We start from the raw sequence: 139,526 nt of genomic DNA, 5'->3' as shown, positions 1-139,526 counted from the left end.
ACAATATGATAATATTTTGTAAAATTATCATTATTGATAAAATTAATTAACTTTTAATCACCACACAATTCATGCAGAATTTTGTGATAATTGATACAAATTGACATAATTATAATAAATATATGATGCTTTATTTGAGCATAAAGATCATAATTAAAAATCATTACAATTATTATTGTTCGTACCCGTAATAAGAGCATTATAATGGTTTTAGTGAATGTAAACTAATAGCTGAGTGCTTGTCGAATGTTCTTCGATAGATTAACAGATATAATAAATATTATAAATATACTTTTTAAAGATGAATGGACTGTATAAGTATATAAATGGTTACTCGTGCGGAGCGCGTGTTTATTAAATAGAATATGAATAATTATTTTAACAAAAATTTATTTTTTACATTTTTTACATCTTTCTTCTGCTTTACAAAAAAATAAAATTTTTCTGGTTACTCAAAAAATTTTTCTATTATTAATATTTTTTTATCTAACTTACTTTAGTCAATTAAATAATTAAAACTCTCTTAAATCCATACTTTTCAATTTTAACGTTACATACCTCTATTATCCAGAATTCTCTATTATTCCGGCTTTAATATTGAATCATCTCTTCATAACTACTAAAATTACATCAACTGGTAAGCTTTTAGCTTATAAAATTCATCAAATCATTCCGTTAGGGTTCTTTAATATAATTCCGTCGATGAATTTTATACACATTTAATAAACCCGTTTAAATCCATCGTTAATCGCTATTCCCATTCAGTTCCTCGATCAGATTGTCAGAGTAATTTCGAGGCGTTCCATTCTCATTTAGCCGAATCGAAGATAAACGGGGGTTGGACTTCCTGTGGAAACCCTCCAGTCGGTTCTTCTTCCTTCCATCATTATTCCATGTCCTGGCGGCGTCGTGCTTCCTACTCTTGTAATTTTTCATTCACCACGAATACATTCACGAATATCCAATGGTGCTTTGCTAAAGCAGGAGAAAGAGAAGTTGGAAAGAGCGGTCGTTTCTTGAGTGTGAAAGCTAGACACTCGAAATACAACCCAAAGATAAGTTTCTCATGTGAACCACCGTTCGATATTTTTCTTCCGTTTTTTTATTTTTCTTTTTATTCAATTTTTATATTTTTTTTCTTTCTTTTTTTATTTTATTCAAATCTTCTCTTTCTATTGTATTGATAAATCAATAGTTAAAACTTGCGTATGTTTCGCGCGATATACTATTTTCTCTTATTTCTTTTCCATTACTTTGAAACAGATTCGCAATCTGCATGTTAGAAACAGTTGTGCTTCTGTCGATCGAAGTTTAAGTAAAGAGAATCTCTATGTGAGAATCGACGTGCCGATACTTTGTGAGATGGGTTTTTTTTTGAGGGAGTATGAATTTTTTTAGGTCTTTTTAGGAAAGTTTATTTTTAAATCTTGGGAGCAATTTAAAATTTTTTAGAGGTAATAAAGATATTACTAAAAAAATTCACAAAAAAAGAATAATATGATTTCAAAAGAATAATTTTTTAAAAGATGAAAAAAAAATAATTGAAAAATTAGAGGAAGAGAGAAACAAATCGTTTTTTTGCCATTTTTGAATTATAAGATGTAAATATACGTAAAAGAAAATATATAATATTCTACAATAATTGTAGATTTTAAATCTATTCCTATTATTGTTTTATATAATTCGATATAAAATATATATTCTATAATTATATAAAATAATATTATTATTAATTTTTGATTTCTAGACAAAATATTAATATATTATTCTCATTTTGATTAATAAAATAACAATACATTATGTTCATTGTTCATTATTAAAACAGAATTATCATTTTTTTGATATTTTGTAAACCAGAAATAATTTCATATTTTTAAAATTCGTTAAAAATTAAAATGAAATTATTATTTATTTTATGGAAAAAAATATTTAATCAATATTTCTTTTTAAAACAATTTTATAAATTTATCTTAATTTCCTTAAAATTGATAAAAACTGAATTATCTTTTATTGATAAAATTCTTAATTTTAATTCATTAAATACAATTAAATAATAATCAAAAAATTCGTATTATCTTGTTCTTTTTTTAATTTTTGATTTCTTTTTATTCATAATTATATTATTCATAAACATATTTTATACATTTTAGTATATAATTTCTTATAAATATATAAAAATGTAAAAGTAATTTATAAATAATTTAATTATGCACATATTTTTACAAGTTTCGTTTTTTGTAAATTTACCTTATTATACTTTCAAAAGATTAGCATAATGAAATATTAAATATGTATAAAAATATTTATGAAATGTTCTTTCTGATTTTCAATAATGATGTTTTTTAACATTTGAAGATTTTTCTATTAAGTTCCTTTTAAATTATATCTCTTGTTACTTAAAATATTTTTCGTTTCATATAAATTAAATGTTCACGTAATTATTGCAAAAATTGTATTCATTTTGCATTCTTAAAGTTCTTTTATTATATTACTTAAACAACGACTTAATTTAATAAAAATCTTTATTTGTTGGAATAAATATCTAATTTTAATATTAATTTAACTATGAAATAGAGAATTATAAATATTGATTTAAAAATTAATGAAATAAATAGAATAAAAATGTTTTCTTCAAAAAAATTTTTTAATATTTCATTAAATTATGTTAATATTTTTGTATAAAAGAAACATGTATTTGATATAACTATGTAACTATGATTATTAAATCTTGTACGACAGATAATCCAAATGTCATTTTGATAATTTAGAATTGGAAGTTCAAACAGCATTTACAGCAATCGAGAAGCCTTATCATCTTGATCGATCATTCGACATAACGAGATTGTCTTCTATGCTTCGAATGGAAAAGCTCTATTTTTCACCAATCTTCTTAACCATAAGTACGTATCCATCATACGGACTTCTTCTACGACTTGAATATCGGTGCTCAATTTTTATGTAATATCCATTAGTTTCAATATTTTTAAAATATGACATCATTTTTCTTTCTTATTTTCATTATTTCTTTTCGAAAGAAATATCTGTTTATTATTAAAAATAAATAAAAAATATTCCTTCTTTTATTTAAAAAAATATATGTATGTAATTCTTAATAATATGTCATTAAGAATAGATCAAAATTATTTCTTTTTTAAAAAACATGTTTCACACCATTAAAAAGATATTAAAAATATTTTATTATTTTTCTTTTAAAATTAATTTTAATAAAGAAGAAAGAAGTTGTATCATTAAAAATGAATTAAAAATATAATTTTTTACATTGCCACACTAAGATTCAATAAAAAAAATAATTTAATAATTAGTTATAGTTTTTTATATAATTTAGAAATTATATAATTATATATAATTTTATATAATTTAGAAAGAGAAATTTTTTTTGTTTAAAATATATTTTAACATTGTATATTTTAATAATATATTTTAACACGTCTTAATATTTTTTATTAGATCTATATTTTTGATTGAGAACCACGGTAATAGACTTTCTTGATCCTGCGGTTATTCCTTTCTGACCCTTCGTGAAAAGCGGAATTAGAGCTTCAAATTAGGCTGTCACATAAAATTTATTTGTTCTTCTACTTTTAAAATTCTGGAATTCAGAGATTTAAATCAGTAATTATATGTAGCTATTAAAAAAATACGTTCCATGCTTTTTATTATAATTTTATTACAATTATTTTTATTTACAATTATTTACAATTTATTTATTTACAATTTTTACCTAATTATTATTTGAATTTGTTCATTATTTAAGGTATAAAAAAAATTATAAAATAAATCAATATATAAACTTCTATTGAATTCTTTTCACTACATAAAAATTTTAATCAAAAATTAAAATATAAAATTAAAATTACTTTTAAACCAAGTATTAAAGATAAATTACGATAATTAAGACAAAAATGATTGTATCAGTTAATTATTAATTTTAGAAAATTTTACAGTTAAAACTTAAAATTGAAAATTAAGATATTAATTAAACAACTAAAAATTAAGTTAGTTAGTTATGATTCGTTTTCAGTAAAAAATATTCTAAGTTTCAAACCAAAACGTAAAAATTTTAAATTTTTTCTTAAAAATTTTTTTGAATTTTATTGAAAATCTCTTCATATTTGATATACATCAAAATTGGAAAGTTTGTGTATAAAAAATTAAAATAATAAACTTTAAAAACTTGAAAATCTTGAAATTTAGCTAATAAAAATATTTTTGAATATTAATTGCTAGGATGCAATTATTAATCTAAAATAATTAAACTATAGCTAAAGCTTAGCATCATTAAAAAGATGTGTTTAAATTTTACTAGTTTCGGAAGAATGAGAATGAATAAAGTTGTTAGATTGTCGTCAGGTCAGGATTGAGAGATGAAATAGCTTTACGAATTAAATTTGTAATTGCAACTACAATCGGTCGTCACTTTTATTTACACTCATTAAATGATAGAATTCAATGGATTCATAAATAATTAAAATTAATTAATTTGTTACAATTGCTACAAGATTTAATGTTCTATTTTATTAATTAAGTATACAATAATTAGGATGTCAAATATTTTTTCCATTCAATGTTAAGTTCAAGTTTTTATATACGTTTTTATATATTACTTATTAATTATATATATATATATATATACATATAAATTATTTTAAATATGTCAAAAATCTTTATTATGATATAAAGAAGAAAATTAATAAAATTTTCCTATTTTATTTTTTAACATATCTTAGAATATCCGAATTTCGATTATTCAAATGATTAATATTATTGTATATTAAAGTATTTAAGGTCTTTAAAATAATATTTAAAAACAATTAATTTAAATTTATAATTTCTATTACTATAGAAATTATAGTATTTCTATTACTATAAAATATGCATTTCTTTACGATATAAATTTATTTTATATATAAATATTCATATTTTGAAAATTGTATAATTTGCAATTATTTTATGATAAATTTATAATGATTTTAATCGATTATGCCAAAGTGTTTATCCAAAATTATTTTCCATTTTTTTTTAATTAATTCGCATAATTTCTGCTCTATGAGAATATTATATGTCGAAAAAATTTTATTTATTTAGCATTCTAATTAATAAAAAATTCAATCTTAAATATATTAAATATACAATATCTAGCTATACAATATATAATTATAAACTGATAGATTATATATATATATTTCAATATATCTTTTATAATATTTAATGAAAAGTTGTCGTTTACAAATTTTTTGATATATTGAAATTATTATTGAGATTTATTGGAATGTAAAATCTTATTAGAAAAAATTATTTTTGATTAAAAATTATTTTGGAAAATATGTTCAATTTTTCTATACAGTCAGTTATAAAAAACTTTTTATACATACTTTATGCCAACTCAATAATAACTTGTCAAAATTAATAAAAATTCTGTTTTTAATTTTATGAATATGTAAAATATAATCAATTATATGAAAATTAATTTCTTTTTAATAAAATATCATTTTGAAGGATAAAATTAGCATTTAAAGTTTCTCGTTTATTTTTTAAATATAATTTTGTAATGATGTAAAATAGAACAAAACATTATATATAATATGTTCAAATTTAGTTGAAATATGCTAAAATTATAAAAAATGGTGTAATTTTGATTTTATCTTCTCAAAGAAATTCCATTTTTATTAAAATTTTTCAAATTAGACAATTGTTTTTTTAAGTATATAAAGTCTTTTGTTACTAGTTGCATTTATTCTAAAAAAAATTCATCTCAAAATGATAAGATTAAATTTAGTACGTAATAAAAATAAAAACAGCTTTAAAGGCTTAACAGAGTTTTGATCGATCCGTAAAAAACTAACAGGAAACAATTTACTAAGTCGAACGAACGTTAAACTTTATACCCCTAAAGGGTAGAATCGAGCTCGTATAGCACACGACTGAGGAGGAAGCTTTCGATCATGCGAGAGACAGACATACGCGCGAGACTCTGGTAAACTCGACACGCTCAATTTGGCGTATCGATCGTTCGTTCTCCTCATAAAACGGAGGAACGCAACTATCGGCCAATAGTTTCGGTCCAAGCGAAACGAATGTTTGTAAGTTATGGCAATGAGAGCGAAGTGCGAGCGACAATATTCTCGTTTCCGAAACGTCGTGCTTTGGTTGTCGTTACGAATCGTAGAATCGCATCTCGCGGGAAATGGAGAGAATCCTATATCCAATAACATCGATTTTCTAATATTACGAGTCTTTTCGAGTACTAGTTGAGTCTTTGTTGAGTCTCGAGAAAACATTTCGTTGTTTAAATTTTATCAATTAATTTATATATAAAACTGTATACGGGCTGTTTTTAAATAGCCATAAATATGAATTTATGATTTCAAATCAAGAAAATTAGTCCTATAAATGTACTTGTAAATGGTTCGTTCAGGAGATAATGATATTTTTAAAATTATAAGATTATTATTTCATTATGATGAATTATAGATGATTCATGATCTATAATTATGATGAAGATATAATTATTAAATATTTTATCCAAAATGATGACATCCAGTCTAAAAATAAGCATTATAATTATTGCTAAGAATGACAATTAATATTATAATTATTTTTATATGGATTACTTTGAAACAAGAATATATTAAATATTCATTAATAATTAAAGTATAAAAATAATATAAAGTACGAAGAAATTGTAGATAATTTGCTCTATTATTGATAAGTCTAAATTTATTTTTAAACTGGAATCTATTTTAATTTTAATTTTAATCAATATAAATATAGTATAATAGATATAATAATATAAAATTGATTAATAAACATCAATAAATTATTTAATTTTAGACATCTCAGGCAAATAATTAAGCAGATAATTTTAATTTTTAATTTATTGATTTTATAAGAAGATAATAAATATTAATTATATTTATAATTTGAGTAAAATTTGAATATCGATAAATTGATTTGAAAGTTCAGATAATTATGATTATATACAATATAAATAATAGCTATTATTGATTTTTATTATTTTCAAATTACATATTAATATAATATAATTCACAATAATATAAATTATTGTGAAAAAATAAATTGTTTAAATATAAATAAATATCGAGTAATAAATTATTTCAATTATTTTTCAATTATTTATATATTAAAAATCATTAATTTAGATATTTATCTAAATAATATAATATTTAATAATAATCTAAATCTAAATAATATAAATTTATATAATTATTTATATAAATAATCTTTTTTTGTGTTTATAATATTAGTGTATACTTACTTGAACAATAATAATAATTTTAATATTCTTAAATTTATCTTTAAATTTAAAATGGAATATGAATACACGAACTTGTGCATTTTTGAAATAGTTAAAATTAATTTTAGAATAACATTACTGATTTAATTATAAATCAATTTAATTAAAAATCAACTAGAAAAAATTTCCATATGAAAATATAAAGGAACAAATAGATTAAGACAACAGATATCGATTAATTCTTGTTTCAGATTTTCCATGCCGGAGAAGATTTTATCTCCAAATATTTATCAGAGCAGAAAAACATATCCCAGGCTAAATTTATTAACGCTCCATTTCGTCGATGGCATCGATTACCATGATAGCCAGAAAAATACTTGGTACATGCACGTATTCTCACGAAAACATAAAATCTATATCCATATTCCTATATCGCACATTCTCCTAAAACTATTGTAACAAGAATAAAAGTTGTCGAATAATTTACGAATGGGTTTTCTCAATTACAATGAAAAAAACTGATAAAAAAAAATTGAATTCAAAACGAAACTAAAAATATAGATTCAATTACTTTTTTTTTTTCATTTCTCGCCGAATTGAAATGAAAAAAATTGTATTCAGATTATTGAAATGACAGCAGAACAAATATTCGTAAAGCATCTATCAAAATGTCTGTAAACATAGACAAACAAATGGTAGACAACAAATCGAATGAAAACCATTTGCAAAATGTTTCACAGTCGAAAATAGGGAACATAGCAGCTTCGCACTTAATGCAGAGTAGAAACAGAATTTGTGTACATGGTGCTCAAGAAGTTCGAGTGTTTGCCGTTGGTCAAGTCAAGTACAAAATGTTCGGTTAACATGGGACCATAAATCAGTTCTGTCAGTACGAAAATCGATTCACGTGTGCTGGTAATGTAGATAAAACGAAATTGTTATAGAGTTCGTAAAAGTAGAAATAGTAGAATTAAAATAAAAGAATTAATTAATTGATTCTTCCTGATAATATAGTAGTGAATCCTTGGATTATTTTTTATTTTTTCTGAAATATGCAATTGAATGATTACAAATCTTATTATGGATACATTATGGATATAAGGTTAAGAAACAAATTAATCATTGATGAATTTCTTTATATTTCTCAAATCAATTATTTTTCAAAATCAATAAATTAATATAATCAGTACAAAATAACTTATAAAATAATATAGAGAAATAACAATTCATATATTAATTTTTTCGAATTTTTTCAAATATGCTTGCAATATAATTAAAATTGCAATATAATTAATATGAAGATACTAATAAAGATGCGTGATGTTCTTTCTTGTCTTTATTATTATATGTATACTTTAAAGTCTACTATAAATATACATGTATGATATATGTATTATATGAGGATTAATAGTATTACTTAATTCGCGATATGATATCGTGAATTGATGAAATACATGATTTTAATATTATACACAGAATGCATTTATGCCAATGTTAACGCCTCTGACTATATTTAAAGAACTATATTCTAAGAACTAATTTATTTCCCCTCTATTATTTCCTTATACTTTATAGTTGTTACTGTGTAATTTGTTTCCTATTTTCTAATATATTATATCGAATTTTTTTGTTGTATGCGTTTCTGGCAAAATCATATTTTTGCTTAAAAATAATATTGAATAGAAGAAACGAAACAAAATCTGTGAAATAGAAATTAAGAAACATATTTTAGTCAAATTATTAGAAATTTTATTTTAACAAAAAACAAAATATGAAAATATCTGCAATTTTCATGATATTTCAGTAAGATATTGGATAACTTTTATATATAATGATTTCATAATACCTACATTGATTCTATTAAAATATCAAATTTTCGTAAAAATTCTATGAAATACAATAAAAATGTATTTTTATGTTTTTTTAATCCTGTTATAATTGTGTAAGTAAAAGTAATTCTGATTTTTCAATTGACAAATGTTCATTTGTGATTAATTTATGATTAATTTGTTTCTTAACTTTTTTTATTATTTAAGTAGTTCTTCATAATAATCTTTCAAACTAATTTTTAATAATATACATTATTCATTTAATGCACATAGTGATATAACTTAAAAATTTAATGACTTTAAAAAAAAGATTTTATATGTTTCAAATTGTTATAAAATTATATTATTGTATAAAACTGTATTGTTATAAAAATCTCATATTCAAATATAAAATTGGAAATGAACAATATGCTTAAAATATGCTTACACATTTTTGTTATCAAGAAATGGTTTTTTCAGTACAAAATAAGTTATAAAATGCATTTAATATAATTTTGAATTGTATTGCAATTTTGTGTTGCAAAAAATGAGTATGAAATCAATAATAAAAATTTTCATACATCATCTTATAAGTAAATCTAAAAATTCTGATTTTAATAAAAATTTATTTATATAAATTTTATCTTTTTGAATGAAATTAAATTATAAAATTTCTACATTTTTTTTATAAATTGTTATACAATTCATAAAATATTTTTTATAACAGAATAATTTTTGTTATTAAAATTTAAAATTTTAATCATTAAAATTTCAAGACTTTATATATTTAAAATGTTATTTTATTATAAAGTTATTTAAAAAATCAATTTATAAAAAGGAATTTATTAATTATTTTAAAGTTAATTTCATTCCAGTCCAGAAAATGATATTTTCTTAACAAAGGAATTATTTATTATATATGTAATTTATTATTACTTACATATTCAAAAAATTATGTTAAAAATATATAATAAATATATAATAAAAAATAAATATATAATATAATCATTTTGATGACATAACCATTAATTAAGTTCGCATTCATAGTTTCATAATTTTACTTTTAGTAATAATAATCATATAATTTTTTTTTATTAAAGAAATGATATCTTTCAGGTTTAACGCCTTTTTTTAATAATTATATTATTTAAAAAATTCTATCAAATAATTTTATCGATATATTTTCAAATATTTTTTACGTTATAATATTAAATATAAATATAATTTTTAAAATTTAAACATAATTAATAACTTTAAATTATTATTATTTATAACTTAATTAAATTATAACTAATATTAGTATACTAACTAAACTAATAATAATTGATATTATATACTTAACTAAATTAATATTAATTAATATTATATAAGATGAAACATTATATATAAGTTTTGTATTTGTAAAAATTTTAGAATATAATAATTAAAATAAATATTAAGACAAAAAAAGATCTCAATAATGTACCACATCAAAAATACTCTAGACATTTTTAAGCAGTTTATTTAATAATTTATAAAATTCTCATTTTACATTATTAAAAATATATATATTTATATCGTAACAATGTAATCTTCGTAGTCTATTTATATCACAATTATAATAATGTATCCCATAAAATTTTATATCGAATTCATTAATCCATTAATTGAAGCCCGAAAGAAATGTTTCAAACAATCAATTTTTATGTAAAAGCTTATTATTTTTTCTTAAAGATATTAAATTATATAACAAAATATGACTTACAATATCAATTCTTATTTTTATCTTTATTATAAATATATTGTATTTTATTTTTAATTCATTTTTAATTTTATTTAGATATTTTATAACATATTTTATTCTATGCATTATCTTTTAAAAAGTTAATTTTTTATAATTTTTAAATATATATTATAGTTTTTTGTAATCATTAATAAAGTTTACCATTAGGTAGATATGATCCGAAATAAATAAATAACAAATAAATAAAATTCGTGTTCGAAAAATTCTTCTATATTTTAAAATTCAATATTTAGAACCATATTAACCAAGTAAACAAAACCACATCACGATCATATCGTAGAATTTCGTTTGTACGACTAATCGATCTTCCGATTCTAGACACAAAGGAAAGCAAAGTTATTCAATTCTCCTGAATAAGGAAACGTCACGTAACGTTGGGCAAAGGCATACCAAGACTTTCGAACGCTTTTCAACAAATCTCGTCTACACTTACGGGAAATAATCGCGTCTTTTGTGAGTCGTCCGCTGAAAAATAGCTGGTCCATGGATTCCGTTTCTCTTCGTGGATAAAATTTTTTCAGGACACGTCGGTTTACGAAACGTCACGCGAGACACAACCGCCCAACTATTGAGAAATCCAATTCTCAGGAAACATAAAAGGTAACGCATTGTTTTGACAATCCTTTCCCCAAGACTTATCAATCCTGTCAGGTAGGGAAGATGAATTAAGTTTTTTTTTTATTCAAGTGTCCTAGTATTTCTAATTTTTCAATTTTTTTTTCTTTTCATATTGAACTTACTTTGATAAATAACAAAAAATATAATTATAGTGATATTTTATTTTTTATATTATATATTGTATATATACTATAAATAATAATATAGTTGATTAATGATTAATACTGATTTAATTATAAAAAAAATAACAATAATTTTGATTAAAGTTCAATTAGTTTACTCAAAACTATAATTCTTCATATAACTGAAGTTATTAAATAATTTTATTGAAAAATTTATGGAACTAAAATTCATAATTTGTATTAAATACTGATTTGATTGAAAATAAAAGATCTAAAATTTTTGAGTAGTCATATATGTATGATATATGTATAGCATTCTGTTAGCAATTTGAAAATTTAGATGAACAGAGAATTCGATTTCTCTAGGTTTTAAAATGAAAATATAGCTATTACTTCACATTCGAGTGCTATAAAATATTTTTCATTCGAAAAATTAAAATCTCTTCGATTTTTATGTTTTTTTAAGTCTTAACGCTTTATGTGAATTAAAATAAATTGATATTAATATTCTATTTGAAAAATTTTTCATGATATTAAAAACATGATATTAAAAATTTTATATTATTTATATTTTTATTCTTTTTTTTATATTGAACTTGATAAATATTATATCTAATAAATTTATTGAAAATTATTGAAAAAAAGATAAGAAAGAAGATAATTAAACATATTTAATACATATAAAATGTATAAAATATAAAAATAAAATAAAAAATTAAAAAAATAAAAAAATAATTGAAAAGAAATTGATCGAAATCCTATAATATCTCGTAGAATAATAAAACAATTTTATAGTTTACTCCTGTGAATAATAATTTTCGTGAAATTACTTATAGTTGCTTATATTATTATATTATACTTATATTTGCAAGAAAATAATAAAATCGTATGACTATAGCGATTTTGATTTTATAGAGAAACGAGCAATATTATATAAAAATAATATCTATGCGAAAAGTCAATTCTGAAACAATAAAAGATACGAGAAGGAAAAGCTAATATTAAATTTCATGAGAAAATTCATACATTTACTTTCTTTTCAATATGATCATAAAATATTTTTCATGTTTCTTAAAAATTTTTATTCAAAATTTTTTTTATTTTCTTTATTCTTATTTTTCATTTTTAATCTTTCATTTTTCATATTGCTACCTCTATCATTGAATTGCTTATTTTTTTTTTTTTATGTCTTTCAAAATATTTTAGTTAGGAAATTTTAGAAAGAAAAATTGATTAATTATTAGTCTGTATTAAACTACTTGTATTAAAGCAGAAGCACGAAGTTAATTATTCACTGAAATTCATATTCATTGCGTAAAATAAAATGTCATTTTCGTAGTTGAAAATTTCGTTCGAAAGTTTGATTACTTAAAATTCGATTTACTAGAACAAATTTCTTACTTCTTCTTCATCTCTAAGCCGTTTCAATTCATTAGCTATTCTTTTCTGTTCTCTATTTTTTTTTCTTCATAATCTCCATTTTTTTCAACAAAAAAAGTTTTTGAAAAATTCTATATTTTTATTATAATTTTTATATAACTTTATTAAATTGTTAAAAAATATTTTTACAAAAAGTATAACTTTCTCATTATTAAAAAATTATTTATTTTATTTATTTATTTTAAATATCTTTTTATAAACATATATATATTTTTTATGTTTCATTTTTTTGGTTTATAATTCGATTTATATAACATATATAATATGTACATATATATAATAGGTATATATAATATACAATTATGTTTAAGAAATTAATTAAAAAATTAAATTAAGAAATTTTATATTATATTATAAGAATTAATAATTAAGAATTAAGAATATATATTCTATATTATAAGAAATTCTATATCTAATATTCAAATTCAAGCTAAAAATGGTGTATACACTTCTTATATGTTATTAAAATAAATACATTATATTAATAAATACTTAACTACTTGGCTTAAAAATTTTCAATCATGTTGAGATGCAATAAGAAAAAAATTAGTGGATTATTTCACAAAAAAATTTACTTATTTTAAAAATTCTGATTTCAATAAAAATTTGTATGTTTGAAGAATATAATGGATTATACATGAGATAATTTATTTTTTAGTGGAATATTACTTTAAATGTGAGATTAAAGTTTCAGCAGTTTTTCATATTTTAAATACAATTTAGCTTGAGAATATTTTTTATAATAGGATAATGGATAATTTAAAGTTAATCGCAGAAATAAATTTATATTTGAAAAGATTAAAGAAAATATTAAAATTATAAGAATTTTATCTTCTTATGATATAAAATGATTAAGTTGAAAAAAAATTATTCTATGTATAAAATATTCATGTTTACCAGCATTTTTTATATAAACAATAAATAATATAAATTTTATATAAATATAAATAATAAATACTTAGGTATAAAAAAAACATATGAAAAAAAAATTTATCTTTCTCAATCAATGTATTATGACATATTCATTTTTTTTGCAATATTTGAAAAAAAAGAGGTAATCTTTTTACATCATAAGAAAATGTATATTAAAATAATTGTATTTATTTGTATACTACATAATTTGATTAGTTTAAGATTTTACAAAATCAAAAATAAAAAAAATATTTTGAATATTTATATCAATGTTTTCATAAATATTCTTTTTGATGGTTTAATTGATTCGATATGACTGATTTTATTTCATTTATTATGAGACATTTTAATTTCACTTTATAAACTGTTTAATTTTTTCGAACAAATATAAAAATGCAAATAAGAGATGCAATAAATTAAATACAAGAAGAACATTTAAATACACTAAAATCAAATATTAGAATCATAAGTAAACATATATAGAATCATAAGTAAATATATATAATAATAATTAATATTAATAAAATATAAATCATATTGTTTTTGTGAATTTACTAATATGTTAAGAAAAATTGTAAGTAAATTGATATAAAATATTCAAAATATTTATGATCTTATAGATTATTATGTAATAACATATGCATGAAATCATTTTAATTCATCAATCTAATTTCGTCTTGCTTTCATATGAAATAAAAAAATATACAAAATTTATAACCTAAATATATAATAATATAAATATATATAATAAGATAAATTTTTTCAATAAAAAAGCCATTAATTAGAAGTTGAGATACATAATATATAATGACGAATATATATCAAAGTTTTCCATTTCACATCTAAAATAAAATTAAAGTTTTTGTGCTATTCTGCGAACGTTTCTGCATTTATGAATATAAACAAAAATGAAATGCACAGAAGCGATATGCGTTGCATAGCATAACGATAAAAACTAATCAAATGGACATTTTGGTAATCGATCCGTTTAATCTTTTCCAAATGATACTTTAATTATTTTATACTTAATGTAGATAAAAGGTGTAATATTTAAGTTCGAAATGAAATTTTGTTATAGTTTATAAATTGTATTGTATAACTGAAATAAAAATAACAATTCTCTAGTATTAAAACAAATAAAACATTAAATCCATTTATAATTCAGAAAATACAATGAATTTTTAAAATGAAAAAAACGCAATATTTTATTTGTCTTATTTAATATAATTATTTTATTATATGATTAATTTATACATTATATAAAAATTAAAATTATTCAATATATAATTAATACAAATTTATATATATATATATATATAACTATAATTACATATATATATAACATATTAATTATACATACATATATTTTATAAGTATATAACTTATCTGTTTATTAAGGATTTTATTTTAAATTATATTAAATTGCTTCAGTAGTAAAAATTTTATAAATAGAAATAATTTTTAAACTAGTATATTATAAAGTAACAATAAATTATTGTACAAATTATTGTATAATAACTTATTATATATATAAAAATATAATATAAAGAAGAAGATAATATAGAACAAAGTAGTGTTTCTCAATGTAGGAAATATGCTCTTCAACGAGATAATTTGAATACTTTGAGCAATTAGAAAATAATATTATATTTATTAATTCATTAATTTTTTAAGTATTTTTTAAGTAATTTTTTAAGTCAGAGGCAACATGAAAATTCAAACATTGAAATAAAGTATAATATATAAAAAACACTGATATAGAATATTATTTTATAATATACTGAACAATATTAATACATTCAAGAGTCATAAGATGGTTCAATTTTTATATCCATCATGTGATCATCTTTAGATCCATTATTAATTATACATACAACAGAGTATTTATAACGAATGAGTGCTCTAATGAACAGTTTTTTTCATTAAATTATAATGCAAAACGAACGAATATGAACAATTTTTTAAATAAATTTATACAATATCATAATAAACTAAATTTATTATAACAAACTAAAATAATATTATATTTAAATATTCTTATTTTATGTTTAAAAATGTATATATTAAATATGTTTGAGAATAAATTAATTTGTTATAGGATATCTTCATGTATATATTTTACCAAATGTATCATTTAAAAAGGAAAATTAAGAATTATGTGCAATTCTAGTATTATACAATTTATTTTATTAATTCTAGTATTATACAATTTATTTTATTAATTCTAGTATTATACAATTTATATACATTATACAATTTATCAACTGAAGTCTATTACTTATTATCTAATACATATTATAAATTTAACAAATTTAAAAATATGAGAATATAAATTCAATTACATAGTGTAACAAAATTCATCAGATTATCAAAGAATAGTGAAACCAACTTTATCACTTGGGAATCGTTAGATCTATATAGCATTTTTAGAATCCAGAACACCATTACATGGAATTATGGGATTCACTACAAATTACCTAAGAGACATGGGACTTCAAACTTTATTACTTTTGGGTTGTAAAATATGTCCCAAATCATCCGGAAACCTAATCTAAAATCTTAAACTCTATTATTCAAAAATGTGCAACTTGATACATAAAAGAACATCATACTTTGTGATATACTGTAATATATTTAAAAGCATATACTCTAAATTGCAGATTTTAAATTTTGAAATCACAAAATGTATATCAAATATATATTTAATTTAATTATATCTCAATATTAAAATTTCATCATGAATATTTACAAAAATATTAATTTCTTTTATTAAAGTATTTTCGTGAATAGAATGACGAAATCTAATTAAATAATTTATATATAGAATCATATATAGTGCAAAATTGTATATTAAGAATTTAATAAATATAAATAGATTCAAATGGACAGATATAACTTTAATCAATTGTATATAATTATAAGGATTTTTATTTTTTTCATCAGTTTTTATTCATAAATTTTGTATTTTAAATTCAGAATTAAAATCTGGATTTTAAATCCAGAATATTAAATCTTTAATATTCTTTAATATGCGATTTTTGTATCTATATTTCAAAATTTAAATTAAATAAATTATAAATTTGAATTTCAAACTCATTATCAAATATCTGATTTCAAAACATTTCAAATCGCAGATAAATTAATTTGTTTTTAAAACATATTTTAAAATTGTTAATATTTAACAATTAGTTAACAGAATATTCTAGCATTATAATTGATAATTTTAAAAAGTAATATTCACATTTATGAAATAACTATCACAATGGGTACGTTTCAATATTCTGTATTGCTTTATTATTTCTAATTATAAACATCGAAAGAGTAACATTTAGATTTATATTCTGGTTAAAATCAGAACAACGACATCGAAACAAATATTCATTTTTCGTTCTTAACATAAGATATGTGAGATATTCGCTAGAAAAATATCCTATTTGTAATAATTAATAACTTTTTAAAAATTTCTAAAATTTTTTAGAGATCATTATATTTTTATTATACTTTTTTATTTATTGTGTTATTTAATACCTGGATTAGTGCACATAACAGATTAATATTATTTCTTTTCCTTTATAATAGGGATATTATAATCTTTCAATCTTGTATTATATCTCCCTTCAATATTTTCTAATCATTATTACTAAAGAATATTTAATTACTTATAACGAGAAACTATACATATATCTTTTTGAGAAAAATTATTCTGCAAAAAAAATATCCATAATTTTTTCACATAAATATTTTTTCTCTTTTTGACATTTTCTCTCAGTAAAAAATTTTAATCAATATCTATGCCTCATTTTAAAAATTCTATTTTTTAAAGAATAAACTATATTTTTTTTATCTCTTTTTCTGTTTCATATCAATATTTTCTTTGGAACACATTTTTTCTCTCTCTCATTTTCTTTTCAGAGTAATAATCTATATTTCTCTTAACTATATCTTAGCCTCTATATCTTAGCCTACATTTCACATATTATATCGCAGTAACCCTGACAAAATGGAATATTATAAAACACAATTTTCAGTGCATATTCATTAAGCCGCTGGACATCGTTTCATCCCCAAAGCTCTGTCTCATTTTTGAAAGTTTCGCTGCGCAACCGACCGCTGTGCAAATCACAGAGAAAAAGAGGGTTGTGCAAAGTGGGAGAGGGTGGAGGACCTCGGTTAAGAGAAAGAAATCAGCGAGCGGGCACGCGAAACCGGCAGAGGAGACGACTCCCTAATCAAGGCGACATTGTCACAGGACGAACAATATCCAACGTCGACGTGCTCGCGGAATCACCCTCCACTCCGCAACTCTCCATATATTCGCGAGCCGCGGGGACACATACATGAAGTCAAAGTATATAGGGTGTCGCCCAACTGGTGATGCATCTAGGAAAGAAAAAGTAATACTGGATGAAGAGATAAATGGAAAGGAGGGAGTAACATTCACTCGTGTGAAACTTTGGTTTTGCGCAAAGAGATTGAAAATTCCTCCAATATGTATAAGTATAATATTCTGAAAGTAATCAAGAAAATATCATATTCAATTACATTTATTTATGTTTATACGAAATATGATATTAATATTGATTATATATTTTCTAAATTACATATACAAAATGTTTTCGAAATTTTTAAAGAGATAAAATTGAAAATGTAGATTAAAATTTGTTCATATCAAATTTTATTTTTTACAAAATCAAGTTTTAAAAGTTCATTAGGTATATTTTCAAGGAAATGTATATTTATTATTAATCATTGATGAAATTTTATTACAATATAATTTTAATAAAAATATTTCATGTCTATTTTTTTTGTCATTTTGCATATTAAAAGCACCAAAATAACTTTTAAGGTAGAAATTTATTTCTATGACATAAATGAATTGCATAAATCAATAAATATTGTATTTTATTTAAAAAGTAAGTTATATTGATTATAAACAAATTTAAAATTAAATATTGAAAGTTGAATATTTTCATTACTTTTTCTGGCAAAATATTAATTTTTTTTTTATTTGTATATAAAATTTATGTAGGATGTTAATATATTCATGAAATTCCTTGAAAGTTTAATAAGTAACTGGAAAAAATTTAAACAAAGAAATTACATTAATCTGTGAATATCATTATATAAACTCAAAGATGTTAGAAATATTTGATTCTATTCAGTACTAATATATTGTATCTAATATTATTCTTAATTTTCATTCAAATTTTTTTATGAAAAAAAAATAATAAGATTAATTTTAATTTATTTAAAAATTCTTTTAAATAAAAATTATTTTAATTTTTCATATTTATTCAAATTCTTTATGCAGAAATATCTTTAAAATATCTATGAACTTTCATTGTCATTCATTGATGACATATGGATATACATGTATAGATATGCACTTCTACACAATAATACGTATGCAATTAAATGCACATACGTAAAAGGGTAAACGAGAACTAGAATAAAAGTATATAAGCACACAACTCGCAAATGGAGTTGTATTAGTGATGGCAGGGAAAATATGCGTGTTCCTCCAAGTGAAACACGAATACAAAAGTTCTAGCCTCAGCAAAGTTATTTCCTTTTTTCTGCTCTTCTTCCATCGTGTTCTATCTCTTTTTTTCTCTCTTTACCCTTCCCTTCGGAGTTTCAATCCCTTTTACGATCCTTCTTGCTTCGTCTAACCCTTGCCTCTTCGTCTTAGCTGGCTTTTCCGCGCTTGCGTGAGTTCCGAGACTTCAAGGAGGGTCTCGTTAACGCATAAAGGGATGCGTTACTTGTACTTTTAATGGGAATGAACTAAAGAAGGAACCACAGACACAATTTTTATCTTTTTACACTTCGTTCATCTTTCTGTGATTCTCGCGCTTATCTACCACGATTTGTTTTTATCTTTATCTTTGTTTGTGTAATATTATATATTATTTGTTGATATTTTAAAAATATTTTTGAAATATAACGATGTTGATTGCTTGATAAGGAATAAATTATGGGAATTTTTTAATTTAATAATACAATCTTTATTTAAATGAGGGATAAAGATAAATTTCCATTATTTAAAAATTTAGCATTGATTCGAGAGATTTAATGTTGTTAAAAAAATTAGAAATTAAACTATTTAAAAAAGCTATATCTATAAAATTTTTTTTAATAAACAATTTTTAAAGACTGTTTTTGTAAAACTAATCAATTTTTATAAAAATATGATAGAAAAGGATCAAGAGGAATAAAAGGATTTTATTTTATGTTGGATCTGTTATTGAATTTTTTAATAAAATAATTTAAACTCATCAAGTATCATCCAATATCTATGTTGCTTAAATGATAGAGATCAAGCTAGAAGATAATATAATAATATTTATAACAAAGGATAATTAGATAAATATTTGCGAAAATTATATATTCAATATAATATTTTTTTAATTATTTATAATTCAAAAATTAAGTTATTCAAAAATGTTTAAATCAATGTATTAAAGTATTTTAGACTATTTTGATAAAATATTTTAATTTTGAAATTGTATATAAAAAAATAATTTTATAAATTTTATAATAAATTTTATTTTTAATAATAATATATTTTAAATAATATCCATACATAGATAACATTATTTATATCATAAAATTAAATTGAAAAAAATCAAAGTAAAGAAGAGAATTTAATTTTAAAAAATTTAATATTGTTTACGAAATTGCATTTTTTACATTATTTAAATTATTAATTATATATATAATCTAATTATTTTAAAAAAATTTATATATTATAACTATATAAAATTATTATATAAAAAAATTCTTTAAAAGTCTATCAATAATATAAGTACACATATTAAAACGATAAATATATATTAATGAATCATATACTTAATTAGATATTAGATATTAGTAAAATTTAGTAATATTATCTAAATATTGTTGCTATATTTAATAATTTGTACAAATTGTTGAAGATAGAGCTTATGAAGTGATCAGGAAACTTGGCTTATGTTTTCAAGTTCGCGTATCGTTAATAATCTGACAATAATTTATGAGCGAGCAACGTTTCCCAGATCTTTTTAAACGAAATAGCATCATAGCAATGGCCATTTCACGAACCATATTTGCACGCCATGATGGATCACTTGGGAGCGAGCACGAAGGTTCTGACCTCTATGTGCTGCAACGCGACCCCGCGAGGGCCCATCCTTTGAGGCCGCGACCATCGGTCTCTTTAATCCCCTCTTTATGTATTTTTGCTGAAAAGCAAGGATTGGAGGAAAAACCAAGAGTAGCGACAATTTTGTAATAGAGTTGATATAGAAATGGAAACGAGAATAGATAGAATTCGACGACGATATAGTGTACATCAAAATACAATTAAAATCAGACAATATAGTTAAAATCTTAGCCGCAAAGACTCAAAGTATCATCATTCGTTCATTTAGAGCTCATAATATAAAGAATATACAATCCTACAATAGTAGGTAATCCTTCGAGCAGTAACATCAGTTTAGCTACTTTATTTGTGCAATATTCGAAATTGTTCATTATTTTTTGACTTTAACACAAGTAATACAATTTTAATTACTGATTTATTAATTTCATGAAAATAAATATTCTTATTTAAATAATCATTTATTTCTACATTCTAAAATTTATATAACATTATTATAAATTAATTAAAATATTTCGAATGATAATATATTTATATGACAATCATATTCATATTTGAAAATAATTATTTTTAAACAATATATACTTATTTATATCATATCATGATCATATGATGTGAATATTATTTCAGGAAGTAAATTTATTTTCAAATGGAATGAAAAAATCAGAATTATTTTCTGACAATGAAAAAAATTGCTTTTAATATTTCAAATATTGTGTGTAAAAGACAGTTTTTGTAAAATTAATTTTTGATATTTAATAAATAATATTTTTTATCTACGAAGATTTTAAAGTTTCAATTCTTAATTATTTTAAACATATTTTTGAATATATTCTTTGAATATATGTTCTTTTTTAATCTTCATTTTTATTATATTTTCAATTATAATATTTTTTTTTTTTTATCATAAATTTATTGATATTTTAAGATGAATATGTAAAATGATATTCACAATATAAGTAAGCAAATTAAGAATATTTACAAAATTATTATTTTCTTTTATTTATTTAATTAATATTTTTTTATCCAAAATTATTTTTACACGATAAAAAATTTTTTTTTTAAAAATAAAATATATAAATAAAATTTAATAGACAAAAATATATAAAATCAATGAAAATAATCATTTTAAACAATATGCAATATTTTAAAAAATTTATTAACTAAATAAATAATAATTTTATAATAATAACAACAATAAATTCTTCCTTTTTTTCGTTTAATGAATTTACATTTAAGAATTATTTCATATATATAATAAGATGTTACAAAATTCTATTAATGTTCTTTCAATTTATATTTCAATTAAATAAATTTAATTACATTTAAATAGATTATATGAAATAATTTTAAATTAGAATTTAAAATTTAAAATTTTATTATATACTCAAATTATACACTTACATTTGTAATATTGATATCTTTTGTAATATCGAGTACAATTCATTTTAAAGTTATTTACTCGATACATATATCAGTGGATCCTCTTCTTCTATTTGTCGAATAGTTCGATATCAAATCGGAAATTTAAAACTTTCCTTAATAAATTTTCAATATCGGACGAGGTGGATACAGTCAATTCTCGACATCGATACTATTCATAAAACGTTTTCTCCGGACAGTTTCCGGTCTCTAATTATGTCAGAAAAAATTGTCTGGGATGAAGAAGGAAAACGAAAAAGTTGCTAACGAGTTGAAGTGTCATTCGAAAAAGCGGCCACGTAATCATGCAACTTTCGGGATTATAATTAGTTTCCCATCGTATCGCTTAAAGCTAGTAAATACCAGTTTTAATACCAGTATATAGTTGCAATTGACCGATGTATATAATTGGCAGATGTTGATTAACTTAATTCAATTCTCTGAACAAATGTAATATGCTTTCTAAAAGACTCATTTAATTCACTTAAGTTATTGGAATTCAAGTCTCTCCAACGAATTAATTTTATTTTGAACTTGAATTTGATTTTTAACTTGATTCGAAATACTTTTCAAACGAAGTTGATTTTCTTTCAATTATTTTCAATTTACTCCAAATATTTATTTAAATTAGTTTATTTAAATTATATTGTTATATTGTAGTTTGATATATAATTAAATTTCTCGAGCGTTATGAGGTTTATCTTTGAAAGTGCATATATATAGTGGCACGATTTTGTTATATTATATTATTATTATATTCAAAAATTATTAGGCTTTATATTAAAATTATTATTATTAATCTTTCGTATTAATTATATTAAACTAATATTAATTAATAATACTAATTGTATTATACTAAACTAATCTAATATTTACATTCTAATATTTACATGAAATAATGTATAAAAATTTTCATAATGCATATATTTAGTATATAAGGAGATTGATTATGATTTATTATATATATTATAGATACGATCTAAAAATCAAATATAGATACAAATAAAAATAGATATAATCAAAAAATGGGTAAAAATGATAAGTAAAACATGCGAATAATAATAATAATATAAGAATATAATATAGAATATAATATAACTAGAATACAATATAAAACATAAGTTTATACTTAAGTTATAATTAATATTCAATTTAAATTAATTTTAAGAATTAATATTTAGAATTATTGCAATATTATTTTATAAAAATCATTATTTTATTAAATTTTGTGAAATGAAATGATAATTAATATTAATAGTAGAATTAAGTGAATGAAATAATTAAATTATAAAATCATAATATTGCATAATGTTACGTATTTTGTTGATCTTGCATTTTCTCTACATACATATATTTTCTTCATATTTCATTTTGAAAATTTGTTTATAATTTGTTATCAAGTCCATCAGATATCAAAATTATGATGATGCAATTGTGTGAAATCATGTAATCACATGAAAATGTAAAATTTTATAAAAAATTTGACTTTTCGGAAAATAAAAATTGTTACATGAATATTCAAAAATGAAGAAAAAAATTTGAAAGTCAAATTAAAAAATTTGAGATATCGCATTTATGCAAATGACAATCACCGAAGAAACGCTATTTATTCTTAAATCAAAATCAAAGTTAACTTACCCAAACTGCAGATTTACCAAATAAAGAAAGACAATCAACCCTTTCATACATTAAATGAATAGATGAGTTCATGAATGTAAAAATTTTCGAAAATGAAAATAAACAAAAAAAATTGTTCGAATTTTCTTTGGATCAGAAATTAATACATTTCTAAATTAATACACGAAATAATAGTATTTCCAACAAAAGCAAAAAAATTAAAAAATACATACATAAAAAATCTAAAAAATAAAAAAATAAAAAATTAAATATAATTATTATTAAAGGTTTTATACAATGAATGTTAAATGTTGTAAATATTGATTTGTGAATTCAATATGAAATAATTCGCACAAATGATAAAAAGTTTTTTTCTTGTTATAAAAAAATTCAAGTAACAAAATTCAAAAATTCAAAAAAGATTGTTATTCAATCAAACAAGCATTTCATATAAGTATTATTGCTGAGATAAAATTACAAGATTTATTAAATCATATTACAACCGGATTATTTTCAGATGGAGTAAAAAAAAAGTTGACATGAAAATGAATATACTTTATTAAAAATGATAATAAAATGGGGATAAACAAAAAGAATATAAGCAAAAATTTGATAATGAAATTCCGATTCACAAGTCATCCAAAATTTGATTGTTTCTTGATGGTTTTGCGACTGATTTCTGATAATAACAATAATATTACAATAATATTATAATAATTATAATATTAATATATGTTTTTTATTTTTTAAAAATTTTTATTTTTTTTTGTAACAAACTTCTTTTTTAAATATTTTTGTAACTTTTAAACAAAATAATTATATGGCAAAATCCGTTATTGTCCTCGACTCACTACTTTCGAATTCCATCCGATTTCGAAAAAGAAATCAACAAAAATTATTCAAGAAGTAATTAATTGCATTCAAAAACAAATTAATAATTTGCAAAGTACTAAAATTGGAGATAATAAAAACAGTTTAAATATCTCCTAAATTAAATTTGTGTTTAATAAATTAATGTTTATAAAATAAAATTTCACTTTTCTTAAATTGAAGAATTTGAAATAAAATATATAATGATATGGCTAATGATATAATGGATACATGTTTGTAATGCTATGAACAATACAATGTCAAAAATGAAATGTTATATTTACAAGACTTTAAAAAATTCAATATTTTATCAGAAAAAAAAATTAACTCCAATGCTATAAAATTTTATTAATATTATTTAAATTTAAATATTAATAAATTTAAATTTTATTAATATAATTTCTTACATAGAGAATAAAAATTTTTGAAAAGGTTGCATTTGTTGCACTTAATGTATAAATTACCTGTTTAAAAATAGTAAATAAAAACAAAAACTGATAAAAATATAATAAATGCAAAAAAAAGAAAAAGAAATTCAGAACAAATTCAAAAAAAGAATAGGCTAGTTACGTATTAAAGAATATGATAATACTTCAGAAATATATTATTTATACTAAGTATATAAAAATATATTTTACATTAAAATAATTTTATAAAACATGATTTAAAATATAATTTTTAGAGGATATAAGCAATAGCAATACAAATCGAAGTTTTTTCACGAATCATGAATTGTCGGCTGAGATAACAATGTTGATTTATGTTTAATAATAAAATAAATTAAATTAGTTAAAATTTTTTGAAAAGTTTGTTTTCAATTGTTTACTAATTTTGTAATTAAAAAAATATTATTCTTATTTTATCTTTTTAAAATAATTTTTTTAATTAAAAGTTTAAAGTTACTTTGAAAGCAATATTAAGCAATCACAACATTGATAAAAATAAATTTAAAGTTCGTGCCATAGAAACACCAAACTTGTATATTGATTGTATCTGTGACATTCATTTCAACATTACTTCAATGACTTCAACATTACATAAAATATTGATTTATGGTTATTAATTATGGTTATTGTAAAATGCATTGATACCAATTAAGCAATAATTCAAAGAAGTAGCAGGAACAACGAATGCTCCTGCATTCGTTTGAATTATGCAAAAAAATTTTTCACAAAAGAATTCTGCAGCAATGATTTGTGTAAGATTAGATATCGATATCTCAACTTCTTATTTGATTTTAAAATTAATTCAAATAATCAATTATTACTTATTATAAAAAACTTATTACTCACATTACCTACTCATTTTTAATACATGAAAGGTAAGTAAATAGTAATTTTTACAGAAAGCAATGAAATTATTTTTTCTAGTGTATACTTTTGAAAATGAAGGAAAGATGAAAACGAGAACACAGATATATTGAATGAAAAATACTGGAGCAATTAAACAAAAAGTTAACAAATTAATAAATAAATTGAATTAATTAGAGTATAAAATCAGTTATTCAATATTTTTCCAAACCTAATATGTTTTAATTTTTATTTTTATTTTTTTCGTAATCATTAAGAAATAATCATATAAAAATATATCATATTATTATTTCTTTTTTCGATATTATAGAGGAGAATCGTACAGTATTGACCAGCTTATAATAAAATATATTTATAATCAACATTAATTTTTAGTTCTCTCATTAAATATTAAAATTTTTTTTAATAAAAAATAAATACAATATATTATATAATACTATATTAAATAATATTATATAATGTTATATTGAAAAGAAATTAATATTGATTAAATATATATCTGATATATATGGAACGATTTTCCCTTAATATTTTTTAGAAATATTTATAATAGAAAATAATAAACAAGAAAAAACAATAAATAAAAAAGAATTCAACGAAGTATGAGTAAAAGAATAAATTGTAGAATAATAATATAAAATAATAAATTATAAATTATAAAAAGTTATAAAATAAAATTGATTTTTAAATTTTAAATTTTTAAATTGTTAAAATATATGTTAGTAAAATTATGTTTGTTAAAATTAATGTTTGTTAAAAAAATTTAATGAAATAATATTTTTAAATTATTATCATAAAATATATTTATAATTATTAAGTAATTATATAATTATATTAAATTTTACGATTTTAGAAAAGCATTTTTTATTATTTCTTTTAATAATATATTTTTTATTATAAATGATATTATAGATGATAATTTATTTATAAATGATCTTAAAATAAAAAGTAAATTTTATTAATTATTCTGTATCCATAAACATAAAAAAAATATTCACAAATAGTACAAAAAAAAGTTCTGAATAAATATATGATTTTAAAAAATAGAATCAAAAATTAGTTTTCATTGCATTTGAAAAAAAATGAGTCGTGTCATAGAAGAGTGATAAAAAATTCAACTTTAATAGTCAAATATTTAAACGTATTTTTGCAAGATGACAACTTATCTTGTTTTCGCACGTCATGACGTCATTGGTGTCAGATGATTTAAAATTCTTCGTGTTACACGTTAAACCACAAACTCTGTTTCCTTATACCATATTTAAGTTCTTATTTAGTTTACTAGCAAGTTAGAAACTCTGCTCACTACTTAAGGGCAGTAGCGCCTATATGCATAGCTATGCTTGTATTCGCAGTGGCATAAAGTTGCAACTTTATGCGCGCAACCAGAAACCAGTAGCTACTTTCGCCGAATTAGGAGTATTTCTCACCCCTGATATTACTGAAGCTCCTTCAGGGGAATTCTATTCAGATAATGCTACTTCAATTCAAGTATTTGTTGAATAGTGCTTGAAATTACGAATAAGGCGTGGATTCGATATTGTATTAATATAATATTTTTCAATATTATAAAAATAATCTTTGTATAAAGAAATAGATAATTACCTAATAACATATTTTAATTTTGATGTTGTTTTATTATTTTCTTTAAAATTTTCGCTATAATAAGATTCCAACACATTCAAAAATTAAAAAAAAAATATTCATTTTTATAATATTTAATATAAAATAAATAAATTTTATTTTTCATATATTCAATATATTTTTTCAAGTTTTCCCGATTGAAATCTTGTCTTAATAATATGTAAAATAAAATTTAATATAGAAAAGAAATGAAATGATTATCAAAATTGAAAGAAATTAAATTAAGTATTTAAGAAAAGAGAGAAATATTTAAATATATTAAATATATTGAATTTTTTAAATTAATTATTAGAATCTTGGAAATCTATGTAAAGATCTAAAAAAGTACAAATTACGTTTCTGAAATTTAATAATTTAATAATTATATATATTCAAAGTATTTAAAATTACATTAAAATCAATTTGATAAAAAATTATTATATATACAATTAAAAATATATAATTATATATAACAATTAAAAATATTGAAAAGCAATTAATATTGCCATTTTGTTTAAAAAAAATATTTTTACAAAATGTTACGTTATACGAATTCATCTCACTTGGAATTTTTAAAAGAATTAGAAATGAGGAAAAAGAAATTTACAAAAGATTCTAAAGTAGAAATTATAAATATTTCTCATTTTCACGAAATTTAACAAAAAATTTTTTAAAAATTATTAAATCACAACTTATTTAATTATTATTTAATTATTATTTAATTATTAAATCACAAATTATCAAATATCATAATTGTTAAATCAATTCGAAATAAGAAAAACATAGACTTTCCAATTTCAAATGATATTTACACATATATTTATAATCTGAATATAATTATAGTCTTGTATTAAAGAAAATCAAAATTTAAATTTTAATTGTAAAAAATAAATATTAAACCATCAATATTAGGGATATATTGACGAATATGTTATTCCAATATTAAAAAGTTCAATTATCATTAGAAAATATTTGTATCTATCAAAAAGAAAAAATATATACATACATATATATATATATTTTTTTTCTTATCTATATATATATATATATTTGTACTACTTTCCTATTTGCAGTATATTTCAATCGACAGAATAATCAGACAAAATGGAGTTATCGAAAACGATTTCGAACAATTTCCCAATATATCGGTCGATCGACACGCGCCAATGCATCAGGAAAGGGAAACGTTCGAGCATCATTCGAATACTCTCTTCAGCAGAAATTTCGCAGACCTATGAAATTTTACGTGGACGGGATGCGGGCGTTATTCCGGGAATCCTGAGTTGGATAAGCCTGAATGCATTCATCTCTTTTACGGTGGTAACAGCTTTACCGGTCTTGTGTATGCTTCCGTTTGATTATTATATGATTACTTTATACGATCATCTCGGCATAACCATGATTCCACCATGCTAATAATTGAGACGATAACCATCTGGGAAATGTTCTTGTGGAACTATGGAATAATTTTTTCAATTGACACTTTTATATAATTACATAAAATTGTTAATCATTTTTATAATGGCAAATTACTGAAATTTTTCGTTTGATATCAATTATAATTTGGATTTAAGTGAAATAATTTTTGGTAATTAAGTGAAAGATTATTCATCTTAATTTTTCATTTCAATATCAATTGTATTGTAGAAATCGTATTAAGAAAATTGAAGATTTTGTACGACTATAAAAAGATTCAATTTTGATCATTTTTGATAGATGTAATATATGTAAAAAGATATTCTGTATTGTTTGGTGAAAGTTTTATGTAAAATTAAATAAAATTTTATGTAAATATTTACTTATTGCAGATTTTGAATTTGTTACTATTATTGTTTTGTGTAATATAAATGGAGAATGAATTATAACTCAATAACAATCTATAACTATTTAGTTTCGTTGAACATTTGTAAAAAAAAGGAATTATATTTATATTATGATTTGATTTATGTCGATAATAATTTTTTTTATATAAATATACAACGATGCACGGAAAAAATATAACTTATATAAATATAACATTTTTTTTTAAATTGAAATCATAATTTAAATCGTATATATATGTATATATTTTTTTTGCATGAGATTTTTTCTATTAATTAAAAAAAAAATTTTAAATATAGATATCTGCAAAAAATGTACAAAATAATTAAAGTTTTGTTAGCAATTGAAGTACATAGTTTATTTAAGAAGATTTTCGCAGTTGAAAATTTAGAAAAATGAATTACTTGTTCCAATTTAACGTATACTATTATATTTTAATGATGAATTAATTTTAATTAATTATTTAATTGAAATTAATTATTAAATTGAATTTAATTGAAATTAATTGAAATTAATTTAATAAATAATTCTTTACAATTGAAACGAAACTTCTAAAACTACATTATTTATTGAATGATCTGATATAATCTTTAAAAATTGAATCTAAAATTTCCAAAACAATTTTTTCAGTTTTTTATTTTGTACGTCTTTTTTCTTCAAATTGCTCAATATATTTGTCTAATTTTTGCCTAGACGTTCTTTTTAGTTTCTAAATGCCACAAAGGAAAAGAAAATAGAATTCAAATAAAATACATTCCAATTTTGCAAAATTCTTTCTTATGTTAGAAAACTTAGAACTAATGTGACCTATCCTAGATTCTGACGATCCGACAAAACAGATGGACAAATTTTCGCAGAAGTTAAAGTAACGGATGTTCGCCACCCTAATTATTAGCTCGTTTATGCTCAAAACTTTTTACAGAATTTCAGAATAGGAATTCAACTGCGCACTAAATAAATTGAACTTTAGTGACAGCTTAATTATTAGATTTAAACTGAACGATAATAATACTTTAAAATTAAAATACGATTATGCAGAAACTATTACACTAACAACAAAAATTTTTATATGAAAATGTTATTTATTTATACTATATTTTTGAATTAATATCATAATAGTTTCACTTTATATCAAGTAATATCTACATTATTGATAAAAAATGAGAAATGGAGGTAATAATCGTTTCTCGTTATGGGTTGATTATATAATTATAGTATAATTTTAATGTTAAAAAATTAAAATATTTATTATAATAAATTATAATAATGAAATTAAATAAAAATAAATAATATAAATAAATAAAAATAAATGTTATTTATATATATAAATATTTATATATAAAAACTATAAGTAATTAAATATTACAACATTTTTTGCTAAATTAAGAATTATTTTATACAACATTTATGATAAATATAAATTATTTTGTAATATATTTACAATTTAATACAATACAATTTTGTAATATATTTTTTATATGTTTAAACTTGTAATGTAATGTCAAAACATTACATCAATTTTTCATTCAATAATAGACAAATATTTTTAAACAGATTATGACAAAATAAAATAAAATAAGATAAAATAATAAAAAAAATAAATAATAAAAAAAGATAAAATAATTAATAAAAATATTCTTATCGAATTTTTTTTATTAATTATAATGTTATCTTGATCTTGACAATTGATGTTTCATTGCTCTCGATAGTTTTGAACTTAAAATTTAGCTAATAAAATGCATAAAATTGCTAAGTACCGATCAATAAGTTAAATTAAAGATTATAAAATAAAAAAAGCATTTATTTGCAAAAAAAAATATTTATATAAATATTAAATTTTAAATTAATAGAAAAAATTTTAAATTATCGGAAAATTATTTATTTATTATTATATATATCTATTATATATATCTATTATATATATCTGATACAGATATAGATATAAATATATTTTAAACAATTATTTTTCAAAATGTATTAATTATATGTTTTGAAACATTTATCCTTTTATAATTATCACTATTTAATTCATTCGATGTTAGATTATATTGGATATGTATTGTTATTATTCGCTATCATAATCTAAGGATTTAAATAAGAATCTATATATAAATATATCAAAATATCTAATACGAATAATCGATAATTAATGAATGAATATGAGATTTTTCTAATATATACATCTCATGTTACAGATTTTATACAAGATGTTTTATTTAAAATTGGAAATTGAAATAAATTCAATTATGTTACTATATCGAGAAATGTTTCAGAGAAAAGTATTTGAATATTTTTAAAAAGAATATATATAATTTGATACAACTTTTTTGTGAATGAACATATAGAAAAAATATGAAAATAAAAATTTTTTTCAATTATATTTCATATTTTTAATAAATCGGTTCAATTTAATACTTCTTAAAAAAAATTATTAAACTATTTATAACAATTATTATGTATTTTAAGATGTTTTTATGATTTGAATTTGTTTGTTAAAAATTATTGCATAAAACAGGAAACACAAAATAACATTTATTTCTTTATTATTTCCTTATTTTTAATATATCAAGAATTACAGAATTTAAAATTAATTTAATGATTTTTTCATATGAATTTTACTTTTTTATAGAAAATAATTGAATTGGAATATTAGTTACATATATGTGATTAATAATACATTAAATTTTGAAAAAAATTTAATCTTAATATATTTCTTACAAATCCATTTATAAAAAAATGAATTAAATGAAATCATGAAACAATACAATTTTTGTCTGAAACATTTCAATTTTGTTATGAAACATATAATAATAAATTTTAGAATAATTATAGTTTTTTCTTAATAAATATAAACTAGTTTATATAATATTATAGAATAATAAATATAAAATAGTTAATATAATATTATAAAATAAATAAATTTTTTTCTAAAAAATACTTTAAAATCATTATATTAGATAAGAATTACTAATCTAGTATAATAAATTTTATATTAAAGATCTATGAAATTTAAAAATATATTTATAGAAAAAAAAGTACATATTTTTATTAAAAATAAGTCTTTTCTCTACATATTTAATTACTTTAAAATTTAACGTAAATATTATGTTACTTTTATTAATTATATTGTTAATTGACATAATATAATATTATGTTAAATTATAAATTATTTCAAAATATTTCAAATATTTAAAAATAAATATTTTATTCGACAATATAAATATAATATATATATATATATATATATATATATATATATATTTATTTATCAAAAAATTTACTAAGTTAATACTAATTGTTCTAATTAAAAGAACAATGCAAAGAAATCATATTTTTAGAATTTGCAACAATAAGCTAATTTTAATTTAAATTATAATATATATTTAAATGATTGATAAAAAAGAATCATAAATTAATGGAGTTATGTATGGTTCAATTATATTATAAGTCAACAAATCAATTCGATCATGAAGAAACATTACATTGGAGAAAGAAATGATTTTTTTATATCAAATATTTTTGTTTTCCATAAATCAAAGCTATAAATCTTTTTCAAAAAGTGATTTCGAAGAAGTCATATTTTTGATTTTAAAAATGCGGAGCTTTTCGACTTTTCCTGATCATATTTATTTAAAATCCTTCCTTGAATTTTAAAAGTATCTATCATGGTATCTACAAAAAGAAGAGATTGAGACAGTATAATTTGAAATTCACTCTTTGTGAAATTTAGAATATTTTAAATAATATTTTATAATTCATAAGTATATAATATCTTTTTTTCTGTATGAATAATTTTCTGGATATCATATAATTTTGTTCACTGTCATAATTTGAATCAAAAAATAAATCTCAAAAATAAGTTTTAAAGATAAAAAATTGCATTTGAATATAATGAAAAATATTATAATTTTAAAAATATATAATTTGAATATAATAAAAAATATACCATAAATAAATATGATTCATATAGATATATGAATAAAAATATATTAAAATAAGAGAAAGAAAAAAAGAAAGAAAGTAATGAATTATAACATAAAAATTATAAAATTATATAATTATATAATTAATATATAATTAAATTACTACATATCTAATTTATTAAAAAATGATAAAAATTTTTTTCTTTAAGCTTCTTTTATAAACATAAAATAAAATTACATTGAATGAAAGAGATAAAAAAGTAAATCTTTATAATAAAATTTATATTATTATTTATATTATCTTTTTAATGCAAATATGAACTATCTAATAACTAAATTCATTATAGACAAATTAAAATTTATAAAAAAATCTTTTTAATAATAATTCAGAGAAAAATTTGATTTTTTTCGATAATGAATAAAATTAAATGAAGAATTTTCGAAAAAGAAAAACTTTAAAATTATTTTAAAGATTAACATCAGGATACTAATACAACAAATGAATGAAAGTATTTGCACGCGATAGAATACCCGATGCACTTTCCGTTAACAGCTTATAGGCAATAATGTATCGCAAAGGGAATGGGAAACGCGGGAAAATTCATTTTCACAGAAATATCATGAAAGACTGCCCGCGGCGAGCGTAGGATGATGAAGGGCCAATAATAGCGTCGATACGACGCAGATTAACGCGCTTTCGTTGCTGTATTTTTGCAGACAAAGCTTCGAAGGTAATAACGACGTCGGGATCCTAGGATTTCCTCTCATCCTTTGCTCTGTCTGTTGCGTTCATTAAAATTTAAACGAACAATACCGCGATCAGTTTATTCGACGCAATTTACGCGGCGCGTCAGTTTAATGATACTGCTACGTTTTTACATCTGTGAATAAATTTAGCAAATTTACTGAGATACTAATGGTGGAGATCGATCTCCATTTAGAACAACAGAATCACGTTTTATCTGCTTTAACAAGTGATGTTAACCATGAACAATTCGTGGAAATATAAAATATGTTGTAATATAGATATCTATTAAATCATTACATAATATTAATATAAATAGATTTATATTTTTTCAATAAAATTAATCAAATTGTTGTATTTCTTTAATTGTAACTTTGTAAATTTTTAAAAACAAAGATAAATTAATTTAAAGCAGTACTTTTGAAACGCAAAATATTCTTCTGCAAAAAGAAAAAAACCTGAAAAATATTATAAAATAAAAATAACTATAAAAATATAATAAGGAAATATTATATAGAAAATTTAGAAAATATTAGAAAATAAGAATAATTATAAATATTATTATTAATTTTTTATTAAAATTATTTACTAAAATTATTATTTAATTTTTTTATTTAATTTTTTATTTGTAACATTATTTATGCCATGATTTAATATTTTACATATAATTTTATATATAATTATATAATTATATATATAATTCTACATGTTTAATTACACTTATATAAAAGTAAAAGTTTATTAAAAGAATTACTTATATAATTAATAAATTTTCTTTCTATAAATTTATAATTTTATATTTCGAATTAGAAAATTTGTGATTTCAATCATTTAATTAATTTGATTTGAAACCATATACATTTATTCAAGGAAATTTTTATGACTTTATTTTACAAAAAAATATTTAAATTCTGATTTTAATGAAAATTTATGTGTGTGTGTGTGTGTGTGTGTGTGTGTGTGTGTGTGTGTGTGTAATATAATGGTTATATACGGAGTTGAAAATTTATTTGAGTGAATGAAATTAATTTCCAAAGTTTTCAGTATTTTTGAATTTCTTCTGAAAATTCTTTAAAAAAATAATAGAGCATTAAAATCAAAATTTTTGTAATTTTATTTTGTAAAATTTTGTAATTTTAAAACATTTTATTCTATCTTGCACTATTATAGAATTATGTTTAAGAAAGGAAGATTGTTTTTTTCTGATCTCTAATAAACAATGTTTGAATATCTAATAAACGTAATAAATATTTTATGAATCGAAATAACTGTAAATTCTATCACTTTCTTCTTTAAAAAATTCAGAAAAAAATAAATGAATAATAAACAATGTATAGAAAAAGCAGAGATTTTTTTTTGCGAAAACGTTTTTTCTCGAAAAACCAATATTCGAAATGCAATTGCAAATGATTTCCCAGCAACAGCAAAATTTTTCTATTCCTGCCATATGAATAGTTATTTTTGGATGTTAATAATATTATTACATCTACGAAAATAAAACTAATATTAGAATAAGTATATCTACTTTATTGAAATTTAAAATAAAATAATATTATAAAATATTTTTCTTTTTTGTAAACTTCTATTTTATTATACAAAAAAATGAAAATCATTTTAAATGAAAAAATTAAACTAAAATCTGATCGAAAAATCATAAAAAAAATGTACTTATATAGTATAGAAACTTTTGGGATACAAATTTAATTTTATTTTTGGATAAATTCCAAAATCATCATTTGGATATCCGAACATTATAAACTTCCAGAATCTTGAACAAATTTCCTAAAATCAAATACTCACATATTCCAAAAATTATATTAGTTTTTAATTAATAATAATATTAATTATGTACATTAATTATAATATTGATTAATTATTTTCATTTACTCTACACAATTATTTAATTATTATTCTAAAAAAATGTTTTAAATAAAAATTATTTTGTTTCGAAGAGGATTTAATATTATAAATTTTAGATAAATATGTTTTCTAGATTCCAAAGTAATTTTCATTTCTTTTAATAGAATCGTTTGTTTTTATTGAGATAGATGTCCAATAATGAATTCTAAGTTGTATCTAAAAAGCAACATTAATTCTATCTTGTCTCGCGTATATTTAGTAAAAATAAAAAATCTGATTAATTTAATAATTCTACTATTTCAATTATAAAAATTATCTAAAAGTCCTTTATAAATTAATTTATTATATTATAATATTGTGACAATTCGCTACAACTGAAATTTATATTCACTAAAAAATTAAATTTAAAACATTATTCGTTCTTTCAAATATATATAGATTTAATAAATTTCATTGCCAATGTGAATTTAAACTTTAAACAAATATTCCATATATGTCATTGTTTACGATATTATATTAATTATATTGCAATATGTTACATTATTACATATTATTAAACAAGCTTTGACGATCTATTATATTAATAGATTGCAAATTTTGACAAATATTTATGGATTAAATAGAAAATGATTAACCATGTAATCGATCAATTAAATAATTATTGATCGATTTATTATTATTATAATTATTATAATTATTATTATTATTATTATTATTATTATTATTATAATTATTATTATTATTATTATAATTATTATTATATTATTATATTTATTATTATTATTATAATTATTATTCAATTAAATAATCAAATTGTATTCACAATTTGAAATTTATAAAAAAAATGTCCAAAAAAGTTTATAACAATTTTATTGAACTATGATATTAAATTTATATAATTATTTTTATAAAATTAGATATAGATTATATTCAATAGATTATATTGAAATCGCGAGATGAGTAAAACGGAAATATAGAAAAGCGGAGATTTAAAAAAGATTGAAGATGAGCTGAACAAGAGACACGTCTATTATAAGTATACCCTGAGGAGGGAATATTTCTTTACACGAGAGAAACTTATGAATCTCGTGGAAAAGTGTTCAAGAACCGGTAACTACATTACCGTCTCTCGCTGAGGAAGTTGATTTTGTCCAACAATTGGACCGCGTGCTTGAAACGCTTAAGATATTCGGAATAGTTTCTTAACTTTTTGCAATTAGTTTGCTTGGAACGAGAAATAATCAGAGGTATTCGTTGCACGAAATCAATCTTAACATTGCTTTGATTCTAGTTATTTAAGTATATTTTGTTTGATCTAAAAATTATAATATTTAGAAGCAACATAATATTAAAAATGAAAATGAAATAAAAGATAAACAGTTTAAATAAAAAAATGAAAAATTTTTTAAATTATTAAAAAGATAAAATATAAATATATATATATATATATTGAAGAGACAAATTGATATAGATGCAGGGAGATATAATTTCAATACTGTATAGAGAAAATTGTAGAATAAATTGATACAATTTTTAATTTTTTTTTTTATTTTTTAATTAGAATAATAAGTTTGATTAATTAATGATTATTTTATTTTAACTTAATTTTAACTATTTAAGTTTAACTATTATTTAAAAAAGAACATAAAAAAATATATAATTTTATTATGGACATTTTTTGTCATATTTGCAAAAAATTTGGTTGAATTTTGAAAAGTGTATGCAGAAATTCATACGATTTATACATAAACATAAATTATAATTATATTACATTTTAAAAGATATATTAAATGGATGCAATTTGATTTTTTTATGATGAAATTCATATCAATGTATTTTTATATCTCTAAAATTATTATCAATGGAAAGACGAATTCATGAATCGATAATATGATGATTTTTAAGCTAATCCTCAAAATTAAAAAAAATCTCAAAGGAATGAAAATCAGCGAAATTTTGAGTATGTTCGGTATGTTTTTGCTGCATTTCTCTCGAAATAGTGGTTAATAAGGAAATAATCCATCACATAAACATTCATTTTAACTCGTGTTCTTGAAATTCTTGTTTACAAATATTCATTCTCAAGTTGTAATATTAAATTGATTTAAAATTATAATAATATTACTTTAGTATTTTTGAGTTAGTCATACAATAAACAGTGAATATGAAAAATGATATAAAAAAAAAAATGGAAAAAATATGCAAGCAAATCATATACACAAGTATAATACTTCGAACATACAAAGATAAGTGAAACAAAGTTTTCTTATAATTATAAAAATTATAGAGATAAGATATAAAGATTTTTGATTGATTATATATCTTAAAATGATTTATCTATTATATAATTATCTACTATAAAAACATAATTAAATTTTCTAATATATTATGTAAATTCCAATTTCAACTTAATATTAAAATAATTTTTTTTAAATTCTTGTTCTGAATAAAAATGTATCTATAGTGTATATATGATTATTGTAAACAAAAATTTTTCTTTATTTACTTTTCTAAACATTAATATTTCATACTATCAATAAATTAAATAACATTGTTTATTCATATTATTGTTTTATCATGACATTTATCGTTTATGATACGAAGAAAATCAATCATTAAAAAGTTGCGTAAAAAATGCAATTGTAAAAATACGAATCAAACTATTCGTATTTCGTAGTTTTAATTGTGAGATAGGTGACTTGGCCTCTATGTAATAGTCGCGAGATCGTTGTTAATCCCTCGAGATAGATAGTCATTCACGGACAGACAGGCTAAGCGGATCGCGGCGGATTTTAATTAGAGAGACGACCGCTTCCCGATTTCATCGTCTAGTGCTCCGTTCCTTGAATTCAGCCGACATTTAGGAAAGTTCATGGCATTTTTTATTCCTTTGATCGTTCGCGATAAATATAACGAAAAGTTCTTTTATCGAATAAATAAATTTAAAATAATCAAATTTAATATTTTAATATTATTTAGAATTGTTGGAATTGAAATTATCAAGTATAAAGATAAAATAGATAAGATAATTCTGTAATATATTGCAATTGTGTAATACAGTACACGAAAATATACGAAATAAACATATGATATATATAAAACATAAAATATCCAATATTACAATATTTAAAAAAATAAAATAAATTCTTATGAAAATAATAATACTAAAGATTCTTTTTCATTTTTTTAGTTGTGTTTAATTTTTATAAATATTCTCATTATTTATAATAATTAATCAGAAATTAAGATTATCAATGTGATTTAATTTTTCTAACAAGAACTTATAATATTAAATAAAATTAATTTAAATTAACAATAAATCTCCAGAAAATAATAGTTTATAACTAATAAATTAGGAAATTATTATCGATATATAGAAATTTCCATCGAAGTTTAAGATATTTAATTTTAATTGATCTAAATCATTCATAACATCATATAACATCGTCTCTATTGCTAGCAACAAAGTTCCGTCTATCAACCTTAGAACTTTGAATCTATATAATTCATCCTAGCTATATATTTTGGTAACAATTCATTACGATAATGCAACCCGTACAACAGCAGCTCCCGAGAAGTCGCTAAATCGACTCGACGAATTTCGGACGCCAACTATCTACTATCGCGGCTAAGTGCTGAGAGTGCACTTTTCGGGTGGATATATGTGTACACCGGATCATTTAGCGCGAGTAAGATAAGTATCAGCTTCAGTTACCAGGTGACTAAGTCAGTCTTACCGCGGATTTCCGTGTTCGAAATAAAGATCAACCATCGATGAATAAATAGTTTAATAAAACACAAAACTACCTTCTAAGTAGAGAGCTTATCAGTTTTAGCAACCTCAGTGAATCTTAATGTTGGACTATTCGTTCGGTATCTACTTGCCAGAAAAAATCTGCATTCAAGAGGATGAATCCTTTTATCGCTTTATATAAATTTTATAACATTATGTAAGTTTTAAAAATTCATATTTTTTCTTATTTTCGGAATGCAAAATATTATTTTGCATCAATCAATTTATATTTCATTTTTTTTTTACATATTTACATAATTTTTTTTTTATTTTAATCAAATTATGCCAGGCACTATTCACAACCATTATTAAATTTGAAGAATTTCATTATACGTTATAATATATTATATTTTGTTAATTGCATTATATTATATTTATTTAATATATTTTAGCATATATTTGAAGAATTTTAATATAACTATATATACATAGATCGTTACATTTTTGTAGATCACGAATAATTTTATTAACTAATCGGAAAAACTTGTATTTTAAAACATTTATAATTTAGTCAAGATTTGTTAAAGCAAAACAAAATTTTATTTTTGACAGATTTAATATGATTATTTGGAATATATATTGAAAGAAAAATATCGCAATATAGTTTCAAAAAAATACAAGTCTTTTTTTTAATCTAGTGATCTTTTTTAATAGTGAACTAAAAGAAGCGATATATAACACAAAAATTTCTAGCAGAAATGAGTAAAATTTTAATAATTAAAATTTTAAATAAAATTGTTTTAAATAATTATTTTATTTAAAATGTTTAAATAACGTTCATATAATATTGACCATTTAATATTACAGTTATCTGCAATTATTATATTAGTTTATTCTCTTAAATATTTCAAAAATATTTAATATATGTGATATAATGTCTTTTTTTACGAAAAATTGTAGATTTATTTTTGAATTTAACAACTTATTTCTCATTTTAAATATGTCATATTGATATATACATTTTTTCTAGCCATCAAATAATATCAAAATCAGGAGAGAAATTATATAGTATAAATATATCATATAATATGCAATAAATTTATATTTTCAAAGAAATTCCTTGATTTTTTATGATTTCTTTTTTAATAATTTTCTTCTATTTTATTATCTTCCTACCTATCAGTTAACAAATATGAAGATATAGTAGTAAGCTAAAAAAAATGATAATAATATTAATAAAAATAAATACTTATAGAATTATATTTAAAAAAAAAGATATATGTTTAAATATTCAACTAAATATTAACTAAAAGATTTTTTAAAATTATAAATTGTATAAAGAAAGATTATATAAAATAAAATCTACCATAAAAAAATTTTAATTAGTTCGTTCACAACGAAAATATGATTGATTAATGTAGTCCAGTTTTTATACTTTTTTTATTCGTATATATTTTTTTCGTTTCTTTCAAATTTTTAAATTTTGGCCACGGTCTGTATAAAATTAATTATATTTTGCATAAAAATTTATAATTATATAATCTTCTATTAAAGAAATATTAATATTATTAAAGAAACGTATCCAAATTTCATATTGAAAGCGATTACAACGAACCAAGAAATATCTAATCAAACTATTGAACTATTATCCGCATACTATACATTTTTTTTTTTTTTTTTTGATATACATTGACCCAGTTTCTTCGAATACTTGATCCCATCGATTAAAACTTCCGCCGGTCTAGCTAACAGCCCTTCTCGAAACGAGAACCCTGTTGCCGAACGAACGATTAATTCTCGCGTCAGAAATATTATTTTCCTCCAACTTTATACTCTTCCTCATCCGCAGAATTCTCTCAAGGAAACGAACATGTTTCGGTTCGAGGAGCTTGGATACATATTTTCCCCGTGCTTTAGACCAAGAAAAAATTGAAGGTAGCGAGAAAGAAAAAAAAATATATATATATATATATAAACAGATAAAAAAGTGGAAAGAGAAATAGTAAAGAGTGAAAGAAATAGAATCGAAAAAAAGTAAGAAGCGACGAGGCTCGTTGTCGATGCAAAGGGGCGGTCGAGTCAAGGGGATGAAAATTTTGAAATAAAACGATAACGAGGGTGGCGTACGATATGCCGAGCTCGCTGCTAGAAACTGTCTGCTGCTTATTACATCACACTGAACGTAGTTACTAATTAGTTACATTCAAAGCACCGCGGCGCGCACCGACGTCGTTAAGAGGGGTTGAACGAATGCTATCACTGATGTTACTGCTATTGCTGTTCGTGGCTATATAGTTGTCATCATTGAAAATGGTGATGCTCGAAATAATGATGAATATTCGTGGGTTACTAATTGTCGATGATAGTAATAGAAAATAATAAACATGATCTCTACGATGATAGCGAGAAATGATGGCGTCATATAATGGTCTAAAGCAATAGTAGTAGTATTAATGATGATAGTGATGATGAAATATCTGGAGAATCATCATCCTCCGAACTAAAACTTGTTTTCCTACCGCGAATAAAACAATAAGAAAAAGAAAGAAATGAAAAATAGAGAAATAAAGAAAGAAAGTTGAAAAAAAAGAAGCAAATAGGAGAAAAAATGGAAGAGAGAGGAATACACACAGGAAGAGAGTAACCGAATCGCATCCTTTCCCCCGTAGGCAGCCGAATAGTTGAAAACCAGGCACAACGCGTCTGCGTCTCTTTCCTCTTTTCTATCTTATTTTTTCTTATTCGCTCGCGCGTTTTCTCTCTGTCTTTTTCAAATTCTCTTTCGGATCCCACCTCTCTCGCGCAACTCTTTTATTTCGCTATCTTGTTTCCGCGACGGCGTTCTTTTTTTTCTAACCTGTTCGTCTTTCTCTGTACACCAGTTAGCTTATCTCTGTTCCTTCTCGTTTCTTTTTCTTTCAACCCTTGCCTGGGTTATCTTCGTCTTTTCGACATTGTACTTTGTCACTCTTGCAAATGCTTTGACTCTCTTCAACTTTCTTTCTCGTTTTATCTATTTGTCCATCTATCTCTTTCTCTCTCGTTCCCGCTTTTTTATTTCCATTTTTTTCCTGGTTCGAGCATCTCTTTCTCTCCATGTTCCGGACTCCGACTCCGCTCAACGCGTATCCACGGCGAAATCGATCGACCGAAACGTTCCAAAGAGAATGAATGAAAGTAGCAAGAGAGGAAGGAATACTCTGAGCAGATTACCGGTGGAATACAGGATGACAGAGAATGAGAATTTTAAGAAAGGTTTAAGGTGGCAAGAAGAATGAAACATTGGCACTTGATTCGAAACTGGTCGAGAAGAGCTGCAAATTTCTATCATGGCTTTTATGCTTCATTGATTTATTATTTTTCTCTTGAATATCTAGATCCACAGAATTTTTTTTTCTATTTAGACATGCCTTGTTTTTGCTTACGCACGTCCCTTATTTGTTTCTTCTCCGAGAGTTTGAATTCTTGAGATCTGTGCTTTAGAATCTATATTTCCATATATAATATACTTCTATTATTATAAAATTATATATAAAAAATTCCCATTTACAGAAGTTATATTTGATATTATATTCGAGATATTATATATCATCTTCACAATTTTTGATATTTATGATGCAAACGAAAACGTTTTTCGAGAATTTAAATATCTACTTTAGTTTGAATACATATTACAAGGATATTACAAGAATATTACAAGGAAAACATAAAAAAATTTAATATTATTTTCAATCGATATTTTTTTGTTTAATAACCATAGATATATCGTAACTTTATTTATACAAGATTAAGGATAGTATGTGATTTTAAGAATATTCTTGAGATTTGTGCTTTAGAATTTAAATAGAAGATCTCTAAGAAGATCTTTATAGAAATTATTGAAATTTTATGTTATGTTATGAGTTATGTTCACAATTTTTTACATTTATGATATAAATGAAAACATTTATTATTTTCGAGGTTATTTATATAAAAAATATTTATTTATTTATATAAATATATATATATATTTATATAAAAAATAATTAATTTTAATAAAAATGTAAAATTTTGTTTATTAATATAATTTATAATAATGTATATTATTATTTATTATTTACTAAAATATATTTTAGAAAAATAAAAAATAATTTATAAAAAATATTTATATCTGTTACTAAAAAAATTAATAGATAAATAATATGTACAATTATATTTGATTAATATAAATATTGTAATTTGAATATAAAAAAAACAAAAATTTATTTAAAATTTTGCATGTTGTTATAAAAAATGCATGGCATCATTTATAATTATTATAAATATATTATAATTTATAATGTTATCGAATAATGTCTAAAATATTATGGAACGTAATTTTCTTGTCGTTTGTTCATTAATTAAAATAATTGAAAAATAATTGTAATAACATTTATCAAAGAAATTAAAAATAATTTTAATATTAAAAAATTCATTTTATTTCTTTTAGATCAATTGTATTATAGTAAAATCTACAAAAAAAATTGTACAGTATAAGATTAATAAGATTAAAAAAGAAATTGTAATTTATAAAAAATTTATGAAGTATTTAATTTATAAAGAATAAATATTTATAAACAAAATAAAATTTTGAAATATTATTATAATGTAATAATAAAGTATGTATAATGTAATGATATTTCTCAAATTTATTTTTTTTCAAATGAATTATGAAATCTTGTCAAATTCTGAGACATTTGCCATTTTTTTTATAAATGGAAAAAAAAACAAAGTAAATCAAGCATGGCGAGCTTTCATTAGAATTTCAATTTTATTCAGTTTCAAAGTCAATTAGAATTAGTCAATTCAATACATTACAGTTTGTAAATTTGTCTAAATGAATTCATTCAGAAATACATAGTAAATCAGTACCATATCTTTATTATCTATCGAAAAATACATGATGAATTAACACTATATTTTTAGTGACTTTTCAAGTTTATTCTTAAGAACTGTTCAAGTTCAAAAAATCAACAATATGTCCTTAACAACTATCTAAGCTATAGTAAATCAGTACTGTAGTCTTAGCAATCATTCAAATGCATAGTGAATTAATATTATATCTTTAGCAATTACTCAAGCATACAAATAAATAAATAAATAAATAAATAAAACATCATGATTTTAATCATTCAAGCGTATAGTAAATCAATAGCGTTTTCTTAACAACCATCCAAATGCATTGTAAATGAGCTCTATATCTTTAGTAACCAGTCAAAATCACGCTGAATCAGCATCCTCAACAATCATCCAAATTTCTGATTCAGTATTGAAAGAAATCAGGAACCAATCAATGTCAATTTTTTCGACATATTAGTGGATCATTTCTTTATTTGATAATATTCAAAAGCATAAAATGAGTTATCATTGTCATTTTAACAATAATAAAGAAAAGTTTCTTATATCTATATTAATCGAAAGATAAATGATGGAATAAGAGAATTTTTGGATAATGGAACAATTACTTTTTTTTTATATTAAATTTAATTTAGTTAACTGATATTTAATAAAATTAACATTTTGTTTCAATATTTAAAAATTCTATATTTTTTTATTTAGTTAAAAAAATTACATGTTTTTTACTATATAATTATATACAATTTTTTTCCTAAAATCATCCTGAAAATCTCTTTCAAAAACTTCAAATAGTGTGATAAATTACATCCTTATTATTTTTTTTTATTATTTTGTATTATTAATTTATATAAAATTTATGTTCATAATATCTTCTTCAGAAATATCGTTTTTATTGTACTAAAGCTATTCAAATCATTATATCATTGTTGTAATCATCACATCCTGATATTTTACATTTTATTGTAAATTTCAATATTCTTTTTCAATATTCTTTTTATTATTCTTTCTTTTTCTTTATTTTTTAATTTACTACTACAATTTACTACTAATTTACTACAAAAATATTCTTAAATTATTCGGAAAAAATTTTATTCTATTATATTCTAGCATTTAGTCTAGCATTTATCTGATTTTTATAATTATATTCATATTGATATGTTTAAAATAGATTTTTTAATTTTAATGATTAAAATTGATGATATCTGGTACATTTCATGCAAATAAGTACAACAATGTAACTATATTATTATATTTTATAATGAAATCTAATCTATCATTTACGATGAAAAACTTTATGTGATAATCTCTTTTAAATTAAATTTAACTCGGCATTGTGTATATTTATTAATATATATCCTTTATTATTATTATTACTTAATTTTATTACTTAAAAATTTATTAAAATTCGTTTTGAAGTTTCTGTAACATTATTATCATTATTCTCATACTATCATGCATTATCTATTAAATGCTGCGTAAATATCAAATCAATATGCTTTGAATTTAGTTATTCAGATGTTATTAACTTCAAAATTTGAATCTCTCTTCTATATTATTGAAATCTTTTTTTTTTTACATATATATGTTTATATATATATATATATATATATATATATATATATATCTACTATAGATTTATATATAAATATATATTTATCTTTTTGTTATCGAAATCATTGGAATATAATATCATTTTATATTTTTATATTCTTTTTGATAAGCTTTTTTTTTATTAATATTTACTAATAATATTTGAAGAATTATATAGATATAATAAATAAGAAAAAAGACATGCAAAATTTATTATATACGTATAAATAATAATCCATATAATATTTTTGGTTTTTATCTATGATTGTAGATATAATAACAATAATAACATCATATGATATCATATATTGTTGTTAATTTTGTTGTATTTTCAATATTTTCTTTTTAATTATTTTATATTTTTTAATAATTAGAATTAAATTTTTGATTAGTTTCTATTTAATATCATATTAGAATAAATGCTTTAAATTACATTAAATTAGATTAAATCACATTAAATTATTATGATTAAATTCGTTTAACAAAATACAAGAAAATGTACAAAAAATATTAATTTCTATAATATTAATTTCTGTTAATATTAGTTAATAATTGTTAAAAATTTTCATCATGTTCTCTTGAATCAATCTTTTTCTTTAATATTCAATATATTATAAAAAAATTTATTCACGATATCGAATGTTCATCAAAAATAAAAATGGATTTTATATCGAAAGAATTGATTGCAGGATTTTTATTAATTGGATATTTTTTACTCCTCTTGGTGAGAACTATAAGCTTTTAAAATTTTGGATCCTTTTTTTTGGATTTTATATAAATATTGCTATGAAATATATATATATAATCTTAATAATTCATGTAATTCATTGAAATCTGAATATATTCATTGAAGAAAAATTTGTGCAATCTAACTAATATTTATTATATTTATTATATTATAATATTAAAGTAATTTAAAAATATTTTAATAACTGAAATAATTTTATATTTTTTTTATTTCAATTTTTTATTTCAATTATTTTATTCATATGTATCTAATATATATCTAAAAAATTAAAAAAGTACAAAATAACATTTTATTTATATCTATTTTTAGAACTTTTTGCGACAAATTTTGGCTATTTTTCAGATTTAAAATTTTTCAAATAATTTTCATTAGTTTTTTTGAAGTAAATTTGTCCTTGTTTTCTTATCAATATCTTTTCTTATCAAATCGTCAAATTCATATATTTCATTGATCATAATGGCATTGGATAATGGTGTTTAAAAGTGTTCGTTTGTTTAATAAAACAAATACATGACAATTTGTTTAGAACATTTATAATTAAACTATATTATTTTGTTTAAGTATGATGTAATAAAATATAAAAACTTTATAACTCTATTATAAATATGTAAGGTATACATATAAGACAAATTCTTTACATAAATCGATTTTAAATATGTATGAAAAACAAAAGCAATTTTAAAAGTCTATATTTACAAATTTAAGTACACAAATACGATCTACAAAGATCGACAAAAATTTTATTCAAATTTTAAATTTGCTATTTTACTACTAGACCAATTATAAAAAAAGATGCAAGAACGAAAACATAAACTTTTATTGGAAAAATGGATTTCTTTCTTACAAATTTATTAAATAACTTTTGTTTCCAATAAAAAAACTGCATAGAATTGAAGATTAAAATGAAATTCAATTAAAATTTGCACATAATCATAGTTATCATACAATCCTCTAATTATTATTTTATATACAGAAAAATTATTTAAATATTTCTTATGATATAAAAATAATAAAAAAAATAATACAAATATAAATCATTTATTATTATTTGAAAATATACAAAAGATTTTGTAGCATCAATGATTTTTATTTATTTTTAAGAGAATATTAATCTCATATCTTATTATCTCAAATAATTATAAAAAAATTTAATTAATTACAAAATATCTCAAATAATTAATTATAAAAAAATTTAAGTTATATATCTTTATTTGAAAATTATATTTAAATGTTTTGACATATTCAAAATAATTTTTCTTTTAAATTTGTTATATAAGAATTATTATTATAAAAAATTTTTGTTTTGTTATATATATTAATTCGTATTTTTCCAAAATAATAATTTTAAATCATTTTTTTATATACGTAAAAATCTTGATATATTTGTATTCAGATCTAAATAATTGAGAATATAAAGATTTTTAATAAAAAAAATACCACAAATTTCATTTTGTTTTATTTTAAATATTTTTAATATTTGATAATATTACATATAATATTACGTTGATTTTGACATTTGATAGGAAAAATAAAAGATCGATAAAAATTAATATTGAAAAGTTAAATAGAAATATTACAAATATGTAATATATGAAAAAAATATAAAGAATATAAAATATATATGAGAAATATATGAAAAAAGATAAAAAATATAAAAAATAATTATAAAATTCATAAATTAGAATAAATTTGAATACTTATATGTGATTAATTTAAATGAAACATTCTGTATTTATATTTAAGTATATAGTTTATATTTAAGTATATATATAACAAATTATATTAAATTTTATACCAATTAAATACCAAAATAACAATATCATCTATCAATATCAAGTAAGTATCGATTAAATACCAAAATAACAATATCATCAATTAATATAAAAATTAAAGTTCGATAATAAGTTGTTTCAATTAGCTTAAAAATTTAAATAGTAAAATACAAATTTGAATCAAATATAACGAAGTAATTAGAATTCTGTTAAAATTTTACACAAAATTGCGTAAAATATGAAATTTTTTTATATGTATTTGTATATATATTTTCTATATTAACGTTCTATCAAACATTCATCGTTATATCACATGCACGATAATTCTTTCATAATCAGCTTTTCTTTCTCCTTATCTCGCAAACCACCTAAATCGATTTATATGTTGTATTTTAAGAACATTTTCTATAAAATATTGAAGCTATAATCTATGAAAAATCAGAGATTTTAATTGATAGTGCTTCAAATGGAAAATGAATAAAAATATTCAGTTTGATATTTATTTTGATTTTTATTGATGATGATTCATAATAATTTATTTAAATTATTCTGTTTAAATTTTGTTTATGATATAAATGGTATATATAATTATATATACAGTTATATTATATATACAATTATATATACAGTTATATTACATAATAGCATAAGATTCATATGAAATAAGATTTTAATCATCTGTACTTGTTGAAAGATTGTTTAGAAATATCATATCATAACATTATTATTTGGACGTTTATAAATTTTATTCTTACTTTCCAAACATTTTTTATACTTTATTATCTATTATCATTTTTTTATAATATTATTAACTATCATTCTTTTTACAGATTCACATTTATTATACAGTTATCTAAATTTTTAATAATTTCAAATAATATATAATTTTTTTCAAATATTATGTACATTTTAAATAATTATGCATGTAATTCTTCATAATGATAATTTCATTTAATAATGACAAAAATAAGAGATAATAATTTATGATTATAGAGATTAATTTGCATTTATCAAAATAATAAATATAATAAATTTTTAAACTATAAATAGTAATACAATCAATTTATTAATTATCATAAGCAGTAGTACCTAACAAAAATTGTTAATTTGTTTTTATTGAAGACATAATGACAAAAAAATGATATAAAAAGATTTTTAATGCTTTATCGTACTAATAATACATATGTGCAGTTACAAAGTGTAATTTTTTTAAATAAAGTTCCATGAATTAATATTACAAATTATTATTATTTCTTTTTTTTTTTGCGTCTTTTTGAATATAAAAGGTATAAAATAGTATAAAGTCTAAAAATAGTATAATAGTATAAAATAGTATAGTAAAAAGTATAAAGTCATTGAAAAATGAATACTTTTCAAGATATCTCATTTTATTTTAAATATCTAATAAATATCTAATAAATAGCTAAATATTTGATTTTAATTCCATTTCAAACTTTATACTACTTCCTTAAAATTATAATTTTACTTTGATAGAAAATCTTATCCCGTGCAAGTTACAAAGAGATACATCGACGTAACACGATTTCTGATAGTCCTATTGAATTATGGCAAATCGATTGGCCATTTAATCACAACTGTCATGCGGCAGACATAATTACCACAGAAAGATATTCAATGGCAATCAGTCTGCTGTCGAAATTCCATCTGGTTTACCGATTATTCCAACCAATGTGTTTCCGGTATTTCTTTCTCTTCCTTCTATTTCGTGATCTCGTTACCGTAAATCTTCTATGTGTATTCCATGAATTCAGTAAATCGATAGAATCGAATTATTCGTCCTTCCCCCAGCGAACCACATCGAACGAAGAATACAGATGAAGTTAGTATGAAGTGTTCCTTCAAAGCGATAAATCTTTCCAATAGTATACCACTACTAGTCTATTTCCTCTATCTTTATCTGTGAGTCTAAACTATCGCTTTCCTCGAACAATGAAATCATTTCCGCGGCCTGATTGTACGTTATTAACTTACGCATTTTTGCAATCGAGCAAACTGGATTAAATCTCGATATCATCATCTAAACTCTTTTGCACAATTATAGAGTAAAATTATAAAATTATAGTTATACATATTATATACTGTATAATAATGTTATAATAAATTTATATAAAGTTTATAAAAAATTTTTTTAAGTCACAAGTTGCAAATAAAAGATTAAAAATTATTGAATATTAGTTGTTATATAAATAAATATTTAAATATAATTATTATTTTATTCTTCATTTATTATTATTTTATCATAAAATAAATATTAACTAATATTATTTGAATAATAAAGTATTTATTAAAATGAACGAATAATATAAATAATAATTCTATATTCTATGAATTTTCTATTTCTCAAAAACTATTTCTTTTCTTTTATTTAAGATAAAAGTATATTTCTTTCATACTTTTTGTTTTATACATCTGTATGTATTATGTATGTATTATTATTATTAAAAATTTTATAATTTATCTTTTATTTTTTGCTATTTGAAATAATTTAATATTTGATAAATAAATGATTTGAAAATAATTTATTTTTCAAAATAATAATAAAATTTTAACAATAAGATTTTAGAATATATTTTATTAACATTTTAAATTAATTATGAATAAATTTATTTTTTATGTTATGAGAAATAATTATTTGTTTATTTTATTTCTTTTAGTTTTTTAACTTTACATCAATCATTTGTATAAATTATTAACCAAAAAAGATAAAATTTCCAATTTATTAAAGTTTACAATATGTTCTAGGTAAAAGTAGATTGGAGACCGACTCTTTGTCTTTTAAATTGTTTCTCAAGATTTTTTATGTTGAATTGTTTTCTATTTATAATATATCTTTTATAATAAAGAATAATGTTTCATTGTCAGATATTGATACTTTGCATAATTGATTATGTGTTCTTTTTTATTAAAGAGATAGAATTTTGTGATTTTTGAAATTATTTGATTCTATTTTAGTGATAATGAAAAGCAATGGTTTCTTTTGTCATTTATATTATTGCTAATCATTTAAAAGTTTCTTGTAATTGTAAATAACTGAATAGTATAAATTTTTCTTTTTGTATATCAAAGTTAAATTATAAGCGAATAATAAAGGATTTGTTATGATATTGTATTATCATTTATAGCGATTAAGAATAATAATATTAAGAATATAGAGATTCAAGACTTTGTAGTACATTATTGTTTAAAAACTTTTGTCTCAGAGGAAAGAGTATTATTGAATTCTAACTTAAATGACTCTAATAGATAAAAAAAAATTAAATTGAAAATATTATCTTTAAAGAGATAATATAGAAAAATCTTTTTCTGAAGAATTTCTAAGATTTTTTGCAAATTAATTATGCAAGTTATGTAATAAATTTTTCTATATCTAAATATGCAATAGTTAAATATTCGTTAGCGAAGGCTTTATATATATTTGTTTTCAAGTTTATTAATTAGTCTCATTATTAAGTGATTGTATAAATGAAATAAAATTGTTAAATATCATTTTGGTACTTAAATTAAATATCTTTTTTCTAAAAATTGCCAGAGTTTTGAGTTAATAACTGTTTCATTAATTTGTATATTCTATTTATCAAAACAATCAACAATAATATTGTTGGAATAAAGTTTCACTTGATTTTAGAATGAGGATAATATTGAGGTAATTATAATTTCTTTTCATCTAATTGAAAAAATATTGTATATCGAAATACAATTAAATAATAAATAATAGTATTTTATAGAAAACTGGAAATAGTGTCTTATAAATAGAAAATTGAGCACAATCTATAGTATATTAAACAATGTTCACAAATTATAAAAAATAATATATATAATTAATTTAATATATAAAAAAAATGTATAAAATAAATAAAAATATATAAAAACACTAAAAAATAATAAAAGACAAAGTAGTATATATCTCATTTGAATTTATATATCCTCAATAATTTAATTAAAAATATGCTTAGAAGTCTATTAAATTCTAAATTGATATTCATGGATAGGTTTATCTATACTAAGGGCAGATTAAATTCTATTTTCTATCTGTATTGAATAATTTGTCCTTTTTTATTTGAGATAAGTATTATGAATTCTATATATATTTGAATATTTTTATTTTTTTTTATTTTAAATTCAAAGATGAGATATATTTTATTCTACTTTAGCTTTTGTTATTTTTTAATCGTTTTATATTTTTTCTATATAAATTAAATGAAATTTATTTATAATTTTTTATAGTTTATAAACTATTTAATATATTATGAATTTTGAAATTTTTAATATTTTTTATTTTAGAATAGTTGTATTAATTGCAATTATGATGATTAAGAAATATTGCAATATTATGTTTAGAATATCAAAATTTATTGGATTTAGTTCTATAAATTAGGAGGAAAACTTGGATATTAATTCACGAAACATTTTCCAATTAACTTTTTGGAATTTTCATCTTAAATTCGCAATTTTAATTCAGATTTCACATCTTTACTAAAAAGTAATCGTATAGATCACTTAGTATATTTATTATTATGATGTTTTGAATAATCGATGGATCGTACAAAAATAAAAATATTACATTAAAAATAAAAATACCACAAATAAAAATATTACAATAGAAATAATCGGATGTGGCATAGTTTCATCTATTTTTAGAGTATTAAAATTTATATTATATATGTATATTATTGCAACTAAAAAAAACACCATTTGTAATGACATATGTTTATTTATAAAAATTTTTCATAAAAACAAATAAAAATATTGTCCGAAATATTTGACAACGAAGAAAACAATAATAGCAACAAGATGTGATTGCATTTCATTATTTTTTTTATCTCTTCCAAAAGTAAAATCGGAGCAGATACGGAAAATCTGTATTAATAAAATATTCTCATTATAAAACTATGAGAAATCATGATTTTTCTAATATATTTATGCATTAATTTTCCAATATAGATTGCTCATCTTAACAGAATATAATATAAATACATTATATAAAAATAAAATATAAATTAAATAATAATTGCTTATTGTTATTATTTTTTGTTATTTTAAATATATATATATATATATATATTGTATAATATTAAAAAATGATGTTGTTTAATTGAATTTATGATATTTATTTGAAAAAAAAGATCAATAATTACATATATAAGAGATATAAATATATTTAAGATACTTATATTAAAAAAAAAAAATAATTAAAAAAAAATATATTTAAAGAAATATTAGAAATATAATGAATTGTGTACATCTAAAAGAAAAAAAATGTTTAAATATTTTATGTAAAAGACATTAATATAAAAGATACAAAAATTAAATTCTCAAAAGCGAAAGTAAATAAGATCAAAATAATTCACATATAAAAAATAAAAAATTTAATCTGGAATCTGGAAATTTATTCTTCTAAAATACTTATAATAAATATTCTTAAATATATTGAAGATGATGTTAAATAAAAATATAATGAAAATAGAGATTATTCTATATATTGATGATAGAAAATAACTGATAGTTCGATAATAAAATAATGATGACAATGGAAAAATTATTGTAATGTATTAAAAATAGCGGTGATGTTTGGATTCATAAAAATATTGATGATTTTAAAAATTTCAAAATTTTTTTTTATCCTATAAAATATTTGTTGATTAAGTAACATTTAGTAACATTGACCATAACATTTCTTGTACTAATTTGATGTATTTGATCGCTATATTTTCTGAATTTCATAAGTATATGTTCTTCAAAGATTAAATATTTATTTCATACAATTCGTAGCAATATTTTCTTTTAAAATTGGATGTACTTCAATTCTTAATTTTTTCAATTTTCTCTTCTTACATTGGTGATAGAGATATAAAGATGTAAATAAGTGGTTTGCAATAGCATGCATATCGCGATATATAAACAGGTTTATATAAATTAACACGAGATCTAACTCTGAGCAGTAACCGGTAACTAGATGTAAATAAGTTTGTATGCATCAAAACAAATGCTGGTACTACTCGCATATGGCATGTTGAGACTCGAATCTACACAATATATACAATTCATCTATCATACACAATATAAAATATCATTATAATATATTATAATTTTATCATTTCACTAAAAAATCTATTTATACACTATTGTAAACATCATAATCGAAATATAATCACAATTGAATTGTCATGTTCATAAAAAAAAAAATTAACGATTCTATTTCTCTGTATCAGTAATGTTAACATATAGCCAAGAATATATGTGTAAGATTATCATTCATATAATATGTATTAAAATGTCTTGAAAATAATAGAACATTCATATTGAACATTTTTTGTAAAATAATAAAAATTAAAATTAAAATTAAAAAACATTTAATTTATTAATTTCTTTCAAATTATGAATTTTTTATTTAAAATCATTTCAAGATAAATATATTTAAAATTTTCTTGCACTTTTCATTAACTATAATATGATGATAAAAATATATCTACATTATTAAAAAAAAATGTTAATGATTTTGAAAATTAAAAAAAATGAATCACAATATTCATGATAAATCAAAGAACTCATACATTTTTTTATATCTACTAAAACAGCGAAAATATTAAACAAAATATTCTATACATAACATTTTTTATTTTATTATATTATTTTTATTATATTATTATTTTTATATTATTATATTATTATTATATTATTATATTATTTTTATTTTATTATATTTCAATTTACATTTTATTATTACAATCAATTTTTAATCAATTTAATTAATATATATATTTAATTATTCAATTACTTAGTTTAAAGATATTATATTTAAAATTTTTTTATATATTTCTATTTCTATTTTTATTTTTATTTTATATGTCTTATTAAGTATAATTATTCGACAAATATTATTTTTATTTCAATACAATCATTTTTATTGAAAGAATAAGAAGATTTATAATAGTATTTTGAGATAATTAATATTAAATTTTCATTAATTTTTACAATCAAGAAATTTTATTATCATATGAAAATAATTAAAAAATTTTAATTATTTTTTCTCACAAATCGATAAAAATAAAAGTAAATGCTATTATGGAAAATCTGTATTAATAAAATATTCTCAATACATCTTAATAGAATATATAAATAATAAATAAATATATAAATAAATAATAAATAATATATAAAATAATAAATCATACATAAAAATTTTTTTTAATAATACTGATGTTAGATTGCATGTATGGCTAAATTGTAATAGAATAAATATGAAAATGCATACAAAATATACTAGCAAATTAAACCGTTCGTATAAATTACGATGTTTCAAAAAATTAGACAATTTCCGTAAACGGAAATTATGTATATACCATTGCAAATTACTCGTTTGTACTGAGCTTAAAATCTTTTTCATGAGAAGTTAATAATTGAGTTTAATTTTCTTCTCTACGAATGTAAGTGAATGTTTATGTAGTTATTTTCACTTACAAAATTTTATGGTAAGAACGATGTGTAACAAAAAATCATGAAAGGCAAAATTATAAAGTTGCTTCCGCATTCAACTAGCATTCAATTTCTTAGTTGTATTCTTTTATATTTTATATGTATATCTATCCATAAAAGTAAAGAGCATAAACATAACATTTAAACGAAAAGTGGAATTTCCTTAATTGTATTATCAATGATAATTATTATAGAAGCAATTAAAAGAGGCAATATAATGTCTTTAACTATAAGTCTAATTTTAATCAATATTTTTAATATATAACTGACTATAATTGATATTGATTATATTATATTTTATTTTTGATTTTGATTGCTAGAATATAAGATGATGGATTATTTAAAAATATAGCATTTAATCTTCAAAGTAACGATTAAAAAATTTCATTTAATATTCGTGCGTTTTCAGTAACATTAAAACAGGAGATTGAACAATGTGAAGTTATATTTTTAGTAATAAAAAAGTTTTTTATAATTTTAAAGCTATATAAACATAAAGCTATATAAACGTTGAATTACAATGCTGGACAATTAAATTTTTCCCAGCTATTCTATTAATACAATTCTAAATTTTTTTTGATTAATTTTTAATAATTAGTACTTTTCATTTGACCATTAAACTTGATTTCCGTTATTCCGTTAGATTCTTTTATTATTAAAAATATATCAATTTGAAATTGGTTACATAGTTTTTGGATTATAATATTAAGAAAATATATGCAAAAAATTTAACAAAAAAAATATAAATATAAAGATAGCAAATAATATAATAATCAAGAAGTTAAAAAAAAAGATTTTGTGTGTAAAGGGAAATTTAAATTAAATTTGAATTTATATAAAATAATTATATAAAAATCTGTTAAATTGAATAATCAAAATAATACAAAATAAACAAGAAATACTAAAAAAGATTTGATAATTTAGTCATATACATTTGTTTTACTTTGTTATCCAAATAGAATTGTATTTATTTTTATTTGACTTGAAAATTTATTGTAATATTATATTTTTATTTTATAGATATTATAAGTAAATAATTTTTATTTATGTGTAACATTATTTAAGATAAGTATAATATTAATTCTTTATCTCAATTACATAATAATTTTCAAGATATTTTATAATTATATGTAGTGTAGTCATATCATAGCTCGATAATTATAATTTAATTTTTGCTCTTTTCTTTATTTTCTATTTTGATAAGGTTTTTGTATTATTTTAGTTGTAAGATAATATCTATTGTTTGTTCTGTTTTACTTTGGTGATAATTAGTTATTTTGTCATGCATTAGGTTTACGACTGTTGATTATATTAAAATTATATGATTTTATATATATGGGAAAAACTAAATCTTATAATTTGATATCTGTTTGAAATTTTTTAATATAATTGTGGGAAAATATAATATAATTTTATTCTTTGTGATGCATTGAGTAATGATCTGATTGCAGCATTTGTATTAATAATCATTATTGTAATAGGAATGTTATTATGAATTTTTATATTACAGTTTTTATTATCAAGTTATTTATAAGATTTCAGAAAAAAAATCTTATATAAGTAAATTAATTAAAATAAATAATTTTTAAAAATATACAATTCATAATTTCAATTACAATATATGAATTTATATATAAATTCAATTTTAATTAATAAATTTGTAATAATTTATTTAAATTGAACAAATTGAATTTTGTGTAATGAAAGTATTGAATCTTATCATTCTTAAACAATATAATAATAATAATAATAGTAGTAATAATACTACTTCATCATATTTATATAATAATATGATTTATATTGATCGTATATATAATATATAAATTCAATATATATATATAAAATATATATAATATATATATAATATATATTATATATATTATATATATATATAATATATATAATATATAATATATATAATATATATAAAATATATATACTATATAAAATCTTATACACAATCGTTATTTCATCATATAGTTAATCGTTAATTTTATTGAATTTTTCTACAAGATGTTAATATATTTATGGATCATGTCGAAAAATTCAATTTTAGAATCAATTAAGGTTTATAATTAATATTTATTAAATCAAATAAGACGGGGATAAAGTGAAATAATTTTTCATAATGGTTATTCTATTTTCGTCTTTGCTCTAATATAAACTTAAATTGCTTAAAACTCAATAAAATATCGATTAAAATTTTTATATATTAATTGTTTTCACATAATAATATAATTTTCGAAATGGTAATGATAAATAGTTTTGAAATTGTTTATGGATATAAATTAATTATTTATTAATATCTTACATATGATATATATAAATATCTTCTATTATAAATTTTAAACAATATATTATTATTATAAAATATTTATAACTATTATACAAACTAATACTAGAACCTACTAATATTATTATTATAATATATATTATAATAATAATATTATTATATTAAATTATTTTTCAATTAATTATTTAAACAACTTTTAAATGATTATATGCATTTTTATTATAAATTTTAATTAATAATAATTGATACTCTCATTTTCAAATTAATTATGATAAATAAAATAATATTAGTTGATAAATTATTATTGCAAATTAAATCTGAAGACAAGTTTTCAACGCTTGATTTCTTCAATTTCAGATGCAAATTCTAATCTCCTGTTTTAATTATAGATATAATAAAACTTTAACAATGAAAGATTATATCATCCAAATATTATAATATCTAAACATTTCACTATTTGTATATTTTATTATTCCAACATTAATATATTAAAACATTAATATATACAGAATATAAATTATATTTATTTTTCAAGTTTATCGATCAAGTCTACCAATAATTTGACAAAAAAAATTTTGAAAAACATTACTACAAAAATTTTGGATTTTAATCTAAATAATTAACAAATCAGTTTATAAAATTAACGAAGATCGCTTTATTTTTCTCGAATATTACAAATGTTACTTTTAAGATGATTTTAAGATGTTATTTTAAAGATGAATGTATTGCGAATTATATAAAAATAAAAAAAATGCCGAATAAAGAAATACTTTCTAACAATAAGTGAATCAAAATTATTTTTCTAATAAAAACTATTTATAATATTATATATTTTTCTAATAAAAATATTAAATGTTACATAATTATAAAGAAAAAGTATATTATAAACAATGTTTTGTTATATTTTATATGTGATAATTTCAATAAAAAAGATCCATTATAAAAATTTTATTTTTTCCTATTTAATCTCTTTCTTCTTATTAAGTCTCATCTCTAATGCAATTAATGGATTAATGAGTTATTAAAACTGTAAAAATAATTCATTTAGAAAATTTCTATTTTACTTTAAAAAAAAGACGAAAATATAATAAAATTAAATAAAAAATTAGATCTGAACAACTCTTATATAATAATATACTCTTATATAATGAGAACTGTATGATCTAACATTACAAATTTTATTTAAAAAAAAATATGAAAAAAGTTTCATATCACAAGATATAACTATATTGCTATATTGCTTAAGGTATTTGAGTAACAGAAATGGGGTAATAAAGATATTGATCTGATTAAAATATTTCAGATTTATTTTTCAAAGATATTAACAATATTTTAAATTCTCATATTAAAAAATTATAAGAAGAATGAATATATGAAAAATGAAATATAGAAGAATGAAAATCTTTTCTTACTAGAAAAATTTACGCATTTGATAGTTTTTTCTTTCCAACCATTCTATATCAAAATAAACTTATTTTATAACATTAAGTTATAACACTAAAATTAGAAAACCAATATTTAAATTGAATTGACTTTGTTATTGTATCGTAAATGTATTGTAAAGAATGTATTGTATATGTAAAGAGATATCCCAATTGAATATTATTTCTCGAATATTGTGACTATTATTATGAAACTGTATTAATTTCAAGTGAAAACTTAATGATGATTTCTAACTGACTTTTCTAATTAATTGAATTCTATTTGAATTCTAATTTTCTATCTTTTCTTTTTCTAAGAAAACTATCATAGATTTTATATTAATTACTTTTAACGAAAATGCAATTAAACGGAGCCGAAAGAAAAAAAAAGATAATGGCCATAAATAGTTTCTAAAAATATACTCTTACGGAATTATATCACAATGCGTAATGATTGAAATTATCTTTTCTGGTAGTCATTCGCATACTTGTGCAAATGTGAGTTATTTAAGCACATATGTCTTAAGTTTCTCAAATAAATGCTATTGACTTTTTAGAACAATGTAAAGAAATTGTATCTTCACTTAAATTCTTAAGAAATTGCACACTGAAAATTATTGAGAGTATTGAAGCTATTGAAAGTGAAATTTGATTTATTGTGACCGCTTCATAAATCAATCCTGCTCCTATTTTAATACAATAATAGATAGTTTTTTATTGATATTTTATTATATATTATGATATTTTATATATATTTTATATGAATAAAATATATTGATATTATAAATAAATATCCATTTTACAATTTTAATATTTATTTCGCTATACTGTTTTGATAAATATATTATTTTTAATTATTAATATAACTATTTAAACAGTAATGAGTAATGATTAAAATCTCTTGAAAGATTATTCAGGATAGTGTTTTTCATGAATGCATATCAAAATTAAAAATATTGTTGGAGCTGATTCCCTTATATATTCAGATTGTTAATATTTTCATAGTGTATTTTAGAATGTCAATTCTAGAGACCAAAACAAACATATGTTATATGTTATATAATTTTATATAATGTTGATATAAAAATATTAGTTCGCATTAAATGAAACGAAACAAAAACAGAATATAACAATAATATACCGGAAACGAAACAATTTCACTTTATTAAAAATTAAGTTCTAAGTTAAATTGTAAATAATTCAATAAGTCTTAAAATTTTTGTATTTTCAATACGTCTTATTTTTTTTTTTTTTTTTGGTTGTTAAAATTAATCCAAAGATGTATTACGAATATATTAACATTCTATATCAAAATATGTATTATATATAAAATTATGAAGCATATTGACTATTCTTAATTATATTTTACAAAATATATTTAATATTTGTTCATTATGAATTCGCATCATAACAAGCCAAACTATCAATGTAAGTTTCCAAATGTTTTCAGCATTACGTATAACATACTAATTTTTATTGCAATTAAACTAAAATTAAGATGATTCAATAAATAATGAGTATGAATATATCCGAGGGATGAATATAATAAGTGAATTTTGAATACATTAATATATACGTTGATTGTGATTTGAGTTAAATTGAGAAAAAATATTATTCGAGATATTATTTATTAGAAGTTTGTTAAGATTCTGATTTTGGAATTTTCTATTTTATTTGAGGAACTTGAATTCGGATAATTATGAAACTCTTCGATTGTTCTGGATATGGAAATATTTAAAGGTTAGAAATAGAAACAATTAAAAAAAAACTCTAATTGGTTAAATGAAGGAGATACTTCCTATTCGATGTTCTCAAAATAGAAATATAAAATCATGAATGAAAAATGAAAGTAGAAAATTGAATCGACGAAATATTGAAGAAAGTTAAAGACATTAAATTTTGAAATGATAGCCTCACGAATATATTTGTATTAAGAGATTCATAATTTGCCGATGAATAAAACATATAATTTTAGAAATCCGAATCGATTTATGATTCGATATATAAAAAAAATATTATAAATTAGTAAATACATAAAGAAATTAATAACACATTCTTCATTGAATTAAGCAGAAATTGAGAATTCTATAGAGAAAAAGTTTTTAATGTTCCCATTCAAAAATGACCTTCTTCGAATTCAGGCTGTAAATTTTATTATCAAAATTTTTCGCCTTATGCGATAAATGGAATGCTGTTTACTAATAAACGTGTTATACATATTATCAATAATTAAATTATTATAAACAATACTGAATGTATCTTTAATAATTGTTATTGCTGTTTTCAATTAAAATATTCGATTAATCACATCGATGATACCGAATATACAGTTTATTTTCTTTTCAACGAAAATGCATTCAACATCACCGTAAATCAGGTTAACAGGACACATGAAATAATTGAAACGGAAATATACGTCATTGATGAAGTTTTGTTGAAATTTAAATTCGTATATATTGGCCATAATATTTACGAACAAAATATACCGCTTTAAAATTGTGGGGATAAAATATCAAAAAATTAAATGTACCAATTATCAGAGATAAAAGTTTACTTTTACATATATACTTTGAATAATCGAGGAGTTAAAAGGTTAAAATGGAAATTCCTCAATTTTGACTGATCTTTTTTTTTTTTTTTTTAAGCTTTTCATATCTTATAATATAGCAAATGTTACAAAGAAAAAAAATCAAAAGTTACATTTTAAATTAAAATATATTTCATTACGCATACTATTATATACAAAATGAATCATATAATTTAAATTTCTAAAGTATATTTTCTATAAAATATATTGTACTATATATATATACTTATGAAAATATTGACATTATGTTACCATTCCATAAAAAGTTCTAAAAATATAATTATATATATTATATAATTTTTTAAAAATATTATTATTAATGTAAATAGATATATATACGATTACATATATAAAATATTACATAAAAAAATAGGAACAATAACTAAAATAAGAAATATCATCATAGACTAAATTTTTTTGATTAAATTATTTTTTACAAATAATTATTAATGATTTTAAATTTTTTCGTTTTTTTTGTTTTTCATAATCATTATCAATGAAATAAATTTTATTAATGAGAGAAATTGTATTAAAGTTGCATATAGTTATCGATGACAAAAATATTATTTTGATTACATTCAATCAATTAAATTTTTGATTTCGTAATAAATAATATTATTTTTTTTCAGAATGTATGATTTATTTTACTCAATACTAAAATTTTTTGTCTCTTTATACTGTTTTGTTCTATTATACATATTTATTTTATATCATTTAAAATTATTACAATTAATAATTTGAATTTATATGAGTTATAAAGAAAAAGTATAAATTACAAAATCAAATTTTGATTAAATCAAATATGTAATTATTAAATTTTTTTATAAAAATGATAATTATCTTATTGACAGTTATCAAAAAAATTCTCAATCATGTAGATTAATAAACATTAACAAAAATATTTAAAAATTGATTTTTTTATTATACGACTTTTAAAAAAAAATTTTTACATTTTAGAATTATTATGTTCAATTTAAAAAAGAAACAGGTTTTTGTTAATGATTTTTTAAAAAATTTTTAGACAACTATTGTAAATAACATAATTTTTAGATAACAAAGACAATTATTTTAAATAATAAATTTTAATAATTTAATAACTTTCACAAATATATAAAATAAAAATAAATATTATAATTAACCATTAATCTAACCTAACCTAATCTAATCTAATAATTTTTTTATATATATTATATTTATAATATTTTTGTATAATGCATAATAATTGTTAAAAATATACATTAAATATAGTTAGTATTGTATATAGTTATATAAAAGAAATATGATACTGAAACGATTATTTCTAAATGACTTTTAAAAAATTTTAAAGGTAATTTATTTGATTATAATTCCAAGATTTCGATTGCTAATTGAAATAAAATTTTTGAAGAAATAAAGGACACAAAATGTAAGAAAAAATGAATTATTTAATAAAAATTTTAACTTCAGATATATTAAATAATTTAAATAATAATTTATTTATATATAATATATTAATAATAATTTAATAAATTTAAATAATATATTATATAATAAATTATATAATATATATAAATTATTATTTATATATATTATTATATATATATATATATATATATATATATATATATATAAATTATATAATATATATAAATTATTATTAATAATATAAATTATATAATAAAAACTTTTGATATTTTATATTGATAACTATGCATATAAACATATATAAACATATATATAGATGTTATTAATATAGAATGTTGCTTATCCAAATATTACTGAATTTATTGAATACAATATCTTTATTGTTGAATAGCCAATAACAATTATCATTGATTTCATATCCATATCAAAATAATCTCTTATATAAAATATTCATTTATAATTCCTCAAAAATTTGATTGTTTGTTCTTAAAAAATTCTTAAAAAATTCTTAAAAAATTCTTTAAAAATTCTAATATATTTAACAACAAAAATAATATTTAATTATACTCATCAGATTGTATTAATGAAAAACTATTATTAAAGAACTCCAAGATGATCAAAAGTTATTCATTCATATAACCATTCATATATATTTTCGTAGCAGAACTAATTTGCATAAAAATATACTTTTTAAATTAAGACATATTTACATTTATATATTACATATATATATATATATATATATATATATATATATATATATATATCTTTCATAATTATATATATTTAGATACAAATTTTAGTAATAAAATAAAATTTCATTAATTTTTTTTAATATTTTTTCATCAAAGAAATTTATATATTATTGAATTTGATTATCTTCTCTAATTAATAATTTCATCTTTCAATTCGTGGTTAAGCTATTTCCGATTATTATATATTGAAATTATAATAATCAATATATATATGATTGATATTATTATCATTACAATTTTGTCAAAAAATTTATTCAAAGATTATTTTATTTTCGAAAGGAAATAAATCCATGAAATATTCAAACAATATTTAAGGATAAATCTAATTACTTCATTTAATATACATTTAAATATCAATCGATTGTAATGGATTCTAAACATTTAATAAACGCACATTGATATAAATTTTGTCAAAAATGAATAATACAAACGAAATTTTATAATATTTTTTTTCTTGTAATAATTTTTATGTGAATATCTCTTAAATTAAAACTGAAAATAAAATAAAAAAAATATCAGAATCATATTCCTAGTAACATATTTAAAAATTATTGAAATCGATAATATTTTTGAATAATAATTTGAATAATATTTTTGTTTTCAATTTGTTTTTATTATTATAAATAAATATGTAAGTGACATCATAACATTATGATTACAAAAATCTTTAAAAAATGTACTTTTTTCATGCGAGTTAATTTCACCATAAAAATAGTTAAAATATATTATAAAAGAATGGACTCTAGATTGTATATTTATACATGGATTTCTCTATTTCTATTGATATTCTACATATTAATTTATAATTTATGATATTCTACATATTAATCAGTCTTATCTCAAATATTAAATTGCAGTTCATTTTATTTATCAAGTATCAAATTCGATATCAAATGGAAGAAAAAGTAATTTACAAATAAAAGCATATGACATATATAGTATATATATACTATATTATAAATATAGCAATTATGATTGTTATTTTGAACATGTTTCGAATAGAAGTCACGTTATAATAGATATTGGATTAGATAAGAATTTAGAAGAAATTTTATGAAAGAGATGCAATAATTTTAATTTTAATAAATTTACATTAGAAGCGATTGCTTATTCTTAATCTTGATTTGAGATATGTTATCAAAAATATTCTTTTATATAATCTTAAAAAATTTTTAATTTTAAAAAATCGTTCATTATTTCTTAAAAAATTATTAGTTATTAAAAATTGGATTTTCTATAAAAATTTTCCAATCTTAGTCAAATTATAAGATATTGTCGTATAAATATTAATCAATAAAATTTATAAATAGAAATATTAAAACATGTTAAAATATTAAAAATGTTAAAAATGTTAAAATGTGATATAGATGAAATATTATAGAAATATAATGATTGTTACCATGTTTATCATCATATTATTTCTTCACGAATTCTTAACCTAATATAAACTTATATCTAATCTAAATTTATATTAACCGATATTTAAAATATTCGCTTAGAAAATATCTTGTTAAAATCTAAAATATCTATGTTAAAAATGTTAAAATGTGATATAGATGAAATATTATAGAAATATAATGATTGTTACCATGTTTATCATCATATTATTTCTTTACGAATTCTTAACCTAATATAAACTTATATCTAATCTAAATTTATATTAACCGATTATTTAAAATATTCGCTTAGAAAATATCTTATTTTTAATGATTAATAATTTCTTAAAAAATAGTAAAATTTTAGTAAAATGTTTAGTAAAACGATTAGTAAAATTAAAACTTTTTAAAAATTATTCAAAACAAGTTACTCATAAAATATGTCAAAATTGAAATCATCAGAACAAAATTATCATTCCTTTATTCCTTTATATATAAAATTTTTTATAAAAGCAATTTTTTGAAGATTTTTTACCAAAATATATAATGTATAAAATATATACTATATAATATATAACTATATACTACTAGTACTAAATATAATACTACTATAACATTATATTATTACTAATATTAAAATATAAATAACAAGATTATTAAACATGTAAACTTTTATAGCGAAAATAGTTATCAATCATATAAATATAATTCATTGTAGTAAAGTTTTAAAATTTTTTTAATAATATAAAAAATAAATTAAAAAATATATATATATTCGAAATTAGAATCTTTTAATCTTTTTCCCTTATTACTCTTTCAAATTGTACTATCGATCTACTATCGAAATATATTAAAACTTCATTTAAAAATTTTTTTAACAGCATATTTTTTGTCATCAAAATACAATGAATTTTTTATAAAAAAGTTATGTTTTAAGATTATTGAAAGAAAAAATTAAAATGAAATTATAAAATAGAAAAAGAATTATTATAAATATCATAAGAATTTCTATAGAATATTAAATATATATTTTCATGCCTATTTTTAATGCCTATTTATTAAATCATTTTTTATTTCATTTCAAGTAATAAAACGTAATAACAATCTTGAATAGAAAAAAGTATCGCTATTAACTGTAAGAACGAGAATAATTGAATTCAATTAACTCAGTAAGATTGATAATTCGATAATAAAGTAATAAGAATGTTCAATTTTTAATATTATTTTTCGATAGCAGGAAAATATTAAGTAGATAAGATAATTAAGAAGAAAATGCTAAATAGATAAAAGAAATAGATAATAGATAAAAGATAATATTAAAAAACATAATATAAAATTTATTTGGTAAATAGCAACAAAATAATATTTTTTATTTTTATTAGTTCACTTCTTATATCATTTGTTAAAATATTATTTAAATCATTAAAATTGTTAAAATATCATTTCATTATATAATGTATGCATATATTTATTTCAATATATAATGTATGTATATCTTAAAGAAAATTATGTTTAATACATTTGTAACATTTATAAGAATTTTTATTATTTAATATTTTGTATTTTAATGTCAAAAAAAAATATTATTAGTAACGACAAATTGTTAGCAGAAAGAATTGAAATATATGTTTTTTATTTATATTATTTTATTTATAAATTCTGATTTTTAAATAAATTTTTGGTATATAATTTTATTTATTTAATGAAAATCTTTTCTAACATATCAGAATAAAATGCATAAATTATAAATTAAATTATATTACGTTATGCTAGTAGATATAGCTCATTTGTTTAATTTTTTAATTTAATTTAATTCAGTAAAGAATATAATGTATTAAATATAATATTTATTTAATATATTAATATATTAATATATTGTTCTGCAATCATTAATTAAAAATCATTTTCAAAAATTTTTCTTATTTTGCTTATTTTTGCAAAATTTAGTAAGTCAAATCTACATAAGCATGTGAGATTTTAAAGAAAATAAAAAAAAGCAATAAAATTAGAAGAAAAAAAAAAACTAAATTACAAAAAAAAATTACGAAGAAAGAAGCAATAATAAGGATGATTTTATCTCATTAATTTCAGATCATAGCATTTTAGATATCTCAGATGATGAATATAATATAAATAATTTCTTATTACTTGTGATAGATATTATAGCGATAAAAATAGATTTTAAATTGATTGGGTTAAAAACATAAAAATAATTGCATCTTTTAAAAATACTTGCATAAATAACGAAAAATAAAAAAATTATATGTAATAAATAAATTTATTATATTTACCATTAATTTTATATTTATTTTTATATTCTTTCAGGGTTTAATTCAAATTTCAACATTTATTTCAAATTGAAATAATATTGCAAGATTAATAAATTAGGTTTTTATATTACAAATATATATAGAGGAGAGAAAAAAAATGTCAAATTATGTATAAGAAGAAGTTTCATAAATTAATATTTAATTTTTATTAATTTAATAATTTTACAGTTTATAATTTAAAATAAAATTTGTTGATTTCATAAAAATATATATATATTAAATTTTTTATAAATTTAATAAAAATATTATAACATTATAAATATTATAAAATATCTTCCTTTTAACTTTTAAAAAGATTCTAGTAGTTTTATTAGAATTTTAGAGAATTTATTAGAATTTTATTAGAATTTTAGTTTTATTATTTGATTGAAAGATCATGTTTATAAATATTTATACATCTGGAAGATTGAAATATTTAAAATTTATAAAAAATTTATATTAAGATAAAAAAACCTGCAGAGTACATTATAATATATAAAAATATATAAAATAAAATAAAATACTCATTTGATATTTATGATCGCAAATCAAATTTTTATTTAAGTAATATTGTATATTTTTATTTATTTTTACAATATGTTAATTTTTAATATTAATGTCGTATTTTAGAAATGTATATTTTTATATAATATGTAATTTTTGTATTGATTATTTTCATTATGATCATGAATCAATTTTATTTTAATTCATATTTATTTTAATTATTATTGCAATGTCATTATATATTAACTTTACTATAGCATTATATGCTATTTCTGTTTTTCAATGAAAGTCTATTCAGGAAGATCAAAGCAAAACTTAAAAAAGATTTAAAGACAATATATTTTTTTAGAATTAATATTTGATTGAATAATATTTATTTTTTTTTGTAAATTACTCTCAATTTTCTTCAGAAATCTTTTTTTAAAAAACTTCTTATTATTTTATATCTAATAAATTCTTTTCCAAAGTTTCTATTAAATATTAAAAATTCTTCAATTTTCTCCATTAAAAAATTTTTAAAGATCAAATTATATAAATTAAAAAATAATAAATATTTATTCATATAAAATGTAATTCAGTTTATTTTTATATAAAAATTATAAATATAATATAAATAATAAAATTTTAGAATATTAAGTTTCTATTTTTATGTAAATCACACAGAATTTTACAATAACAGCTTCTATTTTTGTGTAAATTTTCAATTTTATTATGGAATATCAAAGATATATTCTTCAAAATATATTATAAATTAATCAATTATTATTTTTATTTGCTTTTTTTTATTTTTTTTTTCATTAAAAATCATATATTTTTATATAAAATATTATATAAAATATTAGAAGAAAAGAATAGGCAGAATATTTTTTTGAAAAGTTATTGAAAAACATCTTTATTTCAATAATTGGTTTTAAATTAAGAGTTTTTTTTTTTATTTAAATTAATTTTATATTCCCAAATAGGATCAGAATTTATTATTTCATCTTATGTGAAAATTTTTAATAATAATTTCGTCAAATATAACTTAATATCAATCGTTACGATCCAATAATTTCTTATATTTTATATAGATACATATTTGTGTGTGTATATATATACTTTTAAATTGATAATAATAGCTGATACTTGTAAAAATGATAGACTTGATAAAATATTCTATATCTTATCATATAATTTCAAAAAATTTACATAAAAATAAAATTATTTTAAAATTTCAAAATTTGATATTTTACAATGAAAATATAAATCTAATACTATATTACTTAATCAAGCACGCAATAGTATTATAGTAGTAAATAATAGATTGTTAAATTTATATTGAATATATATATGAATATTTTTTCGATTGTGATGCATATTTATGTGAGTAGAATCTGATGCTTGTATTTTCTTAACGATGAGTTAGTTAGGATAAGTGCACTACGTATGTTATACTACAGCTCTCACAATGTCACAGAAAATGATTGTCTGATAGTCAATTACAAAATGCGTAATTACAAGAAACTTCTATTTGAAACTATCGTATTCAGCGCTCAGAATACAATTCACAAAGAATGTTAATTAAATTTTCGTCCAAGTGAGATTCATGCATTCAGAAAATTCTCTTCTAGTTGAATCACGATTTTTCGATGGAATTCGATAATAATCAATAATTTCGCGGTTAGTGCCGCGAAATTTTCAAGTTAGAAGAAAATTCCTCGAAATGAGCTGGTAATCATTATAAAGTTAGCAAGATAATCAGGTATTAATGAATATATTTATTATAGATTTCTTCGAATGATATTGGTTATTATTGAGTCAGCCGTGTCTGTAATCCTTGGAACGGATTCCAATCCGTTCCAATCAAGCTAGAGCATGTCAAAAATATACAATTATAACTGTCAATTAAATTCTTTTCAAAAATAGCAATTTTCTCAAATAACATCATTCTTTGTTTAAGATCGGTAAGCGATAATAATAGAAAAAAATTTCCATACATGGAATTTCTCTGAATAAGCTGTTCATAAATCTCGCAAATAATAAGTACTCATGAATACAAACTCTCAATATTTTATATAGAAATAAAAACTTCGGCCAATCCATTTTTTTAATTATTTTTAATCTAATTTTCCTGTTTCAAAAACTTTTTAAAATATAACAAAATATAATAGAATCATTGTATACTTCATTCCTCTTTCAATATTTTTTATTAAAATCCTTTTTTAAACTGAAAAAATTTCTTCATGTGGAAATGAGAACGAAATTGGAATTTAAAAATTTTGAAGATCATAACAAATATTTTTTATAAAAATATTTTATAAAAACTTGATAAAAAACCGAATAAACAAAAAATTTAGCGATACAGTTGAATTAATTAATAAACTAAAATTCAATTGACGGTATGGTTAACTGAATGCGTCAGTTAACTGAATATAGGTTAACCGCGCGACGCAACTTTATTATACTCCTGTCTCATGCATTATATGAATGGAATATCAATTACTAGAAAATAAACGAGAAATATCTTGATTTTATTTCATTTGCTATGAACCATCACATAAATTTGTAATAAATTTCAAATAAATTTCTGATTTATTATAAATTTAAAAATAATTATATCTTATCTTATATGAAAATATATAATCATGATTATATATTATATATATATTATATATTAAATATATATATTATATATATTATATTATATTTATATTATTAATTGTAAATAATATATTATTATTATAATTGTAAATAATTATATTATAAATTGTAATAAAATATTAAAAAAGCTTAAAATCCCAAAATATGAATTAACATTTTATATTATTTATGTTTTACTATAATTTAAAATAATTAAACATTTATTAAATAAATCATTAAAAAATAATTTATTTCTCAAATAAAATTTTTGAATTCACTTGTAAATATTTTTACATGTATGTAATACGAGAAACATATTCCCTTATTCTTAGCATTATTACGTAACAATATCAACATTGAACAAACTTGAAAGCGTTGATGTTATAATTATCACATTACGGTAACAATATTAGATTTGCTAATTGAGGTTTCACTAGCGAAACAGTCCGCATATCGCTGGAAATGAGGATCGTGCAAATGATTTCTAACAATGCAACGACGATTTCTAATACTATGACAGACTATAATAATGATATTTGTAATGAAGTTTCGCTTAATTCAATAATACCTGAATAGTTTACTTCATTGATAATTATTATTGATAGTTTAATTCGTGGATTATATATAGTTCATTGAAGTTATATATAGTCTAATACTGCTACTTACTAATTATCATCTAAACCTATACATAATTATCAGGTAATATAGTTAGATGCTAATTGATGATAATTATCTTTAATCAATAATTCTAATAGAATTGTTAGAGAATTAGTTATTGACAGGTTAAATTAATTCAACTTATATTTATGTAATTAATACGTTTGAACAGAATAAATTTAGAAATTTTTTAAAGTATTTTTAAATCATAAAAAGTTAAAAATTCACTGTGATATATATTATAAATAAATTTTATTAAAATCTTTAATTTTGAATTTAATAATTGTATGTATATATATGTGTATATATAAGTACACAATTGATGTATATAAGCACAGTATATATAAACAATATCGGATTCATATCGAATTCATACAAAATAAATTAGGAAAGATGCATTTTATATCATTTTTTTACTTTTCAATTCAATTTTATTTTTTCTTTTTTAATGATAATAATAACAATTATTTTTTATAATAAATTATATAAATAAATATTAATTTAAATACGTGAAAATTAATTTTTTTTTCGTTGTAAATTTCAAAATTTTCAAATTAAAAATAACTTATATTAATAATACAAATAATATATAATCTGACCATAAATTATGCCAAATTATTTATTAATTTATTTATTTGATAATTGTTATGTAATTTATTTAAATAAAAATATTGAAGATAATTATATAATTATTTGCATTTTATGTAAAATAAACTTTTTTATTTTTCCTATGTTATCTGCGTAATAAAAATAATAAAATATTTGAAATAATTAATTATTTATTGAATTATTATTTATTAATTTTTATTATTTATTTATTTATTTTATTATTTTTTAATATTATTTATTATTTCAAATATATACCACATTTTGATATAAATCTTGATATGAAATTAGCAAAATAAATTAAAATTGTAAAAAATAAAAAAATAGTCATAAGACTACTACTCTAAAAATTGATTAATCGAAAGAAAAGAATGATAGTCTTTATGATACGCGGATATCATAGTAAAACAACGTCAATTATTATACAAGTGGATATCATAGGGAATCATTTGAGTCAACGACTAGTCAGAGAGTTGACAAATGTCGGTTCGAGATAATCTTTGTCCTATTATTACTTATCCGTTTCTTTTCTCTCTCTCTCTCTCTCTCTCTCTCTCTCTCTCTCTATCTCTGTCTGTGTCTCTCTTTCTTTTTCTTTCAAAATAAAGGGAAATTACGATAATACGTATTGCAGCATGTATTTGGATTACGAGAAGATCACAGCGAGCCCGTTCAATCAATCAGCTGTTCAGGTATTAGCGTTTCCTGGCACATACTGGCAAGCGATGCGTTCAATTCGCTTCAATTCGCCGTTGGTTAGCATTCCACAGCTGGGATATCTTACCTTTCTCATATTCATGTTTTTGTATTTTTCTTTTCGAATCTAAATTCCTTGAATAGAAATTTTAAAGCCATTGTCGAGCTAATTCAAGTTGCTGCATGAATATAACTTTTGTATGTTGTGATTTCGAAGAAAATAATTATTTGTTAATAATAAATAGTTCAATTATTTTTGGATTCTTTTCTATGATTTCTTTTTTTATTTGATATTTTTGGATTTATGGCTTTTTTTTTGTATGAATTGAAACTTTTATCAAATAGCAATTAGAAAATTTATTATAACTTATAATTAAGTATCTGAAATATATTCGAATATAATTCTGAATATTTAATTTAAGTTTTTTTAATTTTTCAAATATGAAACTTCTTATATAATATATATATATATATATAATATAATGAGAATGAAATGATTCAATTGAATAATTTTGTGTGAAAAAATAAGAAAAAAACATAGTATAACATTTTTTTTTTATGATTTCATTTTTGAGAAAATTCAAAATTAATAAAATTTGCAAATTGAATATACATGGTTACTGTGATTATTGTATACATATATTCTGTTATAGTCTGACAGTGAAAAGTTTAGAAATTATTTTTTATTTCTTCGTTCATATAAAAAAATAAAAGTAAGTATTATATATAGAAATATTGGATTCTATTATTTAGAGTAGAAAATTGTTTGAATTTAAAAAATTAAAAACTGATAGTGCATTATAGTTTTTTTATTTTTCATTATACAAAATTATATACATAGCGAGTATTACTTCAATCATATCATTATCAATGTTTATAAATACTATCTCCAAGATAGGAAATAATAGAATATACGAAAATTAAGTAGAATACGACTTCGAAATCTTAAAAGTCAATTATCAAAAATAAAATCTATACTAATTTTACTGCTATACTAATTTTTTTTTATTTTTCATATATATTTATTCTTTATTCAGTTATATTTAAGTTTTCAATATGAAAAATAAAATTAATGAAAAATTAAAAATAAGTAAAAGTAAAAATAAAATAAGAAGAAAAATTTTATTTTATATTAGATTGTTTAAATAATTTTAACATTCTTTAAATAATTGTAATATTAAATAATATTTTATAAAATTATTCAATTAAAATTATTTGTCTTACATAATATTATAAGACAATTAATATAATAATAATAATTAAGTAAGATAATATTAATTTATAATATTAATTAATAATAATAATAATTTCATATGTTATATATATATATATATATATATAGAAATGCTAAATTTTAAACAAATTTGTAAATTTTGATTTTAATAACACTGTTTGAGTTTTCATGTAGATTTTTTAGATTGGAAATTTGAAATCTAAAGAATTATATTCAAATCATATTATGGAAAGTAAAGTAAAAATTTTAAAATTTTCAAAATTTCATAGAATTATCTTATCTATTTATGATACTTAATAATATTGATAATAAATAACATTTTCGATTAATTTATTCTTTTATTAATTATTTCATGGACGATCATTAATATTTTCTAATTCTTATTCCAATTATAAATTCTAAAAATTACACTATCAATTTTTAAAATAATTTTATCATATTATATATATATATATATCTTGTTTCTTTATTATTTTAGAATTCATATTAAAGATATCAATAATAATTTTCTTTAATTATGATGAATAATGAAAGAATTTTAAAATAACAGAATTCTAAATTGATAATTTTTAATTTTTAATTCTATAGCAAGTAGAAAGTAATTTAACAAATAGTATAGATATTAAGTATAGATATAATAGTACAAATATAAAATTAGTATAGATTATATATTTCATTAATATAAATTAAAGCTTCAGTAAAGATTTAAAGACTACTGTCTAGTAAATCGTTCGAAAAATCAAAATTAAACAGATTTATAATTGGAAATATTAAACTATTAATTTGACATATATATCCTTAGATATAAATCATATAATGCAGATGAAAAAAATGCAATAGCATATGGAAGATTTTCTTTTATTAATATAGATCAATGGATTGAAACAGAGATTGCTTTCTTCCATCATCAATAAATCAATCGATAGATATCACTGAACAGTCAAAGTAAATATTGTTTTTTTTTAACTGAAATAAAAAAAAAGAGAGAGAAAAAAAAATATCTCAGACGTAGGAAAATATTGATTTAAAAAACCTATTTTAAAGTTATATAGTACTTACATGTCGATTTGCAAAATTTACTTAAAAAAACACAAATGATGGGCGTGGAAAGGAAAAATTAAAACTGATCAACGAGAATCCAGTATTTTTTCGACTACGTTATTTCTACGAATCACAAATTAGAATTTATTTTCTGAGTATTCGGCGAGTCGATCATCCTCTTCTTCTTCAAGCCCCAGGATAAACGCAATTTGCTCGAACGGAGGCTAATGCAAGAATTAGTAGACAGCCCATGCTGTGGGTCACGACATAATCCGATTTTCTGAGCGTTAATTCGCGTACCAACCGAACTTCGACCTATACCCCTACGATCACATTATTTCCAAACCGGTCACTCGTTTCAGAAACACGAGTGACAACCACTTGCCTACATGATGTTTACAATGTGTTTCGATGTGATTATTTTCTCTCGTGTAAATAATAATTGAATTCCATCAAATTTATTTCAAATATCTTAACATATCTTATTAAATCTTTTATTATTAAATCTATGATAATCGATTGATATACGTATAGTTCAAAAATTAATTTAAATGATATTTTTCAGAAAAAATTTAAATTTTAAAAATTATATACCAAAAATCGTTTTATTATTTTTGAAGTTTCAGTTGTAAAATTAATCAAATCAATACTATTGAAGTATTAAGTTATATGATTGATTCATATATTCTCTTTACTTCTTTAATTTCTTCTATCTTTGTAGAATTTTCATGATTTTATACTTTCCAAAATGATAATCTAGTTGATTTTATTTACATGCAAAAATATTTTATCATTTATAAAATTTTATTATATATTTAAATATTTATATGTATATATATTATTTATATAATTTTATATTTTATTATATCTTATTATCAAAATTCAATTTTTCTAGCATTATTCTATTTTTTCAAAAGTGATATTTTTACAATATATTATTTAAGATGATTTTTAATATCATTTACAAACTGAATATTTTCGGAAAATTATTAATCATTTGATTGTTCTATTTGATTATAAAAAAAAGAACTTAACTTGAATAACCCAATAGTATATTTATTTTTTAATATATACTAAAACTATCTGAAAACTACTGATGATTTATCAATATCTTAAATATTATAAATGAATTAAAATTTATAAGATTCTATAAAATCTTAATTTTTTATGACGAAAATTTAATCTAATTAATTTTGATTCATAACTTGTTGAAGTCAAACATAATACAGTTTTTATATATTATTTTGGAGACTTACGAGACCTCATTGTGTTTATTAAATTAAATTATTTTCTTTTTTTTCTTTTTTTTTTAAGAAATTTGAATTAAATTTATATATTATCTCTGTATAATAATCTCTATTATTTAAATTGTAATAACAGAAAATAATGAAAGAAAATAAAATAAAATAAAAAATATGATTCAAATTATAAACAATAAGTTTTGCAATCATATTTCTTGCAAGTATCATATATAATCTTTAATATAAAAAAATATTATATCTTTTTAATATTATTTTATCCAATATAATTTTATATATTAATATTATTATTATCTTTTTGAATTTATGTTGAATTTATGAAATTGAAATTATATTTGAAAGAATTTATAAAGATAGATGAGAAGATGAAAAGAATTGAATTTCTTAAACTATTATATTATGAATGTTACACATCTTTGAAATAATGCAATATACGAAATAATGATATAATTTTACATCCCAGTTATCACAAAGAAATGAAAAAATTATTGAAAATTAAATTCTCTAACTGAAATATTTCTTGTTATTTGCCGAAGATGTGTCTTAAACACATTCTCAGAGAATCACTCGCAAGAATACAATACTTGACGAAGGTAATTAAATCCCTCGAGGGAAAATTAAATTGTTTTTTAAATCGAAGGTTAAACAGATAACTATGTATAATTGAATCAACTGATCAGTACAATTATTACATTTCCATGAGATATGCGATGAATATAATCCTTTAAGATCATTGTACCATCGATTACTTTCATGTATCCAGTATTATTAATTAAATTCATGATCAAATTTAATCGATAAATCTTTAATTTAATAATTTTAATTTTTAATGTCTTTTTAATTTAAAAATTCATTATATTTATTCAGATTTTAATTTGCTGTTATGTGATTCACAATATGATTTATTGTTTATTTAATTTATTTATTTATTTTATTTATTATTAATTTTTTTCATCTATCATCTTTAATCCTTTTTTTTAATATTTACTATATTTTTTTTATTATTAATTTTTATTATTTTTATTATTTTTATTATTATTTCTTTTATTTTTATTATTAATTGCTATGGATTAAAAAATTACAATTTTACATTATATTACATTATATCTTATATTGAAATAATATTTTAAAAATATGTATTTTATATTTCTGTTTCTCGTTTATTTTTCATTGTTTATATTCTTAGAAAGTTTATTATAAAGACATTTACAGTTTAATATTTAATGAATACTTTAATGAAAATTTAATGAAAAAAATTTGAAAGTTATCTAAAAAATTAATTTATATTAATGAAAAAATGAATAAAGAATCTAGTAATTAAATATTTAAAAAATTAAAAAAAAATAAAATAATTCAAAAAATTATAAATATTAATTAAAAAATATTTCTAAAAATTAAATTAAATATAATTTTAAAGAAATAATAGATCATACAATTTTTTAACAATAATTAAATTCCCATATCTGTAAATATTAAATTCTTTCAAAGAAAAGATAATAATAATATTAAGTAATATAATATTAAGTAATATTGATATTAATTATAACTTAAAAATATACAAAAATAAAAATTAAAAATGCTACTAAAAATTAATTTGCTTTGGAAAAGTCAACAAAGTAATGAAAAAAAATGCTGATATTTATATTTTAATAATAATAAAAATTTAATCTCTATTCACTATCTATAAATTTTCGATTGAATATTAAATATATTATAAATATGATAAAAGATATATTATAAGAATATAATTCTTTTTGCATTATCTTTGATGCTATTTGAGAAAACAATATTAATTTTAAAGTATCAGCTGCTTTTCAAGATTGCTAACTTATAAATGTTTAGAACTTATCTTGCTAATTAAAAAATAGAATGCATAAAAATTATTGGCATAATTATAATAATCATTTTTTCATGATGAAAAAATAATATAAAAATAAAAAAATTAAATGGTAAATACTCTATTTATGTATGGAGATAATTAATTTTTTTTAAAATGCATATTAAATATGTAATAGAAAAAATTTAAGAATTTGTGAACAAAAAAAAATATTAGCATATTCAGCATTCTAAATTTTAATTACAATATTATGCTATAAAATATATTTATATTAAAAAAAATTATAAATATAAATATACATGTAATGTATATATAACATATATAACATACAATGGAAAAATATAACATATGTAACATATATATATATGTTTTAATTTTATATAATGATTTCATATAAAAAAAAATTTTATATAATACATCTTTCAATTATATAATACATTTTTCATTCTATTAAAATATATTTAATGTCAAAATCAAGATCGCTAAATTTTGACTAAAAAATTGTTCATTTATAATTTTGAAACAATTTAATTCACATATGTAAACAATTTTATCTTTTATTTTAACTTTAAAATAAAGACAAATTAATTATTATAAGGCGTTTTTTTTTTAATTTCATAAATTTTATGATATATATTATTCTTTCAAATTATAAAAAAAAAAATTAACAGAATTTTATCATAAATTGAATATTCTTAGACTAGAGACTAATTTATTTATATCATAATCAATTGCTCGATTCAAATGTATTTAATATAATTCTTTGAACTTAATTTAATAAATTATATTAAACTTTTTTTAATTTATTAAACTTATATTAAAATTATATTAAATTATTAAATTATAATATAATTAAATTTAAATTCAAAGTTTTTTTTTACCTTTATCTTAAATTGAAATTATAAATACATGATTTTTAATAATTTTAATTTCAAATCTTTAAGAGGAGTATATATAGGTAGGTAGAGACATCTATCCGCCGGTAATCGAAGATTGTAACTATATCATTGCACACGCAAACATAAGAGAAACGAATGAATTTTCGGCGAACGACCGTAGTTATTAGAAATTACAGCGCGTTATAAATTGAATGCGAAATTTCATCGGGGATTTGTTGTTCACCGTGGCATGCAATTTCAGCATTTTTTCTCGTCATGTATTTAATAATAAGTATTCCAGAGAAAAAAATGATTTGAATTAAATCGAAATTTACAAAAATTGAACTTCAGATAGTTAAATATTTTTATTTATGTTTGTATGAGAAATTTTCAAAAAATAAAAAGAAAAAATAATTATATTACGATTTTAATAAATTTCTAAAAATTAATTCATCCAAAATATGACATTTTTAGTTCAGAGTGATAGAGTTAATAAAATGTAAATGAATAATAATGTTTAAGAATAACTAAATGAGAAGAAAAAAATGATTTATTAATTTAATTTTAATATTTTTGATTTTAATGACAAAATATATGAATATTTATATATTATTTATATATAAATATATTATATATATTGAATATTTATATATATTTATAAAATATTCTTAAAAAATGTTTCCTTATATTTTGTTATGTTAAAAAAAATCATAATTATCAATTATATAGATTATCAAGTTATTTTATAGAAAATTTTTTGAAATATGTACTAGAATATTTTCTACCTATTCTGATTTACATGAAAAAAGTTTATTATTATATTTATTAATTAAATTAATAAATATTATATATTAATTTATTATATTTATTAATTATATTGCTATAATATACTTATAGTAGATAAATAAATATAAAATGTTTTAAAATTGAAATTTCTAGTATTCTGCAAAAATCTAGTATTTTATATTTGCAAAGTTGAATTAAAAATGTAGAATATCTAAATTAGATTAAATTAGATCAAAATATTTAGACTTAAACATTCTTAAAATATTTGCTTTGGTATTAATCAATTTAACATGAAATTTTTATTTTAAAAAATTGATAAAATGTAATTAATAAATTTAGATATTTTATTAAATAAAAAAATGAGATGTTCGAATATAAGAGAAAATATTAATAACATATATATTTTTTTTTAATTTCTTAACAAAATTTAATTCTTTGTGATTTTAATCACATTCAATATTTGATTAAAAATTTAATGAATCATTTTAAAAAATTACTTAATTTAATTACATTTTTATATTTTTATCAAATCAATGTTTTTGTAGTATTTATATTTAGCTAAGATACGTAACAGAAATAATACATAATGTATTTTATCCGTTAAAAAAATTATATAAGACAGAAATCGAATTTAACTTAATATAGAATTAATATAGAGTTATAAATTTAAGTATAATATATATGTATGGGTTGGCGTTTTTAAATTTATATCGAAATTAAGAATTTATGATAAAAAGATGCGATGTTTATGTCTTTTATAATTTTAATAGCTTTATTACAAGCACATTCAATTTTTAAGTTATTTATCTAATCATTTTTTTAAAATTATTAATAATTTATATCATTAAGTTTTATAATTACGAAATAATGGGAATTTGCAAATTGTGTAAAACAATATTGTTACGTTATATAATTCTATTTAATTTTTACTTAACGAAATATCTTGAAACATTATATATAATATTATTCAAAAAATAATTCTTTTTTTCCATAAAATTGCATGTATACTCACATATATAGAATTTATTACATTTATCATAATATAATAGCATCATTATAATCAATTATAAGCAATTTTTCGCTTTTTTTCAAGAAGTACTTTTGTATTCACTAATTATAAAATTTCATTTGTTGCATACAACAGAAATGTAAATAATAAATAAAAATCGGTAAACGAAATCGGTACGCAGTCTAATCTTGCGTTTCGTTTACTAAATCAATGACACATAAAAATAATGCTAGCAACTGTACATCATCATATTAGAATGAATTTCGCAGACTACTGTTCGAAGAAAGGAAAAAAAAACCATCGAAAAAATAATTTTTATACGATTACGACTCGTTAGTAATATCAGTAAACATTTTTGTAACATTTTGTAACATATTTTATCGACCATAACATTTATATGTAATACAAAATAATCTTTTTCTTGCAAAATTAGTGTAATAATTATTGTTTGTGAAAAATTCTAAAAAATTTTATCATTAATGAAATAATTGCAAAACTAAAAAATTATTAGAAATAAAAATTATTATAAATTTATATAAATTTTTAAATATATATTAAGATATTTTTGAAAATAAAATTAATTTAAAAATAATTTAAATTATTTTATTATATTAAATTATTATATTAATAATTAATTATTTAAAATAATTTAAAAGTAAAATTGATATTCTAAACTATTTATACAATTTTTATTTTTTTTAATATAAAATTAATAATATACCCTTCAATAATTATAATTGTTTGAAAATTTCTATTATTTTCACATATTTATCAGAATATCATTTTAATATTTTTAATTTTTTTAAACTATAAATACAATTATCAATTTATAAGCTTTAATGTCATAAATTCAAAAGGGCAAATAATCAGATAAACATTTCTAATATTCTTAAATCACACAAAAGAATACATCATGAGATTAGCCGTGAACGATTTAATGCTGAAAAACAGTTTCCATAGAAAAAAAGTTCAGTCCAGCCTATGCAGTTATTCCGCGATTCATCGCGGTTATCCCGACTATCCAAATTCGCCGGTTGAAGAGGGCAAAATGCCCGCGCGGAATACCGGAGGAAATAATTTTCAACGAACACGGGACGGGACCCGGTGAACGAACAAAGATGAAAAGCCAGCCACGAATATGACTGACATCGAGCTATATCCTGGTCGATCTACATGAGCACGAGAGAAGTAGCAAAAAAAGTATAGAGAGGGAAAAGAGAGTCGAGTCAGAGAGCGGACTCGATGAAAGAAGAGAACGTGGAACGAAAATAGCGTGTTGGAATTGAAATGAAATAGATCGACAGAGAAGATGAAAGAAAGAGGAAGAAATAGGATATAGAGAAATAAAGAGAGGAAAAAGAGAAGAAGGTGCTTTGGAGAACTGAGTCCAATTTTTAATGAAAGCGTGGAAAGAACTATAAGTGCATATAGTGGCTGCATTTGTCCGCTTCTGAAGGGTTCTTCATGCACAAGAGTCCTGCAAGACTATCATGGTCAGTGAGTCCGATCCGGTTATATTCTAGCTATATATTACAAAGAAGAGGAAAAAAGATTCCAATAATTGTTGGTCAAAAAATATCGACAGTAAACTCTCTCGACTTTTTAATTGCACACCGAAGCACAAGGCATATTGGTTTTCTAGTCGTGTTTTCTTCTTTCAAAACTACTTGCTTTCTTTCTCTGTCCTTCTGTATACTGTATCTCTTTTTGTTTCTCTATTTATCTCACTTTTTGTTCACCTTTCTCCATCGAATAATTTTTCTAAAAAAAAATAGCAACGTGATTGTAGTTTTTCTGTGCGATTATTCATATATTAGATGCTTGAAAAAAAAAGGAAAAATTTTTCTTTTTTATTTTAAGTTTTAAAAATTATATTTTTTATCAACATAATTAAAAAAAGAAGAATTCGACGAAGATATTAATTGAAATATTTTGAAATGAAGATCTTTGAAATGAAAATTTTTAATAGAATATTTCCAAATTATATTTGTATACACCTTATCTTTATAATAATAAATCAATCTACCATATTTTTTCATTTTTCTAATTACAAAAATAATATACTTTTAACTGGAATAAAATATAAATATAATATTTTATTTTTAGAAATATATCATACATATATATATACATATATCATATATCAATATATATACATATATCATAAATATATCATACATATAGTGGATATATGCAATAAGATTCAATAAAGTCTAAAAAGAAATAAAATATCTGTGTCTTGACAAATATAAAATATTAAGATTGTATTAATATTAATATTAATATAAATTACGATAAATTTTTAATATTGTTTCGCAGCAAATTAAATTATAGTTCAATTTCATTTATTCCTATGTAATTATATTGAAATAAATAAATTTTGAAAATTTTCATTACAAAATTTTTCTAATTTTTCTTTTTTTTCTATAAATAATTGCAAATAAAATATCTGAAGTACATTCCTCGAAAATATATCAATCTTTGAGAATTTCAATCTACAGATTAAGAATCATGATTTAACGAATAATAAGTCTTTGATAATTGCAAGCATGGAAGTTCTAATTTTTATAATATAATTCTATAATTAAATATAATATATAATTTTATATATTCAAAAAAATTAAAAAGAAAACAAATACTAGTCAAAATGATTATTTCTTGAGTAATTGATTAAAAAATTATAAAATAGAAAATTATCGAAACTAAAACTAAAACTAACTATTTTAAATTCATGACATTCATTTTTAAATTATTTCGATTTTGAAATATTATTTTTTTCAAAAATATATTTAATCTTTGAAAAAGATATGACATGTCTATTTTTATATTATAAACTTTAATTTCGAATTTAGAATTAATATATTAAATTTATAATTAATATTAATAAATTAAATTTATAAATCCAAAAAAAAAAAATAAAAATTTTCGATCAAATTGTACAATTGTAGCTGATAAATCTATACATTTTGCATACATTATGTATAATTCCAGAAGCAATTCATGTTTCTCCCTCACATCAGAAGGCAATATTTTCCAATAAACGGTTTTTTATTATGAATATTTAGTGCATAGCAATTTGTTAAACGATTGTAAACTCAGCGAACACGTATGTTTTATTTTGATGCGATTATGAACTATGAATAACTTTATTGGAATTCGAAATAATCATTAAATCATAATCATCATAAATAATGAATAATTGTTAAAAATTATTAAAAAACATCTATATTTTTCGATAAAATATATTATGAAAATATTAAATATTCTTATGATTTTTTAATATTCTTATGATTGTATTTTTATTACATGTATAATTTTTTATTATAATCATTCTGATTATAATCACAAAAATATTGATAATTTATCTTTCACATTTTTTTTATAATTTTTATTATATAAAACAGTTTAAAAAATCTTAATAATTATAATATTCATCCAAAAAATATCCAATAAATATAGATCTTACAATCAATTCTTTTGTAAAGTCGACTTTTATCATTTACAAATATCATGATTGAGTTTCTTCGTAATATTGCATACATAGAATGTAAACAGAAAAATTGATAATAATAAAACTTAGCTCAAGGTTGTCAATACAATATTATTATACTAATATTAACAGAAATTACTTTACTTGATAAAAACAAACAAGATATAAATTTTCATTTAGTATTCGTTTCGTATTAAATGAGGAAGCATTATTCTCGGATTAATAATATCTGCTTACAATTTGAATGTGAAAATAGTAAATATGCATTTTGTGTACTATCAATGATTTCTACTTTTATATTTATAAAGTAACCTTTTTGATTAATTGATACTATTAATATTAATTACTAATAATTTTATATTTAATCTACATATTTCTACATTAATTCTTCGTTTATATTCAATATACAATATATACAATATATAATATTTTAACAAAGAAATTCATTAACGAGATCGAACCTTCGTAAATTGATAAAAATCAATTTTATGTCGAAAGGATTGATTGTAAGATTGAATCTATATTTATCGTTTCTTTCGATGAGTATTACAAATATTAAGTTATATTGCTATAATATTTGGAAAATATATAATTTTATTTACTTAATAAAATTATCTCATATTATCTAAAATTATCTGAAATTATAAAACATATATGTTCGTTTATTTTAAAATTCACAAAGTTTGAATTAAAAATTTGATATTTCACTTAAAAAAGTATAACTTTATTAAACATTTTTATTTAAAATAATTTTCTTAATATTCATAAAATGTGCAATATGTACAATATATTATAAAAATATCACCAACTTTTTACACTCGGAAAATTTTTTTTATAATATATTTGCTATAAGAATTATGAAAATTAATATAAAAATAAATTATACATATATATTCCAATATATATACCAATGCAAATATATTTATTCTAATTTACGTATAAAACTAGTGTTTATCTTTTGAAAAGACAAACAAAAAAAGATATTTTATTACAAAGATATAAAAAAGATATAAAATATTTTTTTATATTCTTATACTCTCTGTGATTTATTAATTATTATAACATAAAAACTATATTTATTTTAATCTTAAAACTAATATGATATATATATAATTAAATATATAAACATTAAAAATAAAAAAGAAATGTTTTTAAAAATCAAAATAAATTAGTAAAAAATTAGTAAAAAAATCAACACAAATTAGTATATAAAATGTCAATTACTATTTATTAAATTCTAAATAATTGAAATTTATTTTACTTTTTATTTATTTTTTATCAATCAATTTTAATGAATAAAATTCAAAAATATTAATTTTATAAATATAAATATAAATATAAACATAAATATAAATATAAATATAAATATAAATATAAATATAAATATAAATATAAATATAAATATAAATATAAATATAAATATAAATATAAATATAAATATAAATATAAATATAAATATAAATATAAATATAAATATAAATATAAATATAAATATAAATATAAATATAAATATATAAATAAAAATATAAATATAAATATAAATAATACTTAATTATATTTGTTTTGATTTATTTAGTTTCATAATAAAATAATGTTTTAATTCCAAACACTATTAACGCTATAATCATTTTCTATACTGAATCGATAATATCGCATGTGACATGAAAATGATAATGGTATCTGCTCATTCTTAAATTCTGTAATATGAAATTAGATTGTATGTCACTACTGAAGTATGAAATAAATATAACATACAATGTAGTTTTCGTATTGTAGGAATTTGGGATTCATTTATTTTTTTACCATTTTTACATCGTATCACATGCGACATTATCGATTCAGTATAGAAAACGATTGTAACATTAATAGTGATTGGAATTAAAATTTAAATTAATTTTATTATAAGAATTATAAAATTTATATTTTATATATAATATAATAATAAATATTTTATAAATATTTATATTATAATAAATAAATAAATATTTTAACAAAATATAAATCAAAGAGAGATTGAAATATATTCTAATTCTATATCATTAGTTTGAATAAAATTACAGTGATATCCATTTTCATTGATAGAACTGTCAAGATATTAAATAAAAAACAAGATGATATAGAGTGACATTACAAGGATAATTTTTTAAAAAAGAATTTGAATGATCCTTGAAATTGTATATTTCTTAAAAACACTTCGACATGGCTGAAGTGTGAGTATGGGCTAAGATTTGAGAAGACATTTACAGACATTTGCGGATCAGTAGAAACAATGGATTCTATAAATCATATATCTTTTCAATGTCTAGTTTTAATTTGGAAATTTTCTTTGGATTAGTATTTTTCAGAGGACTGGTCTACAATTTTATTGACTGTTTACATACCCTATCGAAGAGAGAGAGTTTTAGAAGATATAAGCATTTTAAATTTCAAAAATTTTTTACTTTCAGAACTTTTTAAACTTCGTAGAATTTTTTTAATCTCCGAACTCTTCTGAACATCAGAACTTTATATCTTTATAATTTTATATTGAATTCTTGAATTTTGTAATCTCGAACAAATTCGGAAATTTTGCGAATTTGTTCAGTGATAAACACAAACCTTTATATAGTTCTTGATCGTTTTAGAATAGAACTTTGTTGACAGTAAATTATATATTAAATCAATTTTATTGCTATATTATAATTTGAATAATGAATTCGAACTAATTAATAAGAATAATAAGAATTTTAGCAATCCATTCATGATAATATCATAAACTTTGTAAAAATTAAGAGAATTATAATTTTAAATCGAATAATTATGTAAATATTCATCAATTATATCAATTATTTTGATCATTTTACTGATGAATTATAAATAATTTTAATATCATTTGTTTTATAAAAAGTATATATCAATTGCAAATATATATTAATGATTATAGTATAATTCGTAAAATATAACTCGAAATATTTCACAAAATATATTTCACAATATTCGACTAATTCTTAAAATTTTGAAAAAATAAATTTCCAAAATTGCTAGTATATAATAAAATAAAAAATTATTGTATGTTTACTTAAGGAATTTTTACACATTTTATTTCACTACATAACATAGATATTATTTAATATCTATGTTATAAATTTATGATTTCAAAATATTTAATTTTAATTCATATTTTTTTGTATTTATTCAAGAGAGATTATATTTTTAATTCCTATGGTTCGATCAAAAATATATTCTTTTTTAAATTTTGTCGAAAATAAAAAAAGATAATAAGTGAAAGAGAATGAGAATCGAAAGTCAAACTAAAATATAAACAAACTGCTGAGAAAAATGAATACAGCGATAAAATTTTTCATTTTTTTATTTTTTTTAAATGAATCTTCCTGTATATATTTGCAAGATTTTTATGATTTTATTTATTGAGACGAATTGAAAATCATATGATAACTCAATCAAAAGTTTATGTCTTATGGATTATAATAATCTATTATCTGAATTATCGCAAATTTATTTTTAATTATTATTTATTGGATTATTTTAGATTGATTATTGGATTTTGGAAATAATTAATATATCGATCAACATTTGCACGATCATCGTTTAGGAATCATGCAATTGATTTTAATTATAAAGGAAAATATTGTCGCAGATAGTGAGATCTATATGAATTCTTTTAAAAGTTATAGATATTATCAACAAAAAATACAAGCATGAAAATATATTTAGTTAATCATAACACAGAATTAGTTGGTAAATAACATTCGTCAACTATGATAATACAAACTAATTTTCTATACATAATTGTAGTTGAAGGTCAATATTCAAAAAATTGAATCTAACTATTTTATTAAATGAAAATTATTAACTAAAAAAATTGAATATATGAAAAATTATTTTCGCGAAAATTGAGATAAAGATTTATTAAGATTTTTTCCAAGTTTAATTATTTATTTTCTTTCCTTTATTTGATGTTGAATACATTGATGTCTTGCTTTCTTAATGTTTGAATTGTAGTCAAACATTAGAAAATTGATCTAAACAGTTTAAAAATAATCTATATATTAGCTGATGCTATTTTCTTATTATTTCTATGAATTTTATTCAAATTTAAAGACATATCTAGTTATTCATCAGTAACAATTTATATATTCAATGTTTTATTGCATGATATTTGTACATATGTAAAAATCGAAACGGAGATTATTGTTTGCTCCTGAAATTTTTTATTTTATTACTGTTGTATTTCTCGATAAAAATTTATTGAATCAATTATCTTGCATGCTTGTTTGTTTTTGTTGTGTTTTGAAATTGCCTAATTTTTTCGAGATTGTAAATGATTTGGTTTGAGATTGACAATGACTTGTTTCGAATTTGGTAAATGATTGTTATTAAAGTTGGCAGATGACTTTTATCGGTAAATACTGAATTGTAAGACTGAGGATGGTTTTGGGATGAATAAAGCTAAATTATTATTCAAATTACAAAAAATAAATTAGATGTTCAAGTAGTTTGCAGATGATGCTAGTATGATTGATTTATAATTTTTTTCATTGTTTTTCAATATGAAAAATATATATTATTAGATGGTATATAATCATGATTTTTATTGGTTTATCTGATTAGCACGAACAATTAACATTACAACTCTTATCTGTGTGATAAAATAAAATTTTAATCTTTTTCTTTGTCTTCACTTTATCTCCATTATAATCTGATATGAAAGTATATAAAACAAAATTATAGTAAAAAAGAAATAATTAAACATTATTTAATTATTCATAGTTCAAAACTTATTTCCAAATTATATGAAATTTTCCAATTGTCAGAATTTCTTTCATTTTATTATGAAGTATTCATTTAATATGTCAAGCAATTAATTTGATTTTTGTAAAAAGAAATTTTATCATGTCATTTGATTCTGGAGTTAATCTGTTATTGATTGTATTATTGCATAATTGAATTTCATAAGATTGAAAAATTGTCAAAAGATTCATTCTTATTGAAATCTGTTTTTTTTTTGATATCTAAAATAATTGTTTGATTTTATCTATTGTTACTTATGATCATTGATAATATTATTGTTTATTTGTTTATAAATCTTATTTCTTTGTAGAAATAAGAAATATATTTTCAGGTCTTCTATAAAAAAAATACAGAATGTCTATGTCTTTCTTCTTACATAATTTCTCTCTATTCGTATTTATAAGTTAATCTGTTAATCAGTCATTTTAAGCTTTCTTTAAAGCTATTTTTCTCAATCTTATGAATTTAAAATAATTTGCAATCAACAAGTCGTAATCTATTAATGAGTTAATTATATTTTAATATTTCATTATTATTGATTATCAATTGGTATTTGATATTTTTCCTATCTATGGATATTTATACTAATGATAATTTATTGGATTTGTGCATATATATATATTTTCTATAAACAGAAGAAGTCATTATTTCATAGTGATTAGATATTTGTTGAAAATATTATCAAATATTTTATTTATGTTTTATTTATAATGATTATCTATTCTAGTTTAATATTTATTGAATAAATTGAATTTATTGAGTTCTTGTTTTATTTTTCAAAGTAATTTATTGTTGTTTATAACATTTTCCAGATTACTTGATAAATTTATTTTGCTATAATTCCAGAATATTTAATATTGAAATCTTAAATCGTGAAAGCAAAAAATGTTTTTGCTATTAAGATTTTTAAGTAAATTATTCCAATTTTAGAATATCATTGTTATGGATTACGAAATATGTAAGTTATTATCATTTGAGATATATTTATTATTTCAATAATGAATATATTTACATTGTCTATGGAACTTTAAAAATAATAAATTTAATATTCTAATATCTGTGCCACTTGCTAACTGTTTGTTTATCTTATTTAATTGTATTGAAACTATTGATATTAAATTTTTTTAAATTTAAGTCAAGTTTTAATATATATATAATAATATTCTAAAAATGGGTTAGATTTTCAATTTTAGTTTTTTTAGAGATTATTTCCTATAATTTTATAATGTAATCCTGTCTTCCTGATTCATGTCTTTTTCTTAATACAGAACGTACTGTTTGGTTGACTAAGATTGACTTTTAATAATTATTATAAAAATTATATAAAATATTATGAAGTTATTATTAAAATATTTATTGATGTAATTTTTCTATATATATATTTATTAGAATTATTAATATTGTTTATTAAATTATTTTATACTTTGGAAGAATTATGTTTATTTGCTTGATTGCTAATTTCCTTTTGATATGGGAATATTTGAAAGAGTTTTTGATGTTTGAATTATTTGTTTTGAGATTCATTTCATTATTTTATGCATTTGCGCTAATTGATTTTTGTTGATTGATCTTTCTTCTCGTATATGTAAATGATTATTTTTTTTTCTTATCTTTATTTTTTATCGAGACAATTTAACATTAATTAAATATTATATTTATTATATTTACTTTTCTAGAAGTTAATATTATTATATGCCATTATGTTATTTTTTTTTTTCAATTCAATTCAATTGCAATTTCTAATGTGAAATATAGTTTCTTATAATGGATACAGGTAGGTTCTTATTACTTTTGACATTTTTCTTTAAAGCGTATTTCCTTTGTATATACTGCATCTAGAATTGTTTCTATAATTTTTGATTTTATATCTAAAACATTTGAAATAGATTCTTACTAGTCGACATCGATATAGATTTTTAATTTCATTTGCTGAAAAAACTATATTGAGAAATAATCGAGAAATACTGTCGAACGTTATGACAATATTTATTCTATGTTATTATTTTTCAAGTTTATTTTTCTTCTTAAACTCATAATTTATAATATTTTGCATTGATTCTTTATATCTTGCACAAATAATCTTTTTGAAATCTTTAAATATTTTTTTTTTAATTATGTTTTATATTTGGATCTTATATTGAAATTAAGATTTTAAGTTTTTTCAATTCTAATTGGTTATTTTGTACAAAGACATTTATTTTATTTTTAAATTTAAATTTAATTTAAATTCTTTTATTCTTAATTCTTATTCTTTTCTCTATGAAATTAATTCTTGCTTTCAAAAAGTTGTTTGAATGTTTTAACTTTTGTTTTTTGTCTTGTTGATCTATAATAACATATGCAGAAGTTATATATATATATATATATATATATCTGGATAAGTATTAATGCTGAGATAAGAGATAATTTTGTCCAAATTATATACATACATATATATATATATATATATATATATATATAGATAAATATGAATATGTATGATATCAATGTTAAAAAATAATTCAGATTTATCATTATAATACAATTACATTATTAATAACTATAAAAATATTTACAAGCTGTTAGAATAATATGATATGATATAAATTTTGCATATTATATAATTATCCTCATTTAATAATTATAATTAAATAACTGTAAAAAAACTGTAATTTATATTTATTGATAAGATCTTGGACTTTATATAAACCTATTAATCTGTTAGTATATAGAATATAGAATATAGATATAATAATACATAATACATAATGATATGAATGCATAATATATAATATATAATATATAATATGATATATAAATATATAATATAAACAGTAAAAAAATTAACAGTATAAGATATAAAACTAGGAATGATTTGTTATAATATTAATATAATATAATATATAATATATATATATATATATATATAATATAATATAATATAATATAATATAATATTAATATAATATAATATTAATGATAAGATAAAATTATTAGTAGTGGGAATAGTATAAAATTTGGTTTGTATGAGTAAAATTAATTTTGTAAATGGATGATATATATGTTGCGTTATTTATACTGTTAATTATTTTGACGATAAGGAAATTTCTATATATCTCTAGCTTAGTGCATAAGATTACAAATGAACTCCTTTCTGTACAAGTTTAGAAGATTCAAAAGAAGGCAAGATTCAAAATATTGATGATATTATAATTTTCATAGAGAAGAGAATAAAGTTCTATAGAACAAATTTAATGAATATATGCAGATAATGAAAACTTTGTTAGAATATTTCTTTAAATTTGTTTTTGTAATTATAAAATTTTTGGTGTTTTATGAAATTCTGGAAAAGGTAGCTTTAGATAAGAATATTCATGAATATAGAATGATGCATAATTTCTGAGAAGATATCTTTAAATAAAAATTATTCGGAATAGATTTATTTATATGAATTATTTTAAAATTATTGAATATTATTTTATCAGCAATGTTTTTACTGATATGATTTCATTGACGCCAAATTCGTCGATAATATTTATTTATCAACATATTGAAATCATCGACATTAATGCATCATTGATCTTGCGTATGTCTTAATGTATACAATTATTATTTTGTTTACTCAATTATATATTTGATTTTTATATGGAATAACAACTTATTTTTTTGTAGAATAAGTAAAATGAATTCATCAAAAAGAATTCATAATTCAAAATTCCAATCATAGAACTTCTTTCTTCCAATCGCGATAAATTTAAAATTTCTATTGATAGTTTTGTATTTAATAAACAAGAAATAGATATGATGTGATTATTGGATATGTGAGAGAAAAAAAAACAAAGTAGTGAATATAAGAATTATAACAAACTATATATAAATGAACAGCATAAAATAGTTTCTATCCATCACTTGATGCATTAAGTCATAATCATGCATTAGAAACATCGAGATTTAAAAATCATAAAATTTATAATAAAATTAAGGAAGTAGATGCCTTATTTGATGATAAACCTTGAAAAATTATAATGAATATAATGAATATAAAATAAATATAATCACAGAAATCGAAAAATTTATTCAAATATATTTCTCTAGTAATAGCTTTAAGCAGCATATATTATCTCAAAAAAGAAAAAATAAACCTAAAATATCAGAAAATATCGATTTTAATTTATCGAAAATTTTGAATAAAAAACGTTTTTTTTATAAGCGAATATAATATTTACGACGAATGAGAATCTAAAAATTTTAGAAAAAATAGAGATTTGATTAATATATGGCGTATTTAAATTAATTCTTAGCTTTTATAAGTTTATTATTATATATAATAATGCTTCATTGTTCAAAATTAGAAAATTCAATAGATTGTGATAAAATGTTCTTGAACAAATTATCATTAATGAAATATTTTAAAAAAATAAAAAAAAAGACTAGAATTCACGAAAAAAAATTCAATGAATAAAATAAAATTATATGTTAAATGAATTTTATAAAAACATTAATATATAATATGTAAGCATAAAATATGTTTTTATTATACAAATTATATTAGGCTTATATGTATATATATAATGTACATAATATATTAATATATATTATATTTACTACTTACATTATATATCACTAATATTATAATATATATTATAATCAGCAAAACAATGTATTTCTTCAAATGTGTATATTCTAGGATTCAGATAAATTTGAATTTATGTATCGTTTTATTATGTATCAAATTTAATTTTTTCAAAATTTAACTTAACTTATATCATATAGTGAATCTATAATTGACAATGTTCTGTAAAACAAAAATATTTAATGAATCAGAGCAAATGTTTCGTTAGGATGTATTTCTTGGTAATTTTGTAAAATCTTCTGATTGACAGATGATTGATAATAAATTCGTTTTATATCATAAACTAATATTCTCCTAATAAAACAGCTTCTGATGAAGATAATGAATAATAAATAGGCTTTGTTTAATGATGTAATATATTTCTTTATCCCCAAGCAAACTTCTATTAAAATTTAAATAAATTTAAATTTGTATGTAAACTAGTAACATATTAAAGCTTAATTTTTCAGAATATCGTTGATTTAGCGAGTCTGTGATGTAAAAATTTTATAAAAGAGAAATGCAGTTTAATATATCGATACAGATAACGAAAGCTTTTTTATTCCTTGATAATTTTGTAAATCTTTCTGATTGCTAGGTGACTTTTGACAGAACATTATAGAATTCGTTCTACATCTGTTTTGTGAGATTAATGTTGAGATTCTGATAAAATTGCTTCCGAAGATGACGAGAAATATATTTGTTTAATAATGCGATTTTTTTCTTTTCAATCAATCTTTATATGATAGAATTTAGATAAATTTTAATTTATATATCACAATAAATATAGTATTACGATAAAATATATAGTAATATAGTATTACTTAATTTTTCAAAATATCGCTAATATAATGATTGTTAAAGTTCTGTATAATAAAAATGGTGATTAATTAATGTAAATAGCAAAAACTTTATTAGAATATTTCTTGATAATTTTGTATATACTTTTGATTATCAAATGACTTTCGTCAAAAAATTCATTCTAAGTCTGTTTTGTGAAATTGCTGGAGAGGTAAGATAGTTTCCGATAAGGATGATGAATGGAACTTAGGGACATGTACTTCTTTCTTTTCAAATAAAAGATCTATATGCTAGGATTCTGATAAATTTCGATTGGAAAATAATATCATGATAAAACTTAATTTTTTCAGAATATCACTCATATGATAATTGCAGAATTCTGTAAAGCTGAAATAGTGGATCAATGAAAATAGTAAAAACTTTGTTAAAATGTTCTTTGATAATTTTAATTAAAAGATTTTTTAATTAAAAGAAAATTAGTTGAACAGATTTCAATAGGTGATAATATTGATCAAAATTCTGTCAAGTTCTAGTTTCTTATTGCAGATGCTTTTACAATTTCAAAAGAAGATCTTTGTACATTTCAAATGTATTTTATCCATTATTAATGCGAAGACATGAAATGAGGAAGGGAAGGAAAAATTCAAATTTATTGAAAGTATTTTGCTGACTGAAGATATGGATTTTGATAGATGATTTAATAAATGTAGAGCGTAAGAGTTTTCATGTTTGATTTGAATTTATTAGAGATGTGAGTATTGCTTGCTTGATTAGTATTTTGATAAGAGTAATAGTGACATTTTATTTTGAAGAGACTTATTTAGAGATATTTTGATAGATTAATTCTCAGTTATTGATAATGATATAAGATGATGCTTTTTTTTTGAAATTATTTTTCCTCTGAAAATGCATTTTTTGAAGAGAGTTTATATTGTATTTGATATCGTGTTCCATCCTTTCAAATCATCGACTTCTATTACTAAAAGAATGAATCCTGAAATCCACAAGGTATAATGAAAATGATAATAAGTAAAATCATTAGATCTTAGCGAAATTATTTAATTAAGAAATGATTACAAGTAGTAATCAATTTATATCTTAATAATAAATTAGGCAAAAAATCTAAGATTATTAAGTTTTAGAATTAAAATTGCTCATTCTGAAAAACATGTTTGAAAAATTATTATTGAACACTAATATTGAAATATATTAATATTGAAAATTAATTTTATTTTTTTTAAAGTAATTCAAAATTTAAAAATTAAAATTAAAAAAATTAAATTCTTAATTGAAGAAAAAAAATTAATTTCTTAAGTCTCTCTTTCTCGTTATCAAATGAGATAATTGAATATTTCATAGATTTATATATTTTTATATTATAAAATATGTATCATCATGTGTATTTGATAATGATATGATATTTATAATTCTTGCAAAAATAAACGCTCAAAATCTTATCAGATTCTACTGATAATCAATTCTATTGATAAAGATGCCAGTGATAAAAATGAGGCTTTCAAGTTCCAAGAATTTGAAAAAAATGAAATATATATATGATTGGTTTACTTTTATAGCAAATTTGTGGATATTATATAATGTTTCAAATATCAAGTATAATATGACTTAATTCGAGATTCTTGATTTTAAATAATTTTTTTCTTTATAAAAATTTTTTTTTAATTTTGTGTTAATGAAATTAAAAAATATTTAGACTTATCGTAACATTCGAGTTTGATTAGTCGTTTGTATTGTAAACGTACAATTAATGAAATTAAATTATGCTTGAAATTATCATAAATTATTACAATTAAATTTAATAAATTAACGATTAAGTTTGATAAATTTACATTGTATATATTTATATTGTATATATATAAAAATAGTTCATTATAAGTTATAAAATATAGATTTCTATATTTTGTTTGTTATAAGTTATTTGGATATATATTTTATTTACAGTTTTTATGTAAAATTTGATTTTAATTTTAACTGTTATTAATACTACAATTTTTTTGGATATTGAACTGATAATGCCGCATTTGATATCAAAAAAGATCAGGAATGTCGAATTCTTAAGATATGAAAAAGCATTGAATATTACGTTTATTTTGTATCAGATAAATTAGATTTTTAAATTAATTCTAAATAAAAAAAGTAAAAACTTCGTAAATCTAATTTTTTATTATATCTTGTTTAACATATATAATGCAATTTTTGTATTTTAATTTTGTATTTTAATATCATTTTCAATATTATCGATTCAGTACAGAATAAAATTACAATATTCATAGTGATTAGAATTAAAACTATATTTTATTATAGAATTAATAAATAAGATATATAACAAATTACATTGTAAATATAAATGAAATATAGAATTTCATAGTATAAAATATAGGTATGAATATTATATATGAATATTGTAAAGATTATTATAAAGTTAATGAAAAGATGATTTGATTATAATATATCATACTTATTTAAATAAATTTTTATTTCTATTCTTGAAAATATTGATCAAATGAATATGATTTTCGTTTTATTGTATATAAAAATTTAAATATCATAAATAATAAAAAATTAATTTTATTATTCAAAAATTGGGTACACATCTATTTTACAATTATTTAAATAAAATTTTTTTAAATATTAATTATGATTAAATATTTGAAATAATTTATACATTATTACATATTAAATTTTTTTATATAATTAAGTTTTATCTTATGCATTAATTTTGCAATTTTAACTAAAGATTTTAGATTTAGATTTTGAAGATTTTAAAATATCAACTTTGTAAATTTAAAAAGTATATTATAAATTTTATAAATTTTAAAATTAACTTTGATATTGAAATTTCTTTAAAAATATAAGTATTAATATATCTGTAAAATATCTTTGAAGGGTCAATTCTAAAGACTAAAATAAACAAGTTGTCTATTGATGCTTATTTACTAAGTTAGAAGCAATTGAAGTTGAAAATTGAATTTTAGATGAGAAGAAAGCAATCTCGTTCTACTTCCGTTTTGCTTCATCTCACACAAACTTAAATTGCTTATAAATAATAAATAATAATAATAATTTAATAAATAGGCATTTATTAAACGGACAGTTTTTTTATATTAACTTATCTTTTGTGTTTGTTTTGATCTCTAGAATTGATTCTCCAAAGTTGTTTCCAAAATATTAATATTTTGTATTTATAGATTATATATAAAACGATAATAATATTTTAAAAATAATTTTTCAGGAAAATTTTAAATTGATTAAAGATAATAATTAAAGAAATAATTAAAGAAATATAATATAATAATTCATAAAAATGCAAAAATATAAATATATTTTTATATTTATATTGTTTGGAGATAAATAATTTTTTTCAAAGAAAAGATATTTTTTTAATATCTATATATTTATTTATTTATAATTTATTTTTATTCGTAATAAATAAATTCTGTTTTATGAAAGCTTATAACATTAAAAAAGCAGAAATTAGAATAAAAGAAAAAAAAACATGCTTTCAATTAGTTAAATTGAATTTTGATTTTATATATCTTACTATACAAAATAAATTGTTCAATTATTAGAAAAATTATTTTTTAAATAAGTGAGTATAGTAAATTTTTTAAATCTGATAACAATAAATGTGATAAAATCAATATATACATTAACTCTTGAACAAAATTTTTTTTTTCTTTTCTGTAAAAAAATGCAGTATTAGATTATAAAGTATGCTATTTCACATAAATATTTCCGAAAATCTATTAAAATCCAAATTAATTCATTTATTTTATTAATGATTAAATTCTTAATTTTTGAAATAAATTATTTCTTTTTAATTTTATTCATTATTTAAACATTTAGATGCTTATAATCTAATTATTTATAATATTTTATTCGGGAAAGTTCATAGAATTATTTTGTATTAAGAGTAAAATATATAAATGAAACAAACATAATAAGTAATTTAACAGTTTGCAACATAATAAATGAAAAATTATATTTTAAATTTATTAAAATATTAAATTTTTATAAAAGAAATATAAAAAATTGATAATGTTTTTATTATACTATAATAAAAGAAATCATAAATTCTTTTTGAATTAGTAAATAAAATTTATATTCAAAAATTTTATTACTGGCATGAAAATTCGCCAAATTTTCCAAATATAAATTTTATACAACATGATATAATATATATATATAAAATATAGATTATTATTTATATGAAAATATAACAAAAGTAATTATATTTATATTTATATTTTTATTTTTATTTTTATTTTTATTTTCTTTACCAATTTTTCTGCTTTCTTTACTTCGGTAATTATATTGAATATAAATCTATATATTCGCTATAATGTAGAGACATAACAAATACTCTGATTTTTTATGCAATCGATATTTCATATAAAACAATATAAAACAAGAATCCTATTGAATGATAGATCATCTATGACAATATGAAAAGACAATGTAATTATTTCAAGTTGACAAGAAATTCTATGATTATAAAAGATAATTAAATATTTCTCGACATTGAATGATACTTTTAAAAATACGATATATAATTACGATTATCTTTTTCTATAAAATGTGAATTATTTAAGACAAATCTAATATTTCATATTTACTATTACATATCACTATTTTACATATTACTATTACATATTTACTATTACATATTTGTCCTTTTATTACTTAATTATTAATTAGTATTAATAATTAATTAGTATTAACTTTTATTTATTCAATAAAATAATTAATAATATAACTTTGATTTTAAAAATTTACTATTTCATATTAATTAAATATTTCAATTTTTTTCTAAATAAGATTCAAATCTTATTCATTACTTTTTATAAGTATTGATGAAATCTTTATACATTATATATTATTTTTATTTTGTATTTTATATTTTTATTTTATATTTTATATTTACTTGATATATATTATATTATATTATTTTATTTGAAATTTATTATTGAATCTAAATCTTGAAAATAAACTCTAAAAGTTACAATGCTATAAATGCAAATATCAATTTAAGAAACCTCGTCAGTATCCATTTAACATTTACCTTTTTCTATCATCTTAAAAGATTTTCTTTCACTAATACTAATAACTTTTGATCTCCTCTGATTACGTCAAGAATCAAGAAAAAAAATAACAAGTTATAAAAATTTTTATAACCGATATTTTGAAAATTAATTGAAATTATGTTCAAGAATATTTCACATCAATGACGCAGTATTGTTATTCTGCAAGATTACAAGTGAATAAAAAGGAAAGCGAAAGGAATAGGTGAGTAAAAACAAAATTTAAGAAAGAAAATTGGGGATATTGCAGTACATAATCAAAGGAGATCAAAAGTTATGCGAAAGTCGGCAAAGTCACGTTCGCTAGATCGAATTTTGCAGCATCAGTCGGACATGATAAATCTTTTTTCGCATGATAACTCTAACTTAATGGATAAAAACATACATATCGTTAGTATTATCGATAAAGTAGTTATCTGTAAACTTCGAAAAAATATAAAATATTTTAGTTTTTTAATATTTTACTAATATTTCACTAATATTTAATAATTATATTATATTAAATTTTATTATATATATTTATTTATAAATTATATTAAATATTATATTAAAAATTCAATTTTATAATTTCTCGTTACAAATATAATAATAGTATATAATAATATAATGATATTCATAATATCATAATAGTCTAATAACTTTATTTACATCTTAAAAAGATTTTAGTTATTATTTATTAAATTTATTAAGTTCATAATTAATTTATTATTTAGTATATATATTTATCTAAAATTTATCTACTTGTAATAGAAAAAGTTAATTTTATGATAGAGAAGTCTGATAATATAATTTATAAATTTTTATCTTGTGCAATTAAAATTTAGAATACATAATAAAATGTTTATTTGTTTAATGCGGACAATGTTTAAAGCACACTAAGAAATTCGATGAAAATATATTATTCCTGAAAAATAATCTTTGGAATCGAACATTCTTTGTTTTTTTAAGATACTTTGTGAATTTTGGATAATAATTTTTGTAATTTTTAATTTTTGGATATAATATATTATAATATAATAAAATATAATTAAAATATAATATATTATAATATATTATATTTAATTTTTGTTCAAATAATTTGTTACAATAATAAATGAAATAATTGATATAACTTAAAATTAAATTCAAATTTTTCTGATATTAGTTCTTCAACCTATAATTGAGTTACAATATTCTAAATATCATTTTGCAAAAAATAATAGTTATGAAATAATTAGAAATTAAATTTATCGTAATGAATCATAATACTATATAAAAGTTCCATTAATCAAATTAAAAATATAAATATGTAAGGACAAATAGAATTTTTTTGTTTTAATATATTTTTGTTTTAATATCGTGAAAAGTCTTATAGATTCTTTTATATTCTATTTTAAATTGTTTGATTTTTTTATTATATTTTATAATGATTTATAAATTTTATTATCTTACAATACAAACGTTATTTTATATTGTTCATTTATTTCTTTACTGAGATTTCTGACATATTAATATTTTATAGAAGATATTAATATTTTTAGAATTATAAGATACTAATAATATATACTAATATATTAATATATAATATAATATATAATAATATATATTAATATATATAATATTTATTTATAATTTCATATTAAAAATTAATTCTAAATCTATCACTATTAACTATTAGGATTTTATTCTATTGCAATTTCATGTTGCATCAGTAATACCAAAAATGACATTAAAATAAAAAAATATTTATAAGATCCGGTATAAAATAAAAAAATATATTGAATAATGTTATATTCTTTCCTCTTTATTCTTCATTATTGTCAATATATTTTTCATATTACATGTGGCCATAAGAACTATTACTATATATCAATATTGATTTTTACTATTAAGGAATTAAAGATTACTAAGGATTCCATGGATACCAATCAACAAGAGAAATTTCGATAGTCGAGGCTTGTTTAATAGAATATTCTTTCGTGTAGTGTTTTTCCTTGTTTAATAAAATTTATTAATTAAAATTAAATATGTTAATTTTTATTTATTATCGATTGTGATTTAATAATTTCGCAATATAAAATATAAAAAAATATTACAATTATTGATATTTTGATTGATAATTGTGTCAATAACGATAAAAATGTCAATAATGATAAAAATTTAATTAATAGATTTTTTTCAACCTTAAAAAATTTTTTTATGTTTATATCTTTTATCTTATATTTTATTTTATATTTTCATTTTTTAATTATTCTATTATATTTTTGTAATTTTTATAAGAGAAAGTTATAATCTCTAATATTTTCATTTAATATTAATTTATTTTTAATTAAACTTAAAATATCGTACAATAAAATTTGAAAATTTTCATGAAAAAACAAAGACAGAAAACATCTTAAATTGCAATTATGATGGACATGGAGATGAACGCTGGTTTGGATGTAAGTATTTATATATTTATATTTTTTTATACATTTTTTAAATATTCTTCAATTAAAAATAAAATATCTTTTAATATTCTTCAAAATTATATTATTAACAATTAATTATGTTACAATTAATATTTGTAATAAATAATAAACAAATTTTAATTTTAATAATTCTAAATGATTGTTTTAAATATAGAAATTTCATTATGCATTTTATCATTATTCTTAATTTACATATAATAAGTTAAAGTAATATAATAAATTATAATAAGTTTAAAGTATAAAAAATAACGAATTTTAAATTAATATATTATATTAATATATTAACATATTAATAAATATAATATATATTAATATATTAATATATATTATATTTTCAAAATTTTAATAATTTATTTAGAATTTAAAAAATGAATAAAAACATAATATATACGAAAGATATAAAGTAGATATTTTTAAAAAACGAATATATTTAAAATAAACGATATTCATTTTTTATTGCTATAAATCAAATTGCATTGGGAAATTATGGAACGATATTTAAATATTTTGCTCTCGATTCTCGTAGATTTTTTTTGCTTTTATATGTATAATTTAGTATAATAACTTTTTTAATAAACTAAACTATTCATAATGGACGACGATAAACCTGGAGAGGACAAAATTATTGATGTTATTATTAAAATTGAATTCTTTCAAGTATCGATAACCTAACCGCGCGACTATCTGCGGTAAGAAATTATTCAAAAAGAAGGATTATAAATAGTTTATACATCATATTAACGATATATATATATATAATAATAAAATTTAAAATTAATATATATAAATAATAGGTAACACAATTTTAAATTTTATTTTTTAAATTTTTATAATAAGCTTTAATAAGGCAATATGATTCCTTTGACATTATTACGTATATTGTCATATTTAGTACTTAGTAAAATTTATGAACTAAATTGTGAGATTTTAGAAAAATTTGTACATGTCTTTCATAAACTAAGTCAATAATTTAGTTATTAATTGAGTAATATAATTTTTTAAAGATATAAATATTTTTCTTATGGAAAAATGATTACATTCTTCAATAAATTAAATAACTTAGTTAAAAAAAGATAAATCTAAATAAAATTTTGATTTTTAATTAATAAATAATTAATTAATAAATTCATAATTACTCATATATCTAAATATTTTCAAAATAATATAATATTTTATTCAATGATTTTATTTATAATTTCATATTAAATTGAAAAATTTTTAAATTTTAATTAAAAAAACTGATTTTCCTTCCAAAAGAATATTAGTTTGAATATTGCATGTAGAAATTTTTATATATAATATAAAATTTTCTTGCAATAATTTTTCTGAAAACATGTGATTTAATTTTTAACTTAACATTTAATTTAACAAAATTTTAGTTAAATTTTTAATTTGAGAATTACCATCTTTAATATATACTATTTACAATATTTTACAATATTAATATCTCGGTTTAAAACTCACTCCTTATATTTTTATATAATAAATAATTCGTTGAAATAATTCAGTATAAATAAAACATAGGATATAATAAATAAATTGTTCGTAATAAATTCGACAATAAACGCAAAATCTCAGACATGGAATCAATCGCTAATATCGAAGTTATTTAAAATGGAATAAAAACTGATTTCTTCTAATACTTGTTGTCTCCTTAAGTTTGATTATGGCTATCATAAAATTCGAAGACACGAAGGGAAAGAAAAGAAAAAAAGAATCAATTGTAAATTTCGTGGATCTTAAAGTTCGTGATTAATATCGCGCGGCCAGTGGCGCGGCTAGGTAACGATAATCATGAAAAAATTATCAAGAACATGAAGAATATTTTGTTAGCATTGAATGACGTGTTTCAGGATGCGAGCGAGACTAGCGCAAGTACGTCGGAGGGCAGCTCAGTGAGCATTACGTTTTGCAATCTTGAAAAGCAATATGCGAAGGTGAGAAAATTTTTATCTTCGAAAAATGTTTCATTAAGAGAGATTAATAAAAATATCAGAGATGTTTTACTAGAAATGAATGTAGTGAATGAAAATGGATTGTGAAATAATTAAGAAATGTATGTTATGGAAAGATGTACAATGAAACCTCTATATTCATCCATCTCTATATTCGTCAAATCTAATATTCACTATATTTTTACGATAAAAATATAATATTCATTTGAACAATTCGAATGATCTAATATTTGTCATCAAAAATTTCTTATTGTATTTTGCTATTTCAGCTATTTCAGCTCTAATAAAAAATAAATTTCTATTTAAATTTTTATTTATTTATTATTAATTATTATTTATTTATTTATTATTATATTATTCATAATTCAAAATTATTCTCTTTTTTATTGTAAAAATATTTTAATTCTATATTCGTCAGTTTTTCAAAAATGACGAATATAAAAATTCTATTATATATAGGATATTTGAAAATGTTTATAGAGATAAACTAATCATAGTATATTTAGAATTTATATCGATGAATATAGAATTATATAATTTTATACATATAGAAAAATTAATTATATTTAAGACTTCTAGATAACGATATCTAATATTAAATAATAAAATAATAGTATATAATGAGGAAAAAAATACAGTAGAGATTCGATAATTGTTGGCAAGCATCTATTAAACTGTTTGTGGTTTATCCTCATCATTAGAAGAATTTCTATGGCAGCGGATTTTTTTAAAAAGTTGCATTGATTTTTTGTTTTGGTATGATAATAATAATATAACAATTTTATTTTCGATTTTTTGTTAATAAAAATTTCAATATATTTATGAGATTTTTCTAATTAAAATTAAAATGAGATACGATTGTTATAATTTAATTATATTGATTATTTAGACTTGTAAATTTTCTTCTCGCTTGCTATCTTTTTGTATTCATATTCATTATTGGCGAAATATAAAAACTCGGAAGATCTATCCATTAAAAACTCAATCATAGCTGCAATAATAACAATTTTAATCAAATAACTGAATTAAATAAAATTAATTATTCTCGAAAGCGGTAATTTTCTGTTTGTTTATTGTTCAGTATATGTGATATTATTTTAATCAATTAATAGTGATTCTTCATCTCTAACGAATGATAAGATCATGGTAATATATTTTTGATACTTTCTAAATAAAAAGAATCATCTAGTAATGTAGGAAAATATTAATTTTATTTCTAATGATGATTCACTCTGATAATTGTTCAAGATTTATATATATTATACATTATATAATATGTTTATATAATTACATTATGTTTGGATTTATTTTAATCAAAAAAATATTAATAATATGGAAATTTTTAACAAAAAATCAAAAATAAAATTTCTTTATTGCTTATATATTATCGTTATATAGGCATTTAAGATCATTTATTTGCTAATTGTTATATGCAATTAGTCTTTAATTTTGAACTCTTATTACTCTTATTACTCTTATATTTGCTAATTGTTATATAAAATTAGTCTTAAATATTGAATTCGTATCAAAATTTTACTATAGTAATAAATATTGAAAGGATTATACATGGATATTAAAATAAGAAAAATACATTATATATGTATTTAATATTATATTAAGATTTCATTAAGGAAAATAATCCATATAAAGAAAATATTAGAATATTTGAAATTTATAGTTATATATTGAATAATAATAAGTTATATAATTAAGATTAAGTAGATATTGTGGGAATGTTTAATTGTGAAATATTCTCGGATTCTAATGGTAATATCTAAATGATAGTAAGTTATAATAAATATAACGGACTATTTAATGATTATAAATATTAAGGAAAGTTAAATAGGAGATATTTTCTGCATTTAAATGAAAAATAATAATAAAGTTTATAAATATTATAGAAAAATTTAATAACAAAATAAATTAAAATTTGTAGATAATAAAAATTGAAAAAATCTTAGTTAAGAAACATTCAATATTTAGATAGATAGATATTTGTAAATATTAAATAATAAAGTTGTAAGAAAAAAAAAATTATTTTGATATATTTAAGATTTTTAAAAAGATAAAAATTAATAATCTTTAAAAAATTATAAAGAAAATAATATTATAACTATATTAATTATTTTATTATTTAGATACTGGAAGAGATGAAAACCAATGAAGCGCTAGCTCCTTATATGATAGAATATACCAAACTTTTTGAAGCTTTGTATAATGCACATAGAATAGAAAAAGAGCTGATGGATAAAATACATTCATTAAAGGTATAATAAACAGAAATGCTATTCATAGCTAATTGAAGATGTTAGTCATAAAAGCTAAATAGAATTTGATTTTAAATTCTATATTATTTATGTACAATATGAATTTTATCAATATTTATTAAAAATTTATTAAAAATATTTATTAAATATTTAAAATTTATATCAAATTATTAGTGTAAAATATACTTAATAAAAATAACTAATTTAAATATAATTTGAAAAAACAGGAAGAAAATTTTATGAATACACACAATATATTCGAATTAAATCAAACGATTAGAAGAAAAGATGAAGAGATTGAAATGTTAAAGCAAAATGTAATACGTGCATTGAAACGAGCAGATGCCGCTCATACGCGTGAGCAAAACGCACAGGATATAATCGAGAATTTGCGATTAAATGTACAACAATTAAGTCAAGAAATTGCACAAAAAAATAGACAATTAGCTGCTGGTGAAGAGTAAGTTATAAAATTTTAAATCATTTGATAAAATAATAAATATATTCAATAATACACATAATATACACATGTCTAATATGCATATACATATATATAAAGATTATTCCATGCCAAATCATTTTGATCTCATTATATTTTAGATATTGCTTAAATTGACATATATTTGATGAAGTTCTCCTTTAAAATTAAAAGGATTATCATCATTTTGCTCTGTATTTGTATTTGTATACAACTTTATATTTGTTTAAAAATTATAGATCTTTAAATTTTACAATTTTTACTGATTTTTGGAAAAGTATATTTATTTATACTTATTATACTTATTTATATTTATTTATACTAAATTGTTTCTTCTCATTTATATAATCAAATGATATTTATATGTAATATTTTCTATAATATTAAAAATTTATAATATTAAAAAAATATATTTTATAATATTTTTTTTTATAATTTACATTTAAGTAATTTTCATATATCACATTTCTATGATATATTAGGATATTATTATATTTCTATAAAAATCGTCAAAAATTATTAAATTCAAAAATAATTGTGAATTTTAAAGAAATATGGAAAGCAACAAAATGATGATTTAAATTCTTTCCCTGCCTATTTCACTGAATATTATATTTCAATTTGGCAAAATCCAAAATATTGACACCAAAATGTGATTTGTAATGATCGAAAAATATAATAATAATATAATTAATGTATAAATATATACAAATACTATAAAATAATAAAAATAATAATAACAAAAAAGTCTTATAATATCGAAAAAGATGAAAATATTTAAAATTTAAAAATTTATTTTATTGAAATTAAGATCAAATGTTTTCAAAATAAATTCAAATAATTAATTTAATGAAATTTTTATTTTTTATTTTATATTATCCTTTTATACTTTATATTATTTTATAAATAATTATTTAAGACATAAATTATTTTAATATTAGTTATTTCATTTAATATTTATTTGATTTTAATATAAAATAAAAAATAAAATTGATATTCGTTCCATTTACTTTTACTCCAAAAGTCATTATTCTTTCTAAATCTAGATATATTTTTTTTTGCACTTTTATCACTTATTAATAAAATCAGTGTCTTTTGTGAACAAAAAATTTCATTGTTCATTATTTTTTATTTTTTATAATTTGAAATAATTAAATATTTCATAACTTTAAAATTAATTTATTTGTGAAATAAATTTACGCATCTTTATTTAAAATAACTATATATATATATATATATATATATTTCATTTTATTTGAATTATTTTATTTGAAGTAATATTTATTTTTTCTTTTTCTATTTTTATTTTAAATAAAAAATTCTTAATCCTGTTTGGAATTATTTTGACGATCATTGATTATTCAATATTTTAAATATGTATATGATTTTTATATTATATTAAATTATAATTTAATATATATATATAATTTAATATAATATAATAAAATATATTTAATTTATATATTATTTATTGCTTTAATAAACTTTAATTTTTTAATTCTTCTTTTTTTCTTCGATATGTCAAATCGTGAAAGAATTTAATTCTGAAAAATAATATTATGTATTTTTTTGAGAAAATTTGTTCAACCTAAGATCTAATAGATATCCAAAAATATATTCATAAGCAAAATTTTCGATTGTTCTGAAAATCTTTCGTAATCGTAATTTTACAAAAATAAAATTGGTAATGGAGTTTTTGAAGAGATTGAGGATCATCTCCCCCAACATTTCAGATTAATTCGATTCAATGTTATCGATGAATCGATATTTCTCCGGACGTGAGCATGCATGTTTACCGACGATGCAAACAAAATCCCATCGAACCTTAGGGAATGTATAATGTATGCTTCCTGCTTATTGCTTTTGAATATTTTAGAGGTACTTATTTGTGATAAGCTGGAAATCAAAATTTAATAGATGCAACTTCGCAAATATTATAATTCCTCGGTATAATTATATTTACATTACGAAAATATAATTTATATTTATAAAACGAATAAGAAAGAAAATTTTTATTAACAATTTTTTTATTGAATTACTATTACAATTTTTTAGAATTTTTAGAATAATAGACAATTTAAAAAAAAATTATTTTTAAAATTAAAAAATTAATTAAAAATTAAAAAAAGAAATATAAATGTAGTTAATCAATCTTAATTTTTTTCTAAAAAATGATAAAGAAATATATTATATATGATAAAGAAATATATTATAAAATCAATGGCAGTTCTTTTTTTTTAATTAGATTATGAAAGACTATTAAAGAAAACTAATTCAATAAATACGAAATAAATATATTTTCTAAATATTTATTTATATTTTTTCAAATAAAAATTATTTTATCTAAAATTAACCTTTAATTATTATATCTTTTAAACAGTTTCAATTAAGTTTTCTGTCTATACTTATAAAACTATATTCATTAAAAAAATCATCATAGAAAAAGAATTAGTCATAAAAAAGTGTTTTTAATATTAACTTAAAAAATTTAAATATAAAAAAATTTCCCTAAAAAATAAAAAAGAAAGAAAAATTGTGAGAGAAAATAAAAATTTTTTAATGAAAATTTTTCAAAAGTATATAATATAAGTATTTTCTGAATTATATCAGTTTATTTAGTAAGCATGACACGACCACAGCAAACAAGGTCGTCATCAAGATGCTACTTTTAGTGTATGTATATCGTGATAACGTTGAAGCCACATGGATGTCCCGAATCTAATTCCCGAGGATGACGAACGTGTCCAATGCTCGAGAGTCTCGATTTAGTCAACACGGTTAAAATGCAATTTCTTTCTAACGATATTTTGTGACATGGTGTTTTCATAAAGATATTATATTTTATTCCTCTTGTTCATATCAAGAAAGGAGAGGATTATATCTTTAACTTCTAATCAAGTTTTTCGCAAAGGTTTAAAACAATTGATCGATATTATTCATCTCGTGATAGTTTTAATAAGTGTTTAAAATAAATGTAAATAGATTGAATCCTAGTATCAGATAGTTTTCTTTTTTGTTTTTATTATTTGACTTTCGTACTTATATATATATTTTTAAATTATAATTTCATACTTTGGAGCTACAAACAATTTTGATAAAATCTTCTTCAGAATCTTAAAAATTTCTTCGATGTTATTTTTTTTTATTCATATTAAAATTTTAAAATAAATAAGTTATCACCTTATCTATTTAAATTCATCTATTTGCAGTACTAGTATAGCAAAACAAAAAGAGAATCTGATATTAGAAAAAGAAAGACTGATAAGCGAAGTGGAAACATTAAAGGAACGGTTGAAAAATATGACTTTATACACAGACGAATTAGAAAATAGGACCAGCATTGCAACTCAGAAAATATCTGAATTGCAAGAAAATATCGATATACAATTAAGTGAAATCTCGAGAGAACGTCGTGGTAGATTAAAAGCCGAAGAAGAAATTCTGCAATTACAAGATGAATTAACCGTAAAAAAAGCTGATCTCGAGGTAAACAACTTTTAAAATTATGGGTTATATTATGCTAATATATGTAATAAAAGAAAAATAGAACAAGAAAAAAATAATAAAAACTTGAATCTCTTTTACTTTTTCAATTAGTTAGTAAGTATATTTCGATGTTAATTTGATGAATAATTGTAAAAAATGTGATAATTTATTAATTGATTAGATTAATTAAAATTTTATTTTATAAATCGATATTTGATTTATTGAATTTATTTTAAAAAATTCTACAATAAAACTATTGTGATTAACACAATTATGAAATTTATATAGCTCCTATAAATAATAAATCCGATTACGATTAAAAATATCATATTATAATTTTAATCATTTGAGAATATTTAATAATAAATTAAATTACTAATTTTAAAAAATAATAGATTATAATTAGTAATCAATTTAAATATTACAATCAGCAGTGCTATTTTGAACGATATAAAATAATCTCTTCGTCTAACCATTAAGAGAAATGAGAAAGTTATAAGATTCATGTTTAAGAAGTTCTTCAAATATCTTTGAAGTTTCTTTCTGGCAAAAAATCAAACAAATCGCTTTTTCTTTCCAACGATGCTTCTTAACTTCGAAATGCATGCAAAAATTCAACAAGTTTCTAGCTAACTGCAACTGAAATGAAACAACAAGGCCTTATTGCAAATTTGAACAATTCAATAGATAATTTCATTTTTGAGAACAAAGCTTATCTCCGTGAGATGATTATTGATTGGTTGTAAGACACGATTTCAATTTGTAAATCGAAAATTTATGTTGAATAACTTCTTGGATAATTCTATAAAAATATATAATAGTAATAATCTGATGAAAAAAATAATTGCAATATATATGAAAGAAATTACGATTTTCTAATTTTCTTATGATTTTCATATTTATAATAGAACATGTAATACATAAATAGTATGTATATATTATTTTATTTTATTTAATAAAATATTTGGAGAATTGTTACTTACTAGTTTTTAAACTAAACTATTTAAAGAAAAGACTTAAATGCTTTAAAAGTTTTAAGAGTTTTAAAATAATCATTGAAGAAAAATAAAAAATATTAAATAAACATAGATAATTTTAATTTAAACAATTAATTCTTTTGAAAATAGATTTCTAAAAATTTTTTTTTAAAATAGACTTTTATTTTTTATAAATATTCGATATTGTGATTTCTTTCTAATATATAAAATGTAAATAGAAAAATTCATTTACAAGAATTTATTAATATATTGTTTTTAATATTGACAAAGATTATTTTATAGACAGAAAGAAATGAAAGAATCATAATAATCCGATAAAGAAAATAAAATTATGCTACAATTTCATTATTTTAAGTTATTTGGTATATACTATTTTAATATACTAGTTAAAAATTAAAGCTGATCTAATATTGAAATTAATATATAATAATTAAAATATAAAAAAATATGAAGAAAGCTATTCATTTCTTAAATATAAATTTATAAATATAAATTTTTCAAATTTCATAATAATAATATGATTTTCAATTTCTCTAAATGTAGAAAGTTATCCACACAAATCAAATTTAATATTAAAATATAATAAATATTATTCAATGTCATAATTCAAATTTAGCATAGAAGGTAAATATTTCTCGTGTTGTCATGCACATATGTACATACAACATGAGGTTCGAGAGAAGTATTTGAAAATATATATCAGTTTATTATCTATAAATGTAAATTTTTTCAACGAAAATATATAAAACGTTTACTATGCAAAAAATATTATTTGCATTTATAAAATAATCGTCGATATTGGTAATAATTTTGCATTGTGAACTAATATATTTCGAATTCTAATTCTTTTTTTCAGTATTACAAAAAAATATTGAATAAATATATTCGATTCATAAATAATAGAAATCAGATTTACATTTAAATTTAATTGAAGATTGGATCTATATTGATTAAACATTTCTTATTTTTAGGGTTAATATTATAAATTATAAACTCTTGAATACTTTTTAGTAGTTTATATAAATTGCTTTCTTGCTTTTAATTAGCTACATTATTATTTTTAAATATATATTTATATTACATATTATTATTAACATAGCATAATAATAATTACTATTATTATAAATTATTATAATTATTTTTAAATAGTGATATTTTTTATTTATTTTTAATGTGAATGAATTATTAGATATAATTCTACAATGATGAAAATTATATATATATATATATATATATATATATAATAAATACATATGTATATATAAATATTTCGTATATTTTTATTTTGATTAAAATAATAGCAAATCTATTATTTTATGTTTAAATTAAAAATAGAAAAATAATAAAAATCCATTTAATATTAATATATTAATTTCGTCAGGTGATTTTCTCATCTATTTTTTCAGTCAGCAAGTACAACGATTAATACAATGACTACGAACATAACGAAATTGGAATCTTCGCTGAAAGAGCAAAAAGCATCTTCCGAAAAAATGCAAAAAGAAATAAACAAGCTCTCGGTAAAAAAGTTGAATCTCGAAACGGATCTCGAAAATGCAAATTCACAAATAGATACTTTGGAGAAAGATGTGCTGGAAAAGGAGAAAAAGATAAAAGAACAAAAGCAGACAAAATACAAGTATTTCTATTAAATAGTAATAATAATAATAAATTTAATTAATTATTAGTTAATAATTGCATTATACGAAAGTTACATATTTATTTTAATAGTTTATATTCTTTTAAATAATTTCATGAAAGAAATGCGATCGATCAATTATAGAAAAGTTTCATCAATTAAGAATTAAGATTGCTAATTCACATAAAAATTATGTAATTAATTTATCAATTATAATTTAAATAATTATCCGATTATATTATATTAATCTAAACACTAATAAAAATTGAATTTCTATATATATATTGATTTAAAAAATATTTGTTTATATATTTGTTTATATATAAAAATTATTGTTTATATTTTAATATTTATTAACTTTTATTTTAAAATTCTTTAATAATTTAATATTTTTACTAAAATATTTAGACTATTTTTAAATTTAGACTAAAATATCTAATTAAGTTTAAATTATTAGAAACCGCAATGATATAATTGTCGTTCGTTTTTTTTCCCCACTTTTTTTTCATACTAATGCTTTGATTCGCGTTTTTTTGATTTCCCGTAATAAAATAAATGTGCACGATTGGAACATAATTGATTGTAGGACATAACATTATTTTGGGATTATTTGCAAAATTATACATGTTGGATGAGACAATCAATTGCCGAAAATTATCTCTAAACAAAATTTATTTTTCATTAAATTTTGTATAATGCGCGCTGATATGTATAGTTACAGTATAATTTGTTATGCAAATTGTCACTTATCTCTCTAGGAAGAGAACCGAATTGGATGAATGAGAAAACATAATTCTTCATTGAAATTCTTCATTGCAATTATTTTAATACTATTGAAAAAGTAAATTTGATTCATTTTGAATGTTTGAAATATTTTTTATAATTCAAATTGTTTCTATAGAAAATTTTAATATTTTCTGATATCGTTTATATCAGAATATCGTTGGTCAAGAAGAATTACAAATTGTAAATTTTTCGTTAAATTTTTAATGATTTCTTAAATATGCAATCATACCAATATAGCGATTATTATTAATAATTATTAAGTAATTAGTATTATTAGTAATTATTATTAATCATTACGTTATTACATGTAATTATATCATTATGTTACATTAATAATATTCATCACTTTGTAAAACAAATCTATTGATATTTGAAAAAGACGATTTTAATCTTAAATTTGACATATGTTTTTCTTTCCTAAATAATCTCCAAAACGATTTTTAACAATTCGTTTGTTTTTTATTAAAAAATCATTGACAAAAAAATTTTACAAAATATAACAATTATTTTAAATATCAAAAAATATAAATAATAAATTTTAATTTATTATAAATAATATAGTTTTATTTTTAAGATAGATCAAATTAATTAAAAAATGAATTAAGTTAGATTAAATTATATTATTTTAAAAATTATTCTAATTCTTTTAAATTTTTAATTGAAATAAAAGATTAGTATAGTGAATATTAACTTGTTTCAATATAATTATTTCAACATTGTAATAGAAAACATCAAAAAACGATGTAAAAAATGTAATGTGTAACAACAATAAGTTTAAACATTTCCTCGAATAAATATCTAACTCATATCAAAACTTTAATTATTTTGGAAGCTTTTTTTATGAATATTTTGAAGGAATAAACATAGAATATACAGAAAAACATACTTAATTTATATATAAAAAAATACATATAGGATGGAATTTAAAAAAAAATTATATTTGTATTTTCTAGTACATTGTTATATATTTATATAAGAAAAATGAATGAACCTATAAATTTATCAAGCCATTCAATTTTTCTCTATTTTCAATGATAATAATTGGAATTAATCTATAATCTATTCCAATTGCGTGATTTATCTATATTAACTTTATTATGAAATGATTTCTATTCGTAATTTATTTTCAATAATTAATAAAGAAGAAATTAATATTAATAATTATAATAATTTAATTAATATTAAAGAAATTTTTAATAAATAATGAACAATAAATTTTTTAAGAAATAATTAAACAATAACTAAAGTCTCTTGAAGGTTATTCGAGAAAGTATTTTTGGTAATATTACTTGGATTTGTTCAGTAGCATAGTAATCAATGCTATTATAGCAGCTCGACTAGGCTATGTGCTTCATGATTGATTAGTATTTTTTCATTAATAAGTCGTTAACGAAATTGTAACAAAAGTTTTTGCAAAAGAAAATTGCTTGAAATTACTTAAGAATTTTCAGTTTATGGATATTTCGACATTATTTCTGTATATCAAAGTGAAAATTATTGGAATTACTTTTTCTAAACATTAATTTTATCGTAATAAAAATAAAAGTGTTTGAAAAATTGAAATATGATAAAAATTTTTATGATCATTTATAAATAATTTTTCATTTTTTGAAAAATTATTCTTTTATAATTGTATTATTATTTTTTCGGATTGACAATATATTACATTAATTATTTTATTATAATTTAGATTTTAAAATTCTTCCTCCAAAAATATTGTACATTTTTGTAAATATTTATTTAAATCTAACTAATCAAAATATTTTCCAAACTTAATGATACAGATCTTTATACTTTTTTAAAGACAATATCAAGTTGCAAATAATTAAATAGTTTAATAAATAATATGTTCTATATCAAAAAATAAAATATTTTCTACATATTCTCTATATTTTTCACATATTTATACAAAATTATACAAAATTTATGAAAAATTAAATATATAAAATTGTGTATTGTTTCAAAAAATTATTAAATATTTATTTAAAACATCTTTTAATAGTTATATATTAATATCATTAATAGTTAGATATTCGAATGAGTCGATTTAAATTTTAATATATACATAGACATACAGGACATTCTAAACATACATACATATATATATATATATATAATACAATATATTTTATAAATGAAATTATTAAAATTAAATTATTATTATTTTTTAGATATATTATACATATATAATAAATACGAATGAGGAAATGAATGAAAAAATAAAAAAAAGATATTTTTTAATTATCCTGGAGTAATTAATAGGTGGTCATTTAATATCATACAATTTTTCTAAAATCACTATATATTGCTGTCATTTTTAAAATTTGTTAAAATTGAATTAAATAGAAAAAGAAAAAAATAAGACGTTGAATAATTTTTCTAGCATCGATTCATAAACAAATACATATATATTCATATATATGTATTGTAATATTCATCATATATATTTATGCATGAAAATAGTATAGATGCTATCTGAAATTTATAATCATTCGATCGCATAATACTATAATTGAATTATTCTATCTAGAAATTGTCAGCTTTTAGCATCAATCTATAATGCAACATCCGCTGTTATTTAATACTGTTCCTAATCCATAGTTACAATCGTTATCTTTAATTCGCAGATAACCCACAACAGTTAGTCTATATAATTTATTGTATTTATTTTAATTGTAATTTATTTTATTTAAATTATTATTTTGAATAATACAGGAATTATTGATGACGTGTTTCATGAAGGTAATTATTTTCTTTAGATATTATGATGATGATTTTTTTTTAAATATATTATCAAGACCATCATTCTGAACAATTTTTTTCTATATATATATAAAACAAGCGAATTTTTTTAGATTTCAAGATATTCATAAAAAAATATTTTTATGTATATATATTTAATACTAAATATTTTTTAAGATTTCCTTTAAAAATTTTATATGTATATATATCTCTTTTCGAATATTTATTTATTATAAATATATGTATATATTATTGTGTAATCTTCCTGCATTTTTATCTTATAAAACAATTTAACTTAATTTAAAGTCATTTTTTTATAAATTAGTATAGAACTTGATTGCATCAAAATTTTTAAAGAGTAAAAAGAGATTCCATTTCATTTTATATCATTTTTATTTATTATCTATTTCATTTTTATTATTATATATTCAAAATATATTCAATACATTCAATTTATTTGGTATTTTTATTTATAGAATACATAATTTATTATTGTGAAAAAAAGTATCTAATCAAAAAAATTGAATAATTGAATAATAAAATAATTTAAAAAATTGAATTTTTTAATTATTAAATTCTATTTTTCTTATTAAATGCAAATTGTTAAAAATTTATATGATTTTAAATTAAGTCTTTTTTCCCAAATATTTCGAAAATTGTGAAAAATTACCGATTTTAAGTTATAAGGATAGATAAACATTCTTGGCAATATATATTTTGATCAAGATAAAATTATTGATGAAGTATCTTTTAAAATATTATAAATAATTATCAATAATTAATAATTATCAATAATTTTATACAATATTTTTTTTTGCAAAAATTTTCATTTCAATTTTGTTACTTATTAAGTAAAAACTGAACAATCATGTCTTTTATTAAACCGCGACAAGATATATGAGACTTCAAACAAATAAATCCCAATATCGTGTATCAAAGTAAATATATTAATTATTTATTGGATAAAAGTATTGAATTATATTTTATTCTTGAAAAGTTTTTTATTTTGTGCATGTTGTATTGTTTTATGTTATAATATTTGATTAATAGAAATAATATTGGATAATGATTTATAAGATCATTAATATAAAAAATTATAAAGTTCATAATATATTTATAAGGTCTTTGGAATATTAATTTGTAAAATACAATTTAAAATAGAATTTAAAATGAAGACTTCTTCAACTCAGCTTGTAATAAATAATAATTTTTTTTGGAGCAATTCTAGATTATTAACTGAAAGATCGATACTCGGATCTCGAAGAATATTATTTGATAGTCATGGAAATTAAACTGCCTCATTTTCATAAGAAAGAAGTTTAAAAAAGTATAGGTGGCTGTATTGAAAAACAAGAATATTTCGGTTATTATTGGAATAAAAATTCAAGAAAAGAAATAAAAATAAAGTGATAAAAAAATTGAAAATTTCCAAAAAGATTTCCGATGAAAATTGTTACATTGTTTATATCTAATATTGTTATATTATATAATATTGTTAATTTATATATTGTTTATATCTTTTATACTTTATTTATCTTTTGATAAATCTAAATAAAATATTTTGTTTCTTCAAATTTTAACTTTTCAACTTCACTGTGATTATAGATTAAAAGAAGATATTTTAAAGCTTAGAACGGAGAGAGATGCAATGGCGAAGCGAATTCAAAAATACGAAACCGATAAATCTGCTCTAGAAGAAGAAGTAAAACAATTATCAACAAAATCAAAGAATTTGGCGCATCAAAGAATATCACTACAAAAACAAATCGCTGTCAAGCAACAAGAGATGGAGATTCTTCTACGAGAGAGGAATATTCTAGCGCGAACCAAAGAGAACTTAGGTGATCAGATTAAAAGGCTCAATCATGAGATGCTAGTATGCGAGTACAGTAGGAGAAAAATCGAACATGAACTCGATTCTTCAATAAGGGATATTCAGGATGTTCAGTTACATTTGACTGTAGTGGAGAAGGAGAGAGATAAACATAATCAGGTTGCTCAAGGTTTAGCACGAGAGGTAAGTTATTATATTATATATTATATATTATTTCTATGAAAAAAGATATTCGAGAAATCAAATATTGGAATCTGCTGTATTATATATTTCGTTTAAAAAATAAAATAAGAATATATAAATATAACCCACATAATAGTGTTATTACATGAGATCAATCACGATTATCCGAATAAAATTTTAAATAATATAAGAAAACTATGAACATAATATAATATAATATAATATAATATAATATAATATAGAAAGAAAATTATGAGCATAACAGTATTTAATATTTCAAATAATAATTTGATATTAGTTGTTATATTATACATATAAAACTGCAAAATTTATTATTAATATAAAAAATAAAAAAAATTCTAAATCTTAATATAAAATAAATTATATTCTAACTTTATAAAATTTGAGATAAAAATGTCAAATTTAATAATGATAACTATTAAGTCGAAACAAAGTTTAATATTGACACAACTCATAATAATAAATGTGATAATTATCTAACATTCATATTCATAACATAAAATATCGAATGGACATAGTAAATATATTTGTCATTTAATTTCTTTATTTTTCATTAATTTTTATGAATTCAAAAATTATAGTATTATTTGTTTCTGTAACTTTTATATATATATTATTTATTAATTTTTTTATAAATTATTATTCTTTTTATTTTTATAAGATTATAAAAGAAAAGAAAATAATTTTCATACTATTACAGATTAATAATAAACTATAAAAATATTAATAAACCAAGTTTGTTGTTTCTGTTACAATAGAAAAATCTATAAATCTATGAAATAAAGAATTATTTATAAATTAATATTCTTAGCACATCTGAAAACAATAGTATTCTATAGTATATAATATATAATATAGTATAATATAGTATAATAGTATAATAGTATAATATAGTATAATATAATATAATAGTATATATTATATATATAATATTATAGTGATTATACTGATTCTATGTATAATATATAATCAGTTGAAAATGATTATCCAGAACTAAGTTTAAAATTAAGTTTATAAGAGATTTTATAAGAAGTTTATAAGAGATACATTTAAAAAATTTTCATAAATATTTTCTATATTTCAATTATAATGAATTCAAAAAAGATTTCTAAAAAAACTATTACAAAATTTATGATTGAAAATTTATTCAATTCTCATTCTTCTAAGGATTTCTTTGTCAAATTGTCATATCGATAATTGTCTATTTAATAGTAGTTTAATAGTAGTTTCAATTTTTTTATTAAAATAAAATATTCATATAATATATTTTTATTTTTATATAAATTTATTTAATAATAATAATAATAATTAATAAAATTTATATTTATTTTTCAAAAATATAAATTTTAAATTTTAAAAAATTTTTCCTTTAATATTTTGAATTTTATCATTTTCAATATCAAATAACAATATATATATATATATATATATATATATATATATAATTTTAGTTAAATTTGAATAATTATCTTCAAAAAATAAAATTTTGATTAAGATATTTTCTTTTTTTAAATCTATGCTAAAATTATAAGTATTTATAAGTATTTGTTTCCCTATTAAAAAATATTTTTTTTTTATTTCTTTCATTCTTTTTTTTCATTTTTTTTTTACATAACAGAATTTTTTTTTTGATTAGCTATTTCAAAAATTTCATTCATCAAAAAATTGTAAACAAACATAAAATAATAGTTATTTCTTGAATGATGGCGGTATCTCGTCGCAAATCTTTCGAAAGCACAACAGGCCTAAGACTAACTGGTATATCTAAAATGAACGACTGACCTATGTCTATCTTTACCTCCCGCTGGTCGGCAAACCGTACATATCCGCCAGTGCAATTCGCTTGATGTCTGTGCACACAGCAATCATGTACCGCTCACCGATACCTCGACTCCACGCCTACCATACAACTTGGCTGACAGCTCACGCTATATCAACACCTATTATTAGATAGATGTTTAACAGCACGTCTACCTCGACTACTTGCAGGATACTCGATTACGCAGCACACCTGAACAATTCCGCTTATCCTATCGCGTACGCGCCATTTTCGGTTTGCACAAATTCCAGAAGCATATGTATTCAATCGTGATCACGAGCGATTAATGTAAATTTACTGAATTATTGAGGATGAAAAAAGATCTATGTTCATATCTTGGTTATATATTAAGTATTTATATGAAATCTCGATCTTTTATTTTTTATATCAAATGTACATATAAGTTTTTTGTAATAGAAAAAAAATATGAAAATACGAGAAAAAATTTTTATTTGTTAAGTAATTCTTTTTCTTAACAAGATAATAATTATAAATTTTACAAAAATTTAGGAAACTCACTTAGAACTTAGAAATTAAAAAAATTTCATGAACATATTTATATATTTTTAGTTTTGAAAGTGATTGTTCAAATTTAACAAAAGTTAAATATATATAATAATATGAAAATCTATAAACAATAAAATTTAATGAATCTTGTTAATTTTCATTTAAAAATTTTATAATATATCTTTCGAAAATATTTTATTAATGATATTAAATTATATATTTATATAACTGGATTAACTGTAATTGAATATATTACGTGTGTATAAAAATACAAAAGTAATTTTTTACAATTTTACATGTTAAAAAAAATATTTCTAACTGTTTTTGTCTACAGATATTTTTGTCTATATTTGTCTATAGAATAATATCACTTAGATTTTATAAATGTTTCCATATTTTATTATTTTTTTTTTCCAAAAAACTTTTTTGGTTATTTGATAATTTGAAATATAGAAATATAATGAATATTTTTTATTTATTTAAAAAATTTTTAGTTAGAATGATAAGGATACTTAGAGTAATAAGGATAGAGTGATAACGAATGATTGTTATTCGTTTTGTTTGTCAATTTTTATAAAATATAATTTTTAAAAAATATTTAATTTTTTGAATTTATTAGATTTGAAATTTTTAATATTCATTTATATTCACTAATCATCTATATAATTCATCTATATATGATCATCAGATATATTATACTTTTTTCTAATTAATTCAATTTATTTGGATAATATATATTTAAAAAAACAATTAAATTACATTAAGGTAACTTTTTAAAATTTTTTTATAATGAATATAATTATTTTTTAATTAATTACTTATAATTATTTATAAATTAAAAAATAATTGCACGAATAAAAATTTTTTCTCACATTTTCATATTATATCATTTTTCTACATTATATTAGTCTTTTTTTCGTTATAGAATATAATCTATTATTTAATTCCGACATAATTAATTGTCAATTGATAAAAATTAAATAGTAAATTATATTTTATAATAAATTTCCGGAATAATAAAAAGATAGATAGAAATTATGAAATCTTTTGTTGTCAAATAAATTATAAAAATTTTTAACGAGATTATCTTAAACATTTTTTATATATTAAAAATATTTTAATATTTAATATTATAATATTATAATATTTTAACATACAATTTGAAGAATTTTGGACTAAAAATTGAATTATTTAATTTTTAAAATTCTTTTTTATTAAATGATTATTTGAATCAATTAAATTAACTAGATCATATGAATATCTATTGATTGATAGATTTGATGATTCGATGAATAACTTTTATAGTTTTAATTTTAATAATTTGATGAATTACTTTTGTAATTTTAATTCTTTAAATGTAATTTCATATATTGAATATTTTAATGAAATTAATTAAAAATAAATTAAAAATATATAAATAAAATATTATAAATAAATATGAAAATACAACTTTACAACTTCAGAGTTGTTTAAATAAATTAATATATTAAGTTCGTATTTTACATAAACCTAACTTTATATCATTATATCATAAGAAACGTAAGTATTATAAGTAATTATATATGTTTGATAAATTGAATTTACTATGTTTGAGGAAATATCGTCTTAACAGTGGTTCCGGCGCACGCACCGTGTGTAACCACATCATGTTACGCATGTGTGGTTGGAATTATCGGATGTATGCAATCGGCTCATTTCGTGATTGTACATGAAATTGTAATTAATACTAGATTAGTAACTACTACTAGAGGTAGAATCTACAATTTACGCAAGTACAGAATTTAATTCCAACGATTTGCAAATATTTGTAATTTTATAATAATATTACAATTGATTTTATTTATTTTATTCTCAATATAATTTCGATAGATATATTATATTCAATAGAATGATTTTAAATATATTATGAAGAACATTTTCAATATAAATTTGATATAAATTATGAATTCATTATAAAAATATTTATATATTTTTGCTAGTAGAAATTCAGTGGTAGGATTTAAAGGTTTTGTAACAAAATTAATTTAAAATAAATTAATTTGAAAATTACATATTTAGATATTTATATATTTAAAATATCATTATTCTGTACCATTATAATATATAGTATCAAGTGATAGATATTTAAAACAATTATTATTATTTATAAGATTAAATTATATACTTTAATATTTTACATTTGATAATCAATTACTAAAATGTTTATTAAGAAAATTTTGCTACATTTTTCGAACTATATTTTTCGAAATCATATTGCGTACTATTCACACATAATATTACGCGACTAACGTATAAAATAAATAACTATTTAATATTCTGGTATAACAAGGTATGTGCAGTTTGTGTTATAAATACTTTAGTGCAGTTACAATTTAGAAACTATTTAAATGTCATATTTCCATAAATAAATAAATAAGTAAATAGTTTTTATTATTTTCATTATATTTTGTCTGTATTATGCCATTATATTTCATTAAAAATATTTTATTATTTTTATTTATAATTTTATACACGAAATTTTAAGAAATTTGATATCATATTTTAATTATAAAATTAAAATAATAATTTCATTAAAACATAAATCTTTATCTTATTTACTTCATATAAAAATTTTTTAATTATTCCAAACTTAAAATCAAAGTTGACAAAAATTTTTTAATTATTCCAAACTTAAAATTAAAGTTGACAAAAATTTGAAAGAAGTAAAATAAATATTATAAAAGTGAAATAATTCTTCAAATTGTTAAATATTTAAAAATATAATTTCATTTCATATTTAACTATAATATTATATTTGGAGTCAATACAAATGAAATATTTATTTTATGTTGAATTAAAATGTAGTACGTATCAAATTATATTGTATTTTTTATTTATTATTACTTAAATATTGAAATTTGTTTGAATTTATAATTATATAATTTGAATATATCACACTGTAATACAAAATTGTTTAAAATACAATACTTGCTTGAAATATTTTCTTATATTTCAATGTTAAAATAATATCTTTATAAATTGATATTATTATAATACTATTTTTAATTAATATTTAATTATATTTAATTAATATTTGAAAAAATTTATTTTTAAAATCATATTTGAAGAAATAAAAAATATTAATTTTTATTTATTCCTTTTAAAAATCTTTTTTTCATCACATATCTAAAATTAAATTTCGATATAATTGAAAATTTATTTCCATTCTTGTTTGTAAACGAATATATTAATATTTAATTTAATTTATATTAATCGAATTATATAAATTGTGCATTTATAGGTGGAAGAATATATAAACGAAGCAAAACTGAAGCAAATCGAAATCTCAAATTACAAGAAACGTCTAGCTGAAGCCGAGGCCAAGTATCGTCAGCAAGTGAATCTATACGAAATGGTTAGAGCCGAGAGAAGTGCGTGCGGAAAAAGTTTGACGGAAGCACAGGAAGAGATACAAGAACTCAGGAACAAGCTAAAAGTACTCAATCACCAAATCGAACAGCTAAAAGAGGATATTGCCTTCAAGGAAAGCCAAATGATTAAAGAGCAGTTTCGTAAGCTCTCTTCTTTTGATAAACATTTGATATCTGAATAGCATTTAATAAATAATAATTTGTTAATTATTTTGATGAAATTCTTTGTAAAATAATTAGAAGATTTAGAAGATTAGAAGATATAGAAGATTTATTCTTTATAAAAAAAGTTAAAATTATTCTATTTGAATAATTAATTTAAATACTATGCTATATTATTAATAAAAATATTATATCTAATATTTTTTTATATTTCAAGATATATTTTAATATTATTTATATTTTTTATCTTTTACACACAGTTATAAAATTCTATATATTTTATTAAGAATCTAAAATCATGTCTAAATTATTTATTTAAATAAAAAAAAGTCATAAAAAATAAAACTTTAAAATATTTTTCGAATATTTTAAATGCTAGATAAAATATTTTAACTATGAAAAATAACATGATTAAAGATTTTATATTACTGAATATTATATGAAGAATTATTTTCTTCTTCTTATGGAATTTTAAAAATAATAGTTCTAATGAATTATTTTTAACGAATTTATATATAATATATAATATATAATATGTAATATATAATATATAATATTTAATATATAATATACAATATGTAATATACAATATACATTATGTAATATACAATATACATTATGTAATATACAATATACAATATACAATATACAATATACAATATACAATATACAACATACAATATACAATATACAATATATAATATATAATATACAACATACAATGCACAATATACAATATACAATATACAATATACAATATACAATATACAATATACAATATACAATATACAATATACAATATACAATATACAATATACAACATACAACATACAACATACAACGTACAACATACAACATACAACATACAACATACAACATACAATATACAATATACAATATACAATATACAATATACAATATACAATATACAATATACAATATACAATATACAATATACAATTTACAATTTACAATTTACAATATACAATATACAATATACAATATACAATATACAATATACAATATACAATATACAATATACAATATACAACATACAATATACAATATACAATATACAATATACAATATACAATATACAATATACAATATACAATATACAACATACAACATACAACATACAACGTACAACATACAACATACAATATACAATATACAATATACAATATACAATATACAATATACAATACACAATATACAATATATAACATATAATATACAATATATAATATGCAATATACAATATACAATATATAATATATAATAATATATAATATAATATATAATGTATGATATTATATAATAATTACAGTATTCTAATAATAAAAAGTAATTTTATATGAAAAAATAAAATAAGCAAAAAAAAAAAAAAATAAAGTCCAAAATATAGAATAAAATGTTTTCATTCGAGGTCTCATTTTCGAATAAACCAAATTTAAAAAATTATCTCTGGAATACTTTTGAATACTAATGAACTATCAATCGATAATTTTATCGTTACTATATGTGAAAATAAGTATCATAAAATAAAATTTTATATTTACAAATTTAATTTTTTCAAAAACTAGTTTTCAAATGAAAGAAATTTATTATACATTTTTTTTCATATATAGAATAACTAGCTATTGAGAATTCTTTCGTATCTAATCAAAATATAGCCAATTATAATTGTACTTGAAAATTTTTCAAAAATAAAACTTTAAATTAAAAAAATTTATTTTATATTTTCAATTTATTTTTTTATTTTTTTCAATACTGTCTTTATTGATTACCTATAGTCGAAAACATAGAGTTCTTAAGAGTTCAAATATTTATTATTGATATTTTCTTTTTGTATTTTATATCTCTATATTCAAACAGTCTTTATTTCTTTGATAAAATTTTCTATTACTAGATAACATACTAAAGATGAGTTTTTAATCAGAATTGAAGAAATTAGACTTTTAATATAAATTATAAATTAATATTTTTTTTCTTTAACTAATATAAATATGATTATTATAAATAAATTTTTCTTAAAAATATTAATTATATATTGAAATAATATTTTAAATATAAATTATAATATAAAATCATAAAAATAGTATTTTGAAATGAGTATTTCATTAAAATATTAGAAAATATGCTTTCAAAACAGTTTTTAATTTTAAAATTATTTATATTATATTAATATTATATTAGTGTATATAAGATATAAAAAGCTCAATCTATTTTCGGTATTTAAAAAGTAAAAATAAAACATCTATCTTTGATTAATTAAAAAAAAAATATTTTGTTATTAGCTTAATAATAACATAAATAACATAAATATAAATAGAAATATTTTTCAAAGATTTCAACATGAAATAATATTTTCAAATTTAGAAATATATAATTGAATATAAATTGAAAATAAGAAATATATAATAAAAATGTATATAGAAATATATAATTTGTTTTGATTAAATTTTTTTTATTATTAATTAATTATTAATTTTCTTCAATTGCATAATTCAATAATATAAATTGAAAATTAACAAAATTTTAAGATTATAATCTTCTATACTTTTTTTTCCATAGTTCGCAACAAAGTAGAAAAAGAAAAGGAAGGATTGAGAGTGGATCTGTTATCATGCCGCAAAGACGTGTCCGACTTGAGACGGGATATCGAGTCGTTAAAACAAGAAGAGAAGAGCTTGCGGCAAGTGATCCTACGCGCTGAAACAGACATTGCACGACACAAGAAGGACATCGATAATGTCATGAACGAGAGAGATATTCTGGGAACTCAGCTAGTCCGTAGGAACGATGAATTAACTCTTCAATATAGTAGATTAAAGGTTTTACATGGAACGCTCCAACGAGGCGAGGTCCAGTATAATCAGAGATTGGAAGACATTAGATTGTTAAAATTGGAAGTGAAAAAGTTGAGAACAGAGAAATGTTTATTATTAAAGAATATTGAGAATATGAGCAATCTACGTAAGGAAGTGTTTCATTTGAATCGAGATTTAACGAAGGAGAGACTGAAGGTGATGGCACTCGAGGAAGAGGTTCAAACGCCGTTAAACATTCATAGATGGCGGAAACTTGAGGTCGAGTTTTTATCTTTAATATAAATATATATTAGGAATAACATATGAATATAGAGTAATAATAATATTTCTTATGAAAAAAAAAGAATAGAATAAAATAAATAAAAATTATATCGATTATTATATATGAAAGATATAAATGAATTATCAATCGAAAATATTTACTATTTTATATATGAAAATAAGTAAAAAATTTATAATTAATTTTATTTTAAAATTACTTTTAAAAAATTTTAGAAATTATCGATTATAATTTCTTAAATATATATTCAATCTCGATCTTTTCAAACACAAGGAACAATAAAATTTTATTTTACAATTTTATGTTATTTTATGTATAGGATAATAAAGATTTTATCGAGAATTTATTCGTATCTAATAAAAAATTTGCGGATTTTATTTATATTTAAAAAATTTTTAAACTTTTTCGAATATTTCAATTTGATTTCGAAAACAAAATTTTGGATAAACAAATTTTATTTTAATTTTTTTTCCTTAATTTTTCATAAGAAATCATCTTATATCCACTTGCATATGTTATTCAAATTTTGAATATAGTAAAGAAATTTTTTTTTTAACGTCATTATTTAATGAATTTAAATAGGGTACCGATCCAAGTACTTATGATTTAGTGAAGAAAATTCAAATTCTTCAGAAACGCGTGTTAAAAATGGCAGAAGATGCAATTGATAAAGAGAAGAAAATAAAAGATACCGAAAAATTATATATGAATTTACGAGAAATTTTATCGAAACAACCTGGACCTCAAGTAACGGTTGCTCTTAGCAAAACTCAAAAAGCGTTGCGTGAGAGAGGTCAAAAAATGAAGGTAGAAAATTTTTAAATAGCTATTTTTTTTTTTCTTAATAAGTTCTTAATAAGTTATTTTATATATGTATATATATGTTTATATTTTGAAAGCCATGAAACAAAATATTTATCATGATTATCCTTATAACGATTTAAATATTCAAATAATTAAAATTTAGCTTTATTCAAAAAGAAAAAAAATATTAAATATCAAAAATAAAAATATCAAATAAATTAATAATACGTATTATTTAATAAAATATTTCAAGACTATTTAAAGATTATTTTTTAACTATTTTTAAAGACTATTTTTTAACTGTAAATCAATACTCATAATATTATTTAAATGTTTTTTACTAGATATCTTTGATATACAGAAATATATAATAATAATAAGATGTTCAGATTTAACACTGGATTTAAGGACACTGATTATATATCTTTTTATATATCTTTCTTTATTGAAATTTTGGATATATAAAAATGCAATTTTTTGTAAATTATTTACTTAAAATTTATAGATTTTTATTTACTATCGTCTTCAATATATTTTTTATATCTACACTTTATCTTGGATATATACCTTCCGCATATATACTTGTTAAATTTAATGCAAGTATAGTTAGATTCCAGATACTGAGTTGAAGTTAGTATTTTGTTCATTTGTCGTGATAGTCAACTGCCAAATTCTTCTAATTCACTGCTAATTGAAAGAGAAAAATCTTTTGAATTTTGTTTACTCCAATTTATTACAATTTTGGTCCCTTTGTATAATAATTTGTATAATAATATATAAAATAGGCATTGATGGGTATCTAATCTAAAAATAATTATAAAACACATGAAGAGGCCATCTATGGGATCCTGCTTTCACAATATTTTCATCAATTATTTTCATCAATTTTTTGTTTCATTTTCGTTTTCAATATCTGAAATAATACGCTTTCTTTTTCTTTTATGATATGTATTGTGATAATTTTCATTTCTATTATCGTCAGAATCTTCAATTTCGTTTATATTGTCAAATTCTTTCTTGCTTTCGCATAATTCGTTTATATCAGAATCCGATCCAGATTGATCTTCATTTATGCTGATTATTCTTTTTATTCTTCTTATTATTCATTTTATTATTCTTTTTTATCAATTCCATATCTTTTTAAGACTTGCCCATTATAATATAAATGTAAGAAATTATATTTTTTTGGATAGCTTTTGAAAATATCTTGAAAAATTCAAATTCATGATAAATTCAAATTTATGAAAATAAATTTTTGCTAAACTTCCAAATAGCACTTATTTTTTTTTTATAAAATGCACTGTTGAAATTATTTCTCATGTAAATCTATTTGTTATTATAAAATAATAAGACAGATTCACTTACAAAAATCACTTTTTTTCTCTGCAAAATTTGCTATCATATCACAATTATAAACAATTTGTTTGATTATATATTTATTGTTAAACAGTCATCATTTGTTTAATATTGTATTTTCTTATTCATTTTTATTTCATTTTTGTTATTTCGTAATAATTGATCTATATAAATTAAGTCGTCAAATTGATGGATTTTATTTTTTAAAAATAGGTATACAACATCTAGAAATAATAAAAAATATATATTTAATTTAAGAGAAAACGAATAGAAATATATATTTTCTGCATTATACTATTAAAAATCAATACATAATATTTAAAAAATAATATTTACATAATTATATTATATTTAAAAAATAATATATGCAGAATTTTTAAGCATAAAATCGAAAATCCGTAAAAATCCGTAAATCCTAGTATGAAAATAAATGAAATAAAAAATCGAAATTAAAATCGTTATTTTTAATTTTAATCAAATCATCCCTTGGAGAATTTTAAGCATTCGTTTCAAATTTCGAGTAAACTCAATTATATATTTTCACGATAATAAACACAACACGAATTAAACAATTAAATTCGTTTCAGTGTTTATTGGCAGAGTTGAGCATGTGTGAAGTTCAAATGGGCGAGTACAAAATTGGCATGGAGAGAATGACCATCGAAATGAGCAATTTGAAGAAAAAGTACTTTGCGGAGAAGAAAAAACGATACGAAGCAAAAGATTTGAAAATAAAATCCGAACCTATCTTCCCATGCGTGGATCAAAAGAAATGCTTAGGGGGTGGATTCAACATGGTAGCTGGACCAACACCCAGAGCTTATTTCGTTATAGATTCTGCGTGTAGATAAACTTATATTATTTAACAAAGAAAGAATGCTCGGTTATATTTATCAAGCTGACAATACGCAATTCTGTAATGAAAATATAACAGTGTAAGTGGCAAAATTTCTGTGTTTGTTTTTCTCTCTAAATTTTCGTTTACGAGTTCTATTGTTTCTTATTTCCTTTTGAAACGTTTGTCAATATTTGAAATTTATAAAGCTAAATACCATTATATATGAAGATACAACCATATGAGGAAAACTTTCTTTTTATCTCATTTAAATTTTTTGCAAAAGATCTTTTGAAAAGATGATGAAAAAATGATAAAAGAAGTTCAAATGCTATGTTTTTCTATCCATTATTATATATGTTATTATTCAGAACGGATAGATAATATTATTCTGATGGCTCTGAAAAAATGGAAAAATAAAAATGGCAAAATAATTAATTTGTTTTCAAGAATGGTACAAATATTAATATTCTTTAAATGGAACAAAAAAATTGTTAAAAAATTATGAATTTTTAGATTTTAGATTTAAAAGATTCAGAATTTTTTATTTATTCCATTTTGATTACGTTATTTTTTTATTTATTTTTGAATCAGTTAAATTTTTTATATGTTATATTGTTTTCATAATAAAAATTTATCATATCTTTTCTTATATTTACATTCAGATTTTTTTATTCAAAATGAATTTTATACTGAAATATTTTTACATAAAAATTGTTTTCTTTTTTCTGTTTATTTAATTTAATTTTTAATTTTAATATAGTAATATATTTCTCTACGTAATAATAATATATAATTAATTACATTTTCGTAATCTTTCCTTATTTTCACTTCAATATAGAGAGGGTTTTAAACATTCCTTCTGCTTTCTGGTTTAATTTGTGGTCCACGCTCCAGCGGAAGTAATGGCTAAAGCAATTGCATGACCACAGATGAATGCCACGGAAGCATTTATTGACGCGTAAATCGATTGTCATTCGAACAGACATCAAATTAATTACAACGAGCTCAATCAACATCAAGGAATTTCACAAAAATAGATAAAAAGAGGGCAAAGTGTGTTGATTTAACTTCTACTTATTAATTATTTATATATTTTTTTTAAATTATTTATTGCAATTTAATTAAGAATTTTTTCCTTAAAAACAATGTCAAATTTTAATGATTATTGCATATATTTTTTCATAATATGTTTCTTCTATTTTAAATTTTTAATATTATTTTTGCTTAATTTAATTTTCTTGATTTTCTTTTTAAATTTATTTTCGATTTTTTGAAAAATATTTTAAACAATTAGATAAACTAGATATATTATTCACCAATCTTATTTGCTTTAAAAATTATTTAAAAAAATCTTTTATGTATTAATGAATTATATATTAAAAGAATCATTTTTATTTCTATGTTTCTAATAAATCATAAAAATATTTAAATGTTCATTATTTGCACATGTGATTTTTCTGTAACAACATCTTTGTTCCAGAGACCAAAAATGTTTTCAAAGATATTATAATAAAGAGATTAATTTATTTTAGTTATCATACGAATAATTCCAGTTAATAAAAGCCAAAAATCTTTATTTTTCTTGAGAAAACTTGAGAAAACACGAATATTTTTCGTTGCATGTTTAACACTAATAAAATATTCAACAAAAGAATACTGAAGAATAGAAACAACAATAATTCTAGCAAATTACGTTCTTTTTATTTGATAGAAGAAAATAATTCTCTAAAAAAGAATGAGAGTTATAATAATTTAAATTATTTTAATTTAATTATTTTAATAATTATTTAATTTTAATTTAATTTAATTAATTAAAATTATTTTAATTTAAATTAAAATAAAATTATCATAAATAAAGATACGTATTTGATATTAAAAAGCATTCAAGCAAAATAATATATTATAATTTGTAAATTTTATGTCGTTTCATAATTATATGTAACCAATCAAAAATCTTTATATATTATGTAATCAATCAAAATTTTATATTAATCAATCAATCTTTATATTATATATTAACTATAAAAAAAATTCATTTAAGCTGAAAATTTTAATTTTAATGAAAATGTCTTTATTAGAACGTTTCATGTAAAAGTGGAAAATGAAATAATTTTAAAATCGTTTATTATGTCGAATAAAATTTCAAATATAATGAATAATTTTGAGAAGATAATTTAATTTATAATTTGGTTTTTTTATATAAATAAACATATAAAATATATAAAAATCAAATTTGTTTTTTAAAATTTATTTAAAATATATTTTTTTAAAACATAAAACAATTGATTCAGTCATTTTTTGTAAAAGATACTAAAAAAAATTATTTTAGAAAATATTCAAATTTATAATTTTATAAAATTTTGAAAGACAAATGTATGAAAAATAAAGGAATATACAAAATAATATTCATGTTCATACATTTCTTATTTTCGTAAATCAATTTTTATGAAATTCGAAATTAAAAATTAATTTTTAATTTTCCGCAAAAAAATAGTTTAATTTTTTATAGAAGCTAAATTAATTAATAAAACTTCAATTTTTTATCATTTTTTCATTTTTTATATATGATTTAAGAATGAGAGTTAATGATGAGTTAAGAATATTTTTTAATATATTTGGTAATATAATAAAGTATTAAAATGTGAATATTTTATATTTAAAATTTTACTATTTTATATTATTAAAAAATTATACTAAGAAACTAAAAAAAAGTATTCGAAGAAAATTTTCAGAATTGATTCCATTCTCATGAAATAATAACCGAATTATGCATATACATATTTCATATGAAACAAAATTCTTGTTGGTTTTTATAATTGAACTGTACAAGAAATATTTCAATACAAAAATTTACATCATTCTTAATATGTTCAAATATATTTAAAGTTTTGACAAATAAAATAAAAAGCGAAGAATGTAATAAGGCTGAATATTCTTAAAGATAATATAAAAAATTAACTTTAAAATTGATAATATATAATTTATTACGCATAAATTCACTTAAAAATCCATGAACTCTCTTATAAATAATGAAAATGAATGTTTATCGCTGAGTATATAACAGAAATATATAGATAGAATCAAATTATTAGGGATCAAATAATACAATATGTATTTATAAATTTTAATCAATTACAATATTCATATTTCGATTCATAATTCTTGAATACATAAATAAACTGATGATATTTCAATGATTATATTTATTTTATATTTTATATTTTATATAGCTATCAAATCTTGAAACAAATAATAAAATTTATGTTCTTAAAAATTATTATATATTATTATATTTTATATTTTAAAAAATCGAATTTCTTATAATTCTTTATAATTAATATATATTTAATATTTTCATAATTTTAATAATATATTTGAATCTTGGAAATAAGAATCTTATAATTGATCTTAAATATATGTTTATAATTTTATTTGAATTTGTGATTATATAAAAATAATTTTTTATATATACATATATATATATAAAAGTACACAAATGATTATCACATAAAAATAAAATACAATTTCAAAATTGATTTATCTGTAATTTAAAAATAACAGAAAGAATGATTGGAAAAATCAGAAAAAGTCTAGTAAAACATTCATAAAAATTTCTTTTTCAAATAAGATTGAAGTATATCTACTTGGAATTACTGGATTTAAATCATAAATGATAAAAGATAAAATAGAATTTTATAATGTCTAAATAAAATAAATTCTAAATTATTTGTTTGATTTAATGTTTATTTTTACAAATAAAATACTTTTTTATTAAAATATTTTTTTATTCTTTATGAATGTATTAAATATTTTAAATATTTATATTGAAAATTAATTATTTTAACTTTAATTGTAAACTTATATTTATTATTTTAATAAATATTATATGATATTATATTATATAATTATATAAAAATTTTATAAAAGTTAAGCAAAAATAAATACAAGACTTTATTTTATTTTTTTCATTTGCATTACATACATTATACATTACATTATATATTTCATTTACAAACCTGAAATATCTTCTAAATTAATTAAATTTTAACATAAATGTAATACATAATGTAATACATAATACATAATAAATGTAATTTATAGAATAAAACATCAAGACATCAATTGTCGTATAAAAAAATGTACTGTTCCATTAAAAAAAATACAGGTAATTTTACATGTTATCTTCGAAATGTTTTTATTCGCAAATCAAACGTATAAACCATATCATTCGAAATATTTCATCTTCTATCGATATATGAAACATTAAAAAAATTTAAATTCAATCAAAGTTCAATTTTTTGCGAGAAACTTAATTTCATCAATAGTATAAATTGCTCTTGATGGTAGTCTATCGAAGCAATGGAATGAAAATAATTCCGGAAGGTGTGGCGGAGTCACCGATACGATAAATTCGTACGGACATCCTTAAGGGATCCCTCATCGGGCGGATACCGAAGATTCATGCAGACAGTAATATCCTGCTAGAAGAAAGACATCCCGTTGTTCATACTATTGGTATGTTGGAAAGCACGGTCACGTGCATATGGTGTAATTTATCCTAAGTTAAAACAGGTGCTTCACGATTGTCAACTTGTACTCCTCTCGGACTTTTTCTTTTTTTTTTTTCTATTCAACGATGGAGATTTATTGAAGCTCCAATGAAGTTTCAATGAGGGATGAGCGTAAAATAATTCTTACAGAAATTGGAAGAGAGTCCGCTAGATAAAATTCGAGTAAATCGGTTATGAAGATTTATGCGAAACACGGTAAATTCTAATGTTGTTGTAGTTCGAGTTAGATATGTTTAAGCGTCTGCAAATGGCAACTGGTACATGAGATTAATTTGCTGCAAGAATAGATTGAAAGATTAATTCGGGATGTTGTTTTGCATAATCTTTTTGGAATGAGAAAGCTTGTAATGGATTAAGCTTTCGGTTACGATGCATAATGTTTTTTGCAATTAGAAAATTGTTTAGCGTTTATGCTCGAATGTAAAATTGACTTTCTAAATTATTTTTGAATAAGAAAAATAACAATACTAATAATAATTTTAATAATAATTATATTAATTATGGAAATATGATAATTAATACGATCAAATATGATTATACTTCAAATCATCTAATAAAATTTAACTAATTTTAAGTTTTAAATTAATTTTTAAAATATTCTTTTTTGTTAAAAAAAATAAATTATTTTCTAAAATAAGATTAAATAGTTTTTAAAATTAATAGAGTTTTTCATATATTATAGTATAGATTTATTAATTACTTAAAACATTAAAAATTATAATCATAATTTTTATATATATATATATATATAAATATGATATTTATTTAAATTTTTTATTATTTTATTTTTACAAGTTTTAATAAGTATATAAAAAAATGAATTAATTAAGAAAGTTTTTCAAGAATCTGTGCATATGAACATAAATATGAATAGTTTCATAGAATTTATGGAGAAAGTAAATCGTGAAAAACAATTTACGTTTTTTATTGAATTTAAGAAATTAATTGCCATTTCTTTCGAAGAAATTAGAAAAATTAGAATTGTCAAAGTGAATAAATTATGTCAACAAATAAATTATGTGTAATAAAATTTAAAATTAATTAAAGAATAGATAATAAAATAGATTTAAAATATACTTCCTTTTTAAATTTTATTAACGAATATATATCTGGATTTATATATTAGATTAATACTTCTTTTAAAATTATTTATTTTAAAAAATCATACGACTTTTATTGTTTAAAATATTTATTTTCAAACAATTTTCGAATTATTTGAAAAAAAAGATGATATTTTTGATATAATAAAACCATCAATGACTTTTTGCTACTTTTTCAAGATTTGAAAATATATCGAAAAATTTAAATAGATGATAGTCAATTTAAAATATTTTAAAAATAACTTAAAAATTTTAAAAATAATTAAATTTAAAATATATATATAGTCCAAAGAACAAATAATATTCTTTATCTCTTCTATAAATTATAAAAAACTTACATCGTTTTATCACAATAATTAATATATTATTTTTTCTTTTCATTATTTTGAAGAACCATTTGATGATTTACGGTTTGCAATTATAATCTTAGAATTGAAAATATTCCTAATATTCGTTATATTTATCAAATGAAACATTTAAATTGAAGCTATAAATTATTTAAGAATAAAAACGCTAAATTATATTATAAATGTAATATTTTCTATTCCTTTTATAATTAAAATATGATATTTTTCATTAAATTGTTATTTATTTTTTGAATAGATTTCAAAACATCTTTATTTTAAAAAAAGAAATTATAAATATTTCAAATTTCAATCAATTTATGGAAATATGATAATTAATATATATATTAATATGGAAATATTAAAATTAATATTATATATATTGAAAATTATTTTTACTTTTGATATAAATAAATAGTTTCGAATCGCAGAATGATTAATAATGTGTATTCAATTACTAAAAAAAAAAAATAAATGGAAAAGATGCTTATCAAAAAAATTAATAAAATTATTTATTTACGATTAAATTATTATTTATGATTGATTAATTCGACCATGGCATCATAAATAGAAACTGTGTACATTTTGCAATTAAATATCTGCTGTTCTGATATAACAGCAATATAGCGTTAATTATTGTAATTCATGTGTAAATTTCAATTATGCATGTAAAAGTTGAAAATGTAATTGCGATTAATGGAAATCGAATATACATTGAATATGATAAGCATAAAAAAGGTAATTATATATTTATAAAAATTCATGTTTAGTTCTCTATATTATTTGAAAGTGTAATAAAGGCAAAATATAATTTTTTTTAACCAATAAATATTTGATTTTAAGAAATAAAGAAAAAATTTCATTTTTGCTAAAACTTCCTTTATGCAACAGTCCGTAATAAATACAAATTTAATCTGATACTTTCCAAATTCTGTAAAAGTTATGTTAATTGAGAATTTAAATTGTTTATAGCAAACGTGAAATAGAACGCATAGAGAATATCTAAAATATTTAGCCAAATTACAGTTATTAGAACTTCTTGTTCTTGTTTCTGAAATTAATATTATATTCAAGATTATATGAATATTTCCCTACTATTAGAATAAGTTGAATTCATTTTCTTGGATACGATGTTAAATTATGGATTATTATTTAATAAAGATAAAATATATACACAGATGTAAATAATAGTGTTTCCTATATTTTGATAATTAAGAAAAGAAATTATATCAATTTTTATTTACTATATATATTGTTACAATTATTTGAACAATTTTTTTTATATATATTATTATTAATCGATCTTAATTTCCGAGATATTCGCAAAATATATAAGTTATTGCTTTTTTTATAATTTGATTTTACTCAATGATTTAAATAAATACTAAATAAAATAACATTATCTAATATATACTAAAATTAATTAGAGAAAATTACATATAGAAATATATACTATATATATAATTACTATTTGGTTGAAATTTAATATATTCATAAACAAAGAACGAAACAATAAAAGTAAATTCATGAAATATGAATAAAAAAGATTAAAAAAATTATAAAATGAAATGATTTCAAATACGCTAAATTAAAAATTAATGCTAAGAGGTCGATTCAGAATTGAACGGATAAAAAATATAAAATATAACTCTAAATTGATTTATAAAAGTATTGATTTATCAGTATTGATAAAAATGCAAATGATAATATGCTTGTAGAGAAGTTTTTATAATTCTTGACTATTAAACGTAATTAAGCAAAAATTAAAAAAGTTTTATTATGAAAATGTTTTTACTACCTCGATTCAAAAATGACTTCTGTTGATAAATATTATTGGAAATTTTATCTTAGCTATGACAAATAGTTGCTACCACTTTAAACGATTATATTTAAAGAAAAATATATAAGTCATCAGTAGCTAATAATAATTTAAAGTAAATTTTTATTATTTAATAAAATTAATTAAAATAACAATCAATAACTAATAACATCTTAATCTAACAAGTATTTTATTAATTTATGATTTATTATTTAGCAATTATTGGTAACCAATTTTTGAATGTTTCATTGATATTTTTTTTTTTTGATCTCATGATATAAAATTATTGAATGTTAT

The 139,526-nt window shown here is 19.3% G+C and overlaps 1 protein-coding gene across 2 annotated transcripts; it reads left to right on the top strand.

Moving 5' to 3' along the window:
- The first annotated feature begins 39,726 nt into the window (after positions 1 to 39,726).
- On the top strand, positions 39,727 to 131,505 carry LOC107993454 (cilia- and flagella-associated protein 58-like). Of its 2 annotated transcripts, none has more exons than XM_062076897.1 (11): positions 39,727 to 40,241; positions 104,850 to 104,933; positions 107,090 to 107,218; positions 107,446 to 107,678; positions 110,906 to 111,182; positions 113,587 to 113,819; positions 118,953 to 119,364; positions 124,992 to 125,262; positions 127,861 to 128,375; positions 128,980 to 129,204; positions 131,145 to 131,505. In XM_062076897.1, the coding sequence occupies exons 3-11, from the start codon at positions 107,102 to 107,104 to the stop codon at positions 131,406 to 131,408; spliced, it is 2,547 nt and encodes an 848-aa protein (XP_061932881.1). In that variant the 5' UTR covers positions 39,727 to 40,241; positions 104,850 to 104,933; positions 107,090 to 107,101; the 3' UTR covers positions 131,409 to 131,505. The 2 variants fall into 2 exon arrangements, with proteins under 2 accessions (XP_061932881.1, XP_061932880.1); XM_062076896.1 differs by lacking the exon at positions 39,727 to 40,241 and adding an exon at positions 102,489 to 102,966.
- Positions 131,506 to 139,526: the final 8,021 nt, after the last annotated feature.

This window comes from Apis cerana, linkage group LG6 (genome assembly GCF_029169275.1).
Source record: "Apis cerana isolate GH-2021 linkage group LG6, AcerK_1.0, whole genome shotgun sequence".
In the NCBI taxonomy this organism is placed as follows: Eukaryota; Metazoa; Arthropoda; class Insecta; order Hymenoptera; family Apidae; genus Apis; species Apis cerana.
This window is presented reverse-complemented; position numbering and strand designations above follow the sequence as displayed.

Excerpts from the sequence above, each read along its gene's own strand:
- LOC107993454 (XM_062076896.1), top strand. The coding sequence starts at position 102,934 with ATGATGGACATGGAGATGAACGCTGGTTTGGAT. Across the intron at positions 111,183-113,586 it reads TAAAAAAAGCTGATCTCGAG|TCAGCAAGTACAACGATTAA; the intron begins GTAAACAACTTT and ends CTATTTTTTCAG. Across the intron at positions 113,820-118,952 it reads CAAAAGCAGACAAAATACAA|ATTAAAAGAAGATATTTTAA; the intron begins GTATTTCTATTA and ends CTGTGATTATAG.